Genomic DNA, 138,902 nt, shown 5'->3' with positions numbered 1-138,902 from the left:
GGGGGTGTAGAGAGAGAGAGAGGGAGAGAGAGAGACAGAGAGACAGAGAGAGAGAGGGAGAGAGGGAGAGACAGAGACAGAGACAGAGAGAGAGAGGGAGAGAGAGAGAGAAAAAGGGAGACAGAGAGAGAGAGAGGAAGTCTAGCTACACCCTAGCTGCCTAGAGTTACCACCCATTAACTCATTCAAATTATTAATTCATCACATAAATTAATCCACTGATTTGATTACAGCTCTCATATTCTAATAATTTCACCTCAACATTTCTGCATGTCTAAACATGAGCTTTTCAGGAACAGCTCATATCCAGATCATAACAACAGCTGATGGTATGCAGGTGTGTTTTTGTGATCATTTATCAAGGTTTGCACTTCAGGTCTACACATTTCTGTCTGTGAATATTATACAGTCATTAAAAATATTTATTTTTAAGAAAGCAAGTTTGATTTATAACATTTAAAAGAACCAATTAATCACAATAAATATTCGCATATGTTGACCTTGAATAATGAGCACATGATATTAATTTTCTACCAGGCATGGGGGAAATAGAGCTGGTGATACATGGAATAAATCTGGGATAAATGTTTCAATGGTTTAGTGGACAGCACACATTGATGGTATTGTGTGAATCCTGCACTGATGGAATGTGGACGCTACAGCTTTGGGGCAAGAGGCAGATTTACAGAAACTGTATTCTTTTCTCTAAGTCTGGTGGTGACGATGAGATATGGTTTCCCTCACTCTTTGGCCATAGAGTAAAGATATTAGAGTGTTTCTGGTGTTTTTGAAATATATGGGGTTGAGAAATGAGTCTTTGGTTAACATGCTCAACCTCAAGGTCCCATTATTCCAAACACAGAATGAACTTTTCCGAGGGTGAAGTGGTAAGGCGGTAACCTCTATGAACCACCAAGTTCCTAATTGCAGCCTGTTTTTATTATCATGGTTCCTCCAAGAGTGAATTATTTTATTCCTGAGTCAACAAGCAATTCGTTCCCCACAGGAGAAAGGAAATGAAGCAATTATATCCTGTTTGTTCCTAATTTGTAGCTAGCTGTAGTGGGGGGTTGTCTCCTAGGACTTCTGTATGGTTTTCAAAATAACCCCCTGCTCAGATGCTGTGAACAAATACATATCCATACCCCTGACTTGTTTGGTTTTGAACGAATAGCTTCTCTGTGTGTTAGAGTGGATTTTTGAGCCCACCTGTTTTCACTCTATTCTATGTCTTCTAAAGAGAAACTGAAGAACTTTGCCATGGTATGTAACTGAAGATGTCCTTACTTATCATCTAACGGGCCATACTGGAGCTTGAGTAGAATCTATGTTAAATTGTATGCATAGGTTTGGCGTGTGTGTGTGTGTGTGTGTGTGTGTGTGTGTGTGTGTGTGCGTGTCCAGCATGTGCTATTGATCTTTAGACTCTATCCACCTCACACAAGAAGATGACAGACAACTCTGTAGAGTAATTCATCTTGAACTTAATATCTATTTAAATTTTGAAAAAAGAGGGCAGAACCAAATTTCCATGTACAATACTTTCTATCTGATCCTGTATCTAATTTTTGGAAAAATCAGTGAAGAAATATACTTCATTTTCTTATCATTAAGCACTTTTAGGTCTTGCTGGATTTTCTTCCAAATCGTATTCCAAGCCTCTGTTTTTTTATTTATCTCTACTGTCAAGATTTAGGTGTTATTTTGTACCTAAAGTGCTTCAATAGATTCCTGCTGACATTTGCCATGCTACAATCTGATCTCTACTCAATGGACTATATGCTATTTGAATTTCTTGGTCAATTCTATGCTGAAACTTTTTCTTGGGTATACTATTGCCCTGAAAACAAAATCGAAACTTTCCATTATGTCAGAAGAGGCCTTGTATAGTCTGACTTCTCAACAATTCACCAACGCATAATCCTCCCAGGCTGCCCATGGTCTTGAATTTTCTCCATTCTTAAATGCCCCAGCCATGTCCTCTCCAAACACTTCACTAGAGTGCCCATTTGTATAACCTGTGACAGCTTCTTCCATTAAGAGTTTCTTTTAGAAAATATGTAAAAATAGACAACCTCATCACTGTAGTTTCCTAGTGCTCTGATGACTTGAATAAGAATGATCTGCTTTGAGCTGAGGAAATATAGGATGTAGGGTTTGGAAGAGACCGTACATATTTTCCACATTCCAGAAAAATTCCTATAGAAAGACTGATGGAAGATTGAAAATGTTGAGTGGATTGTTGAATGAAAGAATTGTTTTTCATGGAAAAACTTATGGATATATTTAAAGGTAGTTCACTAGGTATTTTATGACCTTGACATAGATTCAGTCACTTAATGCCCAAAATCAGCCCATGTGGTTCTCTTTACTTGATTTAACTCATGGAAATATAGCATAAGCTTAGTGTTTCATAGGCCTGGGGAGGTAAGAGAGGCCATCAGAGTAGACATCACCAAGTAGTTTCTACTGACCTGGCTTAGAACCTAGTTTCCTAAACTCAGATTTCCACCATGAATTCATGAACTACTCATGAACTATATCTGATCTGATGATCATTGAAATATTTCATGCTTTCTCCAAATGATGTTGTGTTGACTCTAGGGGGGGACAAAAATGTCTTTTGTCCAGACCATCTGTAGCTGACTAATGTGGAAGAAAGCTTGAAATATTTGAATTAAGATGCACATACTGACTAGTCTAAAGCCAAGTTTTTATTATGTAGTAGTCACAATGACTTCTCATTCTTTCACATTTCTATCTCCATTTTCATCTCCAGCATGAGGAGGGAGAACCAGAGCAGCGTGTCTGAGTTCCTCCTCCTGGGGCTCCCCATCCAGCCAGAGGAGCAAGGCATGTTCTACGCCCTGTTCCTGGCCATGTACCTGACCACAGTGCTGGGGAACCTGCTCATCATCCTGCTCATCAGGCTGGACTCTCGCCTCCACACCCCCATGTACTTCTTCCTCAGCCACTTGGCCCTCACTGACATCTGCTTCTCCTCAGTCACAGCTCCAAAGATGCTCATGAACATGCTGACGCAGACTCAGTCCATCTCATATGCTGGGTGCATTTCCCAGGTGTATTTTTTCTTGTCATTTGGGGGTCTTGACAGCTTCCTTCTGACCTCCATGGCCTATGACAGATATGTGGCCATCTGTCACCCTCTCCACTACACCACCATCATGAGTCAGAACCTCTGTTTCCAGCTAGTTGTTGTGTCTTGGGTTTCATCCTTTTCTAATTCCCTTGTACATACCCTCCTTCTAGCCCATCTCTCTTTCCTGAGAGAAAACACCCTGAACCACTTCTTCTGTGACCTCTCTGCTTTACTAAAGCTGTCAAGCTCAGACACCACTGTCAATGAGCTGGTTATTCTCATTGTAGGATCAATGTTCATCACTGTGCCATTCATATGCATTCTGGTCTCTTATGGCCACATTGGGGCCACCATCCTGAGAAGACCCTCCATCAAGGGGATCTGCAAAGCCTTGTCCACATGTGGCTCCCACCTCTCTGTGGTTTCCCTGTACTATGGAGCAATTATTGGACTATATTTTCTGCCCTCATCTAATAATTCCAATGACCAGGATGTCTTTGTGTCTGTGTTGTACACTGTGGTCACCCCCATGCTGAATCCCTTCATCTACAGTCTGAGGAATCGGGATATGAAAGGAGCTCTGGGAAACATCCTCAGGAGAGGAAGATTTTCAGCATGAGGGACAATTTTTGTTGCATTGCGGATATTATATCTTCTCAGTCCTCACATGCATCACTGTCACTCTGAAAGGCTGTTTCTTGGTTAACCCTGATGTGTGAGTCTTTATTCAGCCTTGCTTCACTTTGAGTTCAGTTTTGTGTCTGTTTAAGTTTCTTGTGAAATGTAGAGTCTCAGGAAAGATTTTCACAAACACGTCTGCACACTGTTACTTTTCACTTAGTATCCTTGTCTTACCAGCATTGGGATTGTTATGTAGTCAGAGCCATTGTTCATTTTAAAAAATTGGATGGATTTCTTTCTTAGTAAAACTTTTTATTTTGACAAGATAATACATTTAATTAAAAATTAATTTTTTTTCTGAATTATATTTATACATTTAATTTTACTTTTACTTTTGAAATTGACACATAAAGTTGTACATATTTACAGGGTACTCTGTTGTTTCTTTCCTTCGGTATATGTTGTTTTCTTACATACATTGCATAATTTTCAAATGAAAGTAGGCATATCTATTTTCCAAAATATTTATAATTTATTTTGCTGAAACATCCCAAATCCTTTGTTTTTGGAAAAATACAATATATTATCATTATCTTTACTCAAGCTACAGTGCAATAAAACACAGAACTATGTAACTAACATACAATTAATCAACTTTTCTCTGTCCCTCCTTCTCTAATATTCTCATCAGCTATCCATAATTTCTTATTCACTATCCAATTATTTAGTTATTTTACTAGAAAGTTGGTAACCAGATCCATAACTTTTTTTTCCTCAAAGAGAAATGGCCTGTTCACAAATATAAATGAGATGAATTGATGCAAAAAGTCATGGTAATTTTCAAAAAAATATACAGGTACAGGACCAATGTGTACTCTACCAGGTAGTGTGGTAATTTTTGAAAATTACCAATGGTGTGGTAATTATGGGAAATGAATTCTTTTCTGATACAGGGGTTCAGCCTATGTAGGTGTGGGCTGGAGAGTGGTTTCGTCAGGATGTAAGTGTAGGCCACCTGACCTGAGTTTGAGCACAGTTTAACCCACCTGTAATTTATTGCAAATGAAAGAAGATACTTTCCTTCCCAAATATGTAAATGTAGTGTCCCATGTTCCCCTTTGAAATAGTAAAATGTTCTCTTCAGTGCTTGAGAAACTGCTTCTGCTCCAGGCAAAGACATTAAACCCCGTTCCTATAAGCTGATTACTGTGACAGATGTTCCTATGTTTATTATTTCCATTTCTATTTGGTTAAAATAGTGAAATTTAAATTTAAGAAAGATTATAGCAAGTGAGTGTCGCTACACTAGCAAAATTTGGAGAAAGTGGAACTCAAGTCATGTGTAATATTAAATCTGAGTTGCGGAAACCACATGAATATTTTTCAAAACTCAGAAACATTTTAACCCATTTTACTTGAGTCTTACAAAAATACTGAAATAGTTTATAAATAAAATGACATATATACAGTTTAAATGTGTGTGCAAACATGTAATATAATGTACGAATTATGTCTGTGTTCATGTATGTGTGACATATGATCACATTTTAAATAATATTATTAAAAGAAATAATCCTTGAGCAATCTCTAAACTTAGTAGAGAACTAACAATATTTTTGAATCTCCTTTGGTCTTTCCTCAATCATATATTTTTTCCTCTTGAAAGAACCTAGTATCTTGACTATTTTCAAAGTCCTTTACTTTGAATTAACATTTTACACTTTTGTATTGATTCCTAAATTTGCCTCCCTCAGAAGTGTATATAAAATAGTAAATAATACTATATTTACTTTGCTGGTTTGCTTTTGTGGAGACTAATGTCCTTGTGAAATTCATCTATATTTTCTTCTTTCACTCTGAGCCCATAACAGACTAATCTCTTCAATTTTAGTATCCATTTTTTTTCTTTCAGCATTTTATTACAATGAAAAATTTGCTAAAAACACTTTTATGCATGCACCCAGTGTGTACATGCATCAGATCTTGTAAATTGTATACTCCAGAGAATAATTGGATTGCAGGGTATGCATTTATCTGGTATAAATATCATGGCTAAACTCTTCTACAAAATAGATACACTAAGAAACCTGTCTGAAAAAGTTACATTCTAAATGATTGCAACTGCATGACATCCTAGAAAATGCAAAAAATATAGATAATAAAATGATCAGCAGATGCTAAGACTTTAGGGTAGGGATGGGAGGGATGAATACATAAAGAGGATTTTAGGGTCCAAAAACTATTCCATACAATGCTGTAGCAGTGGGTACCTGTCACTATGCACTAGTCAAAAACAGTGCTGAAACAAACAAAAAGGCAAAGTAATCACCACGGTACAACACAAAGCATGAACCCTAATGAAAACTATGGATTTCAGTTAATAATGTAACAATTTTGGTTCAATTGTAGCAAATGTATTACACCAATGCAAGATGTCAATAGAAGGGGGTAAGGATGTCAATAGAGGAACCGTGGACAGGGATTGGGAAAAGAGCTGTGTGAACACTTCCTGTTCATTTTTTCCATAAACCTCAGGCAGATCTTAAATATCTATTTTTTAAAATTATACTATTTTAAAACTTTATCCTCAAAGTATAAGAATTCCAGTTACTTTACCTCTTCATATGTGGTATTGACAAGGAGATTTTAAAAATGTTTGCAAGTGTTGCAAATGACAAATTAAGTGTCATTGTGCTTTTACTTTCTACTTCACTGACCATCAATGCAGTAAAGCATCTGTCACTAGGTTCACTGGATATTTTGGACAGAGATGGATGGCTATCCAAATTTTACCATTTGTGAAGTTTCACCAGAAGGGAGCTGCTACATTTTCAACTAATCTATGCGGGTCTCAGTGACATTGTTCCGAGTGGAAGAAAATGTGTTATTTCCTGGTCAAGATTTTAGAGAAAACACATGAAACATCACCTATTTGATGGAAGCAGAACACCCTCAGTACTTGGAAATACTGGAGCCTGGTTCCTGAATTACCACATGGTGGAACATCATCTACCCACCAGGAGACCTACCCTCTACCATTACAACAATCATCATTACCCTTGCTACTAAAAATTCCTTCAAGTGAAATAAGTGATCATGCCTTTCTCTTGCCTTTCTATTAGTTGGTTTATACTTTACATATTGCATTGTACACAGTCTATGTAATGTGGATGTTAGTCCTTTGTATACAGTGAAATGTTTTTCATGATTTTTATATGGTTACTTTAAAAACGTGTATGAGGGTCTCAATTTTAATGTGTTTAAAGTACTTAAATCATCTATTTCGCTGCTGTTCTTGATTTTAATGTGATTCTTTGAGGAAATCACCTTGCAATGGCCACCATTGTGTTTTCTTTCTTTTTCTTTATTTTGATTGTAACAAATCAAATCATTTGTTTGTAAACAAATGGGGTACATCTTGTTTCTCTGTTTGTACATGAAGTAAAGGCATACCATTTGTGTAATCATACATTTACATAGGGTAATGGTGTTTGACTAACTCTGTTGTTTTTTCCTTCTCCCCCACCCCTCCCACCCCTCTTTTCCCTCTATACAGTGCCTCCTTCCTCCAGTCTTGCCTCCCTCCTACCCCCCATTATGTATCATCATCTGCTTTTGCAGTGAGATCCATCCGTTCTTTGGTTTTATGAGATTGGATCATCTCACTTAACATGATATTATCCAATTTCATCCATTTGCTCCAAATGCCATAATTTTTTTATGGTTGAGTAATATTCCATTATATATATATATATATATATATATATATATATATATATATCACTGTGATATATATATCCATTCATCAATTGAGGGGCATCTAGATTGGTTCCACAATCTGGTTATTGTGAACTGAGCAGCTATGAACATTGAAGTGGCTGCATCTCTGTAGTATGCTGATTTTAAGTCCTTTGGGTATAGGCCAAGGAGTGGGATAGCTGGGTCAAATGGTGGTTCCATTCCAAGTTTTCTAAGAAATCTCCACATTGCTTTCCAGAGTGGCTGCACTAATTTGCAACCGCATCAGCAATGTATGAGTGTGTCTTTTTCCCCACATCCTCACCAACACCTATTGTTGCTTGTGTTCTTGATGACTGCCATTCTAATTGGGGTGAGATGGAATCTTAGTGTAGTTTTGATTTGCATTTCTCTTATTACTAGAGATGTTGAACATTTTTTCATATATCTGTTGATTGCTTGTACATCTTCTTCTGTGAAGTGTCTATTCATATCCTTAGCCCATTTGCTGATTGGGTTATTTGTATTCTTTGTGTAGAGTTTTTGAGTTCTTTATAGATTCTGGAAATTAGTGCTCTATCTGAAGTATGAGTGGCAAAGATTTTCTCCCACTCTGTAGGCTCTCTCTTTGCATTGCTGATAGTATCCTTTGCTGAGAGAAAGCTTTTTAGTTTGAATCTATCCTAGTTCTTGATTCTTGCTTTTATTTCTTGTGCTATGGGAGTCCTGTTGAGGAAGTCTGATCCTAAGCCGACATGTTGAAGATTTTGACCTACTTTTTCTTCTATAAGATGCAGGGTTTCTGGTCTGATTCCGAGGTCCTTGATCCATTTTGAGTTGAGTTTTGTGCAGGGTGAGAGATATGGGTTTAGTTTCATTCTGTTGCATATGGATTTCCAATTCTCCCAGCACCATTTGTTGAAGAGGCTATCTTTCCTCCATTGCATATTTTTGGCACCTTTGTCTAGTATGAGAAAACTGTTTTTATTTGGGTTTGTGTACGTGTCCTCTGTTCTGTACCATTTATCTACCTGACTATTTTGGTACCAATATCATGCCGTTTTTGTTACTATTGTTTGTAGTATAGTTGAAGTTCTGGTATTGCGATACCCCGTTTCACTCTTCCTGCTAAGGATTGCTTTAGCTATTCTGGGTTTCTTATTCTTCCAGATGAATTTCATGATTGCTTGCTCTATTTCTGTGAAGTTCATCATTTTAATTGGAATCAAATTGAATCTGTATAGCACTTTTGGTAGAAAGGCCATTTTGACAAAATTAATTCTGACTATCCAAGAACATGGGAGATCTTTCCATCTTCTAAGGTTTTCTTTAATTTCTTTCTTTAGTGTCTGTAGTTCTCATTGTAGAGGTCTTTCACTTCTTTTGTTAGATTGATTCCCAAGTATTTTTTTTTTTTGAGGCTATTGTGAATGGGGTAGCTTTCCCAACTTCTCTTTTTGAGGATTCATCACTTATGTATAAAAATGCTTTGGATTTATGAGCATTTATCTTATAACCTGCTACTTTACTGAATTCACTTATGAGTTCTAAAAGTTTTCTGGTGGAATTTCCCAGTTCCTCTAAATTTATAATCATGTCATCAGCAAATAGGAATAGTTTGAGTTCTTCTTTTCCTATTTGTATGCCTTTAATTTCTTTGGTCTATCTAATTGTTCTGGCTAGAGTTTCAAGGACAATGTTGAATAGAAGTGGTGAAAGAGGGCATCCCTGCCTTGTTCCAGTTTTTAGGGGGAATGCTTTCAGTTTTTCACCATTTAGAATGATATTAGCCATGGGCTTAGCATAGATGGCCTTTACAATGTTAAGGAATGTTCTCACTATCCCTAGTTTTTCTAGTATTTTGAGCATGAAGGGATGCTGTATTTTATCAAATGCTTTTTCTGCATCTATCGAAATAATCATGTGATTCTTGACTTTAAGTCTTTTGATGTGGTGAAATACATTTATTGATTTCTGAATGTTGAACTAACCTTGCATTCCTGGAATAAAGCCCACTTCATCGTGGTGCAATATCTTTTAAATATATTTTTGTATGCAATTTGCTAATATTTTGTTGAGAATTTTTGCATCGATGTTCATTAAGGATATTTGTCTGAAATTTTCTTTCCTCGATGTGTCTCTGTCTGGTTTAGGTATCAGGGTGATATTGGCTTCATAGAATGAGTTTGGGAGGGTTCCCTCTTCTTCTATTTCATGAAATACTTTGAGGAGTATTGGAATGAGCTCTTCTTTAAAGGTTTTATAGAACTCGGTGAGAACCCATCTGGTTCCGAACTTTTCTTTGTTGGTAGGCTTTTGATGACTTCTTCTATTTCATTACTTGAGATTGATCTATTTCAATTGTGTATGTCCTCCTGGTTCAGTTTAGGTAAGTCATATGTCTCTAGAAACCTGTTGACGCCTTCGAGATTTTCTGTTTTGTTGGAGTATAGATTTTCAAAATAGCTTCTAATTATGTTTTGTATTTCAGTCGTGTCTGTCGTGGTAGTTCCATGTTCATTCCGGATTTTAGTAGTTTGAGTTTTCTCTCTACTTCTCTTTGTTAATGTGGCTAAGAGTTTATCAATTTTATTTTTTCAAAGAACCAAATATTTATTTTTTCAATTTTTTCAATTGTTTCTTTTGTTTCAATTTCTTTGATTTCAGCTCTGATTTTAACTATTTCCTGTTTTCTACTACTTTTGGTGTTGCTCTGTTCTTTTTCTAGTGCTTTGAGCTGTAGTGTTAGGTTGTTTATTTGTTGATCTTTTTCTTCTTTTATTGAATGCACTCCATGAAATAAATTTTCCACTAAGAACTTCTTTCATAGTGTCCCAAAGATTTTGATATGATGTATCTTTGTTCTTGTTTACCTCTAAGAATTTTTTAATTTCCCCCCTGATGTCTTCTGTTATCCATTCATCATTCAATGGCATATTATTTAGTCTCCAGGTGTTGGAGTAGTTTCTGTTTTTTATTCTGTCATTTATTTCTAATTTCAATCCATTATGATCTGATAGAATACAAGGTAGTATCTCTATCTTCTTGTATTTTCTAACAGTAGTTTTGTGGCATAATATATGGTCTATTTTAGAGAAGGATCCATGTGCTGCTGAGAAGAAAGTGTATTCGCTCTTGGTTGGATGGTATATTCTATAAATGTCTGTTAAGTCTAAATTATTGATTGTGTTATTGAGATCTATGGTTTCTTTGTTCAATTTTTGTTTGGAAGATCTGTCCAGTGGTGAGAGAGGTGTGTTAAAATCACCTAGTATTATTGTGTTGTCGTCTATTTGATTTCTTGGAATTGAGAAGGATTTGTTTGACATAAATGGATGAGCCACTGTTTGGGGCATAGATATTTAAGATTGTTATGTCTTACTGATTTATGCTTCCCTTAGGCAGTATGAAATGTTCTTCTTTATCCCTTATGACTACCTTTAGCTTGAAGTCCACATTATGAAATGAGGATGGATACTCCAGCTTTTTTGCTGTGTCCATGTGCATGGTATGTTTTTCCCATCCTTTCACCTTTAGTCTGTGGGTATCTCTTTTTATGAGATGAATCTCTTGCAGGGAGCATATTGTTGAATCTTTCTTTTTATTCCAATCTGCCACTCTATGTCTTTTGATTGATGAGTTCAGGCCATTAACATTCAGGGTTATTATTGAGATGTGATTTGTATTCCCAGTCATTTGGCTCATTTATGTTTTTTGACACGTCTTGGTTTCTCCTTCATTTGGCTATTCCTTTAGGGTAGTTCCTCCCTTTGCTGATTTGCGTCGTTTTTTTTTTTTGTTTTTTTTGTTTTTTTTTTTTGCGGTACTGGGGATTTGAACCCAGGGCCTTGTGCTTAAGAGACAAGCACTCAACCAACTGAGCTATATCCCCAGCCCCATCGTTGCTTTTCATCTCTTCCTCATGGAATATTTTGTTGAGAATGTTCTGTAGTGCCATCTTGCTTTTTGTAAATTCTTTTCGCTTTTGTTTATCATGGATAGATTTTTATTTCATCATCAAATCTGAAGGTAAGTTTTGTTGGGTATATACAAGATTCTTGGTTGGCATCCATTTTCTTTCAGAGCTTGAAAAATGTTGTTCCAGGCCCTTCTAGCTTTTAGGGTCTATCTGCTGATATCCATATTTGTTTCCCCCTGAATGTAGTTTGATTTTTTTCTCTCTTAGACTTTAAAATTCTGTTTTTATTTTGTATGTTAGGTAGTTTCATTATAATATGCCTTGGTGTGGGTCTGTTGTAATTTTGTATATTTGGATTCCTATAAGCCTCTTGTATTTGATTTTCCATTTCATTCTTCAGATTTGGGAAATTTTCTGATATTATTTCATTGAATAGTTTGTTCATTCCTTTAGTTTGTTTCTCTGTGCCTTCCTCAATCCCAACAATTCTTAAATTTGGCCTTTTTATGATATCCCATAGTTCTTGTAGATTCTGTTCATGATTTCTTACCATCTTCTCTGTTTGGTCAACTTTGTTTTTAAGGTTGAATATTTTGACTTCAATGTCTGAGTTTCTGTCTTCCAGGTATTCTATCCTATTGGTTATGCTTTCCATGGAGTTTTTAATTTGGTTTATTGTTTTCTTCATTTCAAGCATTTCTGTTAGGTGTTTTTTTTTTTTCTGTATCTCTAACTCTTTATTGAAATGATCTTTTGCTTCCTGCATTTGTTCTTTTAACTGTTGATTGGTGCAATCATTCAAAGCCTGCATTTGCTCTTTCATCTCCTCGTTTGCTTCTCTGATCATTTTAATTATGTACATTCTGAACTCCCTTTCTGACATTTCTTCTGCCATGCTGTCATTGGATTTTATTGCTATACCATCTAGGTTTGTTTGGGACATTTTTTTCCCCTTGTTATCATATTGCTCAGGTATCTACCCCTCTAGTAGTGAAACTCTGAGATATTACAGATTTCCTCTATTAACTAATAGTTTCCCTGTAGATTTCCAATAACTCACTTCCTAATCTTCAGTAGCCTGAAGTCTTGGAGGAACTTGATAATGTAGTTCTCCACAAGGAAGCCGCCCCTCTCGGGGTGGTGGCCTTCAGGTGGGGTATATTCCCTGCTAGTGGGCAGAGGTGCCTCCACTTGTTGACTGATGGTCAGCAAAAGGGGGACTAGACTGGGGGCTGCGGCATGGCTGGTCTGGACCTGTGTCTCTAGTTCTACCGCCCTGGTGGGAAAGCCTTGCCAGCAGGGAAGACTCACCTGGTGGGGAAGTCTTGCTGGCCAGCTCCCCTCTGAGAAGTTCCCTCTGGTCCAGAACTACTGCCTGAGCTGGGCAGCCCTCCTCTGCAATGTTCCCAGGGGTCTGGACCTACCGCCTGGACCAGGGAGCCCATCCTGCACCAAAGTGTCTCGCTCCTCCGAGAAGCTGCCTGCAGTCCAGTTGTACCGCCCGGGCCTGGGACCCTCTCTCTGTGCCGAAGCCTCTCGCTGGGCAGCCCCCCTCTACAGTGCTCCAGTTTGTCCGGTTCACTGCTCCAGCAGGGGAGTCTCGCTGGGCAACTCTTCTCCACAAAGTTCCCTGTGTTCCTGGACTACCACCCTGTCCAGGGAGCCTCACCCAGTGGGAGAGACTCACCCAGTGGCTCTGAGTTGGTCTTGAGTCTCTCAATACCTCCTCTTGAATCCTGAGTCCTGGAGCAACATGAAATGCAGTCATCCTCTAGTCTGCTGTCTTGAAAAACCCTGTTATTTCTTATATTATGATTGAAGTGTGTAACTTTCTGTGTCTCTATGATTATTTTGCTGTTCAATGTTGATTGCAGTGAATTCCCTTGGTCAGACACCTTGCTGAGGAGCAGCCTTCACTCCTTAAACTCTAAAGCTAAGAAACTGCTGGAAGTGCACCTTCCTCTCATCTGCCCGGTCATGAGCATTTTTTATCTTCTCTCATATATGAAAAGAGGGAGGCAACCATGATATTGTTGTGTTTGAGATGGACGTTTTGTCAACCCCTGACTTCTACCAAGCAGGCAGATCAATTGGAGTATGATCACCAGAGACACATGATCACCATGATTGACAGGACCCCGAAACCAGTCCAGAAGTTTAAATATCTTACAGGACATTTTCACTTAAATAGCATTTCCCTTTATAGCTTAAATTTAACATAAATATGAATATTTATCAACATATTTAATTTTTATTTTTACGGAATACATTTTGATTCATTACACAAATGGGATACAACTTTTCATGTCTATGGTTGTACGTGCTTTAGATTAACACTCTTTGTGTACTCATACATGTACATAGGGCAATGATAATTTTCTCATGCTACTATCTTTCTGTCCCCATTATTTCTCTCTACACAGTCACATTCTCCTCCATTCTTCCATTACCTTCCCCTTCATTATGTTTCAGTATCCACTTATCAGAGAAAACATTCAGTCTTTGTTTTTTTTGGGATTGGCTTATCTCACTTAGCATGATATTCTCCAACTCTATTCATTTACCTGCCTATACTATAATTTTATTCTTTATCTCTGAATAATGTTCCATTGTTTATATATACCACAGTTTCTTTATCCATTCATCTACTGAAGGGCATCTAGGTTTGTTCCACAATCTAGCTATTGTGAATTAAGCTGCTATAAACATTGTTGTGGCTCCATTACTGTAGTATGCTAATTTGAATAAACATGTATAAATATTCAAATATATTCACCTTGAATAATGAGCACACAATATTCATTTTCTACCAGCATTGAAGAAATTGAGCTGGGGATGTACAAAATGAATTAAGATCAGTTTTGTAAGGAGCTGAGAGAAAAGCAAGCATTAAAGTTTATTTTATGGTATTGTGAGAAATGTGCACCAATAGGATGCCTTTAAGGAAGAGATTGAAATTTATAGATATTTCATTCCCCAAGTCCATTAGTAATGATGAAATTTAATGTCCCAAATTCTTTATTCAGAGTGATGGTATTTGAGGATTTCTGTTGTTCTTGAAATAGTATGGGGTCGAAGGCAAGAAACTTTGATTATCACTCTCCACCTCTAACTTGGCCTGTTAGGGAATCTTAATCACACTTTCCCCAAGGTCAGTTAAGAAGGCAAAAAGCACTGTGAATCACCAGGTTCCTAATGGCTGACTTGTGGTTATTGTCATTATTCTTCCAAGGGTGAACTCTCTTATGCCTGCTTCAGCCTCTTTCCCCAAGGGAGCAAATGGCACTGAAGCAATTATATCTGGTTTGTCTCTAATTTGGATCTGGGGTGGGCATTGCTCTCCCTGCCCACAGGTCCTCTCCATGGTTTGTAAAATCTGCGTTCACACTGATTTCTCAGGATCTGTGAGGAAATGAGTATCCATATCCCTATCCTGAGTGGTTCTGAATCAACTCTTCTTCGGTTGCAATGGAACTTTGAGTCTCTTAAAAATGCCACCTTTTTACTGCATTTTGTGCCTTCTAGAGAGAATTGAAAGAACCTTCTTTTGACGTGTAGCTGAAGGTATCTGTGTTCATCATGCAAGGGGCTATGTCATAGCAGGTGTAGAATTTCCATTCAGTAATACAACTTTATATGTTCTGGGTCTATGTATGTTTGTCCAGTGTGTACAACTGATCTCTAAATCCTACCCCCCAGATAACACACTACAACAGGCAGCTCTATGTAGAGTAATTTATCTTGACTTGAGTATGGGTCCACAATTTGATATAATAGGAAAAAATGTCTTGAGAAAGAGTTTGAAAAACATCTCTTTTTCTTAACTTTAATTCCATTAGGTCTGGTTGAGTTTTCATGCAACTTGTATCCTAAATCTTTATTATTTTCTTAATTTCTGCTGCCATAATCCAAGTGCAGGAGGGCATCAGTTTGTGCCTGAACTGCAGCAATCACCTCCTATTCAGATTCCTGCTGACACTTTCTCTTTGGTATCATCTGATATCTACCTAGAAGTCAGTGAGATTAATCACTTCTTACTTAATCCTTTACTTGAATGCACTGCTGTCCTAGACTAAGTTGAAATTTCAATGATAATGTAAATGGACTTCTATACCTTGGCTCCTCAATAATTCTCTGACTCCTGTTTTTCCCAGAATGACCATGGTCTGGAATTTTCTGTTTCTCAAATGCCCTGGCTCTGTTGTCTCCAGATACTAAACTGGAGTGCCCATTCTCATTGTCTTCTCATGACGGGTACTTCTGTGAATTGGCTTCCTTATCACCTTAGCTTCTGGTATATTGACACTCTATCAAAACCATGGTTGTTTTCCCTCCAATTTAATTTCTAAGAATTTATGTTACAGATACATATGATGGTGTGAAAGATGATACAAGAACAATGTTGCTTACAACATTAAAACAACCTACATGCCCAACTGATCGCTATACACTGTTTTCAATGTGATAAACTGATTGTTACCAATTGATTGATAAGTAACAACCAAAAGTATAATCTATGTCAGCTCACAAGGTCACATTAATATAATATTTAACTTAGTGTGCTGAAGGATATAAGAATTTTAATGGTAATTTCAATCAATTCATGTGAGAGTTGGTACATAAACTTCAGTTAAATCCCCAAATTACTTTATGATAAATTAGATAGTGAGACCCTATCTTAGCTCTCAAATGATATTTTCCTTTCCTTTTTTTCCACATTTTTATTGGGGAATTATCATTGTCCATATTAATGGGATTTGTTGTTACGTGTTTGTTTGTGCACACAACATAAGAATATAAATTGGTCAACATCACTCCCCAGCAATTTCCTCTACTTAGCATATCTTTACGAAGAATATGAATTTTATTTTTTAGTAGAGAGATTATAATCTGTTTTCCTATTATTTTGTGATAGCTCTCATGGATAGAGCTCTAAGACTCACTGACCTGAGGAGAGGAGAGGAATGATAATAGATGTGATGTAGAAAAATATTGGAAATATGACAAAAATACTGGTTAAGATTCTGGTATACCATCAAAGGATGAATGGATAAAGAATTCATAGTATGTTATTAACATGCGTAAATATGCCACAGTGAAACAGATTACTGTGTATAATTAAGAAACTTTGACATGAAACTTGGGCTAAGAATCATGAAGAAGAATTTATCCTTTGTTGTTGCTAGGCAGACACATTTGACAGATTCAAGAAGTGACTAGAAATTCAAGTATCTCCTGGTGTTATAATGACTTCAATAGGGTCATTTGGTTTGAGTTGAGGGAATACCCAAAGTGTTAATTTTGGGTTTTCTAGGTGGACAAATAACATAACAGAAGTTTTATCCACATCTCTTGACAATTCCTGTAGAAAGAGAGATTGAAAGTTAAGATCATTGAATGGGAAAACTTTCTTAAAGGAAGAACTGATAGATGCATTGCAAAGTATGTCATTAGATATTTAGTGTTAGAGACATTGATTCATCCCTTAACACCCATGCTTCAACCTGTCCATCCGATATCTCCACCAAGTCTCCAGATCTTAATTTTCTCTACATACAAAGCAGTCCACTGTGTTCACTTGAATCAACCCATGGAAATCAAGCATTAGCTGCAGTGTATTTCAGAGGCATGGTGAAGGTTAAGAGAGGTGAAAAAAAACATTAGACATCACATCATCTATTAGTCTCTCCATTAGTTGATTACTAACCTGGTCATGCACACTAATTCCCTAATCTCAAATTTCCATCCTGAACCCCTCAAGTTGTAACTTTGTCTGATTTGATAAGCATTCTGCTGTTTCAAGGTTTCTCCCAAGATGTTCAGTTGTTCTCTAAGAGGAAAAATGTCATCTTTTCTTCAGACTGTCACTAGCCTGTCAGTGGACAAACAGCCTAAGGTAATCAGGTTGAAGTACTCATACTGATTAATTAAAAACCATGATACTATTACTTAGTATTCACATTGACTTCTCATTCTTCCAGATTTCCATCTCTTTTTCCTCTCCAGCAAAAGAGAACTCGAAGAGCATGAGGAGGGAGAACCAGAGCAGTGTGTCTGAGTTCCTCCTCCTGGGGCTCCCCATCCAGCCAGAGGAGTAAGGCATGTACTACACCCTGTTCCTGGCCATGTACCTGACCACGGTGCTGGGGAACCTGCTCATCATCCTGCTCATCAGGCTGGACTCTCACCTCCACACCCCCATGTACTTCTTCCTCAGCCACTTGGTCCTCACTGACATCTGCTTCTCCTTAGTCACAGCTCCAAAGATGCTCATGAACATGCTGACGCAGACTCAGTCCATCTCATATGCTGGGTGCATTTGTCAGGAATTCTTTTTCTTGTTATTTGCAAGTCTTGACAGCTTCCTTCTGACCTCAATGGCCTATGACAGGTATGTGGCCATCTGTCACCCCCTGCACTACACCAGAATGATGAGACAGAGCCTCTGTTTCCTGCTAGTCTTTGTATCCTGGGTCTTGTGTTCTGCTGTGGCCCTTGTGCACACTCTCCTCCTAGTCCGGCTCTCTTTCCTTAGAGACAACACTCTGCCCCACTTCTTCTGTGACCTCTCTGCCTTACTTAAGCTGTCCAGCTCCGATACCACCATCAATCAGCTGGTCATCCTCATTGTAGGATCAGTGGTCATTACCCTGCCATTTATATGTATTCTGGTCTCTTATGGTCACATTGGGGCCACCATTCTGAGAAGACCCTCCATCAAGGGGATCTGCAAAGCTTTGTCCACATGTGGATCCCACCTCTCTGTGGTTTCTCTGTACTATGGAGGAATTATTGCACTTTACTTTGTCCCTTCATCTAACAGCACTAATGACAAGGATGTCATCGTGTCTGTGTTGTACACTCTGGTCACCCCCATGCTGAATCCCTTCATCTATAGTCTGAGGAATCGGGATATGAAAGGAGCTCTGGGAAACATCCTCAGTAGAGGAATAATTTCAGTGTGATATTATTTAACCTTTTGTAACTAATAAATAAATGTTTACAAATAAAAAATTTCTTTTCATAGTTTCATGATTTTATTTTTTGTTTGTTATTCCCTGTGATTTAATTTTCGTGTGTAACCTCAATTAGAAATCTAGATTTACTTTTGGTACTAGCTTTTAATATATTTTTAGATTAAATGACAGAAATGATACATATTTATAAAACAGTATATGATGTTTCCATATAAGATGTACATAGTGTATAATGTTCAAATCAAGGAAAGCATATTTTTATCCTCAAATATTTATCACTGCCTTAAATTAAACATTTATAGTTTCTTCTAGTTTTTAGAAATATGTAGTGTTGTATCATTATCCATAGTCACCATACTGTGCCATAGGAGACAAATAATTTCTCCTATGTGAATGTAACTTAGTATTCATTGACCAATAGTTCCCCATCCTCTCTCTTTTAGAATTTGCAATGGATTATAAATTCATGCCCATTTTCCAGCAATATTTGTTTAGAGTTTTTATAATGAAGGGATGTTAAATTTTGTCAAATTCCTTTTTTAAACTTTTAATTATTTGTTTTTTGTTTGTTTGTTTGTTTGTTTGTTTATTCATTTTTATGTTGTGCTGAGGATTGAACCCAGTGCCTCACATGTGGTGGGCAAGTGTTCTACCACTGTGCTACAACCCCAGTCCAAAGGTCTTTTCTTGATCATGTGATTTTTGCTCTTAATTCGATTTATGTGGTATACTATGTTTCTTGATTAGTTTATGTTGAACCATCCTACATCTTGGAAAGAATCCAACTCAATCATGGTGCATGATATTTTTAATGTATTGTAGAATTCTATTTTGGGGGGGTACAGGGGATGAGCTCAGGGGCACTTAACCACTGAGTCACATCCCTAGTCCATGAAGAGGTCCTTTTCTGGTCTTATGTATTTGAAGTTGTCAATGCAACCAGTGTCTTAATATCCATCTCATTCCTGAGGTTTGGAAATTTTTCTGCTATTATGTCACTGAACCCGTGTCAATGCTTTAGCCCATGTTCCTCTCAAGGTCTTTGAATCTTAAGTCAGAGCTCATGAAATTGTCCAGGACTTTTTGTATATTCTGCTTCTACTCTTTTATTTTTGTTTTCATTATTGTTTGGATATTCTAGTCAATTCACCTAAACTTCAAGATCTGAAATTGTCTTTTATTTGATTTCGTCTTCTGGTGAGAATTTAAACTGAACTTTTATTTGAGTTATTCACCTTTTCATTTTCAAGACTTCTGTTTCGTTGATTTTCAGAATCCTCATTCCTTAGTCAAATTTCTCATTTGCATTTTGTATTATCTTCCTTAATTCATTCAGATGGCCATTTGTACCTTCTTTGAACTAATCATTTTAGTAGTCAATGTTTAAATTCTTTGGCATTTAGTCACTCATTAGGAAATTGTGGATTTGTGGGGGGCATCTTGTTTTCTCATGTTTCCTATGATTCTATGCTGAGGTTTTCATAACTGTTGGGATGGATTTTTCTTCCACTATTTATGTGAAGTTCTCTTAAATGAACAGTGATCTCTAAACAGATGCCCCGGGCTAGGGGTATACCTGAGCAACCCTGATCAAAGTGCTTGTTTCACCCACCAACACTACATTAATAAGAAAGAATAACACCAATAATTGTAGTAACATAGGAGCAAACCATATCGACATACAATGTAAAACTAAATATAATCACCACAATTCCAAAGAGGAAAGAAGGTGAGTAATAACATGAAATACTATGGTTAGGAAGTTTAATTAGCCATGAACAGGTGGTAGAGAAAAAGACAATGAGAGACAGACACTAGGTTTATGCACCTAGAATAATTCAGGAGTCATAAAACTATAACCATACGGAAACTTTTCTAAACAAGCAAGCATTTACAAATAAGGATCCGAATGCCCAACCTTTCCTAGGCTGCAGATTATTATGATCTACTAAGGGAGCTATGACTTAAAGTCACGGGGACCTTAGTTGAAACAGACAAGCTTCAGAAAAGTGTGGTTTGGGTATGTCAAGACCTCCTGTAGTTAATTACAACCCCTCAAAGGAATCAACTCTTTCCAGACCACATCATCATGATCTCTTGCAACCAAGTCCCGAGGCCCTTCCTTTACACTGAAACTATGTCACAGCTGCCAATCACCCAGTCAGCTACAACGTCAAGACCCTCGCAAAGAAAGCTTTCTGAGGGCTATACAAAGGGTAGTAAACCAGTAAGGATGCAGAAAAATTGGGCAAGAAGAAAAGATTCAATTTCCTTGAAAACTCCAATAGGTAAGAACCTTACCATCCTCTTTTCAAGGCAGTCTGTACAGTTCCTGTGCTGAATGTTCGCCTTGTTTCTCACTCTTTTAAACTTGTTGAAATCTATTCCAAGTATTGCTTGAATTCTTTCTGGTGTATTCACAAGAACCAGCATTCAAAAACTGGGGTGGTTGCCCTGGCTCTGTAGGACCTAAACTTATAATGCTTGAAAAATTATCAATTGTAATAAACTCAATACTGAAACATATAGGAAGTAAGGGGCAAGGGAGGAGGGAAGGGAGACCAAGGAAGAAATGAGGACAGAGAACAAACAAAGAGGAGAAAATGGAATAAATGAGAAGAAAAAAGGTATTGAGAAAAATCCAACTGACTGAAAAATACACAAGTTAGAAGGCAACATTAAAAAACAAATAATGAGGCAAAACACAATGAAGCACCTTAGGGGGAAAAGGTGAATGCAAAACCAGAACATATTAATATTTCTCCTGACTGATGTAATTACAAGAAGACACTTCCAGGGCTTCAATTTTATAATCATGTAGCTATGGGGAAGTATGTGGGACACATATAAAGTTTAATTTTTTCCTTCTCAGTTCCAACTCCAATAGGCCAAACCTGCTCAGTGAAAAGCTCCACCCATCCATGCCCACCTACGTCTGCTGCAGAGCTAAGTTAGCCCTCATTAGCACTGCTTTTTGTACCTGGTTACAGGGACATTGCTGTGGTAGGAGCCACCAGCCACAGACTCTGTGGACTGATCTAATTGTACCACCTCCCACCTCCCAGACCCTTATTCATATGCTTTGGGGAAAGTGGCTCCTGTCCAGGTTGAGCAGCAAATCCTCCAAATGCCTGGAGGATGGAAGAGGTGGCTGGCGTGGGCTCTGGCTGGAGTGGGGGGCTGTGGACAGCACACTTCCCACTGGACCCAGGTGCAGCGCTGCCATACCCAGTGCCTCTGGCATCCACACCCAGCCTGTCTTGCCTGTGGTCACAAGGCTCAGGCTGCCTGTGTCCAAAGGACACACACTCTGCCTTCCTCTGCTTTGTAAATCTACACACTGGAACCCAGAGCTCCTGCCGCCTAGAACTCCCAACAGTGGTGTTACAGATTTAGGGCAGGCCCCCACCAACCTACTGAAAGAAAAGGTAAAGTGGACATTGGGTTTGCACACACACACACACACACAACACACATACCTGCGCGCACACACACACACTCACACACACACAAAGAACAAGAAGGAGGAGGGTGAGAAAGAGGAAAAAGAAGAGAAGGGAAGGTGAAGCAGTATTAGGAGGAGGGTAGAGAAAGACGAAGAAGAAGAGGAGGAAGGGGAGGAGGAGAAGCCAGAGCAGGGGTTTCTGATCTTAAGAGAGAATATATAATTAAACTCTCTTTAAGGTTGTTCCCCTTCCCAATTCTCACTGAATCCAGAGGAAAGTACAGGGATTTTCTTCTGCCATGCCTGTTCACCATGCAGGGTACAGACCTCCTATCTGCTCAGATTGCGTATTTTCCCAGTAGCAAGGCTTACATTTCTTGAAATCCCTGTCATTCCTTTGGTTGCTGAAGGGGGGTTTCCCCTCTCTCACTGCACTGCCCTCTGCCTGATGCTGGGGCAGTCTGCTTCTTTCTAAAGTTCTTTTGTTATCCTAAAAACCAATGTTTCCGGGGTTTCCCTGGTCACCGACTGAGTTGCAATCTAGTGCAGAATCCAGTTCCAAGCCCTCCTGCCTCCTCATGCAGCCTCACAACTGTTGATTTGATTTAATCTCAGTGAGTAGATCGTATCTCCTGGATGTCTCTAGTCTCCCATCTCCTGGGCTTCCCAAACAATACGATTTTATTCCACATTAATTACTTCAATAAAGAACCTGTCTTCAAATATAGGGAGTTATGGTTTCAATATTTAAATTTATACACTACATGCAAACACTGAGTCCATAAAATGCATACACATACATATGCAACCCTATTTTTTGTTCTATGTTTGTTATATTGTCAAAATCTAGCCTTTTCAATTTTTACATTTCTTTAATACATCTGTAATATGGTAAATAATTACTCAATAATATTCCTTCTGAAAGAATATAAAAACTTAAATGAATGTTTCCCCTTTGTTTCTGCTATTATGAGAGCTGCTGTTATGATACTTAGTATTGTCTTCAGTTTTGTAATTTATATTTGAGGTATTTTGGGATACAAATTTCACATTTGACTGGTCCATGGCAATGTGTATTTTACAGTGTAAATCATAACTAGATGTTATTTCTTTATTAACCAAATAATCTACAACATTATCAGCAAGGAGCATTCCCAAACTTAATCAATCTCCTGATATAAAGTGGAACAATTTTGAGGCTTTAGTTTGTCTTTTCTGATCATTATTGAAGTCGGTCATGTTTATGTGAACTTGAAGTGCTGTTCTTTGAAAGCTCTGATAATACTATTTGCCTACTTTTTCATTTTTGTGTCTGCATATGCAAGTATATTTTGTTATTAAATTTTTATTTATTGTAAGAAGAGACTTTTGGCCAGGAATCAGAAGACTAGGAGAGACTTGATGTTGAAGAGGATAAAAGTGAAGTTCTTCCAGGAAATGATATCTGGCACCTGGGAAAGTAGTAATGTTATTTGTAAATTCAAGAAGTAATTTATCCCATATGGTTTAATCAAATGAGAAATCTTGTAGTTGTGAATTCTATTTTTATCCTTACACATGAAAGGAAAGAGGGAGGTACAATGATGTTCTTTGGGTTGGAAAGGAAATTTTGTCAATCCTTCCCTTCTAGGAAAACATGCAGGTCAGTTGGAGGATTATTGCCAGGGAAAACAGATGTTTGACTATGATCTACAGGACCCAGAAGCCATTCCTGAAGTCTAAATATCACAGGATTTCTTCACTCAAGTACCAATTCCAAGTACAGGTTCGATTTAATATAAACTGAACCAAATAGTGATATTTCTAAGTATTCACAGATCTTCACCTTGAATAATGAGTACATGGATTCAGTTTCTGCCAGGAAGAAATGGATCTAGAGATGTGCTGAATGAATTTGAGATCAGTTTTGTGAGGGGATTAGTAGGATGCATATACCAAATGGTAGTTCTATGTTATCATAAGAATCTTGCACCAATGGAATGCTGGCATCATAGTTTGGGCCAAGAGATAGATTTGTAGAAACTCTATTCCATTCCTCGGGCTTCAGGGGTGACTGTGACATGTATTCTCTTTCACTCTTTTAATCAGAGAATGAAGGTATCAGAGTGTTTCTGATACCTTTTAAATAGCATAGGGTTCATTACTGAGATCTTTGGGTTATCACACTCAACCCTCACCCTGGTTTGTGATGGACTCTGAATCACACTTTCCTCAAGGTTAACTGAGAAAGCAAAAATAGTGTGCACTGCTAGGTTCCTAAAGGCTGCCTGTTGGTAATGTCATTATTCCTCCAAGAGTGAAATCCCTTAGGCCTACTTCCACATGTGGTTCTTCCCACAAGGGAAGCAAAGGCAGTGAAGTAATCATGTCCTGATTTTCTCTAATTTGGAGCTGTGGATGGTTTGCAAAATTATTAATCAGACTGATTTCTCAGAACTATGGACATGTGTGGACACATACACACACACACACACAAATGGTTTGATTCTGAACTGATAACTCTTCTCGCTGATGCTATGGATCTTTGAGCTCTTTAGTGACTCCACCTGTTACTGCATTCCATGCCTTCTGGAGAGAAAGGGAAAGACCGTCCCATGTCTTATAGCTGATGGTATCTGTGCTCATCATGTAAGGGGCCCAGTCAGAGCACAAGTAGAACTTACATTCAGAAGTATCACTGTGTGTGTTTCTGTGTTACATATGCATGTGCTTCTGCTCCCTAGACTCTACACCTCCTCACACCAGAGCCTGACACATGGTTCTGTGTAGGGTACTCAATCTCCACCTGAGATCCTATACAGATTTTAAGAAGATAGCAAAACCAAATCTCCAGTTAGAAGTGTTTTGTTTTTTTTTCCAAACTGATCTTACGTCTCATTTTTGAGAAGATACTAGAAAAAAATTTTTTCCTTTGTATAGCTTTAACCCCCATTAGATCCTGTTGGGAGTTTTTCTAAATTTTATACTAAAACTGTAATTTTGTTCTAAAACTGTCATTTTTATTCATCTCTACTGCCACACTCCAGGTGTAAACAGGTGTTATTTTGTGTTTACATAGTTGTAATAGCTTCCTATTCAGATTTCTGCTCACCCTTTCCTTGCTATAATTCTATCTCCACCCAGTATAAGAAAGCTACTTAAAATATTTCATTACTTCTTAAGCTTTTTTTTTTTTTTTTTTTTTTTTGAATGTGCTGTTGCTTTGGAATAGGATTGAAGCTTTCTATTACAGCAGACAAAGCCTCATAACTCTGGCTCCATCCACATTTTTCCCAGATGACCGTGGTCTTGAGGTTTCTCTGCTCATCAAGTGCTCTAGCCCAATCATCATCAAACACCCAACTAGAGTGCTCATTATTTTATTCTTCATGAGGCGGGATCTCTAGCAAATGCTCGTTTTAAAGAACACATAGAATGACCTTTCTGTCACTTTAACCTTTTGTAATTTGAAAAGCTTTTAAAATTGTCACTATATATTACCTCACATTTTATTCCTAGAACTTTTTATTTTATATGTATAAAGATAGATAGATATATACTAATATATGTATAGTATAATAATGTATACTAATTAGTATAATAATGTATACTAATGTCCCAAATTACAAATGAATAATGTTATTACAATGTAGATACTGCTGGAAATACAAAATATTGGAACAAACTAAATGATGAAAAGACAACTAATTGCTATTTTTGTTCTGATGAACTGATAGCTTTTTTTATAGTATAAGCAACACAACTGAATGTGTGGTCAGGTAACAACATTACTTTAACAGGATTTTTAAGTTAGTAAGCTGAAGAATGCAGAAATGTTAAAGAGAATTTCATTTGAATTGAGAGAATTGATACTTTAAACTTCAGTTAACCCCAAATCTGAGTGATGAGTCCTAAGTTGAGACACCTCTCCAGCTTTCAAAGACAAAGATGATCAGTCCAGTGAGTCTTTGCATAAAATATGGATTCTATTGTGTGGCAAACAGATCATCATGCTCTCTGTCCTTATTAATTTGTTATTTTTTCCATGAATAGGTGTAAGACCAACTGACTTGAAAAGTGAGAGGAATGATTATCAAAGTATAAGAAATCTTAGAATCATGACAGGAACAATACCAGTTAAGGATTTTTGGCATAAGAATGGGAACAATAAAAAGGAGAAGATACTATTTCCTTATGCTAGATGGACATTTACACAAAGCCTATTGTCTGGCAGATCCTGGATGTGACTGGAAAAGACAATTATGTTCTGGTGTTCTGAGGACTTGAATGAAAATTTTCTACTTCTACCTGAGGGAACACAAAGGGGGGAAATGAAAGAAAACCTAACCATTTCCCCACATTCCAAGGAAATTCCTATGGAAAGGGTAAGGGTGAGAGATTGAACATGTTGAGTGAGTGGGAAAGAATATCTTTTTTTTTTTTTTTTTAGCATTCTTTCTGCTGCATTTTCTTTATTTCAAGCCACAGGTCTACTTGGAGGATCATGCAGCAAGTGGCTTATAAATAAAATCAGTCTATGAATAGTGTCATCACATTAAGAGACAGAATTGCTGGATTCTCTCATTACCTTTTTTATGTAATGCATCTTGGGAATCCATGAGTTGGTATTATGGGATTATGAGTTGGTATTATGGGATACCTGCGAGGTACCTTGCTCCAATTAACATTACCATGCTACTCACAATAAAAAAGCCCAAGGGCAGACTAGAGAAGATACTAGGGTCACCATTTTCCGGACACTGAGTTGTAACACAACCCATTGACTTCATCACAGCTTTCTTCCATGTAGAATAGCGAATTTCACATTCCTCAGCATTGATCTGAGGTTCAAACCGCTCCATCGTGACGGCTGACAAGTCCTCAGGTTCAAGGCTCCAAACGCCAACTCCTTCTGCAGCCCCTGCTGCCATGGCAGCTCCCAGTGCAGTTGTTTCAGACATGGAGGGCTTCAATACCGGAATATACAGAATGTCTGCTTGCAGCTGCATAAGAATTTTGTTCCTGGTCATTCCTCCATCTACCTGTAAATGACTGAGTGGAATTCCACAGTCGCGATTCATGGCATCCAAAATCTCTCGGGTTTGGAAACAAACAGCTTCTAATGCAGCAAAAGCGATATGGCATTTATTGGTGAACTGAGTGAGTCCACAGATTATCCCTCTTGCACTGGGTTCCCAATAAGGTGCATATAACCCTGAAAATGCTGGAACGAAGTAGCAGCCATAAGAAGTACCTACTTCTTTAGCGAGTTTTTCGATTTCCTCTGAGGTCTTTATAATACCAAGATTGTCTCTTAGCCAGCGAACAACAGCACCAGCTATAGCTACAGAACCTTCCAACGCGTAATACACCGGTTTGTCTCTGCCAAGTTTGTAAGCCACTGTGGTCAGAAGGCCATGTTCAGAAAACACACACTTACGGCCTGTATTACACAGTAAGAAACATCCTGTACCATACGTATTTTTGGTTTGTCCATTCTGGAAACACATTTGTCCCACCAAAGCAGCAGACTGGTCCCCCAAACACCCAGATATTGGTACACCTTCCAAGGCTCCAGTTTTCATTAGGCCATAGATCTCAGAAGAACTTCGAATGCTGGGAAGAATTTCCATTGGAATCTCAAAAAATTCGCAGAGGTCTTCATCCCATTTCAAAGAATGAATGTTGAAAAGCATGGTCCTACTTGCATTTGTTACATCCGTACAGTGGACACCTCCACGGACTCCTCCTGTCAAATTCCAAATAAGCCACGAATCAACGGTCCCAAAAAGAGCTCTATTTTCTTCAACAGCCTTTTGAATTTTTCTCACATTGTCCAGGAGCCAACGAAGCTTCACTGCACTGAAGTAAGTGCTAAGTGGGAGGCCTGTCTTGGACTTGACAAAGTTATTATTTCCTGGAATTCTTTGACTAAGATTCTCAACGGTAGACTGGGTTCTTAGATCAAGCCACACCACGGCACTGTAGAGAGGCTCTCCAGTTAACTTGTCCCAGACTACAGTGGTCTCCCTCTGGTTGCAGACCCCGATAGCTTTTATGTTGGAAATATCAATACCGAGCTGTCCAAGCTTCTCACAGGTTTTCTCTATACATTCATAGACAGACTGCAGAATTTCCTTAGGATCTTGTTCTACCCATCCTTCTCTTGGGAACTCCTGTTTTATTTCTACTTGATGATGACTAAGTAGTTCAGCAGTTTTTGAATTGAAAACCAAAAAGCGTGTGGAGCTGGTACCCTGGTCCACTGCCCCCACCAACGGCTCCAAAACTGCTTTCTTCGCGGCTGCCATGAAACCAGCTTCAAGTCCGCTGGCTATCGCGACCCGTTTCCCGGGTGACCGCGGTGGGCGGGGGAGGGGCCGGCGCTGAGACCCAAGGGTAGGACAGCGCGTGTCCCCTGAAGGCCGCGCAGGAGGCAGCCCTTCACCCGCGCGTGGAGCCTTCTCACCCGCCCCGGGAAAGAATATCCTTAAAGGAAGATCTGATGGATGTATGGCCAGGTATGCCACTTGACATCTTGTTACTGACTTATATTTCTACCCTTAAAGCCTGTCCTCAACTTGCTCCATAGGATATTTCCACCACCTCTGCACATGCTGAAATCTTATAGATGGAAATTTCCCCACCGGATTCTCTGCATTTGATCTGATTCTTGGAATTAAAGCATTAGCCAAAGTGAGACTCAGAGGCGTGGAGAAGTTAAGAGAGGCCAACGAGCCTTTAGTGATCACCCACTCATTTTTCTAATAACTGGTTTCTCACCTTGTTTCCTAATCTCAGATTCTTCATGAGTCCTTGGATTGATTTGGCTTGATCTCATGCTCCTCTAGGAGTTTCACGGTTTTTTTGCAAAAGATGTTGGGTTGCTTCCTAGTTGTACAAATGACATCCTTTCTCCAAAATATCACTAGTCCACTAGTGTGTCAAAAAGCTTGATATATTCACGTTGAAATGCATTTACTGACTAGTTAACATCATGCTTTTATTATATAACAGTCACAGTGATTTATCATTCTTTCACATTTCCATTTCAGTAAAAGAGAAATTGAAGAACATGAGGAGGGAGAACCAGAGCAGCGTGTCTGAGTTCCTCCTCCTGGGGCTCCCCATCCAGCCAGAGGACCAAGGCATGTACTACGCCCTGTTCCTGGCCATGTACCTGACCACGGTGCTGGGGAACCTGCTCATCATCCTGCTCATTAGGCTGGACTCTCTCCTCCACATCCCCATGTACTTCTTCCTCAGCCACTTGGTCCTCACTGACATCTGCTTCTCCTCAGTCACAGCTCCAAAGATGCTCATGAACATGCTGACGCAGACTCAGTCCATCTCATATGCTGGGTGCATTTGTCAGGAAATCTTCTCATTATTCAGAGGTGTTGACAGCTTCCTTCTGACCTCAATGGCCTATGACAGGTATGTGGCCATCTGTCACTCCCTGCACTACATCAGAATGATGAGACAGAGCCTCTGTTTCCCGCTAGTCTTTGTATCCTGGGTCTTGTGTTCTGCTGTGGCTCTTGTGCACACCCTCCTCCTAGTCCGGCTCTCTTTCCTTAAGACAACACTCTCCACCACTTCTCCCGTAACCTCTCTGCCTTACTTAAACTGTCCAGCTCCAATACCACCATCAATCAGCTAGTTATCCTCATTGTAGGATCAGTGGTCATTACCCTGCCATTTATATGTATTCTGGTGTCTTATGGTCACATTGGGGCCACCATTCTGAGAAGATCCTCCATCAAAGGAATCTGCAAAGCCTTGTCCACATGTGGCTCCCACCTCTCTGTGGTTTCCCTGTACTATGGAGCAATTATTGGACTCTACTTGTCCTCTCATCTAATAGCAATAATGACAAAAACGTTGTTGTGTCTGTGTTGTACACTCTGGTCACCCCCATGCTGAATCCCTTTATCTACAGTCTGAGGAATTGGGACATCAAAACAGCTCTGGGAAATGTCCTGAGTAGATTATTTTTGGTTTGATGGACTTTATCTTCCCAGTTAATGGAAATATGATTTTCACATGTATCATGTCCTCTCTAAATTGCTCTTTTTTAGCCAATCTTTGTTTATTTTTTTGCACTGAAGATTGAAACCAGAGCCTTGTATGCACTAGTCCTCTGCTCCTGGGTTACACCCCAACCCTGATTCTTCGTGACCTTGATGTGAACATCTTTCTTCAATTGTTTCACTGAGAGTATAATGCCTGTCTGTATTGAATTGTCCGGTTAATTGTTAAAAACTTTTTACAAACATGTATGCACAACTACCTTCTGCTAAAATTTGCCTTTTATAGTGTTTCAGTAAGTGTTTTCACTGCCATGACCTCAGTTCACAAAAAGAGCCATTTTAGAACAAGGCTCAGCTCAGACAGCCAGTGTAGGCAGGATACACACTCTGCTGTGCTCTGCTTTGAAGACCTACATACTGGACACCACGGCTCCTGCCCCTAGAACTCCAGATGGGTTCCTGGTACATTCTCACTTCTGGACGGTGACTCCCTCTTGGGGATGGGCACTCACCCACCTAGTGAAAAGAAAAGAAAAAGTGGTCCTTGTGTTTTAGAGACACAAAAAAGGATTAAAAAAAAAAAAAGTAGGCAAGGGTTTCCGATCTTCGGAGAGTCTAGACAGTGAGTCTCACTTTAAGGAGGTCCCCTTCCCAGCTCTCCCTGAACCTGTGGGAAGTACATGGAATTTCTTCTCCCATGCCGGCTCAATATGCAGGGTGCCGACCTCCTTTCTGCTCAGATTGTGCATGTCCCCGCCAGCAGAGTCTGCCTTTCTCTTTTAATGTTTTTATTAGTGCATTTTATGAATACACATAATAGTGGGGCTCATTTTCACATAACCATACATGCATGGAATATGATTCTCTCCTCTTTAATTACTAGTACTTAACACCTTCTCTCCCCTCATCCCTTCTCCTGTTCACCTTCTTCTACTCTACTGGTACTCCTTGTATTTATTTATTATCTCTTTATTGGTGATTTATAGATGTAAATGTAAAGATGAAATTCACTTTTATATATTCATATTTGTCCATAGCATGATTTGGTCATTTTCATTCTGCCGGTCCTCACTTTTGCTGTCCCTCCTCCATTCCTTCTATGTCCTTCCTCTAACCTAGAGATACCCCTTGTATTTTCACAGGGTCCTTCTCCCACTCTTTATATGAGAGAAAACACTTGACACTAGATTGTTTGAGTTTGGCTTATTTCTCTTAGCATGATGTTGTCCAGTTTCATCCATTTACCGGCAAATGTGGTAATTTCTTTCATCTTTATGGCTAACTAAAACTGTGTATTTAACACAATTTTAAAATCTGTTCATCTGTTGATAGGCTCCTGGGTTGGCTTTCTAACGTGGTTACTGTGAATTGTGTTGCTATACACTACAGTGTGCCTGTATCACTGTAGTATGCTTATTTTAGTTCTTTTGGATAAATACTGACGAGTGGGAGAGTGAGGTCTCATGGTAGCTCTATTCCTAGTTTTTTGAGGAGTCTCCATACTTCTTTCCAAAGTGATTGTACTGATTTGCAGTCACATCAACAATGCAAAATTGTATCTTGGCCCCCACATCCTCACCAGCATTTATTATTATTTCTGTTTTTTTTTTTAACTCAAAGTGATTATTTTATTCATTTTCCCATTCAAAAATGAACAAAATGTTCTATAGTTCTTCAGTAACACACTCACACAATGCACTATCTTCAAATTAGAGTCTACTCTCATGTGTAACTAAAAAGAACAAATAAAATTTAAAAAAAATAGCAAAGAATATCAGAGAGCTTTCTGAAAGTTATTCAATGTCAATCAGAGGAACCAAAGTTCAGAAACATGTACTTGTAATTTGGGGGGATCTTTTTGGACAGTGAAGCTGACACATAAGAAAGAAAACCACACACCAACACAGCATCCATTAGCATCCACATTCTAACTCAACTTCAGTCCACCTAAATACCTGTCAAGCAACAGTGAAAACAATGTTGGGATTGGAAGGGTTTGAAGGGTCATTGGGCAGATTATTTAAAATGTGTAGAAATGGATAAACTCATACAGTCCTTAAATGGAAGAGAAGATTATTACTTGTATTCTTGATGATTTCCATTGAATCTTAAAAGAGAGAATATCTCAATGTAAATTTGATTTGAATTTCCCTAATTGTTAGGAATGTTGAACTCATTTTTTCATGTATGTTTTGACCATTTGTAATTTTTCTTTTAAGGCATGTCTGTTTAGTTCTTTTGCCCACTTGATTGGGTTATTTGGTTGGGGTTTTTTTTTTTTTTGGTGTTGGTTTTTTTATATTCATTTTGGATATTAATTCCTATAGAAGGAGTAGCTGCAAAGATTGTCTCCGTCTCTGTAGGCTCCCATGCTCTGGTTTTCTTTGCTGTGCAGAAATTTTTAAATTGGATTCTGTCCCAATTACTAATTCTTGGTTTTATTTCTTGAACTTTAGGGGTCTTGTTAAGAGTTGGTGCTTGTGCCAATATGTTGAAATGCTGAGTCTGTGTTTTCTTCTAACAATTGCAGAGTTTCTGCTCTAATTCCTGTGTCTTTGATTCACTTTGTGTTGACTTTTGTGTAGGATGAAATAGGAATCTACTTTCATTCTTCTATGTATGGATAACCAATATTTCCGGCACCATTTGCTAAAAATCCCATCTTTTCTCCAACATGTTTTTGGTACCTTTGTTGATGATCAGATGACTGTATCTATGTGGGTTAGTTACAACTGTGATTATGTGGGTAACTATCTTCTGTTGGTCTTCGTGTCTGTTTTGGTGTCAATGCCATGCTGCTTTTGTTACTATGGCCCTGTAGTATGATTTGAGAATGGGTATTGTGATACCTCCTGCATCTTTCTTCTTGATCAGTATTATATTGGCTATTTTGGGTCTTTCATTCTTCCAAATGAATTTTAGGACTGTTTTTTTCTAGTTTCATGAAAAATGCTCTCAGCATTTTGATGGAGATTGCATTGAAAGCATATAAAACTTTTGATAGTCTGTTGTTTTGGTGATATTAGTTCTATCTATCCAAGAACATGGGAAGCCTGCCCATTTTCTAAGGTCTTCCTTCATTTCTTTCTTCCTATTCTATAGAGGTCTTTCACCTCCTTGGGTAGAGTAATTCCAAACTATTTTATTTTTTGAGATTATTATGAATTGAATAACTTTCCTGATTTCTTCTCAGTAATTATTGGAGTACAGAAAAGCAATTATGTATGTGCATCTTGTATCCCTGTTGTTCGTCAGCTCTCTAAGTCTTCAGGTGGGGTGTTTTAGGTCTTCTAAATGTAGAATCATGTTGGCAGCAGACAGATAATTTGAGCTCCTATTTTCCTATTTATGTCCTTTTAATTTCCTCCTCTCACCTGATTGTCCTGTTTAGAATTTCAAGGACTATGTTGAATAGGAGTGGTGAGAGCGGACATCCCTTTCTTGTTTTTTGTATTTAGAGGAAATGCTTTGTTTTTCTCCATTCAGTTTGTTGTTGACTTTGAGTTTGTGTTTGAAACATATCTGATCTGATAAGCATTCAAATATTGCATGTTTTCTCCAAATGATGCTGGTGTTGGTTCCAAGAGAACAAAAATCTTCTCTGTTCAGACCATCTCTAGCCCAATGGTGTGGAAAAAAATCTTGAAATATTTGAATTAAAATGCACAAACTGACTAGTCCAAAGCCAGAGTTTTATTGTGCAGTAGTCACAATGATGTCTCATTCTTTCACATTTCCAACTCTTTTTCATATCCAGCAAAAGAGAAGAACTTTAGGAGGGATAATCAAAGCAGCGAGGTTGATTTTCTCTTCCTGTGGCTCTCCATGCATCCAGAGGAGCAAGGCATGTACTACGCCCTTTTCCTGGCCATGCACCTGACCACGCTGCTGGGGAACCTGCTCATCATCCTGCTCATCAGGCTGGACTCGCACCTCCACACCCCCATGTACTTCCTTCCCAGTCACTTGGCCCCCACCGACATCCCTTTCTCATTTGTCACTGTCCTGAAGATGCTCATGGACATGCTGACACAGTCAATCCGTCTCATACGTTGGATGCATTTCACAGGTATATTTCTTCTCATCATTTAGGGGTCTTGACAGCTTCCTTCTGACATCAGTGGCATATGACAGATATGTGGCCATCTGTCACCCTCTCCACTACACCATCATGATGAGTCAGAATCTGTTTCCAGCTAGTTGTTGTGTCTTGGGTTTCATCCTTTGCCAATTCCCTTATACAAACCATCCTCCTAGACCGTCTCTCTTTTCTGAGAGAAAACTCTCTGCCCCACTTCTTCTGTGACCTCTCTGCTTTACTAAAGCTGTCAAGCTCAGACACCACTGTCAATGAGCTGGTTATTCTCATTGTAGGATCAATGTTCATCACTGTGCCATTCATATGCATTCTGGTCTCTTATGGCCACATTGGGGCCACCATCCTGAGAAGACCCTCCATCAAGGGGATCTGCAAAGCCTTGTCCACATGTGGCTCCCACCTCTCTGTGGTTTCCCTGTACTATGGAGTAATTATTGGGCTATATTTTCTGCCCTCATCTAATAATACCAATGACCAGGATGTCATTGTGTCTGTGCTGTACACTGTGGTCACCCCCATGCTGAATCCCTTCCTCTACAGTCTGAGGAATCGGGATGTGAAAGGAGCTCTGAGAAACATCCTCAGGAGAGGAAGATTTTTCAGCATGAAGGACATTTTTTTAATTATGGATATTATATCTTCTCAGTCCTCACATGCATGCATCATTTTATCTCTGAATTGCTATTTCTTGATAATTCCTGATATAAAAGTCTTTATTCAGCTTTGCTTCACTTTGAATTCAGTTTTCGTCTCTGTTTAACTTTCTTGTGATCTTAGAGTCTCAGGAAAGATTTTCACAAACACGTCTGCAGACTGCTACTTTTCACTTGGTATCCTTGTTTTACCAGCATTGGAAGTTTTTACTTAGTCAGGGTCATTGTTCTTTTTAAAACCTGGTTTTAAAAAGCAGAGCTTTTTTACTCTCACAAGATAACACAGTTAATTAGAAATTAAGTTTTTGGTGAATTTTGTTTATTCACCCATTTTTATTTTAAAATTGACATAAAAGTTGTACATATTTACAGATAAACTCTTGTTATTTGTTGTGCTGAAATTATTCCGAATCATTTCTTATAACTTCTTTGATATATGCAGTGACATTATTATTATCTTTAGTCAAGCTACAGTGCAACAAATCCCAGAATTATGTAACTAACTTACAGTTAATTAATCAACTTTTCTTTGTCCCTCCTTCTCCCATATTCTCATCAGCTATTTATAATTACTTATTATGTTAATCAGGTACATAACCTTTTTTTTCCCAAAGAGAGATGGCCCACTCATACATGTAAATGAGATAGATTGATGCAGAAAGTCATGGTAAAATTCCTAAACAAAATAAATACAGGACAAAGTGTGAACAGGAACTTGGTAGGAGCCCTCAAGGCTGTGAAAATTTCAACCGGGTGTGAGTCACAGTATCAATAGCAGGGATTTTTTTGAAAGACCCACCAGGTGTGTGGTAATTATGGAAAATCAGTCCACTCTGATCTGGGGGTTCAGGTTCTGTAGCTGTGGACTGAAGAACTGGTGGGCAGGACATGAGGAAGTGCAGGCCACCTGAACTGAGTTCAGGCAGGACTTCAGTGCAATTTAATCCACCTGTAATTTATAGCAAATGAAAAAAGGTAGTTTCTTGCCTAAGTATACAAACGTAGAGTCCCATGTCTCCATCTGAAGTAGTGAAGTTTATTCTTAGTGCTCAAGAAACTTCCTCTGCTCCAGGCAAAGGCGCTAGACCCCATTCTCCTACCCTGGTTACTGTGACAGATGTTTCTATGTTAATTATTCCTGTTATTCTGTGGTGAAAGGACAGAAGTAAAATTTAGGAAAGATGATAGCAAGCAAGTGTCATGAATCTAGCCACATTTGGAGGAAGTGGAACTCAGGTTATTGTGTGATGTGAAATGCTGAGACCTGTAAACCACATGAACACTTCTCAAACCTCAGAAATATTTTACCCATTTTACTTGAGTTTTACATTCCGAAATAGCTTATAAATAAAACAACATATATACAGTTCAAATATGTGTGCATTTATGTAATGTACAAATTATGTGGATGTTCATGTATGTGTGACATATGACCACATTTTCAATAATATAAATAAAAGAAATATTCATTTAACTATCTCTAGACTTAATTAAAAACTAACAATATTATTGAAACTCCTTGGGTCTCTCCTCAATTGTATCTTCTTTCCTCCTGAGAGAACCTACTAACTACCTTGAATATTTACAAAGTCCCTTATATAAAATATACATTTTATACTTTTGTAGTGATTCTTAAATTTGCCTCCTCCAGGAGTGTATATAAATTGTATAATACTCTCTTTTGCCAGGTTTCACTTTTGTGGAGACTATTGTCCTTGTGAAATTAATCTATATATTTTCATCTTCCACTGTGAACCGATAGCAGACAAATCTCCTCAATGTTAGTATCCATTTTTTCTTTCAACATTTTACTACAATGAAAAATATGCCAACAATAGTCTCATACTGCACTTAATGTGCATATGCAACTGATCTGGTGATTGTATTCTCAGGAAAGTAATTGGATTGTAGGATATGCATTTATTTCATTTAACTATCACTGCTAAACTGTTCTACAAAATAAATACACTAAGAAGCCTGTCTGAAAAAGTTACGTGTGAAATCATGGCAACTGCATGACATCATAGAAAAGGCAAAATAATCCAGATAATAAAATGATCAGTGATGCTAAGACTTTAGTGTAGGAATGGGAGGGATGAGTAGGTAGAGCAAAGAGAATGTTAGGGTAGAAAACTTATTCTGTGTGATGCTGTAGCGGTGGGTACTTGTCACTATGCCCTAGTCAAAAACAAAGCTGAAACAAACAAAAAGGGAAAGTAATCAAGACGGTACAACACAAAGCATGAACCCTAATGTAAACTATGGATTTTAGTTAATTATGTAACAATTTTGATTCAATTGTAGCAAATGTTTTACACCAATGCAAGATGTCAATAGAGGAGGGTGAAGATGTCAATAGAGGAACTGTGGCCAGGGATTGGGAAAAGAGCTGTGTGAACACTTTCTGTTAATTTTTTTTTTCATAAACTTAAAGCATATCTTAAAAATCTTTTTAAAAAATTATACTATTTTAAACCTGTATCCACAGAGTTCCTGTTACTTTACCTCTTAACACATGGTATTGACAAGGAGATTTTAGAAATATTTTGCAATTGTTGTGAATGACAAATTAAATGTCATTGTGCTTTTACTTTCTACTTCATTGACCATCAATGCAGTAAAGCATCTGTCACTTAGGTTCACTGGATATTTTGGGCAGAGATGGCTGGCTCTCCACTCACATTTCACCATTTGTGAAGTTTCACCGGGAGGGAGCTGCTACATTTTCATCTAACCTAGGTGAGTATCAGTGACATTGTTCCTAGTGGAAGAAAATGTATGGTTTTTCTTGGTCAAGATTTTTACAAACACATGAATCTATTCACGTATTGGATGGAAGCAGATCATAGATGATCCCCTCAGTGCTTGTAGACAATGGAGCCTGGTTCCTGAATTACCACATGGTGGAAAGTCATCTACCCACCAGGAGACCTACCCTCTACCATTACAAAAACCATCATTACCCTTGCTATTAAAAATTCCCTCATGTGAAATAAGTGATCATGTCTTTCTCTTGCCTTTCTATTAGGTGGTTTGTATTTTACATATTTGATTGTAGACAGTTTTCATATAATGTGGGTATTAATCCTTTGTCCTTGTACACAGAGAAAATGTCTTCCGTATTTTTATAGTTACCTTAAAAATGGGTATGAATGTCTCAATTTTAATGTGTTTAAAGTACTTAACTCATCTATTTGGCTGGTGTTCTTGATTTTAATGTGATTCTTTGAGGAAATCACCTTGCAATGGCCACCATTGTGTTTTCTAGACATGAAGGAAGAGAACTGGCATCAGGAAAAGCAGTCTGATAAAGAGGAACTTGTATTTCTTTTCAAGAAAATGCCTTACTTTTGCGTCAAGTAGAGATATCCAGTGAAATTCCGTCTAACACAATTCCATAGTTAATATGGAATTAACTAACACCAACTCAACACACACAGGCTTTATGGAAAATTTAGTTGTGCAAGGTATTGTCAGAGTCTAGGGGACATTTGTGACTATGGAAATTAGGAGTTAACTGAGTCCCTCGCATGAAACACATGCACCCAACTTAATTAATATGTTGTGATAAGAACTGAGCTGGATTTCATCAGTTAGCACATCACTACATACATGTTTTGATACTTATTCAACTTTACCCAATTATAACAGCACTTGGAGAGTCCCTCCCTAAATAGAATTTTGGAGTAGCTTTGCCCAGTGAATCAGATCACTAATGTGTCAACCAGATATCTACGAAGCATGAAAAATAAAAATACAGGGGCGGATGTTGCTGCCACAGATGTCACTGAGGCCACCGGCAGGTCTTCTTTGAGAGGCGGGAGTGCAGCTGCGCTTGAGGCCACTGCCACAGATGCCCGAGGCCTTTTCTCTGGGCACTGCCGCTGCTGTTGCTGCTGTTGCATTCGTCGTCCTGGGAGGTCTGTTGCCCTTGATGCTGCCTCGGATGCCCAGCTGATGCCGTCCAGCAGAGTCAACTTGGCGCGGGGGACAAAAGAGTAGCGAGGCTCTTGAATTCAGAATGGTTTATTGATGAATCAGGAAACCTGGGAACTGGAACCTCAAACCTGGAACCTCCAACCTCGAACCTGGGGCCTCGAACCTCGAACCCCTGCGCTCCAGGAGAGCCGGCTTATCTCCCCTCCAGGAGGTGAAGGGTGGGGCTGACGCCAATTATGCAAAGATTAGGCGAGGAGCCAGCTGCTCAATCATGGTAAAGGTCAAAACAAGCAGGCACGATCAGGAGCACTCGGGAACACCTGTGCACGCCTTGTGTGCGTGGACTTAATTGGATATGGTCAATGACAAATCACCTGGGTGTGCTTATGCTAATCAACCTCCTCACCGCAGATGTGGTCAAAGCAACCTCTGGCTGGCTGCCAGGTGCCATCCTGGCGCAGTCCCCACGGCATGGCCCCCAACACCCGGCTGCTACCAAAGCAGCTGCCGCTCTCTGGAGGTCACCTGGAGTCTCCTCTCTGGGTGCTGCTGCAGCTGCAGCCACAGCCGCCACACCACCACTGCTGTCACAGTCCCCACCTGCTGCGCATGCCACCGTTGTCTGCAGCTGCTGGCGACCCCCTGCCTGCTGCCGTGGACTCCTGTTGCTACCACTTCCACCACTGCCCAGAGGTCTGCTGCCAGGAAGACCCCAGGTTTGGTTGCACCCCCCCACATTCATTTGGAGATGCCAGCCAGAGCTTGGGGTTTGTTTGGAGTGCCTATGGGTTTACTGTCACTGCCGCCTTGGGGCACAGTCACCCCTCTCTGGGGACACCCACCAGGACCAGGAGGTTCAGTGTTGGGGTGCCTACAGTGTGGCGGCACCTGGGGTCTTCCTCCTGGGAGTGTGTCTTGCAGCCATCTAGTTACCGTCCCTCAGGATCGCTCATCCCTGGGGTCTCTCTCCAATTCCCAGTGGCATGGAGATCTTGGGCCTGCATCATGGCTGAACCCAGGACATCTGAGGCCCAGATTGGTGGGGTAGTGACTGGGGCTTCCAGGGCCTTTTGGGTTGAGGTAGTCTTGTGGGAAGTCGGAGACAGCGTAGAGAAGCTTCCGGACACTGGCAGAGAGAGTTGTTCAATATTTGACAGAGATTTATTTTATTTTTGTGTTTTTTTCCTCTGGTATCTCACTCCACCACATTTGGAGCAGGGTGTTTTTTGTGCATCAGCTTGTTGAAGATGGTGATATATGCATGGTGTTTTGCAGCTCTGCTGTATATTCTGTATGTTCTTATGTTCTTAATTTTTTTCTTCTCTTTATATGTATTCTTCCTCTCACTTGTCTGTTTTCCTAGATTCCCTTTCTACCTTTTCTCTACCTAGCAGCAAATCTCTGTTGGTTCCTCTTCCACTCTTCCTGTGGATTTTTGCTTCTGGCTTCTTTCTTTCCACCTCATGAACACCATGTCCTGCACTGCTTGTGTTCTTTCTTTGTCCACTATTTGAGATGGTAAATCCATTTATCAAATTTTCTGTTTTTATTATGGACAGTGATTGAACTCATCATTGCTGTTTATAGCAAGAGGGCTGTGAATGCCTTGCTGGGAATTATTAGATTTGGGGCTGTACATTGTTTGCACTGGGTATTGTTAATATTGGTCTCCCTCTTAAAGGCAGGAAACTGGAAATCTTCAGTGACAATATAGGTCTACAGGGTTGAATCTGTATCGCCTCAGATTCATGGCAGTACAGATGGGAAAACACATAAGCAACATTAAAAAACAAGGGAACAAAATGCCACAAAAAAGCCAAGATGCCCCAATAAGAGAAGTCACTGACAACACAGTAGAAGAAATTTCCAAGAAAGAGTTTAGAATGTACATAGTTAGTCTGATCTGCAAAGTAAAGGATGGTATAAAGAGTGAAATCAAAGAGAAAATACAAGAAGTAAAAGATTTCAATAGTTAGAGATTGGGGGAAAAAACCAAGCAGAAATCATCAAAATGAAAGAATCAATAAATCAAACTATAAATTCAATGATGCTTTCCATCATTGACCATTTGGAGTACAAAACCTCAGACAATGAAGACAAACTGTTTAATATTGAAAATAGAGTTGACTATGCAGATAAGACAGTAATAATCCATGAACAGAACTTCCAAGAATTATGGGACAACATGAAAAGACCAAATTTAAGTTTTATTGGGATAGAAGAAGGAGCAGAGATACAAACCAAAGGAATGCACAATCTTTCCAATGACATAATATCAGAAAATTTCCAAACCTAAAGAATGAAATGGAAAATCAAATACAGGAGGCTTAGAAGAGCCCAAATGTAGAAAACTAGAGCAGACGCACACCAAGACACATTATAATGAGATTGACCAAAATACAGAATAAGGATAAAATCTGAACAGCCATGAGAGCAAATAAAAAAAAATGAAAAAAAAATTAAATATAGGGGAAAAACAATTTGGATCTTAACTGATTTCTCAACCCAGACCCTCATAGCTAGGTGGTCATGAAACAACATATTTCAAGCTCTGAAAGAAAAGTGGATGCCAACCAAGAACTTTATATACAGCAAAATTAAGTTTCAGATTTGAAGGTGAAATAAAAATCTTCTGTGATAAACAAAAGTTAAAGGAATTCACAATTAGAAAGGCTACAGAACATTCTCAACAAAATATTCCATGAAGACGAAGTAAATAAAAAAGTGAAAACCAGCAAAGGGAGGAACTACACTAAAGGAGAAAAGCCCAATTAAGAAAAGTCCAGGACCAGTCAATCAAAGGAGAAAACTAAATTGGATTAAACACAGGAAATAAACTAAAAGACTGGGAATACAAGCCTTGAATTTTAATGGACTAAACTCATCAATCAAAAGACATGAACTTGAAGATTGGATTAAAAAACTAGACCCAACATTATGCTGTCTCCAACAGCCTTACGTCACAGACAAAGACATCCACAGACTGAAGGTGAAAGTATGGGAAAAAACATATCACTCATATGGATTGTGTAAACAAGCAGGGGTTTCCATCCTCATATTAGGTAAAGTGGACATCAAGCCAAAGTTAATCAGAAGGGACAAAGAAGGTCATTTCATTCTACTGAAGGGAATTATATATCAGCAAGATATAACAATTGTAAATATTTATGCCACAAACAATGGAGCATCTATGCATATCAAACAAACCCTTCTCAATTTCAAGAATCAAATAGACCACAACACAATAATACTGGATGACTTTAACACACCTCTCTCACTACTGGACGGGTCTGCTAAACAAAAACTAAATAAAGAAACTATAGAACTATATAATATAATCAATAATTTTGACTTAACAGACATATAGAATACTTCATTCATCAATTAGCAAATACATTTTTGTCTTGGCAGCACATGGATCTTTCTCTAAAACAGACCATATCTTATGCCACAAAGCAACTCTTAGTAAATAAAAAAAATGGAGATAATACCCTGCATTTTATCATGACTGAAGTTAGAAATCAATAATAAAATAAAGCTACTCTAAATGATGAATGGATAGTAGAAGAAATCAAGGATGAAATGAAAAAATACTTAGAGGTAAATGAGAATATCGACACAACATATGAAAATCTCTGGGACACTATGAAGGCAGCACTAAGAGGAAAGTTCATTGCATTGAGCTCATTTATTAAAAGGATAAAAAGTCAACAAATAAATGACTTAACATTACATCTTAAAGCCCTAAAAAAAGAACAAATCAACACCAAAAACAGTAGAAGACAGGAAATAATTGAAATCAGAACTGAAATCAATGAAATTGAAACTAAAGAAGCAATTGAAAAAAAATCCCTGAACAAAAAGTTGATTCTTTGAAAAAAAATCAATGCAATTGATTAAACCCACAACCACACTAATGAAGAGAACAAGAGAGAAAATCCAAATTACTAAAATATGTGATGAAAAAGGAAACATCAAAATAGACATGACTGACATACAGAAGATAATTAGAAACTATTATGAAAATGTATACTCCAATAAAATAGAAAATATTGAAGACATTGACAAATTTCTAGAGACATATGACCTACCTAAATGGAATCAGAAGTCCATACAGGATTAAATAGAATAACTTCAAGTAATGAAATAGAAAATGTCTTTAAAAGCCTACCAATTAAGAAAAGCCCAGGACCAGATGGATTCTCAGCCAAGTTCTACAAGACCTTGAAAGAAGAATTAACACCAATACTCCTCAAATTATTCCATGAAAAAGAAAAAGAGGGAACCCTTCTATGCTCATTCTATGAGGCTAATATCACCCTGATACCAAAAGCAGTCGAAGTCACATCAAGGAAAGAAAACTTCAGAACAGTATCCCTTATGAACAAAGATGCAAAATTCTCAATAAAATTCTGGTGACTTGCATACAAAAACATATTAAAAAGATAGTGCACCACGATCAAGTGGGGGGTTTGGAAAACAATATATGTAATTCATCGTATCAATAGAGTTAAAAACAAGAATCATATGATCATCTCATTAGATGCAGAAGAAGCATTTGACAAAATACATCACCCCTTCATGTTCAAAACACTAGAAAATCTAGGGAGAGTAGGAACATACCTCAAAATCATAAAACCATATATGCTAAACCCAAGACCAACATAATTCTAAACAAAGAAAACTTGAAAGCATTCCCTCTAAAAACAAGACAAGGATGCCCTCTTTCACCACTTTTATTCAACATTGTCCTTGAAACTCTAGCCAGAGCAATTAGAACAAAGAAATTAAAGGTATACAAATAGAGAAAGATGAACTCAAACTATCACTATTTGCCAATGATATGATTCTTCTATATTTGGAAGATCCAAAAAAATTCCACAAAAAATCTTCTAGAACTAATAAATGAATTCATCAAAGTAGCAGGATATAAAATCAATACCCATAAAGAAGACACATGCCTGCACATCAGTAATGAATCTACTGAAACAGAAATAAAGAACACTACCCCATTCACAATTGCCTCAATAAAATAAACAACTTGGGAATCAATTTAACAAAACAGGTTAAAGACCTGTACAATGAAAACTACAGAACATAAAAAAAAAGAAACTTGAAGAAGACCTTAGAAGATGGAAAGAACTTCCATGCTCCTGAATAGACAGAATTAATATTGTCAAAATGGCCATACTACCAAAAGAATTATACAAATTTAATACAATTTCTATTAAAATCCCAATGACATACTTCATAGAGCTAGAAAAAGCAATCATGAAATTTGTTTGGAAAAATAAGAGACCCAAAATAGCCAAAGCGATCCCTATCAAGAAAAGTGAAGCCGGAGGCATCACAATACCAGATTTCAAACTATACTACAAAGCTAAAGTTATAAAAATAGCATGGTATTGCCACCAAAACCAACTTGTAGACCAATGGTACAGAATAGAAGACACAGAGACAAACCCACATAAATACTGGTATCTCATACTAGACAAAGGTGGCAAAATCATTCACTGGATAAATGATAGCTTATTCAACAAATGGGTCTGGGAAAAATGGAAAGCCACATGTAACAAAATGAATTAAACCCTTATCTCTCACCCTGCACAAATTTCCACTTACTGTGGATCAAAGACTTAGGCGTAGAACAGAGACCCTGCAACTACTAGAAGAAAAAGTAGGCCCAAATATTCACCATCTCAGTCTGGGACCTGACTTCCTTAACAAGACACCTAAAGCACAAGATATTAAGTCAAGAATTAATAAATGGGATGAACTCAAACTAAAAAGCTTCTTTTCAGGAAAAGCAACAATGAGTAATGTGAAGAGAGAGCCTACAGATTGGGAGAAAATCTTTACCACATGCACCTCAGATAAAGCATTAATCTCGAATATATATAAAGAACTCAAAAAACTTAACACCAAAAAAACAAATAACCCAATCAATATAGGTGCTAAGGAACTGAGCAGACACTTCACAGAAGAAGATATACAAACCATCAACAAACATGAGAAAATGTTCAACATTTCTAGCACTTAGAGAATTGCAAATCAAAAGTACTCTAAGATTTCATCTCACTTCAATCAGAAAAGCAATTATCAAGAATACAAACAACAATAAATGTTGGCAATGATGTGGGGGAAAAGGTACACTCATACATTCCTGGTGGGAATGGAAATTGGTGCAACCACTCTGGAAAGCAGTATGGGGTTAGAAAACTTGGAATGGAACCACCATTTGACCGAGTTACCCACTCCTCAGCTTACCCAAAGGACTCAAAATCAACATACTATAGTGACACAGTCACAACAATGTTTATAGCAGCTCAATTCACAATGGCTAAACTACGGAACCAAACTAGATGCCCTTCAGCAGTTGAATGGATTAAGAAAATGTGGTATGTATATATGATGGAATATTACATTACAGAAGAATGTAATTCTGGCATTTGCTGGTAAATGGATGGAGTTAGAGAATATAATGCTGAGTGAAATAAGCCAAACCCCAAAAAACAAAGGCCGAAAGTTTTCTCTGAGATGGGAAAGCAAATTCACAACAAGGTGGGGCTAATAGGGAAGAATGCAGTTACTGTAAATTAGGTAGAGAGGAGTGAAGGGAGGGGAAGGGATATGGGGGGAAGGAATGATAGTAGAGTAAAACAGACATTATTACACCATGCACATGTATGACTGCTTGACTGATGTGATCCTGCAATATGTATAATCAGAAAAATGAAAGATTACACTTTATTAATGTATTATCTTTCAAAATGGATGAGTACATTCTACTGTCATATACAAGTAACTAGAACAAATAAAATAAAATAATTTAAAAGAAGGTAAATCTAGATTTCTAACTGAGGTTACACACCAATATTAAAACACAGGAAATTACAAATTTAAACAAAAAATAAAATCATGAAACTATGAAAAAACAATGCATTTAAGAAGAAAAAAATTTCACCAAAGGTTGAATAAAATCGCAATGAAATTATTCCCCTACTGAGGATGTTTCTCAGTGCTTCTTTTATATCCCGATTCCTCAGAGTGTAGATGAAGGGATTCAGCATGGGGGTGACCAGAGTGTACAACACAGACACGATGACATCCTTGTCATTAGTGCTGATAGATGAAGGGACAAAGTAAAGTGCAATAATTGCTCCATAGTACAGGGAAACCACAGAGAGGTGGGAGCCACATGTGGACAAGACTTTACAGATCCCCTGGATGGAGGGTCTTCTCAGGATGGTGGCCCCAATGTGGCCATAAGAGACCAGAATGCACATGAATGGCAGGGTAATGACCACTGATCCTACAGTGAGGATGACCAGCTGATTGACAGTGGTGTCTGAGCTTAAGTTAGGCAGAGAGGTCACAGAAGAAGTGGGGCAGAGTGTTGTGTAGATGTTCAGAGACGGGTTTGCTGAGGGTGAGGATGAACGATGCCTCCCCTACCTAGCCTTATGCAGCGCACTTACTCAGGCATCAGAGGTCGAGCTCTGAAGGCACGGATCTAATTTTATTTTGGGTTGCACAGGACATATATAGGCACATTATCCAATCAGGTTAACGTGCTTGTTAAAGCATAACAGAGTCATCCTATAGGTGAATTATATGTCTAGGTAGTGTAAACAAACCAAGCATGCCTAAGCAATTCTGCCCAGCAACAGGTCTGAGACAAAGGACTCGGGGGATGGCAAGCTCCAGCACACAGCATGAGGCAAGGCAGCCCGGCGAGCTCACCTCACAGCTTTCTGTGATGCATGACAGAAGGAGGCCTCCCCTCAGCTCAAACTCAGCCTCAGCAACTGCAAAGACCTTCATTCCATGGCGAGTCTTTACCATTACCTCAGTTTCTCTGTCCAGACTGTTCGGCTTACTTAGATCATGGTGTCAGTGACTGCTGTCAGATAAGCTTGAGGAATGTTCCCTACAGTGTTGCCTCTAAGGGAAAAGAGCTGGGCTAGAAGGAGGGTGTGCACAAGAGCAATGGCAGAGGACAAGACCCAGGACACAATCACTAGCAGGAAACAGAGGCTCTGTCTCTTCATTCTGGTTTAGTGAAGAGGGTGACAGATAACCACATACCTGTCATAGGCCATTGAGGTCAGAAGAAAGCTATCGAGATCTTCAAACAATACAAAAAAGAATTCCTGACAAATGCACCCAGCATATGAGATGGACTGAGTCTGCGTCAGCATGTCCATGAGCATCTTTGGAGCTGTGACTGAGGAGAAGCAGATGTCAGTGAGGGCCAAGTGGCTGAGGAAGAAGTACATGGGGGTGTGGAGGCGAGAGTCCAGCCTAATGAGCAGGATGATGAGCAGGTTCCCCAGCACTGTGGTCAGGTACATGGCCAGGAACAGGGTGTAGTACATGCCTTGCTCCTCTGGCTGGATGGGGAGCCCCAGGAGGAGGAACTCAGACACACTGCTCTGGTTCTCCCTCCTCATGCTCTTCAAGTTCTCTTTTGCTGGAGATGAAAAAGAGATGGAAATCTGGAAGAATGAGAAGTCATTGTGAATACTAAGTAATAGTATCATGGTTTTTAATTAATCAGTATGAGCACTTCAACCTGATTACCTCAGGCTGTTTGTCCACTGACAGGCTAGTGACAGTCTGAAGAAAAGATGACATTTTTCCTCTTAGAGAACAACTGAACATCTTGGGAGAAACCTTGAAACAGCAGAATGCTTATCAAATCAGACAAAGTTACAACTTGAGGGGTTCAGGATGGAAATTTGAGATTAGGGAATTAGTGTGCATGACCATGTCAGTAATCAGCTAATGGAGAGACTAATAGATGATGTGATGTCTAATGGTTTTTACACCTCTGTTAACCTTCACCATGCCTTTGAAATCCACTTTAAATACCATTAATATGGACAATGATAATGCCCCAATAAAAAATGTGGAAAAAAGTAAAGGAAAATATCATTTGAGAGCTAAGATAGTGGGTCACTATGTAATTTATCATGAACTCATTTGGGGATTTAACTTCAATTTATGAACCAATTCTTGCAAGTTGATTGAGATTATCTTTTAAATGCTATATCCTTCAGCAAACTATGTTAAATTTTTATTTTTGTGACCTTGTGAGCTGATGTGAATTATACATTTGGTTGTTACTTATCAATGTATCGGTAATAATCAGTTTATCACAATGAAAACAGTAATTAGCTATCAGTTGAGCATGTAGGTTGTTTCTAATATTTTGCTGTTTCCAGCATTGTTGCAAACAATATGTATCTGTAACATAAACTCTTAGAAATTAATTGGAGGTAAAATATTCATGGTTTGGTTAGAGTGTATCAAAATACTAGAAGCTAAGGTGATAAGGAAGCCAATTCTTTTTTTTTATTATTATTGTAAACAAATGAGATACATGTTGTTTCTCTGTTTGTACATGCGTAAAGGCATACCATTTGTGTAATCATAAATTTACATAGGGTAATGATGGTTGGTTCATTCTGTTATTTTTTCCCCTTCCCCCCCACCCCTCCCACCCCTCTTTTCCCTCTATACAGTCCTTCCTTCCTCCATTCTTGCCCCCCTCCCTAACCCTAACTCTAACCCTAACACTAACCCCTCCCACCCCCCATTATGTGTCATCATCCACTTATTAGCGATATCATTCGTCCTTTGTTTTTTTGAGATTGGCTTATCTCACTTAGCATGATATTCTCCAATTTCATCCATTTGCCTGCAAATGCCATAATTTTATCATTCTTTATGGCTGAGTAATATTCCATTGTATATATATACCACAGTTTCTTTATCCATTCATCAATTGAAGGACATTGAGGTTGGTTCCACAGTATGGCTACTGTGAACTGAGCAGCTATGAACATTGATGTGGCTGTATCTCTGTAATATGCTGATTTTAAGTCCTTTGGGTATAGGCCAAGGAGTGGGATAGCTGGGTCAAATGGTGGTTCCATTCCAAGTTTTCTAAGGAGTCTCCACACTGCTTTCCAGAGTGGCTGCACTAATTTGCAGCCCCACCAGCAATGTATGAGTGTACCTTTCTCCCCACATCCTCGCCAACACCTGTTGTTGCTTGTATTCTTGATAATCGCCATTCTAATTGGGGTGAGATGGAATCTTAGGGTGGTTTTGATTTGCATTTCTCTTATTACTAGAGATGTTGAACATTTTTCCATATGTTTGTTGATTGCTTGTACATCTTCTTCTGTGAAGTGTCTATTCATTTCCTTAGCCCATTTGTCGATTGGATTATTTGCATTCTTGGTGTAGAGTTTTTTGAGTTCTTTATAGATTCTGGAGATTAGTGCTCTATCTGAAGTATGATTGGCAAAGATTTTCTCCCACTCTGTAGGCTCTTTCTTCGCATTGCTGATAGTTTCCTTTGCTGAGAGAAAGCTTTTTAGTTTGAATCTATCCCAGTTATTAATTCTTGCTTTTATTTCTTGTGCTATGGGAGTCCTGTTGAGGAAGTCTGGTCCTAAGCCTACATGTTGAAGCTCTGGACCTACTTTTTCTTCTATAAGATGCAAAGTCTCTGGTCTGATTCCGAGATCCTTAATCCATTTTGAGTTTAGTTTCGTGCATGGTGAGAGATATGGGTTTAGTTTCATTCTGTTGCATATGGATTTCCAATTCTCCCAGCACCATTTGTTGAAGAGGCTATCTTTTCTTCATTGCATATTTTTGGCCCCTTTGTCTAGTATGAGGAAATTGTATTTATTTGGGTTTGTGTCCGTGTCCTCTATTCTGTACCATTGATCCACCTTTCTATTTTGGTACCAATACCATGCCGTTTTTGTTACTATTGCTTTGTAGTATAGTTGAAGTTCTGGTATTGCAATACCCCTTGCTTCACTCTTTCTGCCAAGGATTGCTTTAGCTATTCTGGGTTTTTTATTCTTCCAGATGAATTTCATAATTTCTTGCTCTATTTCTGTAAGGTACATCATTGGGATTTTAATTGGAATTGCATTGAATCTGTATAGAACTTTTGGTAGTATGGCCATTTTGACAATATTAATTCTTCCTATCCAAGAACATGGGAGATCTTTCCATCTTCTAAGGTTTTCTTTAATTTCTTTCTTTAGTGTTCTGTAGTTCTCATTGTAGAGGTCTTTCACCTCTTTTGTGAGATTGATTCCCAAGTATTTTATTTTTTTCGAAGCTATTGTGAATGGGGTAGTTTTCCTAATTTCTCTTTCTGAAGTTTCATCGCTTATGTATAAAAATGCCTTAGATTTATGTGCATTGATCTTATATCCCGCTACTTTACTGAATTCACTAATGAGATCTAAAAGTTTTCTGGTGGAATTTCCTGGTTCCTCTAAGTATACAATCATATCATCAGCAAATAGGGATAGTTTGAGTTAGGAAGCCAATTCTTATAGTCTAAAAGGAGTCCTTCACAGAAGAACCCGTCATGAGAAGACAATGAGAATGGGCACTCCAGTTTAGTATCTGGAGACAACAGAGCCAGGGCATTTGAGAAACAGAAAATTCCAGACCATGGTCACTCTGGAAAAAACAGGAGTCAGAGAATTATTGAGGAGCCAAGGTATAGAAGTCCATTTACATTATCATTAAAATTTCTATCTAGTCTAGGACAGTAGTGCATTCAAGTAAAGGATTAAATAAGAAGTGATTAATCTCACTGACTTCTAGGTAGATATCAGATGATACCAAAGAGAAAGTGTCAGCAGGAATCTGAATAGGAGGTGATTGCTGCAGTTCAGGCACAAACTGATGCCCTCCTGCACTTGGATTATGGCAGCAGAGATTAAGAAAATAATAGAGATTTAGGATACAAGTTAAAGGAAAACCCACAAGATCTAATGGAATTAAAGTTAAGAAAAAGAGATGTTTTTCCACCTCTTTCTCAAGGGTTAGATATATCCATCTGAGATAAACTATGCTGTGACATTTTTTCCTATTATATCAAATTGTGGACCCATACTCAAGTCAAGATAAATTACTCTACATAGAGCTGCCTGTTGTAGTGAGTTATCTGGGGGGTAGGATTTAGAGATCAGTTGTACACACTGGACAAACACACATAGTCCCAGAACATATAAGGTTGTATTACTAAATGCAAATTCTACACCTGCTATGACATAGCCCCTTTCATGATGAACACAGAGACTTTCAGCTACATGTCATAAGGAGGTTCTTCCAATTTCTCTAGAAGGCACAAAATGCAGTAAGCAGGTGGTATTTCTAAGGGGCTCAAAGTTCCATTGCAACAGAAGATAAGTTGGTTCAGAACAATTCAGGATAGGGATATGAATACGCATCTGTTCACAGCTCCTGAGAAATCAGTGTGAGCTGTGACTCTACAAACCATGGAGAGGACCTGTGGGCAGGGAGAGCAATGCCCACCCCAGATCCAAGTTAGAGACAAACCAGATATAATTGCTTCATTGCCATTTGCTCCCTTGGGGAAAGAGGCTGAAGCAGGCAAGAGAGAGTTCACCCTTAGAGGAATAATGACAATAACCACAAGTCAACCATTAGGAACCTGGTGATTCACAGTGCTTTATGCCTTCTTAATTGACGTTGGGGAAAGTGTGATTAAGATTCCTTAACAGGCCAAGTTAGAGGTGGAGAGTGATAATCAAATTTTCTTGCCTTTGATCCCATATTATTTCAAGAACAACAGAAATACTCAAATACCATCACTCTGAATAAAGAATTTGGGACATTAAAGTTTATCACTACTAATGGACTTGGGGAATGAAATATGGTTTCTATAAATTTCAATCTCTTCCTTAAAGGCATTCTATTCGTGCACATTTCTCACAATACCATGAAATAATTTTGAATGTTTGCTTTTCAGTCTACTCTTGACAAGGGTGGTCCCTAATCGATTTTGTACATCCCCAGCTCCATTTCTTCAATGCTGGTAGAAAATGAATATCATGTGCTCATTATTCAAGGTGAAAATATTTTAATATTTGTAAATTTTGTTAATTGTTTTTATATATGTTAAATTTAAGCTATACAGGGAAATGCTATTCAAGTGAAAATGTCCTGTAAGATATGTAAACTTCTGGACTGGTTTCGGGGTCCTGCAATCATGGTGATCATGTGTCTCTGATGATCGTACTCCAATTGATCTGCCTGCTTGGTAGAAGTCAGGGGTTGACAAAACGTCCATCTCAAACACAACAATATCATGGTTGCCTCCCTCTTTTCCTATATGAGAGAAGATAAAAAACGCTCATGACCGGGCAGATTAGAGGAAGGTGCACTGTCCAGCAGTTTCTTAGCTTAAGAGTTTAAAAGTGGAAAACTGGCTTCTCAGCAAGGTGGGTGACCAAGGGAATTCACTGCAATTCAACGTTGAACAGCAAAATAATCATAGAGACACAGAAAGTTAAACAATTTGATCATAATATAAAAAATAACATATTAGAGATGCACCTGCTAGGCTGGCAGCACTTCCAGCCCGCCACTGAGGGAACTGGGGACACAGGAAAAGAGAGAGAGAAAGGCTTGGTGAATAAAATTGACTTGGGAGAAACCGTGGAATAGAGAGAGGTGGATCTTAACAGATAGAGAGATGATGGGATAAGTGGTTGAGTGAAAAGTGTTTCAAATCACTCCCTGGGAGGCAGATCTTCCTCAGGAATCAGATTTCCTGTGCAGGTGGTCAAGTGGCGTGACCTTGTGTCAGTGAGCAAAGTTGGGAGATTAGGAAATCATGGGAAGTCACCAGTCTGACCCAGCAGTTGCCTTTTGTGGGATCCAGAGTGTGTCTGGGCCAATGTGATTGACACGGCACAGACAGGACAGTCCTGAGGGTGGTACAGGGTGGGGAAGGTGAGGAGAGAGAGCCCATGGGTGCTGGCGTCCCATATGAGCTCTAGGAAGATTCCAGTATCCGGTCTGACAACTAGGTCTAAGGTTAAATTCACCACTCTTCTTCAGTATAGACTGTGAAACTCTAATCAGAGCAATCAGACAAGAGAAGGATATTAAAACAGTACAAGTATGAAAAGAAGGCAAATTATCTCTTTGCTGATGGCATGAGAATATATTTAGAAGACCCAAAAGATCTCCACCAGAAGGCTTCTACAGTCGATAAATAAATTCATAAAAGTAGTACATGGGGAACTGGGGATTGAGATGGAACAAACTAAATTTCATGCATATATGATTATGTCACAATGAACCCAACTGTTATGTCAACTATAACATCCTAAGAAAAGAAAACGGAAACAATAAGTCACGACTCTACGGTGATCTCATTTAACAGCATGAGGAAGTGTCTCTCTGTGTTGACAAATGACATTGTTACTTCCCCAGGTACCAAATACCATTACCTAGATGACCTTCATCTATGTCTTCCTCCACAGCAAGCCTCTCTCATCTTTCTGAGTTCTATTCAAAACATGCCCCCGGCTGTAGCTTGTAATTCAGTAATAGTATACATTCAAAGGTGCAACCACAGCAAAATTGAAAAACTGGCCAATATGATGAACAAGGATTTCAGAAAAATGAACTTCAAATGAGTTAATCCCACAAAGATGATCAATTCAAAATTAATTTTAAAACAACTACATTGAAACCTCAGTAAGAGTCCATTTTTTACCAGGGGATTGGAAAAACGTTTTGAAGATTGTCTTTGAAGACAATGGTGTGTATGATCTGGATGTCTTGGTGACCTTTAACAGAGAAACAATGTGGCACCATGATTGACAACTGAAAACTTGCCTGGCCGTGGACCATGCATCCTAGCATCAGTGTGTACCCAAAGGCATCCTGCCCTAAACAACTGCAGACGAATAAGCAGGTTCATAGCAACATCGAGATTCCTATTAGCAAAAGGGCGGGGGAAGTTCAACAAAGAATAAGTGTGATGATTTTACAGAAGAAATGGTGTGAAGCAATTCTGTGCTATACAATAGGTAAATTAAAAAAAGTAACAATGGCAAAAAAGCACAAATCTCCAACAATATGGCAAAACAGAGAAGCAAAATTTTTTGGAGTTAGAGACTGAATGCTCATTCCTCCCCCACAGATTCACGATTTGAAGCCCTACCCACCAGTGTTGCTAAATTACTAAATAATGTAAAGGGGGATTATAATTATGTGACCCTGATCCAATAATCTTAGTGTCCTTCTAAGAAGATACCAGAGAGTATGCTTACTCTCTCTCTCTCTCTCTTCTCTCTCTCTTTCTCTCTCTCTCTCCCTGTCTCTGAGAGGGAGACATTATAAGATTGTTTTGATTTGCATTTCTCTTATTACTAGAGATGTTGAATATTTTTTCATATATCTGTTGATTGCTTGTAAACCTTCTTCTGTGAAGTGTCTGCTCATTTCCTTATTCCATTTATTGACTGGGTTATTTATATTCTTGGTGTGAAGATTTTTGAGTTCTTTATAGATTCTGGAGATTAGTGCTCTATCTGAAGTGTGTATTACAAAAATTTTCTCCCACTCTGTAGGCTCTCTCTTCACATTGTTGATAGTTTGCTGAGAGAAAGCTTTTTAGTTTGAATCTATCCCAATTATTGATTCCTGCTTTTGTTTCTTAAGAGAAATGTAAATCAAAACTACCCTAAGATTTCATCTCACCCCAATTAGAATGTCTATTTTCAAGAATACAAGCAACAATAGGTGTTGGTGAGATGTGGGGAAAAGGTATACTCATGCATTGCTGGTGGGGTTGTAAATTAGTGCAGCCACTCTGGAAAGCAGTGTGGAGATTCCTTAGAAAACTTGGAATGGAACCACCATTTGACCCAGCTATCCCATTCCTTGGTCTATACCCAAAGGACTTAAAATCAGCATACTACAGTGATGCAGCCACATCAATGTTTATAGCTGCTCATTTCACAATAACTAGATTGTGGAACCAACCTAGAAGCCCTTCAATTGATGAATGGATAAAGAAATGGATATATATATATACATATATATATATATATATATATATATATATATATATACACACACACAATGGAATACTATTCAACCATAAGGAAGAATAATATTATGGCATTTGCAGGTAAATGGATGGAGGTGGAGATTATCATGCTAAGTGAAATAAGGCAATCCCAAAAATACAAAGGCTGAATGATTTCTCTGATAAGTGGATGATGATACATAACAGGGAGGGGGAGGGAGGCAAGAATGGAGGAAGGATGGATCATATCGAGGAAAATGAGGGTTGGAGAGGGGTGGACAGAAGGAAAAAAACAGAATGAGACAAACTTTATTATCCTATGTACATGTATGTACACAAATGGTAAGACTCTACTTTGTGTACAACCAGAGAAACTATAGTTGTATTCTATTTGTTTACAATGAATCAAAAATTTAAAAAGACATTATAAAAAGGCAGCTATGATATGGCATAACAGAGTCCTCAAAAAGAAACCAAATGAGCCGAACCATTGATCATGTATTTCTAGTTTCATGAACAGTGAAAAAATAATTCTCCCTTGTCCAAGCCAACTAGTTCATGGTCTACGATTATGATAGCCAAAGCAGGTAAAGTCAAACTCATGTCTATGTGAAATATGTTTGAGAGATAAACACATATCAATTACGAGAACCAAAATTATAAACACCAAAGTTGGGCTGTTTACTCCTGAGAGGAGATAGGAAGATACCTCCTAGAAGTGCATAACAACAGGTCCAAAACCTCTCTGTTGAGTCCTACAAGTCCTTCCTTTGGGATCAGAAAAGAGTAAGCGGGAGCATTTAAACCCTGGGCTGAAGGCTAGTTAATATTGCAGAGAATGCCTGTGCAGTAGGCTGATTAGCGAGGTGAAGCTGGGGCCTGGGGCCTGAGCCAGGGAAGGTGGAGCCCCAGACACGCCACGCACCTCTGCACCTCCATCAAGCACACCTGCCGAAGAGGGTGGTGCTAACAGAGTGGCATGCGAGTGACATTGGCCAAACTGCACTGTCATAGTGTGTGCACATGTGAATATGTAACAACAAATTCCATCATTGTGTACAACTGTAACGCACCGGTAAATATATGGAAAGCAAAAACTAAGTTATTTAGCTTTGTGTAAAAGTAAAGGAAAAGGAGAGCGGCATGAACCTCCAACTCTGGTAGCCACACTGAGTGCCTCTGGAGAGAAGGCCAAGTCTGGCAGATGCTCACATCTACCAAGGGCGCCCCAACCCCAGAACCTCTCTAGGGAGGCCTGAGACTAATGGAAGGGCACACCTCTGATGCTGGCCATCACCGCAACTGCCTCTGACAGGGAGCGGCCAGCCTAGGAACTGGACGCCCCACCACTGCATCCCTCCTCTGTGGGTCTCTACTCAGGAGGACGGAGACTAGAGAGTAGCTGCAACTCTGCACCTTAGTAGGTGCTTTGATGGAGCATGGCTGCCAAAGAGGGCAGGGCCACGAGGTGAGTCAAACATCTGGTCCTGAAGCCACTGCCCCAACCTTGGACAGGAGGGCCAAGCCTGGGGACCTGCACACCTCAGCTGAGGCTCCTCCACCCCAGGATCACACAGGAGGGCAGAGCCTGGGACCTGCACACCTCAGCTGAGGCTCCACCACCCCAGCATCACACAGGAGGGCAGAGCCTGGGGACCTGCACACCTCAGCTGAGGCTCCTCCTCCCCAGCATCACACAGGAGGGCAGAGCCTGGGGACCTGCACACCTCAGCGGAGGCTCCTCCTCCCCAGCATCACACAGGAGGGCAGAGCCTGGGGACCTGCACACCTCAACTGAGGCTCCTCCACCCCAGGATCACACAGGAGGGCAGAGCCTGGGGACCTGCACACCTCAGCTGAGGCTCCTCCACCCCAGGATCACACAGGAGGGCGGAGCCTGGGGACCTGCACACCTCAGCTGAGGCTCCCCCACCCCAGCATCACACAGGAGGGCAGAGCATCGGGACCTGCACACCTCAGCGGAGGCTCCTCCTCCCCAGCATCACACAGGAGGGCAGAGCCTGGGACCTGCACACCTCAGCTGAGGCTCCCCCACCCCAGCATCACACAGGAGGGCAGAGCATCGGGAAAGGCACACATCAGCTGAGGCTCCTCCTCCCCAGCATCACACAGGAGGGCAGAGCCTGGGAACAGGGGCCAAATCTGCCACCATCCGCCAGCAGGACCCTCTACAGGAGACCTCACCCTGAACACATCCCTGGTTCTGCCCACTCTCTGGCCTGCAGCTACTCTTCACCTCAGGTGCCAGGTCACCCCATGCCTGTACCATGTGCCAACTTTCCTAAAGCATGAAATTCTACAAGGGCAAGCACTGTCTGGGGGCAAAATCCCCATTTAAAATATGTCGACAAGGAGAAAACGGAATTTTTTATGATTATTATTTCAGTAATTGTTTTGTAATGAGGTTTATGTGTCCTTCCTTATTATGTGATATTCCTATATAATTTTATATAATCTTTGAATTAATTGAATGTTTTCTTCCATACTGATTTCCTACTTGTCTTTTTGTCTACATTTCCCTCCCTTTTCTCACTTCCTTCTAACCCTTCATGTTTTTTCCATCTCCTTTGTCTCTACTACCTTAATTTTTCCCTTTCCTATTTTTCCCCTTATTCCATTATAATTTAGTATTAAGTATATTATCATTAATGCTTAACTTTTCATTCTATTCTATATTATTACTCTCCAAATTTTCTCATCAGTCATGTTATGATTGGGATGAGATATCTTCAAAATCTCATGTGTGAGACAATGGAAGAAAGTTTATAGGTGAAGTGATTGGGTTGTGCATATTGTCCTAATCAGTACATTAATCTGCTGACAGGAATTAGCTAGGTGGTGACTTTAGGCAGGTAAGGTATGGCTGGAGGAGGTGGGGGATGTGACTTTGGTGTTCATATTTTGTCCATGGTGAGGAAAGCACCCCCCTTCCTGGTGTCCATGTCCTTAGACACTTTCCTGCACTACACACCTCCACCATGATGTCTGTCCTGACCTCAGGCTCAGAGCAATGGCACTGGCAATCTGTGGACCTCTGAAACTCTGAGCCCCCAAATAAACTTTTCTTTAACCTCTCTGTTGTTCTTGTTAGGTCTTTTGGTCACAGTAGAAAAAAATAATCTGACTAAAGTTAGAAGATTTGTAGATAATTGTAGCAATAAGTTTTTAACTATGTAGTGAATTGTGTTTTGCTTTTAAATTACCACTGTTACCAGTGGATATTCTCTCCTCTTAAAGCAGCTCTGGAGGCTTAACATAGCACTTTGAGGACACTGATTCGATATGGTTATATACTTCCAGACAAGGACTTATTATAAACCCTTGGGGTCCCTCCCCCATAAAAGAGGAAGAGGACACCATCCAATGGATGAAATAAATTAGGATCCAACCAAGGATTAAATTAAATTAGGATTAACCAAGTGGTTAATCATTAAACTAAAAGGGGTAAACAGATAGGCAAAGAAAAACTGAAGGAGAGGCCTCATGCGGTAAGGGGAGGGAAAGTTTGCAAATATGTCTCCTGTGGCATACTTACTGTGCTTGAGGCACGTGAGTTATTTCCATTCATTTGCAAATAGTCTTAATAGAGCACATAATTCTATTTTGGCACTGTGTTAGACATTGGGGATATAGAGCTAAAGAGACGTAATCGATGCCATTGTCTATTTGACTGTCTCGTGGCCAACATAATTTGCTGGGTTAGGAAAATGTTAGGACCTTAAATAAAAGGTCCAAAAGCAAATAAATAAATAAATAAACTAAAGAAAGAAAATACAGGGAGTGAAAGATCATTTCAATAAAGAGACAGAAATTCTGAAAAAGAACCAACAGAAATTCTGAAACCGAAAAACTCAGATTAAATTTAAAAATTCAGTCCAGGTGTGTTGATGCACATGGGTCATGTCAGTGACTGGGAGGCTAAGGCAGGAGGATCAGGGTTTCAAAGCCAGTCTTAGCAACTTAGGCCCAAGGCAACTTACTGAGACCCTGTGTCACAATACCATAGAACATGAACTGGGAATGTAGCTCAATGGACAAGTGCCCCTGGGTGAATCCCCAGTACCTGCCCCCACCCCCCAAAAATAGCAACAAAATAATTTAAAAATTCACTTGCAAGTCTTTCCAACACAGACCACACTGAAGACATGCCTTACATTCTCAAGAACAGGTTAGATGATCTTGACCACTTAGCAATTAAAAAAAAAAAAAAAGAACAGAACACTATGTTCAACATCTCTAGTAATAAGAGAAATGCAAATCAAAACTACACTAAGATTTCATCTCACCCCAATTAGAATGGCGATTATCAAGAACACAAGCAACAATAGGTGTTGGCAAGGATGTGGGGGAAAAGGTACACTCATACATTGCTGGTGTGGATGTAAATTAGTGCAGCCACTCTGGAAAGCAGTGTGGAGATTCCTCAGAAAACTTGGAATGGACCCACCATTTGACCCAGCACTCCCACTCCTCAGTTTTAATACCCAAAGGACTTAAAATCAGCATACTACAGTGATGCAGCCACATCAATGTTCATAGCTGCTCAGTTCACAGTAGCTAGATTTTGGAACCAACCTAGATGCCCTTCAATTGATGAATGGATAAAGAAACTGTGAGATATATATATATACACACACACCCAATGGAATATTACTCAGTCATAAAGAATAATAAAATTATGGCATTTGCAGGCAAATGGATGAAGTCAGAGAATATCATACTAAGTGAGATAAGCCAATCCCAAAAACCAAAGGCCAAATGATCTCTTTGATAAGTAGATGATGATACATAACAAGGGGTGGGAGGGAGGCAAGAATGGAGGAAAGATGGATTGTATAGAGGAATGAGGGATGGGAGGGGTGGAGCTAAGGGAAAAAATAACAGATTAAGACAAACATCACCCTATATACACGTATGATTACATAAATGGTATGACTCTACTTCTTGTACAACCAGAGAAATAAGTTTTACCCCATTTGTTTACAATGAATCAAAATAAGTAAATTTTAAAAAACGAATATTCAAGAAATCTGGAATACCACTGAAAGAGCAAAACTAAGAATCATTGGGATTGGAGGACATCTCACAAAAATAGAAGAAAGACTAAAAATGTAGAGGTAGGGGATTAAGAGGTAGGGAGGAGGGAAGCACATGGGGAAGTACTGGGCAATCAAATCTACCACATTGTGCTGCCTATGGATAAGTACACCATAATGAATCACAAGAACATATATAATCATAATGTATTAGTCAGTTAAAATAATAATAGTAAGGATACAAGGGATATCAGGAGAGTAGAGTGAGTAGGTCAGGGGAGGAAGGAGGGAAAAGAAAAATAAGGAACTGGGGATGAGATTAATCAAGGTGTGCTATGTACCTGTACAATTATGACACGATGAATCCATTAGCATACATATATAAGTGTAACGCACCAATTAAAAAAGAGTCATTGGGATTGAAGAGGAACCTGAGATGCAAGCTAAGGAATGAATAAACTATCATGCGAAGTGACGTAAGCCATTCCCCAGAAATCAAAGGCTGAATGTTCTCTCTGACATGTGGATGCTAACGCACAACAGTGTGTGGAATAGAAGTTCAGTGGATTAGACAAAGGGGAATAAATGGAAGGGAGGGGATAGGAAAGGAAAGACAGTGGGGTGAAGCTGACATAACTTCCTACACACATGTATGAATACACCACAGTGAATCTCAACATCGGGTACATCCACATGTCTAGATTCCTATTTTGAAAGAAATATACTCCATGTTTGTATGAATATGTCAAAATAGACAACTATCAGGTATAACTAAAAAGAACAAGGAAATTAAAAAAAAAACTATGGCATAATATTGTTAGGTACATAGGACAAAGGAGTTCTTTATTTTTTAAAATTCAGATATATGTGGTTAAATCATAGTGTAAAGCATATGAATCACTAGTGAATTCCAGCAGAAAATTCTATCAGGAAGGGGATGTGCACATGCTGTAATAACTGGGTCTTGCTGGTTGTGATCAATTCGCATACCACAGGTTCTGCTGCTCTAACTCCTGAGGACACCCCGCCTGGATTCTGAACACAGGATTACTTAGGTCAGGGGCATGTGTTACAGTCACAGGACTGAGCGGTTTCCTATTTCACTCTCAGAAACATTCCCTTGACTCTGCACAATCTCTCCCCTTTGGTTTTTGTTTGTTTGGTTGGTTGATTTTGACAAATGCATAAGAACGTGTGTCCAAGATTAAAGCATCAAACACAACTTTTCATCTTATAAATCCTCTTTGCTCTACCCATTCATCCCTCCATTTCCCTTACACACACCCTTGGTGACTATTTTATTATCACTGTTGCTTTGCATTTTCTGGGATCTTAGAAATTATTATATTAGAAGTCACATGCTGTTTCTTTTTGGAATGACTTCTCCATATAACTATTTCATAGAAGAATGTAGCAGTGATAGCAGCCCTAAAATTTAGTAATTGTTCTGTGTGTACAATTTGCAGAAACACTTTTGTATACACCCTGGGTTCACACTTACGAATGTATGCAGTAGAATTTTTCAAAATAGCAAAATAGTGTAAACAAAAAAAAATTAAAATATGCAGGTAACCATATTAGAATGCTATATTCTGTATGTATAGTATGTCAAAATACTCTCTGCTGTCATGTGTACCTAAAAAGAACAAATTATAAAATAGAGTGGTATGTTAGCTTTTAGAGTAAAAGATGAGAATATATAGATGAATTTCACATGAACAACAGAAAACAACAAAGGCAAATGTCAAGAATAAAGAGAGTCTAATTTAATTGTATAGGCTGTTCTCAATCAGGCAAAATTCATGGGTCACTGCAGAAGTATTAGAACTCTGAGGAAACCCAAGCTCATATTGGAAAGAGTGAAGAAGAAAGAAGATATCTGGAGGACTACGAAGGAGCTTCACAGTGTTGAGGTTTCTGTTTAGACCTAGAGCCTTTTAAATGAATATTTCTGTAAATGATTTATAATGTTATCATGTCACATATCAAAACGACATGCACATGTATATGTACAATATATTATGTATACACACATATATTTAAACTGTCTATATTTTCTCTGTTATTTCAATATTTTATAGATCCAAGGGATGCAAAGTTGGTTCATATTCAAATCACTAAATGTAATTCTTCACATAAGTAGAATTAAAGATGGACAAGAATCATATGATCATCCTAATAAATGTAGAAAAAGCATTTGATAAAATCCATCATCCATTTATGTTAAAAATGCTAGAGAAACTAGGAAAAGAAGGAACTGACATCAACATTATAAAACCTATAATTAACAACTTCAAAGATAACATCCTACTGAATGGAGAAAACAAAATGAAAGCATTTCCTCTAAAATCAGGAAAAGACAAGGATGTCCACTCTCACCACTTCCATTCAATATCATTCTTGAAACTCTGGTCAGAGCAATCAGGCAAGAGAGGAAATTAAAGGGATATAAATAGAAAATAAGAAGTTCAATTAATGTACAATGAATCAAAACGCAGTCTGTAAAATATAAATAATAAAAAAACTTAAAAACTAAACAAAATAAATGAAGAAACTGCTTTAAAAAAAGGAAGTCAAATAATTTCTGTTTGCTGATAACATGATCCTATGTCTACAGACTCCAAAAATACTACACAAGAAGACTTCCAGAACTGACGAATAAATTCAGCAAAGTTGTAGGGTACAAGATCAACATTCATAAATCAATAACATTCCTATGCTCCAACATTGATTCTGCTGAGAAAGAAATCAGGAAAATGATCCTATTTACAGTAACCTCAAACAAATTGGGAATAAATCTAACCAAGAAGGATAAGGACCTTGGCCATGAAAACTGCAGAACATTGAAGAAAGAAATCGATGAAGACCTTAGAACATGGAAAGACCTCCCATGTTCTTGGATAGGCAGAATCAGTATTGCCAACACAGACACACTACCAAAAGCAACATACAGATCCCATGCAATCCCCGTCAAGTACCAATGACATTCTTCACATAACTAGAAAAAAACACAGCTCTAAAATTCATTTGGAAAAATTAATGACCCAGAATGCTCAAAGCAACCCTGAAGAAGAAGAGTAATGCTGGAGGCATCACAAGACCTGATCTCGAGTTACGCTACAGAGCATAGCAACAAAAGCAGCATGGTGTAGGCACCAGACAGACACGAGACCACCACAACAGAATCAGAGGCACAGAGACAGACCACACAGCTACAGCCATCTACACGGAACAAAAGTGCCAAGAATATATGTTGGAGAAATGGCAGACTTTTCAACAAAGCCTACTGGGAAAATTTGATATTCATACACAGAAGAATCAGACTAAACCCCTATCCCTCACCCTGCACAAAAGTCTCATAAAAGTGGATCAAAGACTCAGGAATTAGAACAGAAACTTTCCAGAACCTTTACATGGAAACATACAGTCAACACTCCAACATGTTGACATGGGCACCAACCTTAAAGTTCAAGAAATAGGACCAAGAATCAGTAAGTGAGAGAACAGCAAATTGAAATCTTTTGTACAGCAAAGGAAATGATTAAGAGCATGAATAGATGAATTTTACTGTCATGTATAACAAAAAAATACAACAAAAAAGCATGAATAGAGAGCTTATAGAATGGGAGAGCATCTTTGCCAACTACTCCTCTGACAGGGGATTAATAAACACAATATATAAAGAATTAAAAAGCTTAACACAAACACACACACATGTGCAGGCATGCACACACACACACACACATGCACACACACACATGCACACACCAGTCAATAAATGGGCAAAAGAACTAAACAGACACTTTTCAAATGAACTACAAGTGGCCAACAACTATATTCACTTCATAAATCTTGAAGGCATTAAACAACAAATGGAAGCCATTCTCCTGCGAAGCCTTCACAAGTCCAGAGTAGCACCTTAATCTATAGCTATGGGAAAACGTACCACCTCCTCTCTGGACGTCATGAGTAGGTCTTATTTTCCCATTGGCACTATTCAACCAAAAGGTAAAATATAGCCTACTCCAAACCCACATGCAGCTGCACACACACCACTGAAATTTTCAGCAGCTGTTAGAGGAGCTTGCTCATTTCACTGTCTTGGTTTAGGAAAGGGTAGGACAATACCACACCACTGGGGTCAGCCTGACCTAAACTTCAATAAAGATGCTTCCCTTGGACTCATTTCTGGCCCATCTATTCTATATCATTGGTTTATGGGTCTATTTTAATGCCAATACCATGCTTCTGTCATCATGATAACTTTGTAGTGTGCTTAAAGTAATATGTAGGGGTACCTTCAGCTTTTTTCCGTTTGATCTAGTTTCTGTGGATATTTTGTGATTTTATACACACTTTAGCAATTTTTTCATTTTTCTGAGAAGAATATGATTAGTATTTTGGTAGGAATTTCACTGTCTGCAAATTGTTGGGGGTAGATTACACATTTTAACAATATTAGTTTCCCAATCCATGAACAAGGGTACCTTTATATTTTTCAGTGTCCTGTTGGATTTTTTCATCAGTGTTCTGTAACTTTCATTGGAAAGGCCATGAAATAAATGAAATGAAAGGCCATGAATAAAGCTAATGAGTAAATAATAAGTATATACATTCATATATATGTATGTACACACACAGTGGTGTCTTTCTCAGCTACAAAGAATGAAATTTTGGCATTTGCTGGTAAACGGATGAAATTGGAGCATGCCACGCCAGATGAAATAAACCAGACTCAGAAAGTCAAAAGTTTAAATGCTTTCTTTCATATGGAGAAGCTTGAGCAAAATAAGGAAAATGTAAGTGGGGACACCAAGAAAATGGAAGTAGATCAGTGGAACAGAAGAAAGGGGTAGGGAGAGGGAGAGATGGGAAAGGGGAGGAACAGAGAGTGATGGGGACCAAATTGTGTTCTGTGTGAAGGTACTATGGTGAAGTCCACCTTTGTATCAACCTATGAAGAACCGATTTGTAAAAACACTATATAGATGGTGGAAAGCCAGTGGAATATTGGAGGGTGTGGAGAGGAGAAGATGAAGAAGGGAGGAGGTACCGGGACTGAGATGGAGCATATGTACTCCCTGCATATGGGATTATGTCAAAATGAGCTATTACATACAGTTATGATTTACTAATGAAAACATTTTCAAATTTTGTTAAAATTCAACTGCAAAGTCATCTAATTTTGGGCTTTCTACATTAGAAAACTTTATATTATTAATAAAATCTCTTAACTCATTATTGATCTGCTCTTGTTTTCCCTGTCCTTAAGGTTCAATCTGGGTAGGTGATGTGTGTCCAGAATTTTGTTCATTTCTTCTTGATTTTTCAATTTTGTTCCATACACTCATTCATAATAATCACTAGTGATCCTTTACATTTCTGTGTCATCAGTTATAACTTTTACTTTTTCATCTCCTATTTTACTTAATAGGCTCTTTTTTTTTTCTTTAGGCTAGTTTTAGATATATCAGTTTTCTATATTTTCAAAAATAAAACATTTAATTTTGGGCTCGGTTGTGGTTCAGAGGTAGAACACTTGCCTTGCACATGTGAGGAACTGGGTTTGATCCTCAGCACCACATAAAAATAACTAAAATAAAGGTATTGTGTCCATCTACAACTAAAAATATTTTGAAAAACACTTCATTTTGTTGATATTTGATATTATTTACACTCTACTTCATTTATCTCACCTCTGATTTTGGTATTTCTTTTTCCTTCTGATAACCTGGGGTTTAATTTGTTTTTGAGTTACTTGTTCTTTGAGTTATACAACTAGGAAGTTTATTTGAAATCTACCTGCTTTTTATGAAGGCAATTATTGGTTTAAACTTCCATTTTAGTATTAACTTTGCTATATCTCATAGGTTTTGGTATATTTTTTGCCATTTTCATCTGTCTCAAGAAAATTTTTTATTTTGTTTTTTATTTTTTTATTTAACTATTGGTCATTCAACAAAATGTTTGCTTTTCATGCATTTGTAGAATTTCTAAAGTTCCTGTCATCTAATTCCTGGTTTTATTCCATTGTGGTCAGAGAATTGCATGTTCAAACTTGTTTGCTAATATATGGTCCCCCCAGAAACTGTTACATGTCCTGAAGAGACTGATGGAAAAGTATTCTTCCACTCTTGGATCCAGTAAATGTCTGCTAGTTAAATTTTCTCTAGAGCATAGTTTAATCTGTATTGTATCAGATTCTCAGGCTATCCAAAAATCTTCAATGCATTACAGGTTAAATTTTACCTCTTTTAAAATATTGTATCACTAATTATAATGACAAATTCTATTAATGTTGTGACTTCTTTTACATAAATGTATTACATAGAGGATTATTAATTAATTGCACATTTCCTGACTATATTCATTGAGGTATAACTTCTACTTTTTCAGCACATAAATTTTAAATTTCTATGTCTTAACTTTTTCATTTGTACACCTGTGATGATTAATCTGGATTGCCAGCTTGACTAAAGATGCCTAGTATTGAGGTTTAGACATGAAGCATGCCCCAAAGCTCATGTATGAGACAGTGCAAGGATGTTCAGAGCAGAAATAATTAGGTTATGAGAAGCATGACCTAATCAAAGGCCTAATCCACCCATATGGATTAACTGGGTAGTAACTGCAGGCAGGTAGGGTGTGACCGAAGAAGGCGGGTCCCTGGGGACAAGCCTTTGGGGTGTATATTTTCTTCCTCCTAAGTAGAGGACTTTCTCTTTCTCTCCTTCTCTCTTTCTCTCCCTGTCCTTCTCCCTTCTCCTCCTCTTCCTCCAACTCCTCCTCCTCCTTTTTCTTCTTCTCTCTCTCCCTCTCTCTCTCCCCTTTTTCCATGTTCTGCCTCACCTCAGGCCCAGAGCAATGGAGTTGGCCATCCATTGACTGAGACATCTAAAACCATGAGATGAAAATAAACTTTCCCTACTCTAAATTGTTCTGTCAGATCTTTTGATCCCTGTGGTTATAAAGATGCTTAGGACTAAGATTTCTGGGTGTGTCTACCGGCATGTAGGACAGCAACCCCCGGGGGAGGGACCTCCCTGAGTGTGGGTGGCATTGTCCAAGTGGCTGGGGGCCCAGATGGAATGAGGTGGAAGGAGGGAGCTGAGATGGGTGCGAGCGGATTCCTGCTGCGTGGGCGCTCTGCTGGCTCCCTCCGCCCCTGGGACGTCCTGCTCTGGCTCCGTCACTCCTCAAACGTGGACCTGAGCAGCGATTCCCTGGGGGCTCGCAGGCTTTCAGTCTCGCACTGGGGCTGCAGAATTGGTTCCTCCTGTTCTGAGGCTCCAGTCACTTGCCCTGAGCATCTGCAGGTTCCTCCAGCTCTGCAGTATGCGACAGCCACGGTGGGACTACCTGGCTTTGATAATGCAAATCTTTCTAACAAGTCCCCTTTTATCACCAAACGCACACAGATCCGACTGGTCCTTTCCTCTAGCTAAACCTGACTAAGGTAACACACTCAGGAAACGATCACTCAGGACAAGATATCATTTCCAGCATCACAGAAAGCGTCCTTCTCACAGTCAGTGCCTTCCCAAGGCAAATGGTCTCCTGATGTCTAGCATCACTGATGAATTTTGCAGTTTTCAATGTCATCTAATAGAATCATTCATTAGTTACATATAAGGATTTCCGCTCAACATTGTGAAAGTAATAAATCTCTATTATAAATATCAGAGGTTGATTCTTTTCTGTTTTCAATATTATTCCACAGAAGGAACTTATGACAACCTAGTTACTCTTCCCCAGTCAATACATCTTCAGATTATTTCTAGTTCTTGTTTATCAAAAATAAAGTTAGACTGGGTATGGTGACGCATGCTCATACTCTCAGCAACCTGGAATCTGACAGGAAGATTGAGATTTTGAGGCCAATCTCAGCAACTTAGTGAGTACTTCAAAATAAAGATAAAAAAACTAAAGTAAAAGGCGCTGGGGATGTATTTCAGTTGTAAAGTGCTCCTAGGTTAAATACCTAGGGCCAAAAAATAATGATAAATTTGGAGGATGACTGAATAGAGGCACCCAGGCCCCACCTGCTCCTCCACAAAGAAAAACCAAAGCAACAAGCGTAGAGCTGCTTATTGAGGTGAGTGATCATGCTAGAAGACCCAGAATCAACAGGAGAGAAGTGAAAACGTGAAAATCCAGATACCTGTGATAGCAGCATAGTAAGGAAAAGAAAATACGTTAGCAGCTGAAGAAGAAAATAAAATAAGTAAAGGAAACAAAGTATCCCAGTACCCAGAAAACTTCCAGGGTGCTACAGCCAGGAACCATCTTGGGTAGAACCTTTCTGGCTAAATTTGGACTGCTCCAGGGGTCAAAACCCCTGAATATTCCCATTTCTGAGACCCCACAGATATCCACTACCCTGGCTCAGCGGGTAGCCGTGAGATGAACAAAATTCAGCTCTGTAGAGTAATGGCACAAACCCACTGAGAGTACTACACTGGAGGGAGCAGGTGTCATGTCACAGGTGGGACAGAGGGTGCCGCCCACAGCAACCAGAGGATCAGGAGCCTGCCCTGCAAGACAAGAGGCATGGTCAGTGACGTGGGGTTTCATGCATGTGTCAGGACTGAAGGCAGCTACACGCAGCTCTCAACGCCCTGCTCTCAGAAATTCAGATGGTACCTGTCTTAACAAGGCAGAGAAAGAACTGGGTGATTTCCCTGATCCCCAGTCCCCAGGGGCATCCTGGGCAGTCTTGAGCACAGCCCCACCTGTGGCTGTCAACCTGTCCACAGGGCACCCAGCTTAAAAGGTCTAGAGAGAAACTGCCTGGTACTAATGTGTTCCTCTCCTGGCTGCTCCTGCAACTACGTCAGCTGGGAGAATTCTGCCTGGCTAAACATTAAAGGAATTTACAATAGAAAGCCTTCACTACAGAACATTTTCAGCAAAATACTTCATGAGGAGGAAGTGAAAAACAATAATATAGTTCACCAAAGGGAGGAACTACCCTAAAGGAAAAACCAATTAAAGGAGAAACCAAGTCAAGTTAAAAACCAAAAATAAGTCAAAATGACCAGAAATACAAATCATATCACAATAATAACCCTGAATGTTATTGGCCTAAACTCAATAATCAAAAGACATAGACTGGCAGATTGGATTAAAAAGGAAGATTCAGCAACATGCTGCCTTCAAGAGATTCATCTCAAAGAAAAAAACATCCACAGACTAAAGGTGAAAGGGTGGGGAAAAGCACACCATGCACATGGACCCAGTAGAAAAGCAGGAGTCTCCATCCTTATATCAGATAAAGTGGACTTCAAACCTAAGATAGTCAGAAGGGATAAAGAAGGATATTTCATACTGCTTAAGGGATGCATAAATCAGCAATCTCAATTTTATGAATCAAATAGACCAAAACACAATAATAGTGCATGACTTTAACACACCTCTTTCACCTCTGGATAGATCCTCTAAACAAAATCAAAACAAAGAAACTATAGAACTAATATAATCAATGATATAGACTTAATGGACATATGCAGAGTATTTCATCCATCATCGAGTGAATATACTTTCTTCTCAGCAGCTCATGGATCCTTTTCCAAAATAGACCATATGCTATGCCACAAAGAAGCCATTAGTAAATACAAAAAAATAGACATACTACCTTGTATCCTATCAGAACATAATGGAATGCACTTAGAAATCAACAATAAAATAACAAACAAAAACTACTCCTACAGCTGGAGACTAAGTATTATGCTATTGAATGATGCAATGATAACAGAAGACATCAGGGAAGAAATAAAAAGATTCTTAGAGGTAAACGAGAACAATGACACAACATATCAAAATCTCTGGGACACTCTGATAGCAGTACTAAGAGGAAACTTCATTGCATTGAGCTCATACATTAAAAAAAAAAAAAGTCAACAACTAAATGACCTAACATTACATCTCAAAACCCTAGATAAAGAAGAAAAGAGCAACACCAAAAATAGTAAAAGACAGGAAATAATTAAAATCAGAGCTGAAATAAATGAAATTGAAACAAGAGAAACAATTCAAAAAATTGACAAAACCAAACTTTGGTTCTTTGAAAAAGTAAACAAAATCAATAAACCCTTAGCCACACTAACGGAGAGGAGAGAGAAAACTCAAATCACTAGAATTCGTGATGAAAAAGGAAAGATCATAACAAACACCATTGAAATACATAACATAATTAGAAGCTACTTTGAAAATCTATACTCCAACAAAATAGAAATTATCAAAGATATTGACAAATCTCTAGAGACATATGATCCTCCCAAACTGAATCAGGAAAACTTGCACGATTTAAACAGATCAATTTCAAGCACTGAAATAGAAGTCATCAAAAGCCTACCAACAAAGAAAGTCCAGGACCAGATGGATTCTCAGCTGAATTCTACAATACCTTTAAAGAAGAACTAATACCAATACTCCTCAAACTATTCCAGGAAATAGAAAAGGAGGGAACTCTTTCAAACTCACTCTATGAAGCTAGTATCACTCTGATACCAAAACCAAATAAAGGCTCATCAAGGAAAGAAAACTTTAGACCAATATCCCCAACGAACATAGATGCAAAAATCCTTAACAAAATACTGATAGATTGTATACAAAAACACATTAAAAAGATAGTGCACCATGATCAAGTGAGGTATATCCCAGGGATGCAAGGTTGGTTCAACATACAGAAATCAATAAATGTAATTCATCACATCAATAGATTTAAAGTTAAGAATCATATACTTATTTCAATAGATGCTGAGGAAGCATTTGATAAAATACAGCACCCCTTCATGCTTAAAACATTAGAAAAAATAGGAATAGTAGGAACATACCTCAACATTGTAAAGGCTATGTATGCTAAGCCCACAGCCAACATCATTCTTCATGGAGAAAAACTGAAAGCATTCCCTCTAAAAACTGGAACAAGACAGGGATGCCCTCTTTCACCACTTCTATTCAACATTGTCCTTAAAATAGTAGCCAGAGAAAATAGACAGACCAAAGAAATTAAAGGAATACAAATAAGAACATAAGAACTTAAACTGTCACTATTTGCTGATGACATGATTCTATATTTAGAGGATCCAAAAAACTGTACTAGAAAATTTCTAGAACTAATAAACAAAATTAGCAAAGTAGCAGGACATAAAATCAATATGCATAAATCTAATGCAATTCTATTCATAAGCAATGAATCCTCTGAAAGAGAAATTAGGAAAACCACTCCATTCACAATAGTCTCAAAAAAAAAATACTTGGGGATCAATCTAACAAAAGAGGTGAAAGACCTCTACAAGGAAAACTACAGAACACTAAAGAAAGAAATCGAAGAAAACATTTGAAGATGGAAAGATCTCCCATGTTCTTGCATAGGCAGAATTAATATTGTCAAAATGACCATTCTACCAAAGGTGCTACACAGATTCAATGCAATTCCAATTAAAATCCCAATGACATTCCTCATAGAAATAGAGAAAGCAATCATGAATTTTATGTGGAAGAATAAGAGAACTCAAATGGCCAAAACAATCCTGAGCAGAAAAAGTGAAGCAGGAGGTATCACAATACCAGACCTTAAACTATACTACAGAGCAATAGTAACAAAAGCAGCATGGTATTGGCACCAAAATAGACAGGCAGAACAATGGTACAGAATAGAAGACACAGAGATGAACCCACATAAATAAAGTCACGTCATACTAGAAAGGAGCCAAAAACATACAATGGAGCATAGATGGCCTGTTCAACAAATGGTGCTGGGAAAACTGGAAATTCATATGCAATAAAATGAAATTAAACCTGTATCTCTCACCCTGCACAAAACTCAACTCAAAATCGATCAAGGACTTAGAAATTAGACCAGAGACCCTGCACCTAATAGAAGACAAAGTAGGCCCGAATCTTCATCATGTTGGCTTAGGATCAGACTCCCTCAACAACACTCCCAAAGCACAAGAAATAAAAGCAAGAATCAATAAATGGAATAGACTCAAACTAAAAAATTTTTCTCAGCAAAGGATACAATCGATAATGTGCAAAGAGAGCCTACAGAGTGGGAGAAAATCTTTTCCACACACTTTTCAGATAGAGCACTTATCTCCACAATTTATAAGGAACTTACAAAACTTTACACCAAAAATACAAAGAACCCAATCAATAAATGGACAAAGGAACTGGACAGACACTTCACAGAATAAGATATACAGGTGATTAATAAATATATGAAAAAGCATTCAACATCTCTAGTAATTAGAGAAATGCAAATTAAAACAACTCTAAGATTTCATCTTACTCCAATTAGAATGGCTATTGTCAAGAACACAAACAATAGATGTTGGTGTGGATGTGGGGAAAAAGGCACACTTTTACATTGCTGGTAGAGTTGCAAATTGGTTCAGCCACTCTGGAAAGCAGTGTGGAGAATCTTCAGAAAACTTGGAATGGACCCACCTTTTGACCCAGTTATCCCACTCCTCGGTATATACCCAAAGGACTTAAAACTAGCATACTACAGTAACGCAGCCACATCAATGTTTATAGCAGCTCAATTCACAGTAGCTAGATTGTGGAACCAACCTAGATGCCCTTCAACAGATGAATGAATAAAGAAATTGTGGTATATATATATACAATGGAATATTATTCAACCATAAAGAAGAATATTATGGTGTTTGTAAATAAAGGGATGGAATTGGAGAATATCATGCTAAGTGAAATAAGTCAATCCCTAAAAACCAAAGGTCAAATGTTTTCCCTGATAAGTGGATGGTGATACATAATGGGAGTCGGGTGGGTGGGAGCAAGAGAAGAATGGAGGAACTTTAGATTATGTAGAAGGAAATGAGAGGGCGGGTATGAGAAACGGTGAAATGAGACAGACATCATTACCCTATGTACATGTATGATTACATGAATGGTATGAATCTACATCATGTACCACCATAGAAATAAAATGATGTGCCCCATTTGTGTACAATGAATCAAAATGCAGTCTGTAAAAAATATAAAAATAAATAAATATTTTTTTAAAAATGATAATAACAAACCTCAAGATAAAAAAAGAAATAAAAGTGGCCAGTCATGTCCCTTTAGAAATCAACCACAGCAGAAATTTTAGATTTGTGAAAATACATGGATACTAAACAATACACCTCTGAGTAAACGGTGGGTCACTGAGGAAGTCACATGGGAAAATCCCTGTACAAAAAAAATTTGACAAACCTTAACTAGGCAAACAAAAAGTGAATGAAGACCCAAATAAAAAATAATAGAGGGGAGAAGGGAGACATTAAAACTGATGAGAAAGAAATTCCAGGGATGATTAGGGGTTTTGAAAAAAATGAATGCTGAAAAACTGGAAAGTCTAGAAGAATTTGACAGATTTCTGGATATATATAACCTACCAAAATTGAATCAAGAGGATATAATAACCTCAATAGATCAATAATAGTTAATAATAAAATCAATAATTTGAAGTTTTTCTTTGGAACATCACAATGATACATACTAGTGGGATTTATTCTGCCTTATTTGCACATACACATAACATAATTTCATCAGTCTCATTTCCCACTACCTTCCAAAGGCTCCCAACAAAGAAAATCCAAGCACTAGAGGCTTCACTGCAGACTTTTACCAACGCTTTGAAGAAGAACTATTACCAGTGCTTCCCAAAATATTCCATAGAATTAAAATAACCCTTCTAAATTTGCACCGAGGTGAGCATTACTGTTACCAAATCCTGAAAAAGACAACAAAATAAGATGAATATTCTTGATGAACATATATGGAAAAATCCTCAACAGAGTACTAGGAAATTGAACATAACAGCACATCAAAAAGATCACACACCCTGATCACGTTGGTTTCATCCCAGGCATGAAGCATGGCTCAATAAACACAGAAACAGTAATGCACCATATGAATAGAAAGAAAGATAAAAATCATATGATCATCTCAACAGATGCAGAGTAACCACGTGATAGGATTCAACACCAATTCTTGATAAGAGACCTTATTATGATGGGAACAGAAGGGTCACACCTCAACAGAATGAAGCCTGTGTACGACAAACCTTAGCCAGCCGCACACTGAATAGAGAAATACCGAAAACACTTCCTCTAAGAACAGGAGCAAGACAAAAGTGCCCACATTCACTGCGTTTGCCACGCTCACTACTAATTGCCAGAGCAATTAGGAATGAGAAATAAATGAAAGTCATGCCAATCCTGTTTGAAGATGATGTGATTCTGTACATAGAAAAGCCTGAAGACTCCACCAAAAGACTACTTAAACTAATAAATAAATTCAGTAACGTAGCAGAATGTGACATTGACATATGAAAACCACCAGCTCTTCCATACACCAACAATAGAGGTACTGATAAAGATGTTATGAAAGTGATCCCATTCACAATAGTCACAAAACAACGTAATAAAACACCAAGGAATAAACTCAACTAAGGAGATGAAAGAGCTCCACAGTGACAATTCCAAAACGTTGAGAGTTAAGAAGACACTCAAAGGTGGAAAGGCCTCCCATGTTTATGGATAGGAAGAGTGGACACAGTTAATGTCCAACTTTACACAGCGATCATTGATTCAATGCTGTCTCCAGCAAACACCAATGGCATTCCTCACAGAACCAGAAAGAAAAAAAAAAAAGAATACTAAAATTTGTGTGGAAATACAAAAAAGCCTGATAGCCCAAGCATCCTTGAGGACAAAAAAAAAAAAAAAATCTGAAGGCATCACAATAGCTCATTTCAAGACATACTATAGAGCAGTACTAAAGTCATCCAACATGGTATTGGCATAAAGACAGACACATACACCAAGGAGACAGAACTCAGAAGTAAACCCATGTGTCTAAGTCAACTGAGTTGCAACAAAGGTGCTAAAACACAGCACTGGAGAAAGGACAGCCTCTGCAATAGGAAGTGCTAGGAAACCTGCATCCCTGTGAACACACACGTACACAGAACAAGACGGCATCACACATGCACACAGGACAAGACAGCATCACACACGTACACAGGACAAGACAGCATCACACATGCACACAGGACAAGACAGCATCACACATGCACACAGGACAAGACGGCATCACACATGCACACAGGACAAGACGGCATCACACATACACATTTATTTAAACTGTATCTGATATACATTATTTTATCTATATATAATTTCAATATTTTTAATAAATCTCTAAAAACACCAGTTAAAAGTTGCTTGTGTTTGAAAAACATTCAAGTTACTTATAGGTCTCAGAATTGGGCCATGCACACATGTAATTGCTTAAATTCCACTCCCACCAAATATTGGTAGCATAGGAGCACTTGACTAGTTATTACATCCTTCTTAAATCAGAATTTCCTCCTTCACACGAAACTCTAGATTTATGGAAAAAATAAATCCAAAAATATCTGTCACCATAATCAATTTATAGCAATGAAGTTCATTACCTTTACCTTGGGCAGAGGCAGTTTCTCAAAAACTAAAGACAAAACCTTACCATTTCATATGGAAACACAGGATATTACATGTATGTACTTGGCCAAGGAAGAGTCTTTTTATATTTTAAAATAAAATATAGTTGGATTAAACTGAAATGAAGACATGCTTGAACTCATTTCAGGTTTCCTAGAGTTCCTGCATCCTGCCTGGCCATTCTCCAGTCCACACCCAGAAAGGTTGAGCCGTAAGAATGGACTGCCTGTGCAAATCACATCACCCCCTAGATGGACCTTTAAAAGTCTCTCATTGCTGTATCACATGTCCAGATGACCTTCCGAGGATCTGGACAGCTCCCCTCATCGTTTTGTTCACTGCTGGGGACATGGGTCTCTTCTGTCTGGACCGTTGTCCTGGCCTTTCCAGGAAGACAAATCATTTCAATTTGTGCCTGGGTCCTCTCAGAAAGAACAAGTTATCATCATCTAACACAACTAAACACAGAATTAGACAATGGGTAAGACAGTAGGAACTGCTTGGGAGAATAAGGCAGACAGGGATGGGGAAATGTTGGTTAATGAATACCAGTTATAGTTGTATAGGAGAAATAAGTTCTTGAATTCTATTGCACAGCAAAGTAACAACAGGTAATAATGAAATGATATATATTTCAAGAAACTAGAAGAAACTATTCTGAACAATTTGACAGAAAGAAGGTATGTATTTGAAGAAACTGATGTCTTCCTTTATTTCAATATTATGCACTTGTATACATAAAACTAAATGTCACATGACCCCATACATATGTATATATGTAACATTTTCTGTGTGCACTAAAAATAATATAAATAAAGAAAAATGAATAAAAATAAAATTAAAACTAGGTTTCTAACTAAAGTTACTCAAAAAACTAAATTGGCTTTTATTACAAAATTACACACAAAAATGAAAACATGAAGTCACCAGAAGATATATTTTTGTTATCTTGAGAGATGAAAAAATTGATTTGAATGTCTATATCTGCACAAAATGACAAATGTATAAAGATTTAAAGTGTCTACAGGAAAAGGGTACTATGAGAAAAGAAAGAGTGCATAAGTTGATTTGTTGAGAACTTTCCCATGATTCTCATGACCAATAAGACAAACACAGACAGAAACTATATCTAAGATGAAAGAAACGCTGAGAAGAGAGTGCCACATCAAGATTCACAAACAGCAATCCAGAGAGAAAAGAAAACATGCATGGAATTGAGGTCCTGTGCCCAATTTATAAAAAAGACAAGTCCCATCATGCTGAAAAGGCTCCTCTCCTAAGGATGTTTCTCAGAGCTCCTTTCATATCCCGATTCCTCAGACTGTAGATGAAGGGATTCAGCATGGGTATGACCAGAGTGTACAACACAGACACAATGACATCTTTGTCTTTAGTGTTTTTGGATGAGGGGAAAAGGTAGAGTCCAATAATTGCTCCATAGTACAGAGAAACCACACAGAGGTGGGAGCCACATGTGGACAAGGCTTTGCAGATCCCCTTGATGGAGGGTCTTCTCAGGATGGTGGCCCCAATGTGACCATAAGAGACCAGAATGCAGATGAATGGCACAGCAATGACCACTGATCCTACAGTGAGGATGACCAGCTGGTTGATGGTGGTGTCTGAGCTGGACAGTTTGACTAAGGCAGAGAGGTTACAGAAGAAGTGATGCAGAGTGTTGTCTCTAAGGAAAGAGAGGCGGGCTAGGAGGAGAGTTTGCACAAGGGCATTGGCAGAGGATAAAACCCAAGACACAATTACTAACAGAAAGCAGAGGTTCTGACTCATGATTCTGGGATAATGCAGTGGGTGACAGATGGCCACATACCTGTCATAGGCCATTGAGGTCAGAAGGAAGCTGTCGAGATCTGCAAACAATACAAAAAAAAATTCCTGGGAAATGCACCCAGCATATGAGATGGACTGAGTCTGCATCAGCATGTTCATGAGCATCTTTGGAGCTGTGACTGAGGAGAAGCAGATGTCAGTGAGGGCCAAGTGGCTGAGGAAGAAGTACATGGGGGTGTGGAGGCGAGAGTCCAGCCTGATGAGCAGGATGATGAGCAGGTTCCCCAGCACCGTGGTCAGGTACATGGCCAGGAACAGGGCATAGAACATGCCTTGCTCCTCTGGCTGGATGGGGAGCCCCAGGAGGAGGAACTTGGACACACTACTCTGGTTCCCCCTCCTCATGCTCTTCTGGTTACCTTTATCTGAAGAAAAGAAAGAGATGGAAATGGGAAAGAATGAGAAATCACTGGGAATATTTTACAACAAAATCATGGTTTTGGACTAGTCAGTAAGTGCATTTGAACCTGAATATCTTGAGCTTTTGGTCACTCTAATTGTCTAGCGATGGTCTGGACAAAAGATTTCATTTGTCTCCCTACAAAACAACTGAGCATCCTTTGGAGAAACCATGAGACATCTGAATGATTGTCAGATCCTGCCAGGTTCAGCTTGAGGAGTCATGATGAAAATTTGAGATCGAGGTGGAAGACCATGTTAGTAATAGCTAATAGAAAGACTAGTAGATGATCTCTATGGTTCGTTGGCCTCATAACCTTCCCCATACCTCTGCAACACACTTTCACTTTTGTTTTCATGCCTTTGATCAAGATAAGAGAACACAGTGGGCTGCTTTGGATTTCAAGAGAGCTGGATCTGGAGAACTGGGGCAAGAGTCATCTGCGGTGGTCAAAACAAGGAGTCAGGAGCATGAATGGCAGCCAATAACAAAATATCTAGTGACAAATTTCACAGTGCACCCGTTGCTCATTCCTTTAAGAAAAGACTTCCCCAGTAAACATTTTCAATGCCCTGTCATCCTTTCTCTGGGAATTTTCATTGAATGTGCAGCAATAATAGGTTCTCTTTCAAATCCTACTTCCTATATTCCCTCAACTCAAAGCAGGTCATTTTTATGGAAGTCATCAGAACACTGGGAAATACTTAACCTGCCGAGCCATGTCTTGTACCTGTGAAAGAATTACTGTGTCTGTCTAACAAAAGCCAATGATATTTTCTCCTTTCTCACATTTCCTAGCCTAGGTTTTATGCCAAAGATTCTTAGCCTGTATTTATTGGTCAGGTTTCTAACATTTCTTCTATGTTGCTTATACTATCATTCCTCTTCCTCTCCTTCAGACCAGACCTATCCATGAAAGCAGTCACAAAGAATAGGAAAACAGAACATGATAACCCAACTACTAAAGAATAGAATACATATCAATGTAAAGACTCGTTAAACCTAAAGGACATTGTTCTTTGAGAGCTAAGATGTCTTACTATCTCACTCACCCCTCCTTTGGATGATTAACTAAAATTTATATCGACATACTAATTCTCCCAACTTGATTGAAATTATTTTTAAAACTCCTACAGGAACCTATGTTAAAATCCTGTTAATGTGATCTTATAACCTAGATGGATTATACATTCAGCTATGTTACTGATTACCATGTTGGTAACAATCAGTTTATCACAATGAAAATGATAATTGCCTGTTGGATATAAAGGTTGTTTCTAAAATTTTGCTATTTCCAAAAATATTGTAGTAAACTAAATTTTTCTTGTGCATTTTACTTACTAGCAAATATATCTGTAGGATGAAGTCTCAGAAATGAAATTGGAGGTATCACAGTTTTGACAGCCTGTGAAATTACAAGAGACATGGATGAGAAAACCAATTGTTTATGTGTTCACCAAAAGGAGTCCTTAATAGAAGAACCTATTATAGGAAGATTATGATAATAGGCACTCTTATTGAGAGTCTGGAGAGGACAGGGCTAGGGGATCTGAGGAACAGAGAAAACTCCACACCATGGTAAGCCTGGGAAATTTATGATTTGGAGAATTATCAAGAAGCCCAGTATGCAAGGCCTTTTCTGTTATTTGCTATAGAACAAGAGTAAACTAAACACAAACAAGGATTAAGTAAGGAGGTGCCTAATAATTTCACAACACTTCCTTTCTACTCAGTAGAGATCAAATTATAGCAAGGTGAAGAATGTCAGCAAGCTTCTGAATAGGAGGTACTCCGGTAATTTAATTATGAAGTATATATTTGTTGCACGTGGATGGAGCAGTAGAGATGGACAAAATTATAGAAATACATAAGAAAACCCAACAACACAAAATGGGGCTAAAGATAAGAAAAGGAGGTTTAATTTTTGTACCTTCCTCTCAAAAATTTGATGTAGAATCAGTGTGAGATAAATGATGCTACATGGAGTTTTATTTCATTTTATTTTGTTGCCCTGTCCTCACAATTTGGATAGATAATTATTCAAGATAACTTACTCTGTATGGAACTGTCTGCCATAATATGATGTGATGATGGGTAGAATCTAGGGATTATGTGATGAAGGGTACAATCTAGGGAATGGTAGCACCTGTTGTACACACACACACACTTATGCACATGAACACAAAAACATATGCAATCCTACTACTTAATATGAATTCAACCCCTGCTCCGTCATGCCATTGGATGATAAGCAGAGACACCTTCAGCTACAAGTCATGCAAAGGTTCTTCTGTTTCTCTCTAGAAGGTACAAAATACAGTGAAGCAGGTAAAGTCTCTAAGGTACTCAAAGTTCCATACCAATAGACAGAAAAGCTGTCCATACAGAATCAAAGAAGGTAGATACATACAGTTGGTTCACAGGTCCTGAGAAATCTGTGTGAGTTTCAGTGTTATAAGCCATGGAGAAGACCTGGGGGCAATCCTCCATCTCAGCTCTAAATTAAAGCAAACCAGATATAATTACTTCATCACCTTTGGTTCCCTTGGGTGAAGAACCACTTGATGAAGCAGGCATAAGAGAGTTTGCCCTTGAAGGAATAATAATAATCAGAAGGCCTCAATTAAGAACTTGATGATTCACCAGAGTTTTTGTCTTCTCAGTTGACCTTGGGGAAAGTACAATTCAGGTTCCATAATAAGCCAAGCTGGAGTTGGATGTGGTAACCAAAGTCTCTTGCTTTTGACCCCATTTGGACCCCACGGGCATCAAGAATACCAAGTGGTCTGGGGATGTAGCTCAGTGGTAAAGCACTTGTCTAGCACACATGCAGCTCTGGGTTCAATCCCCACCCCTCCCCTCCAAAGAAAAAAAACACCAGAAACACTAACAACCAACTCTCTGAACAAAAGAGTACTTGTGGAAATATTTAAAATTATGCTATGTAACTACATGCAACACAAAGTTCAGATTCTAATGAACTAGTGAATTAATTTGGCAAATTTGTATCAAGGCATAAAGCTCTAACATCACTCCAGAGAGGTCCCTGGCACACCTAGTAAGATCACCCAGAAGTGACCACTAATCTTTTATTTTAATGGTGTGTTCATACAGTTCTATAGGAGACTATATTGCTGGCACTGGAGCTGGAATTTCCGCTGGAGCTATCTCTGCCACCATAACTAGTGCAAGCCTGGGGCTGTGATGGCTCTAGTTTGAAACTGTTGCTACCTCCAGTTGCATCTGCAATACTGGATCCAGATCTAGCTAGAGAGCTGGTGGTAGAGCTGATACTAAAGACCCCACCAATTCTGTAGTTGACTCTACCTCTGGTGCTGACGCTGGAGGTAGAACTGGACCTGACTTTACTCCTGAACTGGTCATATAGCAATCACTTCAGCATTGCACTGCATTGTAGAGAACCCCCAGTCACGAATCCCAACTCCAGAAAACCTTCTAAGACAACTGTGCACCCAAATGAACGGTCTTAGGGAATTTCCTCATAGTGCAGCCTGGCCCATCTTCTTACATTTTCACATGCATACACCCAGTTCTCCTCTGGCTCTGCCTTAGTGGACTCCAGGTGCTACTGCTCATTCAGGAGATGGTGGACATGGAGCATGTCTGCAACCTTCATGGATAGATGTGCCACATTCCTGTCATCTCTTCCTTCCTGGGGTAGCCATTGCAGCGTTAGTGTCATGATCTCAACTTCATGCATCACCTAACCACCGCCCATGGGAATTTCAAACCTGCTACAGATTTCCTGGCATCCCAGGCCTTCCTTTGAAACCTCAGTGGAAGTCCCCCTGACCTTGTTATCCTTGCATTCTTCATACCTGCAAAATCAGAGCCACACTGATGATGCCAAGGCCTGCAAGCAGAATGAGCAGAATCCAGACCCACTTGAAACACAGCTTTAGGGACTCTTAGTGTCTGCACAGCTGATCACAGTGAAATGAATCCTGGGCTTTCCATGTGACTTGACAAAGTCTTTCAAAGGAGATTTCACTTCCAAACCCTTCAATCTGGGGTGGGTGGTGTCTTGACAATTGCTAAGCTGCCCTCAAGTCATCTTTTCGATACTCTTCATCATGGTGCTAGTCTTTTCAGCAACTGTACCTTCCATGGCCCCAATTTTACACTGACTTTTTTCCTGTCCCAACTGCAAGTGTTTAGAATCTTTCTCCTCTGTTTCCTGTTGTAAACCTGCCTAAATGCTGCCAGCCATGCCTACTGATAGCTCTACTGCCTTGAAATTTCCTCTGCTGGATTAATTTTCCCAAGACATTTAAATTCATCCTCACACAAATTCTCAGGTCAAGGACAAAATGAAAATAAGTTCTTTAGCAGAAGGTCATGTGGATGACCACTAGTCCCGTTTCCGATATTTTTTGTTTCCATATGAAACCTAATGTCTCTCTTCTGTCAGTATTCTGTTATTGAAAGCTCACATGAGAATTGTCCCTTATTTTTACTTACAACATTCTAGGGCTTCTCTAGCCTGCATCTCCAAACATGTACAAATTCATCTCAAACCAGTTACAATGGCTTCTGAAACACATGGTCAGGAACAGTTACAGCAACAACCTCTCTCTTGGTACCTATTTTCTGTGTTATCAACTTTATCATATCTATGACAAAATGACTAAGAAAAACAGTTTAAAGTATGAAAGATTTATTTTGGCTTATAAATGTAGAAGTTTGAGTCCATTGTCAGTGGAGAACTTTTGGAACTGCTCCCCTCACCATGGACAAAATACGTGCTCCAAAGGCACACCCCAATGACCAATGCCCTTCAGCCACAACCTGCCTGCCTATATTTATCACCCAGTTAATTCATTCAAGCAGATTAATGCACAGATTTGGTGAAGATGTTCGTCATCAAATCATTTCATCTCTAAACTTTCTTGCATTGTCTCACACGTGAGTTTTGGAGAACATCTTATATCTAAGCTATAACATTCATGTTATGTCTTAACCATAACATTCTGCCCCAGCTCCCAAAATCTCATTGCCATCTCCCAGTGCAAAATACATTTAGTTAATTCCAAGAGTCTCCATAGTCTCAACACTTCTGAAATTATCCAAAAATTTGAGTCCAAAGTTTCTTCTGAAACTCAAGGCAAACTCTCAGTATGAGCTGAGTAAAAATCAAAAACAAGTTACATATATCCAATATATAAAAGAACAGAGTAAAATTTTCCAATCCAAAATGAAGAACTAGGGGCATAGAAAGAAGGAATGGAACTAAAGCTAGATGAAAATCCAGCTGGGAAAACACATTCAATAGATTTGAAATCTTGATAGAAGCTTCCATGAACCTATAACTCCAGCTTCCCACAATCCTGCAGAACCAGCACTGTGTTCTTGACACCAAGATACGCTACATCTCAAGAAGTAGCCAAGCCTCCAGGGACCAAGGCTGCAGTAGCCTCTGAGTGCCTGAGCATCTGATCTGTGTAAATCAATCTCATAGCCTCCTTTTGCAAGAAAGTCTCCCCACTGGTCTCTGCTCAAAGGAATTTTTACTTTTATACCCTTGAGCTTGAGGTGGGTGTGGTCTTGACAATTCCTGAGGCACCCTCAATCTATCTTTATTATTGGTGAAGTGTCAATATTTCTGTAGTGGCTGTAATGTCCTGAACAACCACACTTTCCTTAGCCTCAGTTCTACTTGCAGTTTTCTGCACAAACTGCAAGTTTCTCAAATCTTTCTGCTTTGCTTTTTGCTCCTGATTATCAACATAATCTTATTTAAAAGCTGCCAGTGTCCTACATGCCACTTCCTGAATACTATGCTGCCTAGAAATTTCGTCCACCAGATTAAGAAGTCCATCACCTTTAAATTCGGTCTGACAGAAAATCTCAGGACATGGGTAAAATGGAGACAACATCTTAGCCAGAACATAACACAAATGCTTTTAGTCCAATTTCCAGTAGAGTCCTCTTCCCCCTCTGAAACTTCACGAGCCCAGTCTTTACCATCCACAGTACTTCTGAACTCCCACAAGAATTGTCCATTAAGGTCCAATGACAACATGCTAAAGCTTTTCCAGCTTTCATCACTGAAGGAGTTAAAAGCAGCATACTACAATGACTGACGCCACCACGTCAATGTTCACAGCAGCTCAATTCACAGTAGCTAAACTACGGAACCAAGCTAGATGCCCTTCAAGAGATGAGTGGATAAAGAAAACATTATATATATGTATATATATAGATATAGATATAGATATATACTTACACACATACAATGGAATATTACTCTCTTTAAAGAAGAATGAAATTCTGTCAAATGCTGGTAAATGGATGGAGTTTGAGAATATCAAGGTAATTGAAATAAGCCAAACCTAAAACAACAAAGGCTGAATGTTTTCTCTGATATGCGGAAGCTAATTCACAATAGCAGGGGGGGCGGGGATAAGTAAGAATAGAGTTACTTTATATTAAGTAGATGGGAGTGAAGGGAGGGGTTGGGGGAGGGGAAGGATGATAGTAGATTGAAACAGACATTATTATCTCATGTATATGTATGACTGCATGATCGATGTGATCCTGCATTATGTACAATCAGAAAAATGAGAGATTACACTCTATTTATGTATGCTCTATCAAAATGTATAAATGCATTCTACTGTCATGTACAATTAACTAGAATTTATGAAATAAAAAAAATTTATAAAAGAAATATTTTCATATCATTATGTAATTCTACTTCATGTTTGCAAAAAAGCAGCTGTGTAAAAATATATATTGTATATATTACAAAAAATAGGACATCTTGTCTAATGTACCTAATAAGAGTAAGTTGTTTTCATGTGGAATTTTAAATCATTCCTTCTAGGCCTGAAAATTCTTAAAATATATGCAATTGACTATTTTTAGTGTAATGTGAAGTGTAAAGTCATTTAATCATTTTCAAATGTTAATAATGAAGTATTTAAAATTAATTTTTATAGTGTATCCTTTCCACACTGCTCTCATGGGCCAACTGTAACATATATATCTGATTTTTGTAGAGGTACCCATTGTTTCTAATGTAGTTGTTACATCCATATAGTCCTTATACCATATTTTAATTTTTAATATGCATTATTACCCTCTTAAAAACTTTTAATTTAGGATAACTAAATCAGGATTTATTTACATTTAATTTAGGATAACTTTTAATTTAATTTTTAATTAAATTTAAATCCTTTTAATTTAGGATGACACTTATGAGGCAAGATGGCTAAAAACCATCATATACCCTATGATTAATCATTTCTACTGCTGGCTATAAAGACATGAAAACTGAGTGCTTGTCCTCAATACTTTGAATATATAGAATTGTTTTTACTTTTTAAATTTTTTTTCTTTTTTTTATTCACTCTACACAAATGGAGTTCAACTTTTCATTTCTCTGGTTGTACATGATGTAGAGTCGCATCATTCATGTAGTCACACATGTACATAGGGTAATGATTGATTGTCTCATTATAATGTCTTTCTTTCCCCAACCCCCACTCCTCTCCTCATTTTCCTCTACACAATCCAATGCTCTTCCATTCTTTCAAACACCCCCTTATATAACAGTATCCACTTATCAAAGAAATAATTCAGCCTTTGTGTTTTGGGGATTGGTTTATTTCACATACCATGATCTTCTCCAACTCCATCCAGCAAATGCTATACTTTTATTCTTCTTTATGGCTGAATAATGTTCCATTGTGTATATATACCAGTCTTTTTATCCATTCATCTATTGAAGGGCATCTAGGTTGGTTCCACAATATAGCTATTGTGAATTGAGCTGATATAAACATTGATGTGACTGCATTAGTGTAGTATGCTGATTTTAATTAACAACATTTATAAATATTCAATATCTTCACTTTGATATTCTTTTTCTACCAGCACTGAAGAAATGGAGCTGGGAATGTACAAAATGGATTACGGATCAGTTTTGTAAGGAACTGAGTGAAAGGCAAGCATTAAAGATTATGGTATTGTGAGAAACGTGCACCAATAGAAAGCTTTTAAGGAAGACATTGAAATTTATAGAAATGATATTTCATTGGATAATGATGAAATTTAATGTCCCAAATTATTCAGAGTGATGGTATTTGAGTATTTCTGTTGTTCTTGAAATAATATGGGGTCAAAGGCAAGAAAATTTGATTATCACTCTTCACCTCCAACTTGGCTTGTTATGGAATCTTAATCATACTTTCCCCAAGGTCTAATGGCTGGCTTGTGGTTATTGTCATTATTCCTCCAAGGGTGAACTCTCTCTTGCCTGCTTCAGCCTCTTTCCCCAAGGGAGCAAAAGGCAATGAAGCAATTATATCTGGTTTGTCTCTAATTTGGATCTGGAGTGGGGCATTGCTCTCCCTGCCCACAGGTTCTCTCCATGGTTTGTAGAGTCAGAGTTCACAGATTTCTCAGGAGCTGTGAACAGATGTGTATTCATATCCCTATCCTGGATGGTTCTGAACCAACTTATCTTCTGTTGCAATGGAACTTTGAGCCCCTTAGAAGTGCCACCTGCTTACTGCATTTTGTGCCTTCTAGAGAAATTGGAAGAACCTCCTTATGACTTGTAGCTGAAGGTACCTGTGTTCACCATGTAAGGGGCTATGTCATAGCAGGTGTAGAATTTCCATTCAGTAAAATAATCTTTTGTGTTCTGTGTCTGTGTGTGCTTGTCCAGTGTGTACAACTGATCTCTAAATCCTACCCCCCACATAACACACTACAACAGGCAGCTCTATGTAGAGTAATTTATCTTGACTTGAGTATGGGTCCACAATTTGATATAATAGGAAAAAATGTCACAGCATAGTTTATCTCAGAAGGCTATATCTAACCCTTGAGAAAAAGGTGGAAAAACATCTCTTTTTCTTAACTTTAATTCCATTAGGTCTTGTGGGTTTTTCTGCAACTTATATCCTAAATCTCTTTTATTTTCTTAATCTCTGCTGCCATAATCCAAGTGCAGGAGGGCATCAGTTTGTACCTGAACTGCAACAATCACCTCCTATTCAGATTCCTGCTCACACTTTCCCTTTGGTATCATCTGACCTCTACCTAGAAGCCAGTGAGATTAATCACTTCTTACTTAATCCTTTACTTGAATGTACTAGTGTTCTGAAATAGATTGAAATTTCTATGACAATGTAAATGGCTAATCAATAATTCTGACTCCTACATTTCCCAGAGTGACCATGGTCTGGAGTTTTCTGTTTCTCAAATGTCCTGTCCCTGTTGTCTCCAGATACTAAACTGGAGTGACCATTTTCATTGTCTTCTGGTGATGGGTTCTTTTGTTAAGGACTCTTTTTAGACTATAAAAAGAATTGGCTTCCTTACCACCTTAGCCTCTGGTATTTTGACACTCTATCAAACCATGAATGTTTTCCCTCCAATTTAATTTCAAAGAATTTATGTTACAGATACATATGCTGGTGTGAAAAATGGTACAAGAACAATGTTGTTTACAATATTGATGGAAATAACAAAATATTAGAAACAACCTACATGCCCAACTGATAGGTAATTACTGTTTTCCTTGTGATAAACTGATTGTTACCAACTGATTGATAAGTAACAACCAAAAGTATAATCTATGTCAGCTCACAAGGTCACATTAATATAATATTTAACTTAGTGTGCTGAAGGATATAAGAATTTTAATGGTAATTTCAATCAATTCATGTGAGAGTTGGTACATAAACTTTAGTTAAATCCCCAAATTACTTTATGATAAATTAAATAGTGAGACCCTATCTTAGCTCTCAAATGCTATTTTCCTTTACTTTTTTCCACATTTTTATTGGAGCATTATCATTGTCCATAATAATGGGATTTGTTGTTACGTGTTTGTTTGTGCACACAACATAAGAATATAAATTGGTCAACATCACTCCCCAGCAATTTCCTCTACTTAACATATCTTTACAAAGAATATGAATTTCATTTTTTAGTAGAGAGATTATAATCTGTTTTCCTATTATTTTGTGATAGCTCACATGGATAGATCTCTGAGACTCACTGACCTGAAGGAGAGGAGAGGAATGATAATAGATGCAATGTAGAAAAATATTGGAAATATGGCAAAAATACTGGTTAAGAATCTGGTATACCATCAAAGGATGAATGGATAAAGAATACATAGTATGTTATTAACATGTGTGAATATGCCACAGTGAAACCCATTATTAGGTATAATTAAAATGTGCTAATTAAAAAGAACCTTTGGCATCAAACCTAAGCTAAGAATCATGAAGAAGAATGTATGGTTTGTTTTTGCTAGGCAAACACAAAGAAATTCTTTGGCAGATTCAAGAAGTGACTAGAAAAGTCAAGTATTCCCTGGTGTTATAATGAATTCAATAGGGTGAATTGGTCTGAGTTAACCCAAAGTGTTATTTTGGGTTTTCTAGGTGGACAAATAATATGAAACAGAAGTTTTATCCACATCCCTTGAAAATCCTTTTAGAAAAAGAGATTGAAGTTAAGATCATTGAATAGGAAAGCACTTTCTTAAAGGAAGAACTGATAGATGCATTGCAAGGTATGTCATTATATTTAATGTTACAGACCTTGATTCATCCCTTAACACCCATGCCTCAACCTGTCCATATGATTTCCACCAAGCCTCCAGATCTTAATCTTCTCTACATCCAAAGCAGTCCACTGTGTTTGCTTGATTCAACCCATGGAAATAAAGCATTAGGTAAAGTGTATTTCAGAGGCATGGTGAAGGTTGAGAGAGGCGGGAAAACCATTAGACATCACATTACCAAATAGATTTCCATTAGGTGTTTACTGACCTCCACATGCACGCTCATTCCCTAATCTCAAATTTCCATCCTGAACTCCTCAAGTTGGGACTTGGTCTGATTTACTAATCATTCTGATGTTTCATGGTTTCTCCAAAGATGTTCAGTTGTTTTATAGGTGGACTCACATCTTTTTTCCAGACCATCACTAGCCCATTAGTGGACAAACAGTCTGAGATATTCAGGTTAAAATGCACATACTGATTAATTAAAGACCATGATATTATTACATAATACTCACAATGACTTCTCATTCTTTAACATTTCCATCTCTTTTTCCTCCTCAGCAAAAGAGAACTTGAAGAACATGAGGAGGGAGAACCAGAGCAGTGTGTCTGAGTTCCTCCTCCTGGGGCTCCCCATCCAGCCAGAGGAGCAAGGCATGTACTACACCCTGTTCCTGGTCATGTACCTGACCACGGTGCTGGGGAACCTGCTCATCATCCTGCTCATCAGACTGGACTCTCGCCTCCACACCCCCATGTACTTCTTCCTCAGCCACTTGGCCCTCACTGACATCTGCTTCTCCTCAGTCACAGCTCCAAAGATGCTCATGAACATGCTGATGCAGACTCAGTCCATCTCATATGCTGGGTGCATTTCCCAGGAATATTTTTTTCTATTGTTTGCAGATCTTGACAGCTTCCTTCTGACCTCAATGGCTTATGATAGGTATGTGGCCATCTGTCACCCCCTGCACTATTCCAGAATCATGAGTCAGAAACTCTGTTTCCTGTTAGTGGTTGTGTCCTGGGTTTTGTCCTCTTCCAATGCCCTTTTGCACACTCTCCTCCTAACCCACCTCTCTTTCCTTAGAGACCACACTCTTCACCATTTCTTCTGTGACCTCTCTGCCCTACTTAAACTATCCAGTTCATACACCACCATCAATCAACTAGCCATCCTCATTGTAGGATCAGTGGTCATTACCCTGCCATTTATATGTATTCTGGTCTCTTATGGTCACATTGGGGCCACCATTCTGAGAAGACCCTCCATCAAGGGGATCTGCAAAGCCTTGTCCACATGTGGCTCCCACCTCTCTGTGGTTTCTCTGTACTATGGAACAATAATTGCACTCTACTTTGTCCCCTCATCTGATAGCACCAATGACAAGGATGTCATTGTGTCTATGTTATACTGTCTGGTCACCCCCATGCTGAATCCCTTCATCTACAGTCTGAGGAATCGGGATATGAAAGGAGCTCTGAGAAATATCCTTAGTAGAAGAACAATTTCAATGTGGTAGACATTGTCTTCCCTATCAAGTGTATCAGTCTTTTTTAAATATTATTTAGCCTTTCGTGACAGTGTTTTCCTTCTCAAATAAATCATTTCTTTTCCTAGCTTCGTGATTTCATCATTTGTGTTTACTTTTGTAATTTTCTGTGAATTTATTTTTGTGTGTAACCTAAATTAGATTTACTTTTGGTATTAACTTTATATATTTTTAATTTTAAATTTATAAATAAAAATGATACATATTCATAAAGTAGTATATGATATTTCCATATATGATGTCCATAGTTTCTAATGTTTAAATCAAGGAAAGCATATCTTTATCCTCAAATATTTATTACTTCCTTGTATGAAATTTTTTGTAAGTATTTCTTATCTTTTAGAAATATGTAGTATTATATCATTATTCAGTTACCATACTGTTCCATAGGACACAAATATTTCTCTTATCTAAATGTAACTTACTAGTCATTAACCAATAGTTCCCCATGCTCTCTCTTTAAGAATTTGTAGGTGATTATGATTTCATATCCATTTTCCAAAAACATTTCTTTAGGGTTTTTAATGAAGGGGTGTTAAATTTTGTCAAAGTTTCTTTTTAAACTTTATTTATTTATTATTTTTTTAAGGTAGTGCTGAGCATCAAACCTAGTGTCTCATACATGCTAGGCAAACTACTGCTGAGTTATAACTCCACCCAAAGGTCTTTATTGATCATGTAATTTTTTATCTTAATTATATTTATGTGGTATATTATGTTTATTGATTTGTATATGTTGAGCCATCCTACATCCTGGAGTGAAACCAATTCAATCATGTGCATATTTTTAATGTATTGTAGAATTCGGTTTGTCAGTATTTTATTAGTCTTTTCAATCTGTTTCTCTAGGATATTGGTCTGGAATTTTCTTTCTTTCATGTGTCTTTATCCAGTTTTGGAAGCTGGGTTATACTGTATAGGTCTTATGAGTTTGGAATCATTCCTTCCCCCTTTTTTTGTGGAATATTTTAAGGAGGCTTGGCATTAGTTCTTCTTTAAAAGTCATCTAAATTTCATCCATGAATCCATCTTGTTCTGGACTTTTGTGAAGGTGGGAGAGAATTTTTATTACTAGTTCCACCTCATTGCTTGGTATTATTCTGTTTAGGTTTTCTATATCTTTGGTTTAATTTTGGTAGATCATATTAATCTAGAAATTGATCCATTTTTTCTAGATTCTTCAATTTATTGTAACATCACTTTTCAAAATTGTCCCAAGTGGTTCTGTAAGTTTCAGTGGAATTTGATAGAATATCCTATTTTTTATCTCCAAATTTTAAATTGCTTTTCTACATCTTTTGTTAGTTTAGCTAAGGTTTTTTCTATCTTGTTGATCTTTTCATAGAACCAACTCTTTTGTCATTGATCCTTTGTGTTTTTATAAATTCTCTATTTAATTAATTTCAGCTGTGATATTTATTATTTTCTCAGTCTACTTATTTGGAGATTGGTTTGTTTTTTCTTTTCTAAGATATTGAGATGAATCATTAAGTTATTTATTTGAAACCCTTTTGACTTTTAAAATATAGGCTCTCATAACTATACATTTCCCTCTTAGAACTGTCTTAACTGTATTCCACATATTCTGGTATTTTGTGTTACTATTATCATTTGATTCTAAGAATTTTAAAATTTCTTCCCCCATTTCTTCATCAACCCACCTCATTATTCAAAAGTTATGTTTACTTTCCTCATTTTCCATAAGAATCTATAATTTGTGTAGTTTTGGTTTTATTTTGTTTTTGCTATTGATTTCTAATCTCATTCCATTATGACTTGGTAGCATACATGAAATTATTTTTTTTTAAATTTTTTAAGACTTGCTTTGTGGCCTAATAGTTGATCTATTTTTGATAAAGTTCCATAAGGAGCTGAAAAGAAAGTGTCATTGGATGAAATATTCTTTAGATGTTTGTTAAGTCCACTTGATCTAAAGTATAGTTAATGCTGTAGTATGTTTGTTAATAGTTTTGTCTAGATGATCTATTAGTGAGATGTTATATTTGAGATGTTATATTAAAGAGCGTGCAACACTATTATTGTGTTTTGATCTCTCTGTCTCTTTACTTTGAGCAGTGTTTGTTTTACACAATTTTGTACATCAATGTGTGAATAATTGATATTAACAGCATGTGTATCTTTTTGTTCAATTGTTTCCTTAACAAATACATATTAGCTCTTTGCCTCTTCTAATTTTGTCTTGAAGTCTTCTTTGTCGAATATGTGAGTAGCTAGCTACTCCTGGTTGCTTTTGATTCCATTTGTATTGAGCAAAATTCTCATCTTTTCAAGTAATCTGTGAATATCTTTGCCAGTGAAGAGTATTTCTTGAAGAAAACACACAGTTGGACCTATCTTTTTAATCAACCTGCTAGCCTATGTCTATTAATTGGAGAATTAACAATAAATAACCAATTCATTGTTATTCTACAAAGGTACATATTACTTCCTGTCACTTTGCTTTATTTATAATGTTTGATTCAATTCTGATTCTCATTTGCTTATCCACTATTCCAATGAGATCTATTTTTTCCCAAGTTCTCTTAGTTGTTTTTATTTTCTTCTCTATGTAACATTCCTTTAAGCATTTTCTGCAATGTTGGTTTAGTATCTTTACTTTCTTTAATTTGTGTATATCTTTGATTTTTTTTTACTCCGTTGATTCTAAAGGATTACTCTGCTAGATGTACTAATGTAGGTTGGCAGTTATTTTCTTTTAAGCTTTGAAATATGTTGTTCCATGTCCTCGTGCTCTTTAGAATTTCTATTCAGAAACCTGCTACTATTCTGATGGATTTATCTTTATAAGTGACTTGGCATTTCTCTCTTGCTACTTAAATTTTTTTTCTTATACATCATGGAGATATCCTTTACTGGTATTATCTATTTGGAGTTGTAAATGCACCCAGTATCTGAATGTCCATCTTATTCCTGAGGTTTGGATTTTTTTCTGCTATTATTTTACTGAACTGGTTGACAATGCTTTAGCCCATGTACCTTCTCAAGGTCTTTGAATCTTAAGTCAGAGTTCTTAAAATTATCCAAGACTTTTTGTATATTCCTCTTATACTCTTTTATTTTTGAGTTCATTATTGTTTCAACATTCTAGTTAATTCACCTAATCTTTAAGAAATGAAATCGTGTCTTTTACTTGATCTAGTCTTCTGGTGAGATGTTCAACTGAGCTTTTATTGAATTATTGAGCTTTTCATTTCCAAGACTTCTGCTTGTGTTTTCTTCAGAATCCACATTCCTTAGTCAAATTTCTCATTTGTATTCTGTATTATCTTCCTTAATTCATTCAGATGTGTATTTGTACCTTCTTTGAATCCATCAATCATTTTAGTAATCAATTTTTAAATTCTTTGGCATTTTACTCAACTCTTTCCAGATTCACATCATCATGATCTCTTGCAACCAAGTCACTAGGCCCTTCCTTTACACTGAAACTATGTCACAGCTGCCAATCACCCAGTCAGCTACAATGTCAAGACCCTCGCAAAGAAAGCTTTCTGAGGACTACACAAAGGTAATAAACCAATGAAGGCATAGAAAGATTGAAGCAAGAATAAAATATTCAATTTCCTTTAAAACTCCAATATGTGAGAAACTTACCATCCTCTTTTCAAGGCAGTCTATAGTTCCTATGCTGTATATTTGCCTTGTTTCTCACTCCATTAAACTTGTGGCTTACTACTCCAAATTTTGCTTGAATTCTTTTTAATGTATTCACAAGAACCAGCATTCAAAAACTGGGATAGCTGCCTTGGCTCCGCCTGTAGGACCTAGCCTTGTAACACTTGAAAAATTATCAGTTGTAGTAAACTCAACACTGAAACATATAGGAAGTAAAGGGCAAGAGAGGAGGGAAGGGAGACCAAAGAAGAAATGAGGAGAAAGAACAAACAAAGAGGAGAAAATGGAAGAAAAATGAGAAGAAAAAATTATTGAGAAAAATCCAATTGATTGAAAAATACACACTTACAAAGAAATATGAAAAAAATAAGAGGGAAAACAAAATGAAACACCTTAGGGGAAAAAAGTATATGAAAAACCAAATATACTAAGGTTTATCCTGGCTGATGTAGTTAAAAGAAGACACTTACTTTCAGGACTTCAATTTTATAATCATGTAGCTATGGGGAAGTATGTGGGATGCATATAAAGTTTAATTTGTTCCTTCTCAGTTCCAACTCCAATAGGCCAAACCTGCTCAGTGAAAAGCTCCACCCATCCATGCCCACCTACGTCTGCTGCAGAGCTAAATTAGCCCTCATTAGCACTGCTTTTTGTACCTGGTTACAGGGACATTGCTGTGGTAGGAGCCACCAGCCACAGACTCTGTGGACTGATCAAATTGTACCACCTCCAACCTCCCAGACCCTCATTCATATGCTTTGGGGAAAGTGGCTCCTGTCCAGGTTGAGCAGCAAATCCTCCAAATGCCTGGAGGATGGAAGAGGTGGCTGGCGTGGGCTCTGGCTGGAGTGGGGTGCTGTGGACAGCACACTTCCCACTGGACCCAGGTGCAGTGCTGCCATACCCAGTGCCTCCGGCATCCACCCCCAGCCTGTCTTGCCTGTGGTCACAAGGCTCAGGCTGCCTGTGTCCAAAGGACACACACTCTGCCTTCCTCTGCTTTGTAAATCTACACACTGGAACCCAGAGCTCCTGCCGCCTAGAACGCCCAACAGTGGTGTTACAGATTTAGGGCAGGCCCCCACCAACCTACTGAAAGAAAAGGTAAAGTGGACATTGGGTTTGCACACACACACACACACACACACACACAAAGAGCAAGAAGGAGGAGGGTGAGAAGGAGGAAAAAGAAGAGAAGGGAAGGTGAAGAAGTATTAGGAGGAGGGTAGGGAAAGACGAAGAAGAAGAGGAGGAAGGGGAGGAGGAGAAGCCACAGCAGGGGTTTCTGATCTTAAGAGAGAATAGATAATTAAACTCTCTTTAAGGTTGTTCCCCTAAAAAAAAAAAAAAAGAGAGAGAGAATAGATAATTAAACTCTCTTTAAGGTTGTTCCCCTTCCCAACTCTCACTGAATCCAGAGGAAAGTACAGGGATTTTCTTCTGCCATGCCTGTTCACCATGCAGGGTATGGACCTCCTATCTGCTCAGATTGCGTATTTTCCCAGTAGCAGAGCTTACATTTCTTGAAATCCCTGTCATTCCTTTGGTTGCTGAAGGGGGGTTTCCCCTCCCTCACTGCACTGCCCTCTGCCTGATGCTGGGGCAGTCTGCTTCTTTCCAAAGTTCTTTTGTTATCCTAAAATCCAATGTTTCTGGTTTCCCTGGTCACCGACTGAGTTGCAATCCAGTGCAGAATCCAGTTCCAAGCCCTCCTGCCTCCTCATGCAGCCTCACAACTGTTGATCTGATTTAATATCAGTTAGTAGATTGTGTCTCCTAGATGCCTCTAGTCTCCTATCTCCTGGGCTTCCCAAACAATACAATTTTATTTCACATTAATTACTTCAGTAGAGAACCTGTCTTCAAATATAAGGAGTTAGGACTTCAGTATAAATTTACAGAATGGCCACAAATTTGAGTCCATTAAATGCATATAAATGTAAATCTTTCTTTTGTTCTATGTTTGTTATATTGTTGAAATCTAACCTTTTCTCTTCTATTATTACATTTATTCAATTCATTTGTGATATGGCAAATAATTGCTCTGTAATATTCCTTCCAAAAGAATATCAGAGCTTTTTAATGAACATTTCCCCATTGTTTCTGCTATCAGGAGACTTGCCATTATGCTATTGAATATTGTCTTCATCTATATAAGTTACATTTGGAGTATCGTGGGATATAAATCTCACATTTGACTGATCCATGGAAATGCTTATTTTAAAGAGTAAATCATAATTAGATATTATTTCTTTATTAAAAGTAATTAAGACAACCAAATAATCTGTAATTTATCAGCAAGGAGCATCCCCAAACTTAATCAATCTCTTGACATAAAATGGAAACTTGTTGAGGCATTGATTTCTTCCTGATTATTATTGAAGTCAGTCATGTTTATGTGAACTTGAAGTGCTGTTCTTAGAAACCTCTTGATAATACTATTTGCCTATTTTTCCATTTTTTGTGTCTGCATATGCAAGTATATTTTGTTATTAAATTTTAATTTATTTTAAAAGAAAAATTTTGGAAAGGATTCAGAAGATTAGGAGAGACTTGGTATTGAAGAGGATAAAGGTGAAGTTCTTCCAGGAAATGATATCTGGCACCTGGGAAAGTAGTAATGTCATTTGTGAATTCAAGAAATAATTTATCCCATATGGTTTAATCAAATGAGAAATCTTGTAATTGTGAATTCTATTTTTACCCTTACACATGAAAGGAAAGAGGGAGGTGCAATGATGTTCTCTGGGTTGGAAAGGAAATTTTGTCAATCTTTCCCTTCTAGGAAAACAGGCAGGTCATATTTCATGGAAATTTATGTGAAAAGGGTGATGAGAGATTGAACATGTTGAGTGGAAAAGAATATCTTTAAAGGAAGAACTGGTGGATGTATGGCCAGGTATGCCGCTTGACATCTTGTTACTGACTCATATTTATACCCTTAAATTCCATCCTCAACTTGCTCCATAGGATATTTCCACCACCACTGCACATGCTGAAATTTACAGATTTAAAGTTTTCCACTGAATTCTCTGCATTTGACTTGGTTCCTGGAATTAAAGCATTAGCCATATTGTGATTCAGAGGCGTGGAGAAGGTTAAGAGAAGGCAATGAACCTTTAGTGACCATCCACTCATTTCTCTATTAACTGGTTTCTGACCTGGCCTTCCACCTTGTTTCCTAATCTCAGAATCTGTCATGAGTCTTTGAATTGATTTGGTCTGATCTTATACTTTCTTAGATGCTTCATGGATTTTTTTCAAACGGTGTTGTGTGCTTCCTAGGTGTAGAAATAATATCCTTTTTCTAAAATATCACTAATCCTCTAGTATGGCAAAAAACTTGATATATTCAAGTTGAAATGCACTTATTGACTAGTTCAAAGCCTTGTTTTTATTACATAATATTCACAATGACTTCTCATTCTTTAACATTTCCATCTTTTTCATCTGCATGAGGAGGGATAACCAGACCAGTGTGTCCGAGTTCCTCCTCCTGGGGCTCCCCATCCAGCCAGAGGAGCAAGGCGTGTACTACGCCCTGTTCCTGGTCATGTACCTGACCATGGTGCTGGGGAACCTGCTCATCATCTTGCTCATCAGGCTGGACTCTCGCCTCCACACCCCCATGTACTTCTTCCTCAGCCACTTGGTCCTCACTGACATCTGCTTCTCCTCAGTCACAGCTCCAAAGATGCTCATGAACATGCTGATGCAGACTCAGTCCATCTCAAATGGGTGCATTTGCCCAGATTTATTTTTCTTATTATTTGGGTATGCTGAGAGCTTCTTTCTGACCTCAGTGGCTTATGAAAGGTATATGGCCAGATATTGACCTGTCTACTACACCACCATCAAGAGTCAGCACCTCTGTTTACTGCTAGTAATTGAGTACTGGAACTTGTCCTTTGCCCATTGCCCTGTGCACACCCTCCTACTACTCTGGCTTTCTTTCTGTGGAGACAACACTACTCACCACTTCTTCTGTGACTTCTCTGCCTTTCTTTAGCTGTCCAACTCAGACACCACCATCAATCAGTTGGTCATCCTTACTGCAAGAGTGGTGGGCATCACCCTGCCATTCATCTGCATTCTGGTCTCTTATGGCCTCATTGGGGCCACCATCCTGAGAAGACCCTTCATCAAGGGGATCTGCAAAGCCTTGTCCACATGTGGCTCCCACCTCTGTGTGGTTTCTCTGTACTATGGAGCAATTATTGGACCCTACTTTGTCACCTCATCCAGTAACACTAATGACAAAGTTGTCATTGTGTCTGTGTTGTACACTCTAGTCACCCCTACTCTGAATTCCTTCATCTACAGTCTAAGCAATTGGGATATCAAAAGAACTCTCAGAAATGTCCTGAGTAGAATATTTTTGATGCGAATGGCTTTATATTCCCAATGAATGGAAATACGATTTTTCACATATATCATGTCCTCTCTAAATTGATCTTTCTTAACCAATCTTCTTTTGTACTGCAGATAGAACCCAGAGCCTTATATATACTAGTCAGTTTCTCCACTACTGATTTATATCCCCAGCCCTGTTTCTTAGTGAATCTTGGCGTGACAGTCTTTATTTAGTTGTGTTTCACTGGGAATATAATATCTGTCTGTGTTGAATTGTCTCGTTAATCTTAAAAATTGTTTTTACAAACATGTATGCACAATTGCCTTCTGCTAAAATTTTCTTTTTATAGTGTTTAACATTAACATATTGTTAACCAAAACTATTAGAGGCAGCTCCTGAATGTTAGAAGGGATTCAGAGGAACTAACTAGAGTGATGACAGTACCTTAGGTATTGATATGTATCTTCTAAAATTGATGGACTGGTTCATTAGTATCTGAGTATATTGTTGCAGGTCGTTGTGTAATGCAACTTAAAACTACAACTTAGAATAGCCATGTGATGGACTCAACCTAGGTGTCTATCAATAGATGAATGTGATATATGTACACAATGGAATTTTACTGGACCGTAAAGAAGAATGAAATTTTGGCCTTCACAGAAAAATCAATTAACTGGAAAACATCACACTGAGATTAGCCAGATCTTCTAAGAGATCTGGTACCTCGGGAAATAGTGTTGCCATTGCTTAGGCCAAGGAGATCCTTTTTGTCATACTATTTAACCGATTGAGATACATCAGAGTCATGATCTTCTGTATGTGTGTGTGTACTGCTGGATTGAATTTAGGGCCTTTCACATGTTGGGCAAGCACTCTTTCATAGAACTGCATCCTCCATCCATGAATTATTATTTTTTTTAACTTCATGCATGTAGGGAAAGAAGGTGCCAATGAGGTTCTTCTGATCTGAGAAGGAAAATCTCTCAACCCTTAACTTCTGGTCCTAGGAAAACAGGTCAATTGGACAGGCACTGTCTTCAAGGAAACACATGATCAATGATGATCTACAGGACCCAGAACCATTCCTGAAGTCCAACTATCTTCAGAATTTCCTCCCTCAAATACAAGTACAGGTTGAATGTAATATACAAAGAAACAAATAATAATACTTACAAATATTCATACATCATTGCCTTGAATACAAAGCATGTGCTATTCATTTTCTACTAAGCATTCAAGAAATGGAGCTAGACATGTATGGGATTGATTAAAGATCAGTTTTGTAAGGGGTTTAGTGGAAACCATATCCTGAATTGTTTTTCTAAGCTTTTGTACGAAACTTGTACCATTGAAATGACAACTCCATTGCCTTTGGGCAGCTGAACGAGATTTATAGGAACTGTATTCCATTCCCATGTCCCATACTGATGATGAGATAGAAGAACGCTGACTCTTTCATCAGAGAGTGGGGGAATTAAAATATGTTTCTGGTGTTCTTGAAATAGCATGAGGTTAGAAGCAAGAGACTGGGTATTATTCTTATAATAATTGGCTTATTATAGACTGAATCATCCTTTGTCCAAATTCAACAGAGAAGGCAAAAAGTTTTGTGGACCACCAACTTCCTAATATTTGTTGTCATGGTTATTCCTCTAAGGATGAACTCTCTTAGGGCTGCCACAACCAGTAGTTCTCCCCCAAGGGAGCCAAAGGCAGTGAGGCAATTATACCTGGTTTATTTCTAATTCGAAGCTGGGGATGGCAGGACTGCCTCTTGGGTCCTTTCCTCAGTTTGTAAATTAGAACACACCAATTTCCCAGAAGCTATTGGTAAGTGTTTATCAATATATCAATCTTGTTCATTCTTTGCCGGCCACAGTAGAACTTAGAGCCACTTACCAACCTACCTATTTCACTCATGGAAATGGATAAACCTTTCCGTGGCTGGTAGCTGAAGGTATCTGTTTTCATCATCTAAGGGGCTAAGTCAGGGCAGGAGCAGAATTTTCCTTCAGTAGAATTATTATATTTGTTCTTATGCACATGATTCTACTACTCTCTATGTTAGAGTATGACAGACAGCTCTGTGTAATTTATCTTTAACTGAGTATGTATCCAAATTTTGGGATGTGAGGGAAAAAACAAAACTCTAGGTAGAATTATTTCCTCAACATGATTCTCTAATTTCTGAGAATAAATTGGATGAAAAACATTTCTCTCTTACTGTATCTTTAATTCTCATTAAGTCTTGCTGGTTAGCTTCATTTTCTAACTACTCATAGATGCCTCAAGTTTGATCTGAAGATTATTCAGATATAAGGGTTTGTCCAAAGATGTTGTAGTGTTTCCTGGGAGACAAAGAATGTCTCCCGCTCCCCACCCCCCAGGAATTCATCACTTATAGTCCGCCCTTCTGGCAAAAATCTTGAGACGTTCAAAGTAAAATGCATATAATGATTATTCCAAAGTCATGTTTTCATTATGTAATAGTCAGAATCACTTCACTTTTTCACATTTCCATCTTTTTCATCTGCAACAAAAGAGAAGAGCATGAGGAGGGAGAACCAGAGCAGCGTGTCTGAGTTCCTCCTCCTGGGGCTCCCCATCCAGCCAGAGGAGCAAGGTATGTTCTATGCCCTGTTCCTGGCCATGTACCTGACCACGGTGCTGGGGAACCTGCTCATCATCCTGCTCATCAGGCTGGACTCTCGCCTCCACACCCCCATGTACTTCTTCCTCAGCCACTTGGCCCTCACTGACATCTGCTTCTCCTCAGTCACAGCTCCAAAGATGCTCATGAACATGCTGACGCAGACTCAGTCCATCTCATATGCTGGGTGCATTTGTCAGGAATTCTTTTTCTTATTATTTGCAAGTCTTGACAGCTTCCTTCTGACCTCAATGGCCTATGACAGATATGCGGCCATCTGTCATCCCCTGCACTACACCAAAATGATGAGACAGAGCCTCTGTTTCCTGCTAGTGGTTGTGTCCTTGGTCTTGTCCTTTGCCATTGCTCTTGTGCACACCCTCCTCCTAGTCCGGGTCTCCTTCCTCAGAGACAACACTCTGCCCCACTTCTTCTGTGACCTCTCTGCCCTACTTAAGCTGTCCAGCTCAGACACCACCATCAACCAGCTGGTTATCCTCACTGTAGGATCAGTGGTCATTACCCTGCCTTTTATATGTATTCTGGTCTCTTATGGCCACATTGTGGCCACCATCCTGAGAAGACCATCCATTCAGGTGATCTGCAAAGTCTTGTCCACATGCGGCTCCCACCTTTCTGTGGTTTCCTTGTACTATGGAGCAATTATTGGACTCTACTTTGTCCCCTCATCCAGTAACTCTAATGACAAGCATGTCATTGTGTCTGTGTTCTACAGTCTGGTGATTCCCATGCTGAATCCCTTCATCTACAGTCTGAGGAATCGGGATATGAAAGGAGCTCTGAGAAACATCCTCAGGAGAGGAGTGTTTTCAGTGTGATGGACTTTGTCACCCCTATCACTGCTTACAAGGTTTTCTCATTCCCACATATGTATCATTTCCTCTGAATTACCATTTCTCAGTGATTATCTGTTTGTTTATTGGTGGCACTTGGGTTGTACTCCGGGGTTCTCACATGCTGGGTAATCACTCTGCCACTGGTTACATCTCCAAGACTGTTTCTCAGCAACTCCTGATGTGATCTGACACTCTTTGTTCAGCTGTGGTTCATTGGAAATCCTGTTCTTTTCCTGTCTGTTTGTCTTGTTAATCTTAAAAATGTTCTTACAAACATACCAGTACAACTTCCATTTCTAAATATTTCCTTTTTATAATATATCCTTGTTCTAAATACATTGGAAATTTTTATAGTCACTGATTTTGTCTTTTCCCCACCCCTTTAGCAAAACATTTTTTTCCCTGAAGATATCTAAAATTTTTCTTTTGGTAGGTTCATTTTTCACTTTTGGGTGTAGTTTTATACTACTTTTTGAATTTATTTCTCTTTGCTTAATAAGAAATGTAGTTTTATCTTTGTAATTTCATTTCTGCTTATTTATTTATTTTAATTGGTACAAAGAAATTGTACTTATTTATGTTGTCCAATGTGATATTTTGGTACATGTATACTTTGTCATGTTCAATTGGTGGTGAATCTATTTATTTCCTCAATTTTCACTTTTTTTTTTTGTTCTGAGACACTCAAAACATCTTTTTGTACCTTTCTTGAAGTACATAGTATATTATTATGCCTATTCAATATACTGTGCAACAGAAGAACTTATCCTACTGTCTAACTTAGTACCCATTAACCAACTTTCCCCACCTCTTCTTCCATCTTTTCTCCCAAACAGTTGGTAATTTTCTTAACTTTTTCCTAATATTTTTTAACTTGTATTCTTAGAGTAATGGTATCTAGGCACATAATATTCTTCTCAAAGAGAGTGTCCCTTGGACAAATTGAAGGAGATGACTTTCTGTAAAAGGCCAACCCAGTGGTCTACACAGAATGGGCGCAGGACTCACGTGGTGAACAGCAAGCGGACTGGAGTCCTCCAGACCCTGCGGGGGCCACGTGGGTGTGAGGCCGGGCACTGAGTGACGGTTGTTGAAAGGCCCTTCAGGTGGTGATGTTATGTGGGAGATGGGCCCATTCCAGCAAGGGGTTCAGCCTCTCTGGCTGGGGACTGGAGAATGGCTGGGCAGGAGGTCAGGAAGTCCAGGCACGCACGGGGCTCAAGCAGGTCTTCATTTTAGTTTAATCCAACTATATTGTTTCAGTTTAATCCAATCATATTTTATTTAGAAATGAAAACAGTTACTTCCTAACCCAACTACATAAATGCAGGGTTCTATGTTTCCATCAGAAATGGACAAGTTCTATCTTTAGTCCTTGAGAAACTGCCTCTGCTCCAGGAAAATTTACTTTAACCCAATGCTATAAGTTGATTACTCCGACAGATGTTTTGTATTACTTTAACTCTGGTATTTGGAATAAAGGAGGAAATTCAGATTTAAGGGAGGTTTAGTAATTAGCCTTGTGCTACAAAGTTGCCTATATTTAGTTGAAATATATTCATTTTGGGTATGAGAAGTCAAAACCTATTTGAGACCTATTAACCACTTGAGAATTTTTTCACACCTGAACAGTAATTTAGACATTTTTGTTGGAAATTTTACTTTGATCTTCAAGCAAATATTGAAATAACATAAAAATAACATGCATAAAATATAGAGTTTAACTACATGTATGTATATCCACAATGTTGTAACATGCATGTATTTATGTGTTCTTCATATGTGAGGTATAATTTACATTTTAAATAATTTTAACAGAAATATTCACTTAATAATATATAGATTTAAACAAGAAAAAAATGCTATTGAAGCCCCTTCCATCTTCCTCTTCTTTCTTGGAGGTACCCAGTAGCTCCACTGTTTTCAATACTCCCTTATTTCTCAGAATTTTAACACTTCTGCAATGATCCATAAATTTTGTCTACTCTAGATATACATATAAATGAATAACTATGTGTGTTCTGCTACATTTGACTTTTGTTGTCTTCTCTTGCTTTGTGAAATTCATCTCTACATTTTCATCTTCCACTGTGAAACTGTAATAAACTTATCTGCTGTATTTTCATGGCCATTTTTGTGTTTACTTTCAGCAGTTTGCTATTATAAGCAATGCTAAACAAACATTCTAGTGCATGCACATATCAGAGAGAATTTGTAAATTTTATGCATGAGAAATACTAGATTGTAGGGCATATGCATATCTTATTTAACTATCATTGCTAATTTAATTATGTTTCTATTAGTGCATTATACTTAAACATAATATGGGGGTTCATTTGACATAATCATGCCAGCATGGAATGTAATTTGCTCTGCTGCACTCCCCAGTACTTCCCCTTTCCCTCCCCTCATCCCTCCCCATTCTTCTTCCTCTACTTGTCTTCCTTTTTTATATTTTTAAAAATTAATGCCATATGTATATATGCATATATATTTTATATGATATATAACATATATAAAACTGAAATTCACTGTGGTGTATTCATACATGTATATACCATGATTTGGCAAATTTCATTCCACCATTCCTTCCTTTCCTCATTCCTTATTCCTCCCTCTATACCCACTTCCTCTGCTCCACTGTCCTTCCATCTGTTTTCATGGGATTCCCAACTCACCTTCCCCCATCCCTTACTTTGATCTAATTTTCCCATAAAGAGAATATATTCAACCCTGGACTTTCTGAGCCTGTCTTACTTTACTTAGCATGATTTTCTCCATTTTGATTCACAATTTTACCAGAAAATATCATAACTTTATTCTTCTTTATGACTGAGTAAAACTGTATTGCTTACAGATACCACAGTTTCTTTATCCACCCATCTGTTGACAAGCACCTGGGCTGATGGTTCCATAATTCAGCTATTGCGAATTATGCTGCTATAAACATTGATGTGCATTGTCTCTATAGTATGCTGATTTTAATTCTTCTGGATAAATACCAATGAGTGGGATAACTGGGTCATATAGCAGTTCTATTCCCGTGTGTGTGTGTGTGTGTGTGTGTGTAAGTTCCATACATCTTTCTACAATAGCTGTACTAATTTTCAGTCCCACCAACATTGTATGAGTGTACCTTTCCCCCATCCACACCAGCATTTACTATAAATACTAAAAACAGCATGGTATTGGTGTGAAGGCAGATGCAAAGATCATTGGAATGGAAGACACAGAGACAAGTACAAATAGATATAGTCATCTGATATCTGAAAAAGAATCCAAAAACATGTTGGATAAAAGATTGCATTTTTAACAAATCGTGCTCAGAAAACTGGAAATCCATATGTAGAAGCATGAAACTAGATCCATGTCTTGCGTTCTGGACGATCAACCCAAAGTGAACCTCAGACCTAGGAATTAGGGCAGAGACTTTGCAACTGCTAGAAATAAACACAGGCTTTACACTCTTACACACGGGCACAGACACCAACTTCCTTATGAGACACATAAGCTCAAGAAATCACACCAGAAAGTGGGGTGGCATCAAAATAAAAAGTTCTTATACAGCAAAGGAAGCAACTAAGAGCATGAAGAGAAAGTCAACAGAGTGCAAGAAGAATTTTGCCAGTTGTTCCTCCAACAGGAATTTAATATCCAGAATATATAAAAAACTAAAAATTCTTACTGCTCAATTCCCCCAATTAATAAGTGGGCAAAAAATATGAAAAAAAATGTTCAATGCTTTTAGCAATCAGGGAAATACAAATAAAAATTACAGCAAAATTACTCCAGCTAGAAGGGTAATCACTGCTAAATTCTACTACAAATGGCTATACTAATAAGTTGGTCTAAAAAGTCTACACAGTGGGTGATCCCAACTACATGACATCCTAGCAAATGCAAAACTATAAAGATAATAAAATGATCAATGTTTACAAAGGGTTTGATGTAGAGGAAGGGGAGTGATGAGTGGGTAGAATGAAAGAGGATTTATAAGACAGAAACAAAACTAAGATGGGAGCAAATGATCTTTTATGGCACCCTGATTTTGGATACCTGTTCCTATGTATTAGTCAAAACCCACTAACCAACCATCAAGACAAACAATAAAAATCCACACAAAACAAAAACAAAAACAAAAAGATCTTTCATCATCGAGAGCTGTATATGACAAACGCAGAACCAAAGTTAATAAGAATGGGGAAATGCTGAAATCATTTTCTCTACCATCAAGAGATTTTCTACTATTTCCACATTTTCTACTATTCAATAAACTGTTAGAAGTCTTAGAACAGAAAGACAAGAAAGAGAATTAAAGGGCATCCAAAGACGAGAGGAGGAGGTCAAATAGCACAATCTTATACATAAAAAACCTTGGAGCTCTATTTAAAACCTTTTAGAACTGATAAAACATTCCATGAGGTTGCAGGATACAAAATTAAAACAAAAAAATTCCTTGTTGCATACCAATAACAAAATTGGTGAGAAAGAAATCACAAAAGATTCCCATTCACAAGAGTGAAAAAAATAAAACAGCTAGAAACAAACTTAACATGGGAGCAAATGATCTCTATAATGGAAAATGGAAGCCACTGGTGAAGACACAGGGAGAGAAGGACAGCACATGTTCTTGGACTGGAAGAATTGATACTGTCAAGATGGCCATTCTTCCCAAAGCAATCAGCAAAGTCAGTGAAATTCCTGTCAAAATACCAATCATGATCCTCACAGAAATTGAAAAATACTTTCCTAAAATCTTATGGACTCACACAATCGCCAAACAGCCAAAGCCATCTGGCAGAAGAAAGGCCAAAGTAGAGGAATCACAATTCCTGACTTTGAAAGGTACTACCAAGAAGTAGTAACCACAACAGCATGGAACTGGTAATAACTAACAAACAACAGAAAACAATAACAAAAAACAGACACATCCACCAACAGGACAGAATAGAGGACCAAGAAATAAAACCAAGGGAAGCCATTTTTACAAAGCCCAGATCTGCTGAGCTCAGTGGTGTAGCAGTCTCCAATCTCACCCAGACTCCAGCAGTTGCAGTGAACAAGTTTCCTGTGAACTTCAGCCCTGTGGCCCAGCTGCTTGTGTGGCTAGAGCAGGTCCTGTCTCTGCCCTTTGCTAGAATAGTGGCAATGGGAAGATGAGGCCCATTCATGACACCCAGAGAATAATGCAGTACATTTATCAAAACTATAGTTCCAAGTCCCACTCAGGCCTTGCGAGCGCCAGAGCCCATGTGTTGCTTCATCTCCACAGTGTTCATGGAGCCCTCCTGCAAACCAGTGTATCAGAAAGGAGATGCAACCCCCCACCACTCTGTTTTTAGGGTAATTATGTTCCAATGAAGAAGGAACAAGAAGAGACAGGAATTCTCTGTTGACCCTACAGATAAAGGGACAAACTGGTTAAGCTATTTATCAAAGTTTCCCTCCAGTGGAGACGCTTTGCCAGCCCAAGCTCAGTGTTCAGGCCCACTCAGTGTCTGGGCAACAGAGTGGGAGTGGTGGGTGAGTGAAGCAAGCTTCTGGAAGACCAGGAAAAGGCACAGAGCACAGCACCCAGGCAAGGTGTCACAGGTGAGCAGTGTGGAAGGAAATGCCAGGCCTCTGACTCTGTGTTCTCCTCATGAACCCTCTTCTGTCTCTTCCAATTGAGGACTCTGTACCAGTACTCAGAATGTCTGTGAGTCCCTGAACTTTATTGTTCTAGAGCAGTTGGTGGCCTCCATGTAGACCAGTCTGTCTGGTTTGAACACAGGACACTACTTCCACCATCTCCAGGCCCAGCTGAAGCAGTGCCAGAAGGTAAAGAAGACTGGACCAATGCAGGTGAGTATGTAAGGATAGGACAGGCTGGGCCCCGCTCGAGCGGATCTAACGTCAGCCCAGGAGTAAGTCATAACCTCAGACCAATTCCGTGGGATGCCTTTGTCTGGTGAGACTACCTGGAGGTGGAATTTTTGGTAACAGGCTCAAAATGCAGAGCAAGGCTCCAAAGTCAGCTGTTGAGGTAGAGCCAGCTTCTTCAGCAACTCGAGTCAGCACCAGAGCTATAATGACAGAGCTGGAGTCACTCTCAGTTCAACTACCAGCTCCCTAGAGAGATCCAGATCCAGATCCAGATCCAGATCCAGATTCATTATTGAGAGGTAGGCTGCCGCCTCCAATTGAAGGCAACATGTTTCAAGATAGAACCACACACAGCTTCAGGTCTGACACTAGCTATGGAGCTAGAGACAGCTTCAGTGAAAATCCTAACTTCAGTGCCAGAAATAGACACCTCCAGAAACACATGAACACACCATTAACCAAGGAGATTAGAGGTCACTCCTGGGCCATATTGTCTTGGAAAGAACTCAAAGGAACTCACTAGAGTGATGACAATACTTTAGTATTGGTATGTATTTGCCAAAATCAATAAGCTGGCTCATTAGTATCTGAGTATACTGTTGTGTTTATATACTTAAAATAAAACCATTCAGAGTAGCCAAGTTATTGAGGTGACCTAGGTGTCCGTCAGTACAAGAATGGATAAAGGAAATGTGGTATCTGTACACAATGGAGTTTTACTGAGCCAGAAAGAATGAAGTGTGGCAATCACAGGGAAATGAATGGAACTGGAAAACATCATGCTGAGATTAGCCAGACTCAGAGAGTCAAGGGCCATGTTTTTTCCCAGATGCAGAAGTTGGAGAAAGAAAGGGGAAAAAGAAAGAAAGAAAAGAAACCTCATGAAAATGGAAGTAAGAACAGTAGAGAAAGGGAATCAGGGGAAGGAGGAATGGAGGGATGAGGAGGTGTCGGGGAATGAAACAGACCCATTTATGCTGTGTGCATGAACAAGTGTATCACAACAAATCCCACTGGTAGGTATCTTAGCTCCACCAACAAAAATATATACCAATAAAATTGTGGGACACCACAAAAAAGGAGACTTCAATCTCATTTCATCTTTATGAGGTAAAATCAGTCAAGAGTTATTGTGGTATTACAGTAAGAATAAGATTTACTTTTAGAGGGAATGACTGGGAAAGGCATTATTGATGATTATTTTTCAGGCTGATAATTCCTTAGTTGCATCTCTCTAACGATAATATGTCAAGTTATGAACTTCATTCATGCTCATTTCTGTCTGTTATACTTCCATTAAAGGTATTGATGGGATGAACATGTGGCTCAAAATGAGCAAATTATATTACATGCTTTTATGAATATGTCAAAATGAACGTCACAATTATGAAAAACTGCAATGAACTAATAAAAGCATAAAGAGTAATATTTATTTTTAATGTTTTAATTAGTGCATTATAGTTATTCATAATAGCTGGGTTCATCTTGACATAATCATACATGTATGTGATATAATTTGCTCCATTTCAATTGAGAAATATTTATTATTAAGAAAACACTGTTGGTTTCTACTCTCTCGTTACCCTTCATGAGAAAATGATTAGGCTGAATTTTGTGGTTTTGAGTTCACTGATTTTTTTTAAGTTTTATTCCTACATTCACACATACCTAAAATATCTACATATATTTACACATACATACTCATGTACACACTTTGGATTGATGGGCTGCCATAACAAGATACCAAACACTGAGTTGGTTTAACTGAAATTCAGTTGCCCAAAGTTTGGGAGAGTAGAAATCCAATATGGAGATTCCATCTGATTGGTTTCTTACTGAGGGCTCTCCCTGGCTTCCTATGTCCTTATATAGCAGAGGAGAGAGTGAAAAGAGAGAGAGAGAGAGAGAGAGAGAGAGAGAGAGAGAGAGAGAGAAGAGCACCAATGTCTTTTCTTAAAAGGTCACTAATCCTTGAGTCAAGCACCTATCACCCGCCATTTGCCTGCCTCTCGCCTGTCCATTACCTGCCTTACACCTATCCATCACCCAACGCACGAGGTTCACCTCCTGATCATCTGACAACAGTCAGCAAACTGATCGCTGACCACCAGTGGAGCACCAGCTGCCTGCTGTTGCCTGGAAGTTCACTGTTACAGTACCTGCAGGTTTGATTACACGTGGCTGCCGCCATTTTGAGACAACAACCAGGCCCCTTAGGACCCCTGGCTGGAATGACTGAGCCCCATCTCCAGGATCCCTCAGCCTGACCTGCCTCTGGGGCCCTCACATCGACTGACTGCTCCCTGCCTCCAGAACCCCCAGACAAATTGACTGCACCCTACCACCGGGACCCCAGACTGACAGATTGCAACCGGCCTCCAGGATCCCACAACCACACCAAACACACCCGACCTCCAGGACCCCTGCCTGACCAACCGCATCCCGCATCCAGGACCGGACCTCCTGCTGACCACAGCCACACCCCGAAATGCAGCTCCCCATTTGCAAAAACATTTCGAAGCCAGAGCGGCCATCTTGGCTAATCCTGGAAGCCATAGCTCCGATCTTTAAGTGGGGCAAAACCCATCCTGAGACACCTGCTGGAGGCTTGAAGCTCATTGTCAGGTACCTCTCATGCATCAGGCTACTGAAGACTGGGAGGTTTCATTACTATATGACTGTTATACTGTAGATTTTCTTTTTCTCCTTATTGAAAAAATTTAAGTTTTTATTTCTTTACTTTTCTTGCTCTCTTTTCCTTTTGTTTACCTGTTCCCTCAGAGTCTCTTTCTCCATTTTTTGCATGCTAACATCCAATTTCTTTTGATTATATTCTCACCCTTTCTGTTATCTAGAACTTCTGTATATTCTTTTCTTATCCCATTAACAGCCACATTATACATCCCTCTGCATCCTCTTTGTCCTCCATTTGAAACTGAAGACCTTATTGCAAATCTGTTTGTTCTACTAAAGATAATATTTGAACTCATTCTGTTTATTATGACAATTTTGTTATTGTCCTCATAAGGGCTATTTGGTCTAGGATTGCATAGTGTCTGGATTGGGCACTGCTAATATTGATCTCCCCTTAAAGAAAGGGTTCTGGAAACCTATAGGGCCACTATAAGCCTATAGGGGGAAATCTGCAATACCCCAGATCTGCACTGCTAGAGGGGAATATACATGAACAACATGAAAAAACAAGGGAAGAAAATGATCCAAACAAATCTAGATTCTATATTAATAGAATCCAATGACAGTATGTTAGAAAAAATGTCAGAAAAGGACTTCAGATTATACATGATTAAGATGATTTGTGAAGCAAAGGATGAGATAAGAGAGCAAATGCAGGCAATGAATGATAATACTAATAAGCTGAAAGAACACCTGCAGGAAGCAAAAGATCATTTCAACAAAGAGATAGAGATTCTCAAAAAAAAACCAAACGGAAATCCTTGAAATGAAGGAAACAATAAACCAAATAAAAAACTCAATGGAAAGCATCACCAAAAGAATAGACCACTTGGAAGACAGACAATGAAGACAAAATATTTAATCTTGAAAATAAAGTTGCCCAAACAGAGAAAATGGTGAGAAATCATGAACAGAATCTCTAAGAACTATGGGACATCATGAAAAGACCAAATTTAAGAATTATTGGGATTGAGGAAGGCCAGAGAAACAAACCAAAGGAATCAACAACCTATTCAATGAAATTATATCAGAAAATTTCCCAAACCTGAAGAATGAAATGGAAAATCAAATATAAGAGGCTTACAGAACACCAAATGCACAAAACCACAACAGATCCACACCAAGGCACATTATAATGAAAATGCCTAACATTCAAAATAAAGATAGGATTTTGAAGGCCACGAGAGAAAAGCATCAGATTACATATAGGGGGAGACCAATACAGATAGCAGCCAACTTCTCAACCCAGACTCTAAAAGCTAGAAGGGCCTGGAACAATGTATTTCAAGCTCTAAAAGAACATGGTTGCCAACCAAGATTCCTATACCCAGCAAAACTAACCTTCAGATTTGAAGATGAAATAAAAGCCTTCCATGATAAACAAAAGCAAAAAGAATTTACAAATAGAAAGCCTGCACTACAGAATGTTCTCAACAAAATATTCCATGAGGAGGAAATGAAAAACAACAATGTAGGTCAGCAAAGGGAGGAACTACCTTAGAGAAAAACCACTCAAAGGAGAAACCAAGCCAAGTTAAAAACCAAAAATAAGCCAAATGACTGGGAATACAAATCATATCTCAATAATAACCCTGAACGTTAATGGCCTAAACTCATCAATCAAAAGACATAGACTGGCAGAATGGATTGAAAAGAAAGACCCAACAATATGCTGCCTGCAAGAGACTCATCTCATAGAAAAAGACATCCACAGACTAAAGGTGAAAGGATGGGAAAATACCTACCATGTACATGGACTCAGTAAAAAAGTGGGGGTTTCCATCCTTATATCAGATAAAGTGAACTTCAAGCCAAAGTTAGTTAGGAGGGATAAAGAAGGACATTTCATACAACTTAAGGGAACCATAAAGCAGGAAGACATAACGATAGTAAATACTTATGCCCCAAACAATGGTGCATCCCTGTACATTAAACAAATCCTTCTCAATTTCAGGAATCACATAGACCACAACACAATAATTCTGAGTGACTTTAATGCACCGCTGTCACCACTAGATAGATCTTCCAAACAAAATCCAACCAAAGAAACCATAGAACTCAATAACATAATCAATAACCTAGACTTAATAGACATATATAGAATATTCCATCCATCAACGAGCAGATTCACTTTCTTCTCAGCAGCACATGGAATGCTCTCAAAAATAGGCCATATGTTACGCCACAAATCAGCCCTTAGGAAATGCAAAAAAATACAGATACTGCCTTGTGTTCTATCAGATCATAATGGACTGAGAATAGAAATCAATGACAAAATAAAAAACAGAAATTACTCCAACACCTGGAGACTAAATAATATGCTATTGAATGAAACATGGATAACAGAAAACAGCAGGGAGGAGATAAAAAAATTCTTAGAGGTCAATGAGAACAATGATACAACATATCAAAGTCTCTGGGTCACTATGAAAGCAGTACTAAGAGGAAAATTCATTGCATGGAGTGCATTCCAGAAAAGAATGAAAAGTCAACAACTAAATGACCTAACATTACAGCTCAAAACCCTAGAAAAAGAAGAACAGAATAACAGCAAAAGTAGTAGAAGACAGGAAATAATTAAAATCAGAGATGAAATTGAAACAAAAGAAACTATTCAAAAAATTGACAAAACAAAAAGGTGGTTCTTTGAGAAAGTAAACAAAATAGACAAACCCTTAGCCACACTAACAAAGAGAAGGAGAGAGAAAACTCAAATTACTAAAATTTGTGATGAAAAAGGAAGTATCACGACAGACACCACTGAGATACAGAACATAATGAGAAACTACTTTGAAAATCTGTATTTCAACAAAATAGAAACTATCGAAGACATTGACAAATTTCTAGACACATACGCTCCTCCCAAACTGAACCAGGAGGACATACACAATTTAAACAGATCAATATCAGGCAATAAAATAGAAGAAGCCATTAAAAATCTACCATCCAAGAAAAGCCCAGGACCAGACGAATTCTCAGCCGAGTTCTACAAGACCTTCAAAGAAGAAATCATTCCAATACTTCTCAAAGTATTCCAGGAAATAGAAAAGGAGGGTACCCTATCAAACTCATTCTATGAAGCTAATATCACCCTCATACCCAAACCAGGAAAAGACACATCAAGGGAAGAAAATTTTAGACCAATATCCATGATGAATATAGATGCAAAGATCCTTAACAAAATATTGGCAAACCGTATTCAAAAACATATTAAGAAAATTGTGCACCACGATCAAGTGGGGTTCATCCCTGGAATGCAAGGATGGTTTAACATTCGTAAATCAATAAATGTAATCCATGATGTCAATAGACTTAAGGATAAGAATCATATGGTTATTTCCATTGATGCAGAAAAAGTGTTTGACAAAATACAACACCCCTTCATGCTCAAAACACTAGGAAAAATAGGGATAGAAGGAACATACCTGAACATTGTAAAGGCTATTTATGCTAAGCCCATGACCAACATCATTCTTAATGGAGAAAAACTGAAACCATTCCCTTTAAAAACGGGAACAAGACAGGGATGTCCTCTTTCACCACTTCTATTCAACATTGTCCTGGAAACTCTAGCCAGAGCAATTAGGCAGACTAAAGAAATTAAAGGGATACGAATAGGAAAAGAGGAACTTAAACTGTCACTATTTGCGAATGACATGATTCTATATTTAGAGGATCCAAAAACCTCCTCCAGAAAACTTCTAGACCTCATCAATGAATTCAGCAAAATAGCAGCCTATAAAATCAACACACATAAATCTAAAGCATTTTTATATGCAAGCGACAAAATATCGGAAAGGGAAATGAGGAAAACAACTCCATTTGCAATAGCCTCAAAAAAAATAAAATACTTGGGAATCAATCTAACCAAAGAGGTAAAAGATCTCTACAATGAAAACTACAAAACATTGACGAAAGAAATTGAGGAAGACCTTAGAAGATGGAAAGATCTCCCATGTTCTTGGATAGGCAGAATTAATATTGTCAAAATGGCCATACTACCAAAAGTGCTCTACAGATTCAATGCAATTCCAATTAAAATCCCAATGATGTACCTTACAGAAATAGAGCAAGCAATCATGAAATTCATCTGGAAGAATAAGAAACCCAGAATAGCTAAAGCAATCCTTAGCAGGAAGAATGAAACAGGGGATATTGTAATACCAGAACAAGTAACTGTGCAAATTTTACATGAAAAAAACGGAAAGACAGGGATTTCCTAAAAGACAAAATAAAAGGTGTAACAGTTCTCTGGTGCTGATAAACAACACTGATCAGCCTTCAGTCCACACGTGCAGATTGAAGTCTAACATGAGGATCCACATGGAGAAAGCCCAAGTTTTACAGTCATAAAAGCACTATCAAAAGACATTTAATATAATAACCTGTGAAAATATAAAGAACCTATTTGTATATTTGTAACAAAAAATAGGTACAAAGAAGGTGCTTTGCTCTGGAGATCTGTAAAGTCGGTCCACAGCTTGCTACCATCTCTTAGGAAAGTAATTATATTTACAAGACCACTTTAAAATTATGTGCAAAAAATTATGTACAATTACTAGCAAAATACACCACCCATTTTCCAACCCTTGATTCACACTGAGAAATAGTCTTTTAGTGATTCTTTTCAACTTTGATTTTACTTATGTTTTCACTTTTAGCTAAATAACATAATGCAGGTAAAATATATTTATGCTGAAAAAGCACTATTACCTTGGAGTAGGACCATGTTCCTGCCTGGTAGAGGCCAGAGTCCAGCAAATGTGCTCAGCATCTGTACAAATGTGCTCAGCATCTGAACAAATGTGCTCAGCATCTGTAACAAATTGAATTGTATTTGGTACAATTTGTGAAGCTGTAAAATTTTTAAAAATTAGAACTTTTTCAGAATGAACATATGAACATAGTAATTTCTGTCTCCAGTTGAACATGTGCAAGACATCTTTGGGGTACAAGTCTAACATCAAATTTGTGGTACACAATTATGCACATTATTAACTTAAATCATAATGTCACATTTTTTACTTTATTTCTCTTTTTAAATTTTATTTGTTCTAATTAGTTGTACATGATAGTAGAATGCATTTATACATTATGATAATCACATTGTTTTTGTTTTTTTGTTAAGTGATTAAGATTTAGACATCATTACCCTATGTACATGTATGATCACACGAATGGTATGAATCTACCGCATGCACAACCATAGAAACAAAAAGATGTTTCTATTTTGTGTACCATTTGTGTACAATGAATCAAAATTCAGTCTTTGTAAAAATATAAAATAATTAAAAGGAAAAAGTATTTCTAACTATACAAACCACTGTCAGCAAAGAACACCCTCAAACTTAATTTTTTTCAATATTTTGATTTAAACTGAAACTTACCACAGTTTTAACTTGTCTTTCTTTGATTATTTTTGAAGTTGACCTTTTTTTTTTTTTTTTAATTTGTTACTGGGGATCTAACCCAGGGTCATTCAACCACTGAGGAACTAGCCCTTTTTATTTTTTATTTTGAGACAGCGATCACTAAATTGCTTAGGGTCTTGCTAACTTGCTGAGGTTGACCTTGAACTTTCAAATCTCCTGTCTCAACCTCCCCAATCACTGGGATTATACGCATGTGCTACCATGCCTGGTGACCACTTGATTATGTGGTTCTTAGCTCATTTGGTTCTTTTCTATGAAGTCTCTGTTAATGTTATCTTTTTTCAATTTTTTATATCTTCATATTTAAGTATATATTACTATTAATATGTTAGCTGTTGTAAGGGTCAAGATTTGAATAAGACTCAGAGTGGTGGGAGAAACTTGGTGTGGAAGAGGATATCGATGAAGGTCTCAGAAACAGTCTCTGGTACTTGGAGAAATAGTAATATCATTTATTGTCAAAGAGATCTTTTTATCATACTCTTTAACCAATTGAGAAATCTTGCTCTGTGTGTGTGTGTGTGTGTGTGTGTGAGAGAGAGAGAGAGAGAGAGAGAGAGAGAGAGAGAGAGAGAGAGAGAGAGAGAGAGAGCAGGCAAAAAGTTTTGTGAACCACCAAGTTCCTAATAGCTGCCTGTCAATTATCACCATTCCTCGAAGGATGAACTCTCTTAAGGCTGCCTGAACTAGTAGTCTGTCCCCCAGGGGAACCAACAGCAAAGAAGCAATTGTATCTGGTTTGTCTTTAATTTGGAGCTGGGGATGGCAGGACTGCCCCCTGGGTCCTCTCCTTGGTTTGTAGAATTGAACTCACACCAATTTCCCAGGAGCTGTGAGCAAATGTTTATCAATGTATCAATTTTGTTTCTTTCTGAACTAATAAGTACTCTGTTTGTCACAATGGAACTGAATCCCTTAGAACCTCTACCAGTTTCACTCTATTTCAAGCCTCCTACAGAGAAATGGAAGAACCTCCCAAGGCTTGCAGCTGAAGGTATCTGAGCTCATCATCTAAGAGCCCAAATCAGAGCAGAAATAGAACTCACTGTCAATAGTATCATCGTATTTGTGTGTGAGTGTATGTGTGTGTGTGTGTGTGTGTGTGTGTGTGTTTCCAGTGTGTGCTTCTGACATTGTGAGTCTACAGTTTTCACATTAGAGTATGACAGACAGCTCTGCATAGCATAATTTATCTTCAACTGAGTACCTATCCAAATTTTGACAAGGCAATACCAAATCTCCACATAGAATTGTTTTCTCAAATTCTCTAATTTCTGAAAATACATTGGAAAAATTTTCTCCCCTTGTGTATCTTTAGCCCCCATTAAGTTTAATTGGGATATCTTCCAAATTTTTTTATAAATCTCTGAGACTTTCTTCATTTGTCCTGCCATAATCCAGGAGTGAAATGACCAGGAGATTTCATGTATCTAACCTGCTACAATAATCTATTTGGATTCCTGCAGATACTCTGAACTTGTTATAATCCCATCTCTACCCAGCAGACCGCAAGCTTTTAAAAATCTTTGTCGCTTCTTTACTTAAAACTTTACTCGATTGTGTTATTCCTCTGAAGATAGAGTTGAAACATTCTATTATGTCAGAAAAGGCTGATACACCATGGCCTGTCGATAATTTTCCAACCCCATGTCGTTCCCAAAGAGACCATAGTCTTCCTTTTCCTCTGTTCCTCAAATGCCCAATGTTCTCTCCACTTAACTAGAGTTCCCATTTTTATTTTCTTCACAAGACAGGCTCTTACCTTAAGGACTCCTTTTACAGAACACATACAAATCCACTTCTTGTCATGCTGACCTGTCATAATTAGAAATCTTTCAAAATCATGAATATACCTTTCCTCCAATTTTATTTCTAGGAATCTATCCAGTATACTAATGTCCAAAATGACATGGGAACAATGTTATTGATTACAATGCTACTGGAAATTGCAAAATAATAGAAAGAAGCTACACATCCAGCAGACAGGCACTGTTTTCATCCTGGTAAACTGAAAGTCATTAACATGGTGATGAACAATATAATTCAACATATAATTTATCTCTGATGACAAGAGCACAACAGAATTTTTTTTTACTTAGTGGCTGAAGAAAGTAGGATTTTTGAAGATGATTCCAATCAAGTTGGTAGAATTGGTATATTAATGTAAATGTTAGTTAACTCCTAAAATGAGTGATGAATCTCATCTTGAGATACCTGCCCAGTTCTCAAGTCAAAGACATTCAGATTAAATGAGTTATCTATGGAATAAGGATTTAGGGTTCTCTTTTCCTATTGTTTTTTGGTTGTTCACATGGATTCATCTAAGAAAAACTAAACTGAAAGAGAGAGGGGGAGATAAGAAATGATAGTATTAGTCATTCAAAAGAAAAGTTAGAAATGTGACAAGAAAAAAAATCATTTAAGAATCAGTGCTGCAAATCTTGGTTAGGTACCATGAAAAAGGTGAAGGTATTATTTGATAATGTCAGACAGACACAAAGAACTTCTTCTTCGGCAGATCCAGAAAGTAAATAGAAAAGTCAAGTATTCTCTGCCTTTCCAAGGTCTTGAAAAAGAAGGATTTAGTCTGAGTGAAGGAAATATCCAAGAATAAATTTTGAAAGAAAAAACCCTTTCTGCGCTCCCCCTCCCCCCACCACATTCCATGAAAACTCCTTTAGAAAGAGTAGTGGAAATTGAAAAGTGTGGAGTGGGAAAGAATAGTATTAAAGGAAGAACTGACAGACTTATATAAGTATGTGACCTGATATTTTATATTGTTCAGCAGAGTTATGAACTAAGGCGCTCATCTCAACCTGCTCTGAAGTCTCTATACCCTTATATCTTGGAATTCAAAACTGCTGACTGGGTTCTCCCATCTTGATGCAATCTGTGGAAATAAGGGATTAGCAAAAGCATTTTGCAGAGCCAACAAGTTTAAGAGAAGCCAACAGAGACAGAGATCATCTACCACATTTTGATTAACTAGTTCCTCACATGGTCTTCCAGGTAATTCTTTAAACTCATTTTTCGTAGTGGGCTCTTGGACTCTTCAGGTTTGATCCTGGTCTGTTCTGATGATCATTCCAATGTTTCATGTTTTCTCCAAAAATGTTGAGTTGGTGCCAAGGGGACAAATAGTGACTTTGTCCCTAGCCCCTAGGGTAAAAAAAAGCTCATGATATTCATATTAAAATGCACACACTGAGTAATTCAAAACCATTCTTTTGTTCCATAATAGTTACAGTGACTTCTCATTCTTTCCCATTTCCATCTCTTCATCTCCAGCAAAAGAGAAGAAGAGCATGAAGAGGGGGAACCAGAGTAGTGTGTCTGAGTTCCTCCTCCTGGGGCTCCCCATCCAGCCAGAGCAGCAAGGCATGTACTACGCCCTGTTCCTGGCCATGTACCTGACCACAGTGCTGGGGAACCTGCTCATCATCCTGCTCATCAGGCTGGACTCTCGCCTCCACACCCCCATGTACTTCTTCCTCAGCCACTTGGCCCTCACTGACATCTGCTTCTCCTCAGTCACAGCTCCAAAGATGCTCATGGACATGCTGACACAGACTCAGTCCATCCCTTATGCTGGGTGCATTTCCCAGGTGTATTTTTTCTTATTTTTTGCAGATCTTGACAGCTTCCTCCTCACCTCAATGGCCTATGACCGGTATGTGGCCATCTGTCACCCCCTGCACTACACCACCATCATGAGTCAGAACCTCTGTTTCCTGCTAGTAATTGTGTCCTGGGTCTTGTCTTTTGCTGGTGCCCTTGTGCATACCCTCCTCCTAGCCCGCCTCTCTTTCTGTGGAGACAACACTCTCCACCACTTCTTCTGTGACCTCTCTGCCTTACTCAAGCTGTCCAGCTCAGACACCACTATCAATGAACTTGTCATCTTTATTGTAGGATCAATGGTCATTACCGTGCCTTTCATATGTGTTCTGGTCTCTTATGGCCACATTGGGGCCACCATCCTGAGAAGACCCTCCATCAAGGGGATCTGCAAAGCCTTGTCCACATGTGGCTCCCACCTCTGTGTGGTTTCCCTATACTATGGAGCAATTATTGCACTCTACTTTGTCCCCTCATCTGATAGCAGTACAGACAAGGATGTCATTGTGTCTGTGTTGTACACTGTGGTCACCCCCATGCTGAATCCCTTCATCTACAGTCTGAGGAATCGGGATATGAAAGGAGCTCTGAGAAACATCCTCAGGAGAGGAGCCTTTTCAGCATGATGGGACTTGTCTTCCTTCTTAACTGGATCTGAAAACTTCTCAGTCCCACAAATGCATCATTTCCTCTGTGAATTGTTATCTGTTATTTGATCTTATTGTGGACTCTCTTTACACCCTGCATTTCAACGTATATGTAATTTTTCTAATTGTCATCTTAATCTTGAGAATTTGGGAAAAGATTCTTATAAACCCACCTGCACATTTTTTTTCATATAGTATTCTTGTCCTAAAAAACATTTAAATTTTATTGTAGTCAGACATTTTCAACTTTTTAAAAATAGGATTATTTGTAGAAGTTCATAGGGAAGATTTTTTTTCATTTTCCATGATTTCAAAGATATTTCTTGTGGTACACTCATAATTTCATTATTGCATTCAATTTTCTAATACTCATGAATTTATTTTTGTGAGGAACCTTAATTAGAAATATAGTGATGTTTGTTGTTTTAGCGTCTTTTTATTTTAATCCTTTTAAATTTTATTTTTTAACTGGCACATGAGTATGGTATATATTTACTGATTACTATGTGATGTTTTCATTCATGTATACAGTGTACAATGTTCACTTCAAGGAAAACATCTACTTCCCCATTTTTTACTTTTTGTTGTAAAAACATTTAGAATCCTTTCTCTACCATTGTTGGAATATGTGGTATTTTTTCATTATTTATAGCTACTGTGCAACCAAGCACCAAAACTTATTTCTCCTGGGTGTAATGTAGTTCCCGCTGACTAACCTTGCAGTTCCTCCTCCCTTCTCTTCCCTCCTGTTTGCAACTCCTAATCCATTTTTCTTGATTTTTTTTAATTGTGTTAGATTGAGGGCAACTAGGCACAAGACATTTTTTTCCTAACGTGAGTGAGCCTGCTGACAAACTGAAATGAGATGGCTTTCAGGAAAAGGCCAGCACAGTGGTCCAGATAGAATGGTCCCAGGACCCAAGTGGTAAACAGAAGCTTGACTGGAGTCTTCTCTGTCCTCGCAAGGTAAGTGGGTGTGAGGCACAGCAGTGAGGCTGGAGATGTTTCACTATGGCTTCCAGGTGGTGATGAGCCTGTAGGTGATCCATCCTCCTGATGTGATGGTTCGGCCTCTCCAGGCATGGCCAGGAAATGGCAAGGCAGGCATCAGGAAGACTAGTCCTCCTGAAGTGACTTCAATTAGGAGTTCGGCACAGTTCAATCCAACTATATGTTGTTATAAACCTGCCCAACTACAAGACTATAGTAACCTGTTTCCATCCAAAATACTAAAGTTTATCTTGAGTCCTTGAGAAACTGCCTCTGCTCAAGGCAAAGGTGATTAACATCATTTTAAAAGCTAATTATGGTAAAAAATATTTCTGTATTTATTATTTCTTTTAGCTCTAGTATTGGATAAAGAAAGAAATTCATATTTAGAGGGGATCTAGTAGCTACCTGTGTGCCAATAAGATAGCATTATTTGACACCATTGGAACTCAAATTACTGTGTGTGTGTGATGTCAGATCCTAGGACGTATAAGTTACTTGTATGTTTTTCCAATCTAAACAATATTTTTACTCATTTTACTAGAAATTTTGTTTGATATTTACAAATATATTTGTAAATAACACACAAACAAAATGACATTTAATGTACAGGTTAAATGCATATATGCATATATATGGTATCATATTGTGCCTATGTATGTATGTGTTCATAAACATGTGACATACCATCACATTTTAAATAATAATTTTTTTGGTACTGGGGTTTGAACTCAGGGGTGCTTAACCACTGAACAACACTTCCCCTTTTTCAGACAAGGTCTTGTTAAATTGTTGAGGCTGGATTTGAACTTGAGATCTTCCTGCCTCAGCATCCCGAGTTGCTGGGATTACAGGCATGCACCACCACACCCAGCTGATAGACTACTCTTTAAAGTATTCATTCATTAAGCAACCTCTAGGCTTAAAGGATGGGATAACTAACAATATTGTTGAATCACCTTTGATCCCTCCTCAGGTGTCTCTTCTTTCCTCCTGAAGAAACCCAGTACCTTTATTGCTTTCAATATCCTATTACTTTTCATTAGACTTTTTATACTTCCCCATTAATTCTTCAATCTTGCCTATTCCAGAACTGCATATAAATGAAAGAATATTGAATTTATTCAGTTTCCTTTTGCTTTTGTGATTACTGTTGTTCTTGTGAAAAGCATATATTTGTTTTTATCTTCCTCTATAAGACTATAACACACTTATCCTCTCAATTTCCAGTGGCCATTTTTTATTTTTAGCTTGCAAACAAATAGTGCTACAAACATTATTGCACTTGCATCCAGCGTGTATATGCAAAAATAGTCTGTAAATTGTATACCCCAAAGGACTACTGGGTTGCAGGGCAAGTTTGTATCCAATTTCATCATCACTACTAAACTCTTATACAAAATAGTTATACAAAAGGCCAGTCTTTAAAGACTACATACTATAGAACCCAACTATGTGACCTTCTAGAAAATGAAGAACAACAGAAAGAATAAAATGATCTGTGGTTACTAAGGGTTTGGTATAAGAGAAGGGAAGGGATGAAAACAAGGAGCTAAGGATATTTCGGAGCAGAAAATGTATTATGTATGTGCTGTGGCAGTGGATACATATCCTTATGCATTAGTCAAAACCAACTAAACAAACCATCTAAAACAAAGGAAATACCTGTGGAAACCAAAAGTGAAAAGCCTTCTACTGACTAGGAGACATTCTCTAAACCCTGAGAACATCCATCATTACCCTTATTGCTATAGAATTTCTTCATGTGAAATACATGATCCTGAATTTTTCCCTCTTCTTTATTAGGTCTTGGCCTTTTATTTAGTGCATTATTGTCTTCACATAATCTGCAAATTAATTCTCTCTCCATTGTTTATATTGCAAATGTCATCCATCTTTTAAAGATGGTTACATTCTTTTTTTTACCATTTACCAATGTCTTAGTTTTAATGTGCTTAAAGTTATTAGTGCTCCTGATTAATATTATATATTTGTTCTTGACTGAAAAGTGCTTATTTGAGGAAACCACCCCAAAAATGCAGTCTTTGTGCTTCCTAGACTACAAGAAAGGGATATAGTAATAGAACAGTCCAAAGGCTGGGGAAGATCGAACATCTTGGAATTTCATAAACAGTAGGAAAACCCCAGGGTAATCCTCTCAAGCACAATTTTATATCAATACCAATGCAACACACAAAACACACACACACATCTTGTGACTAACAGTTTATATGTGTAATATGAATGTTGGGAGTCAGGAAGCTTGTCATTTTAGCAAGTAGGATTCAATTGAATACTTTGAAAGGCATGAACTGACCATATTAATACTGAGTGATGAGAAACTGAGCTGTATGTCATCAGGAGTTAGAATAATAGATTATCAATAGCACACGGTTTGCTAATAATTCAACAAGACCCAGTTTTTATGGGTCATGTATATTTCCATCTTTGATAGAATTTTGTACTGGCATTGGCTAGTAAACCATATGCCTTGTACTGTGATTTAACTAAATATACATGAATTTCAAAAAATAATGACCTCCCTTGTCTTGTGTACCTAATGACACAATGCTCTGTTTTTATGTGAAATTTCAAAACTTTGCCTTCAGTATTTGAAAGACCTTGAAATATATAAAGTTGGTTATTTTAATGCTATTTGAAGTTGAAATTCATTTCAAAGTTTTTTCAAAAACTAATGAAACATTTCAAATTATTTAAATCATCATTTCTCTACTTCTGTACAAGGCCAACTGTATAACTTTTTAATTTTTGTGGAGGTATAGTTGTTTCATATACAGGTATACATCTATATGATCCAGAAAACTTACCACCATTTTTACGTATGCATTACTACCATAAGTCATAATATGCATTACTACCCTAAGTCATAATATGATTTAGGAAGATTAAATGCTAAACAATGTATTCACTATAACTCAACCTTTCTACTCTTGGGTATAAAACCATTAAAACTGAGTAAGTAAAAGGTACACTCATACATTGCTGGTGGAGTTGCAAATTGGTGCAGCCACTCTGGAAAGCAGTGTGGAGATTCCTCAAAAAACTTGGAATGGACCCACCTTTTGACCCAGCTGTCCCATTCCTTGGCCTATACCCAAAGGACTTAAAATCAGCAAACTACAGAGATGCAGCCACATCAATGTTCATAGCGCTCAATTTACAATAGCTAGATTGTGGAACCAACCTAGATGCCCTTCAATTGATGAATGGATAAAGCAACTGTGGTATATATACGCAATGGGATATTACTCAGTCATAAAAAAGAATAAAATTATTGCATTTGCTGGTAAACAGATGGAGTTGGAGAATGTCATGCTAAGTGAAATTAGCCAATCTCAAAAAACCAAAGACCAAATGTTTTCTCTGATAAGTGGATGATGATACATAATGGGGGTGGGTGGCAAAAGGGGAAAGAGAAGAATGGAGGAACTTTGGATGGTGTAGAGGAAAATGGGGCAGGAGGGGTCAGGGAAGGAAAGATAGTGAAGTGAGACAGATAGTATTACCCTATGTATATGTATGATTACATGAATAGTGTGAATCTACATTGTGTACAACTATAGAAATGAAAATGTTGTACCCCATTTGTGTACAATGAATCAGAATGCAGTCTATAAAAATTAAAATTAAATAAAATTTAATTTAATTTTTAAAAACTGTGTATGTCTACTCTCACCATTTCTACTCAGTATAGTTCTTGAAGCTCTATCCAAAGCAATCAGACAAAAGAAGGAAATTAAAGGGATACACATAAGAAAAGAAGATGTCAAACTATGTCTGTTTGCTGATGGCATGATACAATATCTAGAGGACCCCAAAACTCCACCAGACGACTTCTAGAGCTGATAAGTGAATTCAGCAAACTATCAGAGTAAAAGACCAACATTCACAAATCAATAACTTTCCTGTACTCTAGCAGTGATTCTTCTGAGAAAGAAATCAGAAGAAAACATTCATTCACACTAACCTCAAAGTAAAAACTTGGTTAGAATGAATCTAACCAAAGAGGTGAAAGAACTCTGTAATGGAAATTATAGAACACTGAAGAAATAAATTGAAGAAGATTTAGAAGATGGAAAGACATCCATGTTCTTGGGTAGGTAGAATTAATATTGCCAAAATGACCACACTACCAAAAGCATTATACAGATTCATTGTGATCCCCATCAAAATACCAATGGTGTTCTTCCTAGAACTAGTGAAAACAGTCCTAAAGTTCATTTATAAGAATAAAAGACCCAGAAGAGCCAAAACAATTCTGAGCAAGAAGTGCAATGCATGAGGCATCATAATACCTGACCTCAGACTGTACTTCAGAGCTATAGTACAAAAGCGGCAAGATATTGGCACCAAAATAAGCATGAAGACTAATGAAATAGAAGACCCAAAGACAAGCCCACATACTTAGAGCCAACTGATACTCGACAAATGTGCCAGACGATTATGTTTCAGGGGGAAAAGTTTTTATTTTTATTTTTTTAACTTTGAAGCTAGATCAAAAACTTTTCAACTGCTTAGGGTCAATATTCCATCCTATAAACACAGGCACTGACTTCCTTAACACGACCCCTAAAGTTCAAGAAACAAAACTAAGAATCAACAAGTGGGATGGCATCGAATTTAAAATCTTCTGCATAGCAAAATAAATGATTAAGAGAATAACGCTAGAGCCCACATAGTGAAAGAAGATCTTTGCCAGCTACTCCTCTAACAGAGAATTAATATCCAGAATATATAAAGAACTCAAAGATCCTAAACACACACACACCACCACTACCACCACCACCACCACCACCAAATAATTTAATCAACAAATGGGTAAAAGAACTAAAAAGACGCTTCTCAAAAGAAGAAACAAAAATGGCCAAGAAATACATGAAACGTTCAATATCTCTAGCAACCAGGGAAATTCAGTCTTTAAAATTAAAAAATAAATAAATAAATAAAAAACTATACTAAGATTTCATCTACTCCAATCAGAATGGCAATTATCAAGAATACAAATGGTAATAAAAGCTGGGGAAGATGTAGGGGAAAAAGTACACTCATACATTGTCAATGGGACTACAACTTAGTACAATCACACTAGAAAACAGTACAAAGATTCCTCAATAAATTAGGAATGGAACCACTATATGACCCAGCTCTCCCACTCCTTGGTATTTATCCAAAAGATCTAAAATCAGCATACTGTAACGATACAGCTGTTTAATGCTTACAGCAGTGCAATTCACAATAGCCAAATTATGGAATCAGCCCAGATGCCCATCAGTAGATGAATGGATTAAGACAATGTGGAATATACACACAGTGGAGTATTACTCGGCCATAAAGAAGAATGAAATAATGGCATATGTCATTAAATGAATGGAAATGAAGAGTATCATGCTAAATGAAATAAATCAGACTCAGAAAATCAAGGGTCAAATGTGGAAACTAGAACAAAGTAAGGAAAAGAAGGGGGATTGAATATCACAGAGATATCAGGAAGATCAGCGGAGTAGAAGAAAGAGTTTACGAGGGAGGGAGGAGGGACAGGAAAGGAAAGGAAATGCAGAATGAATTGAAAAAATCCCGTTATATGCATATACAAATGTACTACAGGGAATTCACCTTTACATGTGTGTGGAAAGCACCAATCAAGGATGGACACGTGGATGTGCCAGGGGAGACTCCGAGGAGTGGGAAGGAGTGGAGGGAAAGTGAAGCAGGGGATGGGGACTGAAATGGGGTGGGTCAGAGTCCATGCATGAGTCATTTTGTTAGGATAAAGCCAGCTACTATGTGTAAGTATGATGCTTCAATTAAAAAATAGAAAAAAACCTGAGTTTTTGTACTCAATAAATATCACTGAGGAGACTGTCCTTAGAAGTTTCAAGATAAATAGAATTACATAAATATTTACATAAAGATAAGTAACAAATAAGCCTTTTATTAGTCTAAACAACTCAGAATTGGGTTTGTTCACAACCACTATGTGGCCCAGTCTAGTCTTTTCTCTTTTTATAAGAATATATTTTTTTAATATACAATAGAACCAGGCGCAGTGGTGCATGCCTGTAATCTCAGTGACTCGGGAGGCTGAGGCAGGAGGATTGCAAGTTCAAGGTCAGCCTCGGCAACTTAGCAAGGCACTAACAAATGAATACAATCAGAGATGAAAAAGGAGATGTTACAACTGATACCTGACTAATGAAAAGATTGCTAATAACTGTTATGAACACATGTCTGACAACAAGTTGAAAACCCTGGGAGGAAATGGACAAAGTTCTACCCAAATTGAACCATGAAGACATAAAAGCCTGGACAGATCAGTGACAAGTAATGAGATCAAATTATTAATTAAAAAAAAGTCATCCAAAAAGAAAAGTCCAGAATTCAATAGCTTTACAGTTTAATATTACCAGACTCTTTAATGATTTTAGTTATGCATTATAGTTATACATAAAATTGGGGTTATTTCAACATCTACATGCTTAGAATATGATTTGCTCCACTTTAGTCCCCAGAACTTCCCTTTCCTTTCCTTTCTCCCACCCCCCTGTTCCCCTGCTCTACTCTGCTGATCTTCCTTCTATTTACTTATAATATCTTTTTAAATTTAGGGCTTTATAGATATACATAAAGGCAAAGTTCACTGTGGAATATTCATATAAGTACACAGCATACTTCAGTCGATTTCATTCCACCACTCCTCCTTTTCCTGTCCCTTCTCCCTCCCCTTCAACCTCCCTTGCTCTACTCCACAGATCTCCCTTCTATTTTCATAGGATTCCTCCCTTTTTTTCCTTATTTTGATCTAACTTCTGCAGGTGAGAGAAAACATTCAACCTTGACTTTCTGGGTCTGGTTTCACTTATGAATTGTTCTCTAGTTCCATTCTCCTACCAGAAAATACCATAATTTCATTCTTTTTTTATGATTAAGTAAAACTCCATTGTGTGTATATGCCATATTTTATTTATCCTTTATCCTTTCTTTATATGTTGATGGACATCTGGGTTGGTTCTATAACTTGGCTATTGTAAATTTTACTGCTATAAACATTGATGTGACTGATCACTGTAGTATAGTGATTTTAGTTCTTTTCAACAAATACATTACCCTATGTACATGTATGATTACACAAATGGTGTGACTCTACTTCGTGTACAACCAGAGAAATGAAAAGTTGTACCACCATTTGTGTACAATGAATCACAATGCAGTTTGTAAAAATAAAAAAAAAAATGTCAATATCCCTGACAACAAAGTTGCAAAAATTCTCAACAAAATACTAGCAAATCAAATCCAAGAGCCCATAAAATAATTATGCACTTTGTAAAGTGGGATTTATTCCAGGAATGCAAGAATGGAGCAACATATAGAAATCATCAAGAGAATAAAGTACAGAAACCACTTGGTTATCTCCATATGGGCAGGTAAAACAGTCAGATGAAATTCAACATTCCTTTGTGGTAACAAAAGTCAAAAAAATAGATATAGAAGAAATGTACTTCAATGTAATACTGGCTATATATGACATACCCAACTCAAAAAACTTAACACCAAATAAAGAAATAACCCAATCAATAAATGGGCAAAGGAACTGAACAGACACTTCATGGAAGAAATACAATGGTCAACAAATATATGAAAAAATATTCAACATCTCTATCAGTTAGAGAAATGCAAAATGAAACTACACTGAGATTTTATCTCACTCCAGTCAGAATGGCAATTGTCAAGAATACAAGTAACAATATATGTTGGTGAGGATGTGGGGAAAAAAGGTACACTCATACATTGCTGGTGGGGCTGCAAATGGATGCAACCACTCTGTAAAGCAGAATGGAGATTCCTCAGGAAACTTGGAATGGAACAACCATTTGACCCAGTTATTCCATTCCTTGGTACATACCCAAAGGACCTAAAATCAGCATACTAACAGTGACATGGCCACCAATGTTTATAGCATCTCAATTCACAATAGCAAAGTTATGGAACCAACCTAGATGCCTTTCAACAGATGAATAGATAAAGAAACTGTGGTATGTATACACAATGGAATATTACTCGCCATAAAGAAGAATGAAATTATGGCACTTTCTGGTAAATGGATGAAACTGGAGAATATCATACTAAGCAAAACAAGTCATTCCCCAAACCCAAAGGTCAAATGTCCTCTCTGATATGTGGGTGCTAACACACAATGGGAAATGGAGAGGAAGAATAGAAGTTCATTGGATTAGACAAAGGGGAATGAAGGGAAGTGATAGGGGATGGAATAGGAAAGACAGTAGAAGGAATCAGACATACCTTTCCTAAGTACATATATGAACACATGACCAGTGAAACTCCACATCATGTACACCCACAAGAATGGGATTCTAATTAGAATAAGTTATACTTCATGTATGTATAATATGTCAAAATATACTCTACTATTATGTGTATCTGAAAAGAAAAAAATTCCAAAGCCTACATTATTTTGATGTGAAAAAAAATCTGAAATCATTTACTCTGAAATCAGGAGGAAGACAAGGATGTCTGCTTTCCCTACCTCCATTTAATATGACATTGGAAGTCCTTAGAGCAGTAAGACATGAGAAAGAAATATGGTATATCCAAGCAGGGAAGGCAAAAATTAAATTATCACTCTTTGCAGGGAACATGAACATATAGAGGAAAAACCTACAGACACCTTCAAAAGACTTTTAGAACTAATAAACAAATTCAGTAAGTTCGCAGTATGCCAAATTAGCCTATAAAAATCAATGAACTTTTATACATTAATGATGAAAGTGCTGAGAAAGAAATGAAGAAAGCAATCCCTTTCAAATTTGTCACAAAATTAAATAATGTTAAAATACCTAGGAATGCAATCATGGAAGTGAAAAATCTCTATGATGAAAATTACAAAACACAGATGACACACATAGAAGAGGACACAAAACTGGAAAAACATTCCATGTCTCTGGGTTGGAAGAATTCATGTTGTTAAAATGTCCTTACTGATATGTGGATGGTCTATAGATTCAATGCAGTTCTAATCAAAACACCAACAACATTCCTCACAAAAAATAGAAGAAAAAAAAAAAAAAAACACTCCTGAAATTTGTATAGAACCCCAAGCTAAAGATACCACAATATGTGACTTGAAAACACACCACAAATCCCTGGCAGTCACAAAAATGGTGCTGGTATAAAAACAGACACACAAAGCCATGATACAGAACAGAGGGTCTAGAAACAAATCCAAGCAACACGATCTCCCAAAATCCAGATCTGGCTGACTCCAAGAGCGTGGCATAATCCTATGCAACCCAGACCCCAATTAGCACAGTGAGAAACTCCTCTAAGATCTGCCTGGAACATCAGTCTCTATGCTCAGTTGCATGCGGAGCTGGCATAGACCATGCCCTTGAACTTTAGTAGAAGAGTATCAATGGGAAGGTGAAGATTTTCCATGGCACCCAGAGAATAGGTAGAACCCTGTCCCATAAGCCATGGGGCGAGGTGCCCCTCTAGCTTAGTGAATGCAAAAGGACAGACTCCATTTATTGCTTAATCCTAACAAGATTCCTGGAGAGCACAATTGTGTTCCAGAATAGAGCAATGAACACCATTAGTCTGGTGTAGTTTATGTCTCAATGAAAAGAGATCTAGAGGAGACAGAGAATTATGTCTACCTTACTGAAGGAAAATTTAGACAAAATCTTGATCCAAGCACCCCCTCCAATGGAGCCACTCTCCCAGCCCAAGCTCAGTGACCAGGCCTACTCACACCAAGGCAACGGGGTGGGTGCGGTGGAGGTGCGAGGATGCCTCTGGATGACCGGGAGCAGTCCCCAGGAGCCCAGCACCTAGCAGGGTGTCACAGGAGAGCAACATGGAAGGAAACCCCAGCCCTCTGACTCTGCTGTCCTCCCCACCTTCCCTAGTGCTGTCTTCTTCCCTAACTGCACCACTATGCAGGAATTCCTGTGAGTTCCAGCACTTTACTGGTATAAAGCAGCTGGTGTCCTATGTGCAGTTCAACTGCCTAGCTCAGACCTGGAGCACCATAACCACCTTCTCCTGGCCCAACTGCAGCACTGGGAACCCAATGAGGCAGAGCCAGAGGGTGAGGACTGAGGTTAGATGCACTGGAAATATAAGGAGAGGAACAAGCTAGGCCACCCTAGGAGAAGGTTCTAAAGTTTATTGTTAGGACAGGAGTAAAGAACAGCTTCAGCCCAGTCACTTGGGTGGACAGTGGCCTGGTAAGACTTCCTGGAGGTGGAGTTCTGACTAGGGGTTCCCCAAAATGCAGTGCAATACTCCAGTGTGAGTTCTAGAGGAAGAGCCAGCTTCATTGCTGGTTCTGCCATCAGTACCAGAGCTAGTGCTAACTCCAGAGCAGGAGCCAGCTTCAGTATCAGTTCCACCACTAGATCCCTGTCTAGCTCCTGTTCCAGTATTTCCAGTTTTCCTTCAGGATGAAATTGCAGCTACTCTCAGTTTCAAGTAATAGCCAGCCCAGCACCAGCTCTTGCGTCAGTGCTGGAGTCAGAGACACCCAGACCACTGCACTAATGTACTGTTAAAACACAAGGTTCGTGGTTGCTTTTTGATGGTCTTACCTTGACAGGGACTAAAGAGAGCTTGCAGAAGTAATGTCAGTGTTTTGTGTGTTTATGTATCTGCTCTAATTGACCAGCTCATTATTTTCTGAGCTTATAGTTACTTGTAATTATTTTACATGATTTTAAAAATAAAAAAAGAATAAAGACTTTAATTTCATTTTATCTTTCCGAGCTGAAAGCCAGTCAAGAATAACTGTAAGGAGGTTTTCAAGATGGTGGACTAGAGGGTGACTGCATTTCATGTTGCTCCAGGACTCAGGATTCAAGAAGATGAGGTTTTGAGAGTCTTGGAATCAACTCAGAGCCGCTGAGTAAGTCTCTCCCATTGGGGAGGTGCCCCGGATGGGGTGGTAGTCCTGGAACACAGGGAACTTTGGGAAGTAGAGTTGCCCAATGAGACCCCCCCCACACCCAGAGCAGTGAACTCGGACAATCGGGAGCATTGTAGAGGAGGGTCACTCAGCAAGATGCTTGGGTGCAGCGCAAAAACCCCAGGACCTTAGGCGGCTGCTGGAGGAGGAACCAACAGCAAGACAATTAGGGGCGGAGCGAAGGTTCCAGGACTTTGGGCAGCTTCTCAGAGGAGGGGGCACCCAGTGAGACGCTTTGGTGCAGGGGGAGGCTCCGGGCCCAGGAGGTAGGTCCAGGCCTCTGGGAACGTTGCAGAGGAGGGCTGCCCAGCCCAAGCAGTAGTGATGAATCCAGGGGAACTTCTAGGAGGGGAACTTCTAGGAGTGGAACTGACCAGTGAGAAGTCCCCACGGGTAAGTCTTCCCTGCTGGGTGAGGCTTTCCCACAAGGGTGGTAGAACCAGAGACACAGGCCCAAACAACCTTGCCCAGCCCACAGTCTAGTTCCCCTTTGGTTGACCATTGGTCAACAAGTAGAGGCGCCTCTGCCCACTAGCAGGGAATATACCCCAACTGAAGGCCACCACCCCTAGAGGGGCAGCTTCCTTGTGGAGCACTGCATTATCAAGTTCCTCCAAGACTTCAGGCTAATGAAGGCTAGGAGGTGATACATTGGAAATCTTACAGGGAACTATAAGTCAATAGAGGAAATATGCAATATCTGACCATTCCACTGACACCTGACCAATACGAGAAAACAAGGGAAGAAAGTGTCCCAAACAAACCTAGATATTACATCAATAAAATCCAATGATAGCATGGCAGAAGAAATGTCAGAAAGGGAGGTCAGAATGTACATAATTAAAATGATCAGGGAAGCAAACAATGATATGAAAGAGCAAATGCAGGCATTGAATGATCACACCATTCGACAGTTAAAAGAGCAAATACATGAAGCAAAAGATCATTTCAATAAAGAGATAGAGATTCTGAAAAAAAACCAAAACAGAAATTCTTGAAATGAAGGAAACATTAAACCAAATTAAAAACTCCATAGAAAGCATAACAAAAAGGATAGAACACTTGGAAGGCAGAACCTCAGACATTGAAGACAAAATATTTAATCTTGAAAACAAAGTTGACCAAACAGAGAAGATGGTAAGAAATCATGAACAGAATCTACAAGAATTATGGGATATCATGAAAAGCCCAAATTTAAGAATTATTGTGATTGAGGAAGGTACAGAGAAACAAACCAAAGGAATGAACAATCTATTCAATGAAATAATATCAGAAAACTTCCCAAATCTGAAGAATGAAATTGAAAATCAAGTTCAAGAGGCTTATAGGACTCCAAATACACAAAATTACAACAGACCCACACCAAGGCATATTATAATGAAACTACCTAACATACAAAATAAAGACAGAATTTTAAAGGCTGCAAGAGAAAAGAATCAAATTAAATTCAGAGGGAAACCAATATAGATATGAGCAGATTTTTCAACCCAGACCCTAAAAGCTAGAAGGGCCTGGAACAACACTTTTCAAGTTCTGAAGGAAAATGGATGCCAACCAAGAATCTTATACCCAGCAAAACGTACCTTTAGATTGATGACAAAATAAAATTATTCCATAATAAACAAAAGCGAAAAGAATTTGCAAAAAGAAAGCTGGCACTACAGAACATTCTCAACAAAATATTCCATGAGGAAGAGATGAAAAACAATGATGTAAGTCAGCAAAGGGAGGAACTATTCTAAAGGAATAACCAAATAAAGGAGAAACCAAGTCATGTCAAAAAACAAAAATGAGTCAAATAACTGGGAATACAAATCATATCTCAAAAATAACCCGGAATGTTAATAGCATGGACTCATCAATCAAAAGACATAGACTGGCAGATTGGATTAAAAGGAAAAATCCAACAATATGCTGCCTGCAAGAGACTCACCTCATAGAAAGAGATACCCACAGACTAAAGGGGAAAGGATGGGAAAAAACATACCATGCACATGGACACAGCAAAAAAGCTGGAGTATCCATCCTCATTTCAGATAATGTGGACTTCAAGCCAAAGTTAGTCAGAAGGGATAAAGAAGGACATTTCATACTGCTTAAGGGAACCATAAATCAGCAAGACATAACACTCATAAATATATATGCCCCAAACAGTGGCTCACCCATGTATGTCAAACAAATCCTTCTCAATCTCAGAAACCAAATAGACCACAACACAATAATACTAGGTGATTTTAACACACCTCTCTCACCACTGGACAGATCTTCCAAATAAAAATTGAACAAAGAAATCATAGATCTCAATAACACAATCAATAATTTAGACTTAATGGACATTATAGAATATAACATCCAACAAAGAACGAATACACTTTCTTCTCAGCAGCACATGGATCCTTCTCTAAAATAGACCATATTTTATGCCACAAAAATAATGTTAGCAAAAACAAGAAGATAGAGATACTACCTTGTATTCTATCAGATCATAATGGATTGAAATTAGAAATAAATGACAGAGTAAAATATAGAAACTATTCTAACACCTGGAGATAAAATAATAAGCTATTGTATGATGAATGGATAACAGAATACATCAGGAGGGAAATAAAAATATTCTTAGAGGTAATAGAGGACAAAGATACATCATATCAAAATCTCTGGGACACTATGAAAGCAATACTTAGAGGAAATTTTATTTCATGGAGTGCATTCAATAAAAGAAGAAAAAAAATCAACAAATAAAAAACCTAACACTACAGCTCAAAGCTGTAGAAAAAGAAGAACAAAGAAACACCAAAAGTAGTAGAAGACAGGAAATAGTTAAAATCAGAGCTGAAATCAATGAAATTGAAACAAAAGAAACAATACAAAAAATTGACAAAATAAATAGTTGGTTCTTCAAAAAAATAAACAAAATTGATAAACCCTTAACCACACTAACAAAGAGAAGACGAGAGAAAACTCAAACCACTAAAATTCGGAATGAACAAGGAAATATCACAACAGACATGAGTGAAATACAAAACATAATTAGAAGCTATTTTGAAAATCTATACTCCGATAATATAGAAAATATTGAAGATATCAATAGGTTTCTAGGGACCTATGAATTACCTAAACTGAACCAGGAGGACATACACAATTTAAATAGATAAATTTCAAGTACTGAAATAGGAGAAGTCATCAAAAGCCTACCAACAAAGAAAAGTCCAGGACCAGATTGGTTCTCAGCTGAGTTCTACAAAACCTTTAAAGAAGAGCTCATTCCAATACTCCTCAAATATTCCATGAAATTGAAGAGGAGGGAACACTCCCAAACTCATTCTATGAAGCCAATATCACCCTGATACCTAAAACAGACAGAGACACATTGAGGAAAGAAAATTTCAGACCAATATCCTGAATGAACATCAACGCAAAAGTTCTCAACAAATTTTAGCAATACGCATACAAAACTATATTAACAAGATAGTACACCACAATGAAGTGGGTTTCATCCCAGGGATGCAAGGTTGGTTCAACATCTGGAAATCAATAAATGTCATTCACCACATCAACAGACTTAAAGTCAAGAATCACATGATTATTTCAATAGATACAGAAAAAGCATTTGATAAAATACAGCACCCCTTCATGCTCAAAACACTAGAAAAAATAGGGATAGTGGGAACGTTCCTTAACATTGTAAAGGCCATCTACGCTAAGCCCATGGCTAATATCATTGTAAATGGTGAAAAACTGAAAGCATTCCCTCTAAAATCTGGAACAAGGCAGGGATGCCCTCTTTCACCACTTGTATTCAATATCGTCCTTGAAACTCTAGCCAGAGCAATTAGACAGACCAAAGAAATTAAAGGGGTATGAATAGGAAAAGAAGGACTCAAACTATCCCTATTTGCTGATGACATGATTATATATTTAGAGGAACCGGGAAATTCCTCCAGAAAACTTTTAGAACTTGTAAGTGAATTCAGTAAAGTAGCAGGATATAAGATCAATGTTCATAATCTAATGCATTTTTTATTTATAAGTGATGAATTTTTGGAAAGAGAAGTTAGTAAATCTACCCCATTCACAATAGCCTCAAAAAAATAAAATACTTGGGAATCAATCTAACAAAAGAGGTGAAAGATCTCTACAATGAAAAAATACAGACCCTAAAGAAAGAAATTCAAGAAAACCTTAGAAGATGGAAAGATCTCCCATGTTCTTGGATAGGCAGAATTAATATTGTCAAAATGGCCATACTACCAAAAGTGCTATACAGATTCAATGCAATTCCAATTAAAATCCCAATGATGAACCTCACAGAAATAGAGCAAGCAATCATGAAATTCATCCGGAAGAATAAGAAACCCAGAATAGCTAAAGCAATCCTTAGCAGAAAAAGCGAAGCAGGGGGTATCATAATACCAGAACTTCAACTATACTACAAAGCAATAATAACAAAAACGGCATGGTATTGGTACCAATATTCAGGTAAAACAATGGTACAGAAGAGAGGACACAGACACACACCCAAATAAATACAATTTTCTCATACTAGACAAGGTGCCAAAAATATGCAATGGAGAAAAGATAGCCTCTTCAAAAATGGTGCTCGGAAAACTGGAAATCCATATGCAGCAGAATGAAACTAAACCCCTATCTCTCACCTGCACAAAAATCAACTCAAAATCGATCAAGGACCTTGGAATCAGACCAGAGACCCTGAGTCTTATAGAAGAAAAAGTAGGTCCAAATCTTCAACATGTCGGCTTAGGATCAGACTTCCTTAACAGAACTCCCATAGCACAAGAAATAAAAGCAAGAATCAACAACTGGGATAGTTTCAAACTAAAAAGGTTTCTCTCAGCAAAGGAAACTATCAGCAATGTGAAGAGAGAGCCTACAGAGGGGGTGAAAATCTTTGCCACTCATACTTCAGATAGAGCACTAATTCCAGAATATATAAAGAACTCAAAAAACTCTACACCAAGAATACAAATAATCCAATCAACAAATGGGCTAAGGATATGAACACACTTCACAGAAGATCTACAAGCAATCAACAAACATATGAAAAAATGTTCAACATCTCTAGTAATAAGAGAAATGCAAATCAGAACTACCCTAAGATTCCATCTCACCCCAATCAGAATGGCAATTATCAAGAACACAGCAACAATAGGTGTTGGCGAGTATGTGGGGGAAAAGGTACACTCATACATTGCTGGTGGGGTTGCAAATTAGTGTAGCCACTCTGGAAAGCAGTGTGGAGACTCCTTAGAAAGCTTGGAATGGAACCACCATTTGACCCAGCTGTCCCACACTGGCCTATACCCAAAGGACTTAAAATCAGCATACTACAGAGATACAGCCACATCAATGTTCATAGCTACTCAATTCACAATAGCCAGATTGTCAAACCAACCTAGATGCCCCTCAATTGATGAATGGATAAAGAAACTGTGGAATGTTACTCAGTCATAAAGAATAATAAAATTATGGCATTTGCAGCAAATGGATGAAATTGGAGAATATCATGCTAAGTGAGATAAGCCAATCTCAAAAAAACCAAAGGATGAATGATCTCGCTGATAAGCGGATGATGACACATAATGGGGTGTGGGAGGGAGGCAAGAATGGAGGATGGAGGGACTGTATAGAGGGGAAGGAGGGACTGTGTAGAGGGAAAGGAGGGATGGGAGGGGTGGGGGGAAGGAAAAAAACAATGAATCGAACACTATTACCCTATGTAAATATATGACTACACAAATGGTATGCCTCTACTTCATGTACAGAGAAACAATATGTATCCCATTTGTGTACAATAAAAATAAATTTAAAAAAAGAATAACTGTAAATAAGAATACAATTTACATTTATAGGAAAAACTAAGACGGATTTTAGGGAGGACTATTTCTATCCCGCAGTTAGTATAGAAGTGTTTCCTTATGATAATTATCAAGTTGTGCACTTCATGTATGCTCTTTTCTACCTATGAATATTATATAGCCATTACCAAATATTTATTTTTTAAAAAGCATCATCTGTGTCTATCATGAAATATCTACATATTATCCTCCTTATGAGAAAATGACAAGCTAAGCTTGTATTTATAATTCCATTTATTTTTGTAATTTTATCTATATGAGTATGCATCTCTAAAACACATATTTGCATTTACACATACAAATTTATGGGGTGAACACAAACTTAAGTTCATAAACATCTAAATCTGCCTTTGTTTCTGTGTTTTTTCACATTGTTGGACTCTCATGTTTTCCTTCATTATGATATTTCTTTAATTTATCTGTTGATGTGGCAGCAATTGATCTATAATATTATAAAAAATCACAACCTAGTTGTTTTTATAATTTTCTCCCATTTTTCTGAAATGTTGCAATGAACCTTCTGGTTTAACTTTCCAGTTGGACATGTGAAAGATCTCTGTGTGGTATAAATCTCACTTTGAAAGCACGTACATCACAATGCCTATTTCCAACCATAAATCATAATTCTTTCTTTTTTTTTTTTTTTTTTTTTTATTGTGAACAAATGGGATACAGTTTCTTTCACTGTTGTACATAGAGTAAAGGCATACCATTTGTGTAATCATACGTTTACATAGGGTGATGTTGGTTGATTCATTCTGTTATTTTTTTCCCCTTCCCCCCACCCCTCCCATCCCTCTTTTCCCTCTATACAGTCCTTCCTTCCCCCATTCTTGCCCCCCTCCCTAACCCTCACTCTAACCCTAAAACTAACCCCTCCCACTCCCCATTATGTATCATCATCCACTTATCAGTGAGATCATTCTTCCTTTGGTTTTTTGAGATTGGCTTATCTCACTTAGCATGATATTCTCCAGTTCATCCATTTGCCTGCAACATGCCATAATTTTATCATTCTTTATGGCTGAGTAATTTCCATTGTATATATATGCCACAGGTTCTTTATCCATTCATCAACTGAAGGGCATCTAGGTTGGTTCCACAATCTGGGCTATGGTGAATTGAGCAGCAATGAACATTGATGTGGCTGTATCTCTGTAGTATGCTGATTTTAAGTCCTTTGGGTATAGGCCAAGGAGTGGGATAGCTGGGTCAAATGGTAGTTCCATTCCAAGTTTTTTAAGGAATCCTCCATACTGCCTTCCAGAGTGGTTGCACTAATTTGGCAACCCCACCAGCAATGTATTGAGTGTACCTTTTTCCCCACATCCTCGCCAACACCTGTTGTTGCTTGTGTTCTTGATAATCGCCATTCTGATTGGGGTGAGATGGAATCTTAGGGTGGTTTTGAGTTGCATTTCTTTTATTACTAGAGATGTTGAACATTTTTCCATATGTTTGTTGATTGTTTGTAGGTCTTCTTCTGTGAAGTGTCTGTTCATTTCCTTAGACCATTTGTCGATTGGCTTATTGTAGTCTTGGTGTTGAGTTTTTGAGTTCTTTATAGATTCTGGAGATTAGTGCTCTATCTGAAGTATGATTGGCAAAGGATTTTCCTCCCACTCTGTAGGCTCTTTCTTCACATTGCTGATAGTGTTCCTTTGCTGAGAGAAAGCTTTTAGTTTGAATCTATCCCAGTTGTTGATTCTTACTTTTATTTCTTGTGCTATGGGAGTCCTGTTGAGAAAGTCTGGTCCTAGGCCGCATGTTGAAGATCTGGAACCTACTTTTCTTCTATAAGATGCAGGGTCTCTGGTCTGATTCCGAGGTCCTTAATCCATTTTGAGTTTAGTTTTGTGCACGGTGAGAGATATGGGTTTATTTTCATTTTGTTGCATATGGATTTCCAATTCTCCCAGCACCATTTGTTGAAGAGGCTATCTTTTCTCCATTGCATATTTTTGGCCCCTTTG

At 38.2% G+C, this 138,902-nt stretch overlaps 4 protein-coding genes and 4 pseudogenes across 4 annotated transcripts; 6 read left to right on the top strand and 2 right to left on the bottom strand.

Moving 5' to 3' along the window:
- The window catches only part of LOC124964404 (olfactory receptor 50-like), a 29,102-nt pseudogene extending 19,172 nt beyond the window's left edge, over nucleotides 1–9,930 (top strand).
- Nucleotides 9,931–17,404: 7,474 nt separating this feature from the next.
- On the top strand, nucleotides 17,405–18,343 carry LOC124964916 (olfactory receptor 50-like; annotated as a pseudogene).
- Nucleotides 18,344–26,428: 8,085 nt separating this feature from the next.
- LOC124964915 (glycerol kinase) lies at nucleotides 26,429–28,118 on the bottom strand. The gene has a single exon (XM_047525672.1). The coding sequence runs from the start codon at nucleotides 28,088–28,090 to the stop codon at nucleotides 26,429–26,431; it is 1,662 nt and encodes a 553-aa protein (XP_047381628.1). The 5' UTR covers nucleotides 28,091–28,118.
- A 733-nt stretch (nucleotides 28,119–28,851) lies between these two features.
- Nucleotides 28,852–29,785, top strand: LOC124964828 (olfactory receptor 50-like; annotated as a pseudogene).
- Nucleotides 29,786–32,645: 2,860 nt separating this feature from the next.
- LOC124964827 (olfactory receptor 50-like) lies at nucleotides 32,646–37,927 on the top strand (annotated as a pseudogene).
- An 8,633-nt stretch (nucleotides 37,928–46,560) lies between these two features.
- LOC124964397 (olfactory receptor 50-like) lies at nucleotides 46,561–77,148 on the bottom strand. Its single transcript, XM_047524632.1, has 2 exons — nucleotides 76,652–77,148; nucleotides 46,561–46,957 (listed from the first exon to the last, which is right to left on the bottom strand). Exons 1-2 carry the CDS (start codon nucleotides 77,146–77,148, stop codon nucleotides 46,561–46,563), a joined length of 894 nt encoding a protein of 297 aa, XP_047380588.1.
- Nucleotides 77,149–88,336: 11,188 nt separating this feature from the next.
- Nucleotides 88,337–96,782, top strand: LOC124964439 (olfactory receptor 50-like). Its single transcript, XM_047524736.1, has 2 exons — nucleotides 88,337–88,833; nucleotides 96,401–96,782. Exons 1-2 carry the CDS (start codon nucleotides 88,337–88,339, stop codon nucleotides 96,780–96,782), a joined length of 879 nt encoding a protein of 292 aa, XP_047380692.1.
- Nucleotides 96,783–99,851: 3,069 nt separating this feature from the next.
- Nucleotides 99,852–126,160, top strand: LOC124964333 (olfactory receptor 50-like). Its single transcript, XM_047524435.1, has 3 exons — nucleotides 99,852–100,346; nucleotides 118,102–119,026; nucleotides 126,114–126,160. The coding sequence occupies exons 1-3, from the start codon at nucleotides 99,852–99,854 to the stop codon at nucleotides 126,158–126,160; spliced, it is 1,467 nt and encodes a 488-aa protein (XP_047380391.1).
- The last annotated feature ends 12,742 nt before the right edge of the window (nucleotides 126,161–138,902 follow it).

This window comes from Sciurus carolinensis, chromosome 14 (assembly GCF_902686445.1).
Source record: "Sciurus carolinensis chromosome 14, mSciCar1.2, whole genome shotgun sequence".
Lineage (NCBI taxonomy): Eukaryota > Metazoa > Chordata > Mammalia > Rodentia > Sciuridae > Sciurus > Sciurus carolinensis.
This window is presented reverse-complemented; position numbering and strand designations above follow the sequence as displayed.

Excerpts from the sequence above, each read along its gene's own strand:
- LOC124964915 (XM_047525672.1), bottom strand. The coding sequence starts at position 28,090 with ATGGCAGCCGCGAAGAAAGCAGTTTTGGAGCCGTTGGTGGGGGCAGTG.
- LOC124964397 (XM_047524632.1), bottom strand. The coding sequence starts at position 77,148 with ATGAGGAGGGGGAACCAGAGTAGTGTGTCCAAGTTCCTCCTCCTGGGG. Across the intron at positions 46,958-76,651 it reads ACTCTCCTCCTAGCCCGCCT|CATGAGGAGGGAGAACCAGA; the intron begins CTCTTTCCTTAG and ends GAACTTGAAGAG.
- LOC124964439 (XM_047524736.1), top strand. The coding sequence starts at position 88,337 with ATGAGGAGGGAGAACCAGAGCAGTGTGTCTGAGTTCCTCCTCCTGGGG. Across the intron at positions 88,834-96,400 it reads ACTCTCCTCCTAACCCACCT|CATGAGGAGGGATAACCAGA; the intron begins CTCTTTCCTTAG and ends CTTTTTCATCTG.
- LOC124964333 (XM_047524435.1), top strand. The coding sequence starts at position 99,852 with ATGAGGAGGGAGAACCAGAGCAGCGTGTCTGAGTTCCTCCTCCTGGGG. Across the intron at positions 100,347-118,101 it reads ACACCCTCCTCCTAGTCCGG|AGCATGAAGAGGGGGAACCA; the intron begins GTCTCCTTCCTC and ends AAAGAGAAGAAG. Across the intron at positions 119,027-126,113 it reads GAGAAACATCCTCAGGAGAG|CAGGCGCAGTGGTGCATGCC; the intron begins GAGCCTTTTCAG and ends ATACAATAGAAC.